The 143,301-nt window shown below is 48.5% G+C and overlaps 5 protein-coding genes across 5 annotated transcripts; 3 read left to right on the forward strand and 2 right to left on the reverse strand.

Annotated features, from left to right (window-relative positions):
- The first annotated feature begins 241 nt into the window (after positions 1–241).
- On the forward strand, positions 242–2,901 carry map10 (microtubule associated protein 10). The gene has a single exon (XM_056292271.1). It carries the CDS (start codon positions 242–244, stop codon positions 2,891–2,893), a length of 2,652 nt encoding a protein of 883 aa, XP_056148246.1. The 3' UTR covers positions 2,894–2,901.
- Positions 2,902–4,822: 1,921 nt separating this feature from the next.
- On the forward strand, positions 4,823–31,207 carry ntpcr (nucleoside-triphosphatase, cancer-related). The gene is made up of 6 exons (XM_056292365.1): positions 4,823–4,893; positions 5,813–5,975; positions 6,066–6,168; positions 10,057–10,266; positions 11,431–11,498; positions 30,992–31,207. The coding sequence occupies exons 1-6, from the start codon at positions 4,854–4,856 to the stop codon at positions 31,056–31,058; spliced, it is 651 nt and encodes a 216-aa protein (XP_056148340.1). The 5' UTR covers positions 4,823–4,853; the 3' UTR covers positions 31,059–31,207.
- On the reverse strand, positions 23,173–66,640 carry LOC130123229 (spectrin beta chain, non-erythrocytic 2). Its single transcript, XM_056292364.1, has 32 exons — positions 65,963–66,640; positions 65,024–65,113; positions 61,100–61,249; positions 56,973–57,119; positions 56,128–56,319; positions 54,765–54,851; positions 54,312–54,430; positions 54,085–54,199; positions 53,921–53,998; positions 53,679–53,794; positions 51,726–51,888; positions 46,857–47,008; positions 46,657–46,750; positions 45,402–45,551; positions 44,767–44,916; positions 41,777–42,033; positions 39,323–39,458; positions 38,249–38,443; positions 37,521–37,673; positions 35,848–36,065; positions 34,363–34,546; positions 34,099–34,254; positions 33,243–33,596; positions 28,735–28,845; positions 28,511–28,585; positions 28,318–28,404; positions 27,427–27,518; positions 27,176–27,261; positions 27,015–27,078; positions 26,236–26,465; positions 24,554–24,694; positions 23,173–24,094 (listed from the first exon to the last, which is right to left on the reverse strand). Exons 1-32 carry the CDS (start codon positions 66,500–66,502, stop codon positions 23,868–23,870), a joined length of 5,109 nt encoding a protein of 1,702 aa, XP_056148339.1. The 5' UTR covers positions 66,503–66,640; the 3' UTR covers positions 23,173–23,867.
- Positions 66,641–66,762: 122 nt separating this feature from the next.
- Positions 66,763–67,039, reverse strand: LOC130123232 (protein myomixer-like). Its single transcript, XM_056292366.1, has one exon. It carries the CDS (start codon positions 66,990–66,992, stop codon positions 66,765–66,767), a length of 228 nt encoding a protein of 75 aa, XP_056148341.1. The 5' UTR covers positions 66,993–67,039; the 3' UTR covers positions 66,763–66,764.
- A 34,482-nt stretch (positions 67,040–101,521) lies between these two features.
- On the forward strand, positions 101,522–139,550 carry klhdc3 (kelch domain containing 3). Its single transcript, XM_056291844.1, has 11 exons — positions 101,522–101,671; positions 103,450–103,701; positions 105,054–105,230; positions 105,927–106,042; positions 106,124–106,195; positions 112,031–112,244; positions 112,820–112,906; positions 114,720–114,828; positions 134,079–134,152; positions 135,360–135,438; positions 138,237–139,550. Exons 2-11 carry the CDS (start codon positions 103,548–103,550, stop codon positions 138,301–138,303), a joined length of 1,149 nt encoding a protein of 382 aa, XP_056147819.1. The 5' UTR covers positions 101,522–101,671; positions 103,450–103,547; the 3' UTR covers positions 138,304–139,550.
- Positions 139,551–143,301: the final 3,751 nt, after the last annotated feature.

Here is a 143,301-nt window from a genome sequence, read left to right on the forward strand (position 1 = left end):
TTGATGCACTTGTCAACTGTAGCAAATGTATTTTATTCAAAATTATACGGTTCGAATCAAAGCAATGGTTCAAAACTAGTTTCGAGCCCCAAAACATGCGAAAGTCCTCAAATGCGTCTCAGCATCTGCCGGTCTTAAAAGCGCCGTCCCCGAAGTTGATGACGTCAAATGGCCGCGACAGCCTTTTGTTTCCATGGAACCGAAGCTACGCGGTCGTATGGATAAAAAAAAAGAAAGAAGGATGTCAGCCGCGCTACGTAGACAGAACACAGAAACTCTGTTCTCGTTCGAGATTTTAGTGGAGTACATCCGAGTTAACGAGCAAGTGAAGGTTTCCAGCGAACTGGCTCTCGGCGTGCGACTCCTGGATTTCCCAACGCTGATCATATATCAAAGCGATCCGAATGGCGCCCAAGTTGGGCAGCCCGGACATTCCGGGGGCGCCTACCGAGAAAGAGACCCACGACAAATCTCACCTCCACCCGGAGGTGAATATTCGTTTTACAAAGGGAAATCTTGTTTGTTCAAGATGGGTCTGGACTCGCTGCTCGCTCATCTGTCACACACCCCTCTCTATGCCACGGTGTTGGACGTGCAAGGTGAGATTCCAAAGCTTGTTGGGACTTTCTTGATCTCGTTGGCAAACGTGGTGGGCGGAGTCAGGTGGGATTTGAATTCTCGCGGCATTTCCACTGCCACCTCTGGAGGAGAGAGGGGACTTGTTGACATTCTTGATCTCACGGGAAATAAGATCGGATTCGTTTCCTTGAGGTATAAACTTTCAAGTCTCGGAGTTAGTCAATTGCCACATACCTCAGAGAACAAGGTATGGGAGTTGGATGGCGCACGTGTGAGAAAACGGGTGGAAAAGGACATAGAGAATGCTGACATGACCAAAGAGCCGTTACTGATTGAGTCTGGCCAGATGCAGTCAACCAAGCAGGACAGCAAGTCTGATCTTTGTAAAGAAATTCAAATGAATAGACAGTCAAATGAGGAGATGCTGAAACTGGAGGCAAAGCAGGGGGGTATTGTCTCTGTTGCCGCACAGATAGAACAAAAGCCTAGAAACAAAATGCACCAATCTCTCCAAGTAAGGGAATCCATATTAGAGGAGGATGTAAATGTGTTTTATCCCCCACATCTCCTCTACTGTAGTTCTGATGAGAAGAAGAGCAAAAGTGAGTCAATGGATTACAGTTTATTGAAACCAGACCTGGAGTCTCTTTTAGTTGAAGATACGTGGTCAGAGGATGAGACATGTCTAAGCGAAATAGCAGGCCTGAGACCTCCTCTGACAGACCAACGAGTGAGACACGATGCGAAAACAGCAAGGAGCCAAAAACACCAAGAAACAAATGGAATGACTCCAAATGTCCTTGGGGAGACCCTAAGACAACTGCCTCTATTAAATGCTCTTCTTATTGAGCTGTCACAATTGAATGGCCAAAGGCAGCAACAGCCCCTGTCTATTCATCCCAATCTGGCATGGCTTTACCAACCCTCCACAGAGCCTTCAGTTGGGCCTGTAAACACGCCAACAAAGGCACAGATGAAACCAATACAAAGCCAAGTGGGTACTCCCAGATTAAAAGATGTTCATTCCCCTAAAGGTTTTTCCACCCCTTATGTTGGAGCTGTATCTCAAAAACACAGTAAAAGCACAAAGAAGGAAGATGTTTTCCTTGACAGACAACCCTCCAGTATATCTTCCAAAAGGAAGCTAGTGTACGGAACAACTAAAACATTTCGGCTCAGGCTGCAGCAAAGTTCATCTGGTCACTTGAAACGTCATGAGTGCTTAGGAGCACACACAGAAATAAAGACCAGTATGACTAAAGATAAAACATCAGATGCAAATAAAAAGAAATTGAAGCACAGCAAAAAGAAAAACAACCACAGCAGCTCCTGCCTTGATGACAGTATTAACACAGTGATGAGAAACATTGCGGGTGACTCTGCGCTACAAGAAACTAACAGACAGGAAAACAAAAATGAGGATGCAAATAAATCTCGGCACTTTGAAGCGGGGACGGCCCTCTGTAAGAGAGACGGTGACTCCAAACATCTTAGGGAAACATCTTCAAATTCTGAAGGAGAAGCTAAGTCAATTCACATTCCCTGTGTGGACGACGGAGACAGCACATATAACATGGACAGAAATAACCATCACAGTGAATCATATCAAAACCACCCTGAGTCTGACAAGAACCGAAAGAAAACAAAAACTTGGGGAAACAGCAGACTCAGCAGCCCCAAAACCACCCATTCAGACTCCAGCAGAGGGGAAAAGGAGGAAGACGAGTACATTGATGACTTCACCAGTCTTGAGCCCAGCGACGGGTACTCTCCAGAGCCCCTCGATGTGTACTCCCCTGACCCTCTGAGCAGCCCTGAGCCCGCTTTAGCAAAGACGCAGAAGTCTTCTGTCTGTGGCGACCTCTGTGATTCCGACGGCACCGCTGAAGGGATCCGGAAGAGCAAGGCCTTTCCCGTGCCTGTTAAAACCCACAGCTCTCCGCAGCGATCTCTAAAGGCTACCCACATCATTCGCCCCCGAGCCCATGCCTCGGCACTCGGCATTTCCTCAGATAACGACGACTTAGATGTGCCCACTTCCATCCGAACTGCGCATTCCAAAGATCAGACGATAAATAAACGCATCGCGAAGAGAAGCCCCCCCGCCGAAAGCCTCGGCTCCTCGGGAAGCAAACAGGGTCACTCAACCATGAGACGTGCTGCAGCTAGAGGATTTTCTTCAGACACAACATCGTCCTTTGAACCACAGGAGGCTGCGGAGCTGGAGGATGAGCTCGCTGCTCTACATTTCAAAGGCCAGTACCAACACATCTCTGCGCTAGTGGCTAACAAGCTCCCTGGATACACGATGTAGAACTCCAACCCACAGCGAGGCCTGCATTCAGCATCCATTTCACACCAAAACCCCCCCCCCAAAAAAAACAAAAATCGTTTTACTGCACAACCTAGTCAAAACGAGCCCTGTTAAGATCTTCTTGTGTTGTTAAGATGATCCATGAATAAAGGGAATACGATTGTTTTTAACAGTGCACACATTTTGTCATTTTGTGACTATATGAGCGTGTAACATCTCATGGCCACGTGAGAATATATGAGCGTGTAACATCTCATGGCCACGTGAGACTATATGAGCGTGTAACATCTCATGGCCGCGTGAGAATATATGAGCGTGTAACGTCTCATGGCCGCGTGAGAATATATGAGTGTGTAACGTCTCATGGCCACGTGAGACTATATGAGCGTGTAACGTCTCATGGCCACGTGAGAATATATGAGCGTGTAACATCTCATGGCCACGTGAGAATATATGAGCGTGTAACATTCATGGCCACGTGAGAATATATGAGCGTGTAACATCTCATGGCCACGTGAGACTATATGAGCGTGTAACATCTCATGGCCGCGTGAGACTATATGAGCGTGTAACATCTCATGGCCGCGTGAGACTATATGAGCGTGTAACATCTCATGGCCGCGTGAGACTATATGAGCGTGTAACATCTCATGGCCACGTGAGACTATATGAGCGTGTAACATCTCATGGCCGCGTGAGAATATTTGAGCGTGTAACATCTCATGGCCGCGTGAGAATATATGAGCGTGTAACATCTCATGGCCGCGTGAGAATATATGAGCGTGTAACATCTCATGGCCGCGTGAGAATATATGAGCGTGTAACATCTCATGGCCGCGTGAGACTATATGAGCGTGTAACATCTCATGGCCGCGTGAGAATATATGAGCGTGTAACATCTCATGGCCGCGTGAGAATATATGAGCGTGTAACATCTCATGGCCGCGTGAGACTATATGAGCGTGTAACATCTCATGGCCGCGTGAGAATATATGAGCGTGTAACATCCCATGGCCGCGTGAGACTATATGAGCGTGTAACATCTCATGGCCACGTGAGACTATATGAGCGTGTAACATCTCATGGCCGCGTGAGACTATATGAGCGTGTAACATCTCATGGCCGCGTGAGAATATATGAGCGTGTAACATCTCATGGCCGCGTGAGAATATATGAGCGTGTAACATCTCATGGCCGCGTGAGAATATATGAGCGTGTAACATCTCATGGCCGCGTGAGACTATATGAGCGTGTAACATCTCATGGCCGCGTGAGAATATATGAGCGTGTAACATCCCATGGCCACGTGAGACTATATGAGCGTGTAACATCTCATGGCCACGTGAGACTATATGAGCGTGTAACATCTCATGGCCGCGTGAGACTATATGAGCGTGTAACATCTCATGGCCGCGTGAGAATATATGAGCGTGTAACATCTCATGGCCGCGTGAGACTATATGAGCGTGTAACATCTCATGGCCGCGTGAGAATATATGAGCGTGTAACATCTCATGGCCGCGTGAGAATATATGAGCGTGTAACATCTCATGGCCGCGTGAGAATATATGAGCGTGTAACATCTCATGGCCACGTGAGGCTATATGAGCGTGTAACATCTCATGGCCACGTGAGAATATATGAGCGTGTAACGTCTCATGGCCACGTGATACGACATCAACATCAACCTAAATGGAGCGTTAGAAAAAAGTAAAAAAAGTTGGGTTATTTCTATCTTTCCAGACGCGCCAGTGAAACGCGTCCTTGCGGCGGCGGCAGCCAGAAGTTGAACACGGTTTCCTTAAACGTTTCATTTATTTTGCGCGTCGTGACGCGATTTTATAAGCCAAGCGCTCTAACGTGTGACTAACCCGCCCCGCCCCCTTTTTATTCTATTCCGATGTGCGCATGTGCGAACTCGCTGTGTACGGAAGCGTGGCGGCACCGTGAATGACTCCTGATGAAAATGTTCAAGCACGTTTTCCTGACCGGACCTCCAGGTAAAACCAGACCCAGACCCAGACCCAATTTACCGCAAGCTCAGAGCGGATTCGACCAGCGGCTTAGTGCGTTATCTCAGCCTGGCCGTCGGCTGGACTTCGCTAGTCCTGGACGGCAAGTTCTGGTCCGAGGGGGGGAAAACAGGTCCGCTGTACACGATGAATGAGTGTTAAAATCCGTATTGTTATTCTACTTATACTGTTCGTGAGGTTGCTGAAATCCATTTCGACGCGTCCGAGCAAACGAACCAGATAACTACAACGTCTCTTTAAAAAGGTACCTTTAAACGTGACAGACACAGATACGCTAATCTGAAGTAATGGCGCTGTCCTGTCCTGTCCTGTCCTGTCCTGTCCTGTCCTGTCCTGTCCTGTCCTGTCCCGTCCCGTCCCGTCCCGTCCCGTCCCGTCCTGTCCTGTCCTGTCCTCTGTCCCGTCCCCTGTCCTGTCCCGTCCCCTGTCCTGTCCTGTCCTGCCCTGCCCTGACCCGTCCCGTCCCGTCCCGTCCTGTCCTGTCCTGTTCCGTCCTGTCCTGTCCCGTCCCGTCCCGTCCTGTCCTGTCCTTTCCCCTTTCCTGTCCTCTGTCCTGTCCTGTCCCCTGTCCTGTCCTGTCCCCTGTCCTGTCCTCTGTCCTGTCCTCTGTCCTGTCCTGTCCTCTGTCCTGTCCTATCCCGTCCCGTCCCCTGTCCCGTCCCCTGTCCTGTCCCGTCCCGTCCCCTGTCCTGTCCTGTCCTCTGTCCCATCCCCTGTCCCGTCCCTTGTCCTGTCCCGTCCCGTCCCCTGTCCTGTCCCGTCCCGTCCCGTCCCGTCCCGTCCCGTCCTGTCCTGTCCTTTCCCCTTTCCTGTCCTCTGTCCTGTCCTGTCCCCTGTCCTGTCCTGTCCTCTGTCCTGTCCTGTCCTGTCCTGTCCTCGGGTCCAGGTGTGGGGAAAACCACGCTCGTTCAGAAGGTGTGCGAGGCCCTGGTGTCATCCGGTGTGGGCGTTGAAGGCTTCTACACAGAGGAGGTGAGGGATGGAGGCCGGAGAGTTGGATTTGACGTTGTCACCATGGCCGGGGAGAGGGGCCATCTTTCCAGAGTCAGGTAGTGAGCAATGACACAACTAATTATCTATTTATTACCCCCCCACCCCCACCCCCAAGAAGTTAACTTCTGCCAAATTCCAACCTACAGAAACACTGCTGGAATGGCTCAAGGAAGACGGGAGTACACAGTTGGACAGTATGTGGTTGATTTATCTTCATTTGAAAACACGGCTCTCCCCCTCTTCAGAAATGTAAGGTCACACCACATTTAAGGTTGCCACCTCAGTCCTGTAAAACTCCTGGACGCACACGAAGCTGGCAAACTGAGTGAGCCGGATTTATGCCGAGTAAAAACTCAGAACAGCTATTTCTGCTTTAGTCCGTGCTCCGTATTTGAAGAAGTTCCAGGTTTTACTTAGTGCAGAAGTCTGGCTTGTGAGTTGGCCAGCTTTGTGAAATACCCTTTGGATGACTAAATATGAATAGATAGTGGTAATCATACAAAAGAGGAAACATTAGGACTGAATAGGCCATATCTGATAGTGAAACTGTCCCATAACAGCACTAGAAACGATCAGACTCTGGCTGTGACATTACCGCTTGAAATAAAATGACGTACAGGTTATGTGTGATAACAACTTTATTCAGTTTTGACAATGACATGAAATGGCACTGTGGACATAAATGCAATGACCATCAGGTCATTTGCATTTTTCTTAGAGCATTTGCCTGGAAGTCACACTGATCGCTACAGTCATTTTCACAATGTAATAATTACATAATCACAAAAAACAGTGGGAGAAGGGCTTCCAAACTAGGCCATAATAATAAAAAGAAAATACTGAAGTAGGACGCTCCTTGATTGCAACAAAGTATTTATTAGTAGTGCAGTAGTTCAGCACAAATAAACATTTTGTTGCATTTAAGGAGCTCCCTACTTTCTATATTCTTACAGTTATCATAATACCATGGCAACTGGTCAGACAGATATGATCGTAGTTGAAGTTCTGCGTTTCACCATTGCAACCGATAACTTGTTCCTTTGGTCAGACCACAGGGGCTCCGTGTGACTAAACGCGTTCACAATAAGCCTCACTGACGGGAACTGGAAAAAAATGTATGAGAAACTCTTGAGCAATTCTGTCGCTTGTTGTCTTCGCTGAAAAAGAACGCCCATCTCTTCTTTGGATTCGCGTCTTTGGAGATCATGGAGGAGATGACCTCGTTCAGTATTTCCACGTCACGGTAGAGTTTGTCCTCATCAAATCCCGAGTCGAGGCTTGTGGCAGTGCTCTCGATTTCACGCCACTGCAACGGGCCACATTTTCCGTCCTTCGGCTTTCGAATGGCAGAATCAAACTCTTGCATTATGTTGCGCATGAACAACAAGAGGCTCTCGGCGATCGTCGCAGCTGTCTTGCTGCTCTCCGCAGCATCAGCACCACCCATGAAGTTCCAGATGATGCTTAGAAAGTCGAAGCTGGCCAGTCACAAAAAATATGATTTCAGTGCAGGCCAGCAGTCCAGGACTCGCCGAATTGCGGGCGGCAGAGAAAGCCAGCGGGTAGGCACGTGTCTGAGCATTTCTCTATATCGAGTTGAGGTGGACTCGCAAAATTCCCTCAGATTCTGGGCTCACTTTGCAGAGCATGAAAACTCGCGGTAGGCTTCCGAAACAACATCTTCCACGTCTTTTCCTGCCGCGCTGAGGACTCGCTTAGCTGTTTTGAGCGTGTTGTGTACAAGGTGGCATTTGCAGTTGCCTTTCACAATTTTCGGATTGAGCTCCTTTAACGTCTGGTAAAAAGAGTTACGTTGGGCGTCCGGGTAGCGTAGCGGTCTATTCCGTTGCCTAGCAACACAAGGATAGACGGTTTGAATCCCCGCGTTACCTCCGGCTTGGTCGGGCGTCCCTACACACACAATTGGCCGTGTCTGCGGGTGGGAAGCCGGATGTGGGTATGTGTCCTGGTCGCTGCACTAGTGCTTCCTCCGGGCAGTCGGGGCGCCTGTTCGGGGGGGGGGGGGTAGCGTGATCCTTCCACGTGCTCCATCCCCCTGGCGAAACTCCTCACCGCCAGGTGAAAAGAAGCGGCTGGCGACTCCACATGTATCGGAGGAGGCATGTGGTAGTGTAGCCCTCCCCCGGCTCAGCAGAGGGGGCGGCGCAGCGACCGGGACGCTCGGAAGAATGGGGTAACTGACCGCATACAATTGGGGAGAAAGGGGGGGGAGGAGTTGCGTTGCCCATAATTAACCCCGTTGTCTGCTCTATAAGCACTGGTTTGACTGGTGGACAGTGTTACGTTCGGTGACGTCAACGGTCTGCAGATAAATTGTCCTGCTCGTCCCGTAGGACTCATCATGGTAGACTGTATCGCACACCCTCGGTCTCTGGGAAACACCGGACAGTGTATGGACAAAGCTTTATGTCGCCCGGGTTTGACACGAGGAAAAACTCTTTTTGTTTTTTCTGCTCCGCTGCTAAATGGTCCTGGCTGTAGGGTGCCAAGACATTCTGCGCTATAGCGTCACATTTAGTACGGCCACAAGCCATCTCGGTGGCAGCGCTTGAGTCATTAAAAGCCTCGGAGCCGAGCGTATTACCACAATCAGTGGATAGACATTTATGGCCGTGCCGCGCTCAGTGGTAGACTGATGTAACTTCAGCCGCTGTCACCTTGTCTTCTTCAGATCGGCCTCTCGTCCTCAGCAAACCACTTATTGCCTTTCTTCTTCTAGCATCGGACGTTTATGCTTGTCACCGTTGGCGTGACTGTCAGTTGCTCCTCTGCCTCCATATTTCGCAACAATCGCAGAAGGACGAAGTCATGCTGCTGGACTGCTTCAGAGAGGTCACATCTGGGGCTGCATAAATTGTCGTCACAATGCGTTGGAGTAGAGTCTAAACCAACAAACTCTCTCTCTTTCTGGCTGTCTCTCTCTCTCTCTGATTGTCTCTCTCTGTCTCTCTCTGTCTCTCTCTGTCTCTTTCTGTCTCTCTTTCGCTCTCTCTTCTCTTTCTGTCTTCCTCTCTCTTGCTCTCTCTGTCTCTCTTTCTGTCTCTGTCTCTCTTTCGCGCTCTCTCTCTCTTTCTGTCTTCCTCCCTCTCGCTCTCTGTCTCTCTTTCTGTCTCTGTCTCTGTCTCTCTTTCTGTCTCTGTCTCTCTTTCTCTCTCTCTTCTCTTTCTGTCTTCCTCCCTCTCGCTCTCTGTCTCTCTTTCTGTCTCTCTCTCTCTTTCTGATTCTCTCTCTCTGTGTCTCTTTCTGTCTCTGTCTCTCTTTCGCGCTCTCTCTCTCTTTCTGTCTTCCTCTCTCTCGCTCGCTCGCTCTCTCTGTCTTTCTTTCTGTCTCTCTCTTTCTGTCTCTTTCTCTGTCTTTGTCTCTCTCTCTCTCTCTCTCTCACTCATCTATGCATCATTCGAAAATACTCGGATTCCGGGACATTTCCTGTCATTATTTTTTCCAGGACAGATGACAAAAATCCGGGACTGTCCGGGAGAATCGTGGACGGGTGGCAACCCTAACCACATTTGTATCACGGCAACGAGACTCTCCTGTTTCCCTCAGTCATCACAGCTCTCTGATTAGCTCGCCGAGGGGCTGTGTTTATGTGCATTCCAGAGTGGCACTAAAGTGTCCAAGGGGCCGTCTGGCTGTCAACTGGCCGTCATTAGTCGGACATGAAAAGTGAACTTTTGAGCGACACCTGCACATGTACTGAATGAGATGTTCTCGGTTGCCTTGACCGCGCATATTCCACTTTATCTTCGTTTCTAGCACCCGTGGTGTCCGTAGTGCAGACAAGACCACAGACTGTACCATCAGTCAGTGGTAATCACATTTACCAGGTATATGAACTTTGACCAAGTCAGTTTGGACACATGACATCACACCAGTGAGAACTGAAAGCCTATTTTGGTTCGTTGATAAAGTCCAAATTCAATTTTTTTGTGATGTGAACTCGTCACTTTTGCATACCAATCACCTTTTTTTTTCAATATTCCAAACTGGTGTGTGTACTTGAATGAATTCTGAGTGATTTTATGTCCGGTCAGTTTATCTTCCTACCATGAGGTTTGTATCTCTGATGCCTATGAGGACCACAGCCTCACCCTAAGATAACTTTTCTCATCTCAGGCAGGGTCAGCCGGTGGGGGCCGTCGGCTGGTGTTCGTCATCGATGAGATCGGGAAAATGGAGCTCTTTAGCCAGTCATTCATCAGGGCGGTGAGGCAGACCCTGGATAGTTCTTCCTACTCCATCCTGGGCACCATCCCCATCCCCAAGGGCAAACCACTGGGCCTGGTGGAAGAGGTGCGACACAGGAGCGACGTGAAGGTCTTCACTGTAAGTACACGCTCAGACACGAGACACGTATTCTGAAGCAGACGAACAAACCAAAACCCGTTCAGGTGTGTGCGAGCGCTTAACTCCTGGGATGGGTTTCCACACTGCAGGATAGAAATCTTGTCGACGTTGTACCGAGCAGGTCTCAGTAGACTAACCGCTCCAGTAAGTCCGCCTGCTCACTTACGCAGAAGGGGCACGGCCCCGGCATTATCGCTCTTCCTATAGCAGGATTAAGTCTGAAATCATGCGTGACTGATTTGACAACAAAGGACGGCCCAAAATGTCAAAATAATTTTCCACAGAATAATCCCCGTTCAGTTGTGGCCACTGCCTTAAAAGACGCTTGCCGTCCCGGGACAGATATTACCATACCAGATTATTGCTGTGGTAAATATAATCTTTAGACCTTTTCGGGGAATATTTACCACTTGCACAAGGACAGGCGTGGGATTTTTCTAACCTGTCGTTTGATTTCTCAAGTGGACCATTGTTTTCCTCTTCAGGGGTTCGGCCCGTGGGAGAAAACACGGTATCGCTGTTCTCCGTATAAGCCTGTGCTTTTTGCTTTTTGCAGCAGAAAGCCTTTTATTTGTATACTCAGAAGACAGCCACCGGGGCGTCCAGGTGGTGTTGCGGTTTATTCCGTTGCCTACCAACACAGGGATCGCCCGTTCGAATCCCCGTGTTACCCTCCGGCTTGGTCGGGCATCCCTACAGACACAATCGGCCGTGTCTGCGGGTGGGAAACCGGATATGGGTGTGTGTCCTGGTCGCTGCACTTAGCGCCTCCTCTGGTCAGTCGGGGTGCCTGTTTGGGGGAGGGGCTGGGGGGGAATAGCGTGATTCTCCCACTCGCTACGCCCCCCCCCTGGCGAAACTCCTCGCTGTCAGGTGAAACGAAGCGGCTGGTGACTCCACATGTATCGGAGGAGGCACGTGGTAGTCTGCAGCCCTCCCCGGTTCGGCAGAGGGGGGTGGAGCAGCGACCGGGACGGCTCGGAAGAGTGGGGTAATTGGACGGATACAGTTGGGGAGAAAATGGGGGATGGTGGAAAAAATCCACAAAAAAAAAAGAAGAAGACAGCCACTGGCCATTATACAGGAATATGGCCTATACAGAGTGTAACAGTATTTGCCTTTCTCGTCCCTCTTCTGCCCTAGGTGTCCAAGGAGAACAGAAATGCCATTCTCCAAGACGTCGTCTCAGCTCTTCAGGAGTGTCTGAAACAGTAAGGGGCAGATGTAGCGCCACTTTATCGAAAACCCCTTCGCTGCTGCGCATCACAGTGCCGACGTTAAGATCTGTATGATTTGGTTGTATCAGGTAGTGGCGTGCATTACGTACATCCATTCGGAGATGCGGTCACTTTTTTTTCTTCTTCTTCTTCCAAATGCCATCTCAAAAGGGAATGGATGGTGAATAATTGAAGACGGGGAGGTATCTATTAGTAATGCAAAGATAAACTGCCCCCTGGAGTCAGAAGCATCTAGTTGTGAAAACGGCTGTTTGTATTTGGGGATTGCTGCTGCTGTGTGTAACAATACCATATAAAGCTAGCAGGCTATTCTAGTTAAACCGTCGTGATCAGCGGCCATATTTGCTATTAATGTATTCTCCAGGAGAAGTGTTTTTTTTCCCTACGACGGCCCCTAGAGAGGCTCCTCTGCTCGCCGTGGCGTGACCCTGCCCTGTTCTCGGATTGTCGGCCTCCGGATGTGCTCGTGCAGTGAAGAATCAATCAATATTTAACTGCACGATGACCGGTCTTCACATGCTTTTTCATTCACCAGCACAAATGCAAAAACAGTCGTCGGAGTGGAAACAGGCCGAGGCCGCGCTCCGTTTGTTCAGACGTGGACGGGATGGTTTTGTCAGCGGGCGTATCGGAGTATCGAGAGGAATAGCAGGGAACTGTGTCTGTGGGCGTTGTCATGTTTAATTCAAGTGCCTCTGTTATCGTTTTTGACACAGGCCCAGTTGAATGATCACAAAAAACGTTTGTATTACTGTTGAGAAGGAAGAAATATTTGAAGAGTTCTGTGCAATTTGAATTTGCAGCACTTAGAAAGACGACGAGCCGGAGAAGTCGGCACACTTAGGCCGCGGTCGGCGTCCGTGTCCTGCTATGTTTACGCCTTCTGACAGTTTGCGGGATAGCGTTGTTGTTGTTGTTTTTCTCCCCCAGTATTTTCATTGCAATATGTAAAAAAAAAAAAGACATGCTCCGATGTTATTTCCATAATAAACGGGACAAACAAACGAGCTTCCCTCTTGCCGGAGACGTTTTATTCCCCCGTTTTAGGAGAGAATGAACTTTCCGCCCACGTGTTTTCTGCGGCCGCCGGCGTCTCGCAGGTTACAGTGAAGGAGGGCGGCGTCGTATCGCCGAGCGCGGGCCTCTCCAGATGTCTAAACGCGCTTGCTAATCTGCTGACGCAGGTCAAGAGAGCTCGACCGCAGACGGTATTACCGCCGCAAAGCCGGACATGTTGTCAAACTCGCAGCCGTGTGCCGGTCCCTGTGACTGTCAACAGACAGCTGCAGGTTTAATAGGTCAAATTCATTTGATTTGTGTGACGGGCTCGTTTTTTGAATTTTTTTTGTGTTTTTTTTTTGGATCCAGGAATGGAATCAAAGCACCGTGGCTCAAGATTATTTCAGGATTACGGGATTGCAGAATTTCCCTTGATGTGTTTCTTGCGCCGTAAAGCCGTGCAGATGTTTTAAGGTTTCGAACAGCAATCTCCGAGCAAGGTTGTTTGTTCGGAAACCAGTGTGTCTTCGGGTCATTTCAAAGTGAATGTACACGGAAAGCTTTTTTTTTTCTTTTTTGACTTGTTCCTAACACTGCTTGCATAACTGATGTGTCCTGTCAAGCCGGCTGTGTTTAGGAGGTCCGGCTGTGATGTGCGTCAGACCTGCTGCTGTGCCAGCATCTGTTTCGGCCACCTCTGATGGACCTCCGGATCAATGGCCGCTAACGCTCGCCGAGTCGCGGATAGAGACAAAAATGTGCCAACACACTGGCCCCCAAGTTGTAGGCAACAGGTTTAACAAGCAACCCACAAAAAAAGCCTCAACTCACTGACTGCAGAGGTGGTGATGGGGTACGTCGTGGGGCAAATCCAGCAGCACTGCCAAGGTCGCTGGCTCTGTCCTGATTTGGAGGTGATACTCGGGGCCCCCTGCAGGAGGGCAGCAGATGGATTATGTAACAGTAACAGAGGCGGTCTTGGCGGCCGTGCCAGCTCCGCCGCCTGCCTCGGGTCTGCTGCGAGTGCACGCAGGCTTGTGTTTTGGCGTAATGGGCCTCTAACGACATTAGCGATGTTGCGTGGGATTGCGAAAGAGCACAAAAGACAGTATTATCAAGATAATCACCTCCATTCTTACGCCGCACCGGAAAGTTCAACTCTGTAATGGAGGTAATGGAGAGGGGTGGGGATCTCCAGGGACCTCACGATCCGATTTTATCAGTTCTTGGATCATGATTTGATAAGATCACCGTTCTTCTTTTGACATATTTTGATTCGGCTGTATATTGGATTTTCTTTTTCTTCTTTTTAACTGCTTTGACCATCATAAAAACTTCAAATCTTTCAAAAGCACCGAGCATAAAAACATAAAACATAAAAAAAAAAACAATAAGTCAAAGGAATAAAAACTGTTCTCTTTGCTTGTTTCTATTCCAGCACACCGTCCAAAGGATTTCGTAAGAGTTGCATGCATTTTCTTTGATTCGCTCCCACTGAAATAAAAATAAATGGCTGTATTTCATGGTCCGAAATATACATTTTGAAAGAGATTGATTCATGGCACGAGAGAATAAATCTATCTTGTGTAAAAGAAATTGCGATCCTACACCGAATTGATTTTTGCCCCCCACCCCACCCCACCCCTAGTAATGTAGATAGTTGAACGGGTCGGAGGGATTTAACATTCATCTAATTTTGAACCCCTTATTATTGTACTGGGATACATTTCCTGCAGTTGTGTTGTCACCAAAGTCGCCATTTCACCCCGTAACCACCTCGGGGTTCCTCACAGGTGACCAGTGTCCAAGTGGGAGCTGCATGCGTTGCTGAATCCTAAGTAGTGTTAAGATTTTCGGGGTGTGATGCTACACTGGATGACTGAATTAATATGAACTGAATTTACCCTTAATATGCGTATCGCATTGATGCATTCGCACCGAATCCGTGGGACAGATGTCATTGTTGCACCCTGCATCCTTTATCCCCGTCCATATGAGGAGTGCTTGAATGCGTGGAGCTTACCAACAAACCAGGACAAAGGGAGCTGTCGGGCGGATGGTGGCGGTGGGGCGGGGGTGCTTAGACGAGTATTAGACGAGAATATATATTTTGTTCTACTTATTATGCTGTTGTTCAGTTTTTCAGTGGGCACAATGACAGCTGTGGAGAAGCGCACATTACGCGTCATTGTCCAAGGTCCACTTGGCACAAATGCAAAGCCAGAACGTTGTCCGGAGGCTACGTGGGGAAACAGACAATGCCTACCTACCCCGGCCTTTCCAAACCAGTGGCTAACCTATTATCTGACTGTTTGTTTTCAAAATCCACCTCATAAGTGGTTTTGTCTTCGTTCGTGGCGGCACGGCGGCACAGTGGTTAGCGCGGTCGCCTCACAGCAAGAAGGTCCTGGGTTCGAACCCCGGGGTAGTCCAACCTTGGGGGGGGGTCGTCCCGGGTCGTCCTCTGTGCAGAGTTTGCATGTTTTCCGGGTGCTCCGGTTTCCTCCCGCAGTCCAAGGGCACGCAGGTCAGGTGAATCAGCCCTGCTAAATTGTCCCTAGGTGTGAATGGGTGTGTCGGCCCTGTGATGGCCCCGGCGGCCTGTCCAGGTTGTCTCCCCGCCTGCCGCCCGGTGACTGCTGGGATAGGCTCCAGCATCCCCGCCACCCTGAGAGCAGGATAAGCGGTTTGGATAATGGACGGATGGGTGGGTCTTTGTTGGTTTGTTTGCATTATTTGGCATGCGAAGGATTCTTAGCATCTGTATGGTGGCAGAGAGATTACTGGAAGCGTGGTGAGCATTTGTCAAAGCCATTTAGATAGGACATTCCTTGGCGCGAGTTGTCGTAAATTCTACCACAAGGATCCCGATACCCTTTAGCACCGGGAGGGCTGATGATTATAATGTCCAGTGCTGTTAAATAAAACCACGACATGTGATCTCTAATTTACCTCGTTCTCCTAATGGGCATAACTAAATGGTGACTCGAGTCCAGCGGTGCTGACAGGTGGGCAGTCCGCTCCCAGGGCTGTAAAGTGATCTACTTTACTATCTACTTTCCTAACCGCTGCTCCAAACTGCTGCCCACCGCCACTGATTCCCCCCCCCCCCCACCGGTTTTCCCATTACATCACTCCCATGGACTCCTCGGGGCCGCCGAAGCCAGACAGTGTTGGGTTTCAAAGCTCGTGTGTAGGCTGGCCGCTAGCACGCCCTCCCCTCCCCCTCCGCCCCCTCCACCCTGATACCCTGCTACTTTTAAAGCTGAGGGATCAAAGCTCAGAGAAGATGATCCCTAAAATGGCCTGCAGAGACAAAATGCACCGCGGGCACTGAACAACCGCGCCGCTTTCTGCCTTCGCTGTTCCCCACACGAGAGGCGGGATAGTCCCGTTCACAATACTGGTTTACTTCGGACATTAAGAACCTGCTTTTGATGCGTTTACACACACACGCACACACACACACACACGCACAGAATCGTTTTAATGTTAAGCGGTGTGGATCCTTCCGGTAACACGATTATCTTTATCTTCCCGGGGGGGAGGGGAGGGGAGGGGAGAGGAGCGCAGACCTGCGGGCAGCCTCCTCCTCTTACACTGGCTCTCCTCCGTGACCTTCGAGTCTGGCGAAAGAACAAATAATTGCACTAATTCTCGTGAGTTAGTCTTTATCTAGGGCTCCGCCCGCCCCACCTGGACTCCTAACACACCCGGGACCTGCGACAGGTCGACCTGCCACAGGTCCCGGGTGTGTCTCATGGGCGGCTAACGGTCGCACACAGGAACCGTAGCTGCCGGTGCATGAGACTCATGTTTTTATTTTTTAATTAATTTATATATTTGTTTTTAAATCTATTCATTTTCAGATGGTGGGGGTGAGGTGCATTTCTTTTCTGTATTGTCTTATCATTTTGTGCGTTCTGCATTTTTGTCTCGATGACTTGGCTGTATATACAAGCGCGAGGAGGGCTAGACGGAGAAAAAGACAAGGTTTCCAGCCCCACGGGTGACACATGAGCTGAGTCAGAGTGCATCATTTTGTCTGTGTGTGTGTGTGTGTGTGTGTGTGTGTGTGTGTGTGTGTGTGTGTGTGTGTGTGTGTGTACCATGTTTTTCTATCCTACCTTGTGGGGCCATTTTATGGGGCCCCACGAGTAAAAGGGTCTATTTTAGGGTTAGGACTTGGTTTTAGGGTTAAGGTTAGAATTAGTGTTAGGTTAAGGTGAGGGTAAGGGTAAGGGTTAGGGTTAGGGTTAGAATTAGTGTTAGGTTAAGGTGAGGGTTAGGGTTAGGGTTAGGGTTAGGCATGTAGTTTGCGTGGTTAAGGTTAGGGTTTGGGTTAGGGTTAGGCATGTAGTTTGCGTGGTTAAGGTTAGGGTTAAGGGCTAGGAAATGAATGTAGTCAATGAGGGGGCCCCACAAGTATAGATTTGTGAGTGTGAGTGTGTGTGTGTGTGAGAGGGAGAGAGAGAGACGCGGGGGAGGTAATCTCCAATGCGGCTGGCTGTGAGGAAGTTGTGGGAGGAGGACATGGAGGTCAGAGGGCGGGGCAGAGGACACTTGGAGCCCGGACACAAAGGGATCGATTGTTATTTTTCTCTAATCGCCAGTCACTACTATTTGATAACCCCCTATCAATAACATTGTTATCATTATTGTTATTGTTATTGGCCAGAACTGTTAGCCCACAGACCCACTGAGGATGTGGGTGTCATTCTCCAGACTTAAAGGGAAATTTCACAGATGCTTTTGTGGCCGTTTAATCAGTACTGATGAGTAGTCAATTGAAGCAGAAAAGTGCTCACTGTGTACTATATTGACAGAGAAATCGGTGCTGACCTGCTCACAGAGTCTTTCCCACGGCGCCTACACGTACCAGAATGAATTGTGCGTAAGTCTCCGTATTGTCGTCCATACAAATCCTCTGCGCTAGTGTTGTGGGACGTCATTTACACCCTTGGAAATGTAGCTTAGCTGAGATAATGGGGAGGGGCAGAATAACGGAGCGCTCCTGGGGTCACGCAGCCTATGGGACACAGGAGCTGCCATTCTAAAATGCATCCCTGCCTCTCGCCTCTCCCCCTGGGCGGCACGGTGGCGCAGTGGTTAGCGCTGTCGCCTCACAGCAAGAAGGTCCTGGGTTCGAATCCCGGGGTTGTCCAACCTTTGGGGGTCATCCCAGGTCGTCCTCTGTGTGGAGTTTGCATGTTCTCCCCGTGTCTGGTGGGTTTTCTCCGAGTGCTCCGGTTTCCCCCACCGTCAAAAGAAACAGGCATGTTAGGGTTTCTACTCCTGTCTGTGCCCCTGAGCAAGGCAATGGGAACAGAACTGGAGTTGGTCCCCGGGCGCAGCATGAAGGCGGCAGCCCACTGCTCCTAGCTACACAGATCACAGCCAGGATGGGTTAATTTGCAGTAAATGAATTTCCCCAAGAGGATTAATGAAGGAAACTCAATAATTTAATAATGAGGATTTTTTTTTTTTTTTGAGTAGATTCGAGCTTTAGAAAACCTGGTAGGCTGCAGTGTCTGTGAAATAACAAAACGAAGAATAACTTGTGCACCATCACTCTGCAATTTGCCATTTCACAAATTACAATCCAGAGTTTGCAGCTCGTGTGAAAAGATGGCTGCTGAACACTGAAGTGCGAAGCTCAAATATCTGTGGAGGAATCACCCATTCGTGATGTTCTAAACCTGAACTCTAACTCATTTAACCTTGCATATCGGGTTAAATATCACATATGGGGACCTCATTGATGAAATTAGACCAAACCCCAGTGATCCCTCATCGACAGTGGCTCGGTCAATTTGACCCCTTTTCCTTTGCTATACCACAGATAGCAGGAGATCAGGGGCTGGTCATGTTTGACACCCAATCAATATCCTAATGACTCGACATGTATTCAGTAGGACACCTGGACCAGATGGCCTACGAATTGACATATACAACATGTTCAAAGATAAATTAGTTACCCCTTTATATAAAAAGTTTATAAAGAGTCCTATGCCAATGGGGTCCTTCCACCCTCAATGAGAGAAGCCTTAATAACTTTGTTACCAAGTCCAGGTAAACCTTAGACCAAATGAGGAAATTTGCACCCTTTCAGTTTACTGAATTCTAATATAAAGGTCCTATGCAAGGTTATAGCAAGAAAGATTGGAGGGTATACTCCCTTCTGTTGTGGGAAAGGCTCAGAATGGTTTTATAGAGGGAAAACAAGGCTTCCACCGTGTCAGAAGGGTAGTAAATATCTTATAAAAGGGGCACCAGACACGGCTCTTCTTTCAATTGATGCAGAGAAGGCCTTCGACAGAATTGAATGGCCATACCTGTTTAGTGTCATTGTCCATTTTAGGATTGGACAGAAGTTTTGCAATTGGATTAGATTACTACATGAACAACTTTCGGCAGAGGTGTTGACTAGCGATGTTGTATCGAAGACTTTTAAAATAAACAGGGGCTGCCCCCAAGGCTCACCTTTATCACCACTTCTGTTTATGCTGGCAAGTAAACCCTTGGCAATAGCAGTCAGAACGCATAAACATGGAATTCAGACTGGAACCACAGAAGACAGAATCTCACTTTTTACAGACGATGTCATCTTGTTTTCAGACAATTAGATTTTTCTATTCCTGATTTATTTTATTAAAACTCATTAGCCTGGGGCGTCTGGGTAGCATGGTGGTCTATTCCATTGCCTACCAACATGGGGATGGCCAGTTGGAATCCCCGTGTTACCTCCAGCTTGGCCTGCGGGTGGGAAGCCAGATGTGGGTATGTGTCCTGGTCTCTGCACTAGTGCCTCTTCTGGTCAGTCGGGGTGCCTGTTCGGGGGGGAAGGGGAATTGGGAGGAATAGCGTGATCCTCCCACGCACTACATCCCCCTGGTGAAACACCTCACTGTCAGGTGAAAAGAAGCGGCTTGCGACTGCACACGTATCGGAGGAGGCATGTGGTAGCCTGCAGCCCTCCCCGGATCGGAAGAGGGGGTGGAGCAGCAACTTATCTGGGCATTAATATTGCCCCGCTGTTAGACAAAATTCTGTCCACTGATTATGAACCTGTCATGGATTCTGTATCACAGTCTATAGACCATTGGATGTCCTTACCTATTTCTCTCATTAGAAGGATAAATATACTAAAAATGAAAATATAGCCAAAATTTCTTTATTATTCCAAAATATTCCCCTGGCACCACCTAGCTATGTATTTTCAAGGATGAGGAAACCTTTCACTGAGTTCATATGGAACGCAAAGCACCCTGGAATTCGCCTCTCATAACTCCCATTTGATAAAGCGGGGCTAAAATGCCCAAACCTCCAACGGTATTACTGGGCAGCACGGCTGAGAACAATAATGTTTTGCTTTTCAACGGATCCCCCAGTGGATGGCTATGGAATCAAGCTCTATCAACATCCTTCTTTACATTTAGCTGGGCTGAAATATATGAGGAAGCATACCTTTAAGCCCATTTTAAGTAATATGATGGAGGTGTGGTGTGATGTGATAAAATACATGTGTATACCAGGCTCCCCCCTATCAGGGTTTGATCCCATAAGGGGTAATTTTCCATTTGCACCAGGTAAATATCTGATGCAGGCTTCCAATTGTGGACTAAAAGTGGACTTGGGAAAATTCAGGATCTTTTCACAGGGAATGCACTAATGACGTTTGAGTAACTATCAATTAGACACAACATCCAAAGGAAACACTTTTTGATGGGTTTACAATTAGGAAGTTTTATTTTCTCTGAACAGCACGCATTGTTGAGGGCTGTTGACCACTGGAGAAGTTAATGAATAAGAATTGTAATGGCAGGGGTTTCATTTCATTGATGTACAACTGGCCTACACCAGCTTCCACTGTAACCTCAGATTTAACACTTGAGGCTTGTAAGGGGGATCTAAATGTAGAAATACTGATGAGTGGGGGGGGGGGGGAGCCTGTGCAAAATCTCAGATTAAAATGGCCAAAACTAGCCTGAATCCCTCTTCAGTACAACGGGTTGACACGCACCTACTTGACACCTTTCAAAATACAGGTTAATGACCAAGCAGACTCCTTCACTGCAGCAGTATTCCCTGACGGCAGTGGCCTCTTTCAGCAGGATACTGCACGCTGCAACGCTGCAAAAATTGTGCAGGAATGGTTTGAGGAACATGACAAAGAGTCCAAGCTGTTGCCTTGGCCTCCAAATTTCCCAGATCTCAATCCAGCTGAGCATCTGCGGGTTCTGCTGGAAAAACAAGTTCGATCCACCTCACCACTTAGAGGGCTTAAAGGATCTGCTGCTAACTTGGTGCCATATACCAGAGGACACCCCCGGGGATCTTCTCAAGTCCATTCTTTGACAGGTCAGAGCTGTTTTGGCTGCTCGAGAGAGACCTACTTAATATTAGGCAGGTGGTTTTAATGTTTTGGCTGATGGCTGTATTTTTTGGGTGGAATGAAAAGCTCTTAAGTGAGTTCAGTTCTAACAAGACTGTTTCCTTTGCAGGCGGTGTACATTAGTGGCAGCTGGGTGTTTTCCCGGTACGGTAAAACACCCAGCTGAGTCAAACAAACTTTTAACAGTTTTGATGATGATTCACAAGCCACTACTAAGCTGCTCTGATTAATGCCTCTGCTCATGAGTGTGTGTGTGTGTGTGTGTGTGTGTGTGTATGTGTGTGTGCGCACATGCTCGCGCGTGCATGCCAGGGTCATTTCTGTTAACAAATCAAGACATTATTTGAGGTAATGAATCCTACATCTCTGCATCTTCCAGTTGTCTGAATTTCTCCTCTGGGATGCAAACACACACACACACACACGTGCAGGACTTGAAATAAATGCAGTTGTAAATATTGCACATTTGCTTTGGCTTATCGCAGTTCTCACATTTCAAAGTAGATAAAACAGGATGGAGCGCGTCCGGGTGGCGTAGCGGTCTGTTCCGTCGCCTACCAACACGGGGATCGGCGGTTCGAATCCCCGTGTTGCCTCCGGCTTGGTCGGGCGTCCCTACGGACACAATTGGCCGTGTCTGCGGGTGGGAAGCCGGATGTGGGTACGTGTCCTGGTCGCTGCACTAGCGCCTCCTCTGGAAAGGTCGAGGCGCCTGTTCAAGGGGGAGAGAAACCTGGCAGGGGGGGATAGCGTGATCCTCCTGGTGAAACTCCTCACTGACAGGCATGCGGTAGTCTGCAGCCCCCTCCCCGGATCAGCAGAGGGGGGTGGGCAGAGACCGGGACGGCTCGGGAGAGTGGGGTAATTGGCCGGATACAATTGGGGAGAAAAAAAAGGGGGGGGTGGAGCCTTAAAAATGGTAACATCTAATAGCAAGGTTATAATATGGTGATATTTGAAGAAGGAAAAAAAACCAATATATTTCAGTGTGAAAATATTGTTGGGCTGTACCTGCTGATTAATGGGCCTGCTTCTGCTAAATGATTTGGACAAAGTCACAGCACACATTTCCAGAGCCTGTGGTTATGTGTGTGGTTATGTGTGTGTGTGTGTGTGTGTGTGTGTGTATCCATCTGCATGACCACAAAGATGAATTAAACAGGGCTGTCTCTTTGACCTCTCATCTGTATCGGCGGTGTCATCATACTGACCGGGTCAATGCTGTGAAGGTTGAAGGCTCATAGATCTCGTTAAGTAGAGGAGCCGGAGAGACGCTGCCGTGCCGATAGGGTCAATAACTTGTTCGCTGACAGCGGTGGACGCCACAAACTAGCTGATAATCTGTCCCAAATGCTCCAACAAGCGAAGTTAACTCCCGTCCAAAATACTTGTACCACAAAGGAATCTATGTTACCGCTCCGTTCTCCTCCCAGAGAATTTGCTCCCCGGCGCTGGTGGATCTCGCCGTCGGACAGCCACAGCTCACGGCCGAAGCTTTTGCAGTGCTGAGGAGGAGCAGTTTGCAGGTGATCTCCCCCCTCCTCTCTTGACTACGCGGCGGTAATGTGCGTAGAGAATTCTCACAGCTTCTCCAGGATGCACGCAGAGGTCATCCTGGAAGGGCCTTTGAATTGTGGCATCTTTTTCATGCAAATATGAAGCTACTGACGCCAACTGCTCGGGGGCCCGTGCTTTAATCTCCAGCGACGTCCTCCGTCAAGTCGTCTCATCCCTTTTCCCCGTGGATCGAAGAATGCAGAGATGATGGCAAGCGTTGGTTAAAAGACAACGTTGTGCAGGGAACAGGAGAAACTCATATTCCATCCATCCATCCATCATCCCGACCGCTTATCCTGCTCTCAGGGATGCTGGAGCCTATCCCAGCAGTCACTGGGCGGCAGGCGGGGAGACACCCTGGACAGGCCGCCAGGCCTTCACACAGGGCCGACACGTTCACACCTAGGGACAATTTAGTACGGCCGAGTCACCTGACCTCCATGTCTTTGGACTGTGGGAGGAAACCGGAGCACCCGGAGGAAACCCACACAGACACGGGGAGAACATGCAAACTCCACACAGAGGACGACCCGGGACGACCCCCCAAGGCTGGACTACCCCGGGGCTCGAACCCAGGACCTTCTTGCTGTGAGGCGACCGCGCTAACCGCTGCGCCACTGTGCCACCGAAACTAACATTCATTTATCATGATCGACTAATATCTGTTCATTATCACAATCGAAGCAAATCACTGCATACTGGTAAATGATTTATTATATGACCATCCCTTGCTCAAATTAGAAATTAAACACGTGTTAATGATAAGGAATCGATGACAAACAGTTTCAAACTGCCAATACGGGTACGTTGTAGGTAGGCAAATCATCTTCAGGCGTAAAGTTAAGTGGTCTAAATTCAGTTTAGAGTTAAAATGTGAACAAAGCGAAATCGGGGTGAGGTTGCTTCAGCCGGTCCCAAACATTAGCAGAGTTTCCTAAGAGAGTCGTGTCTTACGAGGGTTTAGCAAAATACACAATTTTTTTACCCAGCAACAGAGCAGTCCAAAAAATACAAAAGGCAGTATACAAAATAAGGAAGAAAAAGAAAATGTGCCTTTAAAATCAGAGTCTACAACTACCACAGTGCAAACTCACACAATATTTGTTCCTTTCACACGAGCACTAAAAAGAATCGTGCACACAGAATAACACAGAACTGTAATAATAGAAATAATAATAAAAATAATAGAGGACCGATCATTAGGAGTGTCTTCTCACCTCGGAGGGTGAATTCTCAAAGCGTGTCAAAATTAAAACTGCGCTGACTCTTCCAAACATAAATACGGTCTGGAGTAGATTTTTTTTTTTTGTTCTTTGACCAAGATGTGCACTGCACATTTCAAAATATCTCTCAAATATTTTGGTCAAAACCCTGTCGAGTTGATCCAGAACTCAGATGTGTCCGTCCTTTCTCCCGAAGAACTTCTTGAAGACGGACTTGTTGCGAGGCCGCGGCAGGCTGGCATAGCTCCTCAGAGCCGAGTCCTGGTACGCGTCCTGCTGCCAGGTCATGTTCGATGACTTGTCTCCTATTACCAGAGTCACCGAGTAGTTGGAGCTGCCTTCCTGCTCTCTGCCTCCAGGGGGCGCCTTCACAGGCTTGAGCTTCTGATATGTTGCTGGGAGACAAAAGAAATAGTTTTTTTTTATTACTTTCTTAATCCCCCGTGGGGAAATTCTTCCTCTGCATTTAACCCATCCCAGCTGTGTAGCTAGGAGCAGTGGGCAGCCGCCGTGCAGCGCCCGGGGACCAACTCCGGTTCGTCTTGCCATGCCTCGGTCAGGGGCACAGACAGGAGTATTAACCCTAACATGCATGTCTTTTTGATGGTGGGGGAAACCACAGCACCCGGAGAAAACCCACCACAGACATGGGGAGAACATGCAAACTCCACACAAACCCAGGAGGTGACAGCGCTAACCACTGGGCCGCCATGGTTGGATGAGAAATTAAAAGTGCATACTCGTCCTTACAGTTTTTTTCAGAGCACAACCACATCACACACACACACACACACACACACATACATTAGATGTATGCCGTGCAGTTATTTAGATGGCAGGAGTTGTAAACCAACCTGAAGTGAAGGAGTGCGAGCGACGTTTGTTGCCGGGCCAGTCCGGACCACAGAACTCAGAAGACTGAGGGGAAAAAGACCTGCTGTCTCTGTAGACTCCGGACAGTCTCTGGGTCGGAGTCCACCTCAGAAAATCATCGTCTAGATTAGGACAAAACCAAAACCAGTGAGGGAGGAGCTTCAAGTAGAATGGGAAAGGGAGGGGGGGTGAGGGGCACAAAGTCGGCAAGGGTCAGTCAACTGGTTTTAAACATTACCCGTGTAATGACCAAGTTGAGCTTTAAAGCCACGTTAAGCAATCTTTTTTACTTAAACGGTGAATCAAATGACTCACTGTAATGTGAAAAGGATCGCTTGTACTGCCGATCACAGGTTTCCTTAACTTTCAGCTCATTGTTTGGTGCACCCAAAATCTGTGACGCGTCGGATAATGTGACCCTTCCGCTAAAACGCTGCCTTTCAGCCAGGAAACGGCAGTGTAAATAAGGTTGAGTTTAGGCATAAAGTTCAAGATGGATAAGTTTAGGTATTGTGTTGGAGACAGCTGATATTAGTTGTGGGTTTGGTGTGATTAAGATTAGGATTAGCATCTGGGGGGGTGGGGCCGAAAGAGAGCATTTTAAGGGCAGGGTCACATAATCTGACCGGTCACAGATTTCGGTGCAACACCGGTCTGGAAAAGGGCAACGCCACTTTTCTCTGTTTCGGTAAAATGCAGCAAAGTTTTAAGCTGGCTGTTTTTTTTGGGGGGGGGGGGGGGATCCCGCCCCGGCCCCGTTTTCTCTCCAATTGTATCTGGCCCATTACCCCACTCTTCTGACCCATCCCGGTTGCTGCTCCACTCCCTCTGCCAATCTGGGGAGGGCTGCAGACTACCACATGCCTCCTCCGATACACGTGGAGTCACCAGCTGCTTCTTTTCACCTTGACAGTGAGGAGTTTCGCCAGGGGGACGTAGCACCTGGGAGAATTACACCATTCCCCCCAGTTCCCCCTTCCCCCCGAAAAGGCGCCCCAACTGACCAGAGGAGGCACTAGTGCAGCAACCAGGACACATACCCACATACGGCTTCCCACCCGCAGACACGCCCGACCAAGCCGGAGGTAACACAGGGATTTGAACCATCGATCCCTGTGTTGGTTGGCAACGGAATAGACCACTACACTACCCGGACACCCCAAGATGGCGCTGTCAACTGGATTTAAGTTACCGTAACGTATAGCGAAGAAGTACAGCAGACGGGGCCATCTTTGAACTCAAAATCAACAGTATAGGCTGTAGAAATATTGGATTCAAACATTTATCTCACCCTGGCTAAATTTTTACCCCGCCAGTTGGAATGCAGAGACCTTGGGGACCATGGTTATACCTTTTAAAATACCATAGCTGATTGAAAACAAGTTAAAAAAAAAAGAAGCTTTTTTGATTTATTCCTCATAGCTGCCTGTGATAAATTTATTTTGCCTCATCTCAGAGTAACAGTGGGCTACGAATAGATGGGGTCACATATGGGGCTAAGTTGTCAGGAGAGATGAGTTGTGATTGTGCAGAACTGTGGGAGTGTGATTGTGCGTGTGATTGATGCTGAAAAAAGGGGGAAAAAACAGCATATTCTCAGTAAACCTTCCCCCAGATTTTCCAAAAATACAAAGATTAGATCCATGCAGCAGAGAATCCTTACCACCGCCGCCTGTCTTCGACGATGAGATGTGATCTGGCTCATCCAAGCTCTTTGAGAGACTCTGTGACATGTAATTGTAGTCTCTCGTGAGGACAACAATCTCTTTGGCTTGAGCGGTGCTTGTGGATTTGCGCCTGGGGAAAGTGGAAGTGACATCATGTGGAGAGGAGCAGCGGCATTTGGCCGGACCTTGACAACTACAGTGGGGAGATTGGTTTCTGCAGGAAGAGCTAGAGAGATTACAAAGAGCTGTTAATATTGCAGATCTTTAACACCACTGAACATCTTCACGTCGAAATCACACAACCGAGTTATTGGTGACAAAAATGATGTGCCATTATGTGTTTCTGCATGTGTCAAAAGGATTTCAAATTGAGATTTTCGTCTTCCATCCATCCATTATCCAAGCCGCCTATCCCAAGTGGGGTCGCGGGATGCTGGAGCCTATCCCAGCAGTCACTGGACAGCAGGCGGGGAGACACCCTGGACAGGCCGCCAGACCATCACAGGGCCAACACATTTACACCTATGGACAATTTAGTATGGCCGATTCACCTGACCAACATGTCATTGGACTGTGGGAGGAAATTGGAGCACCCGGAGGAAACCTGTGCAGACACGGGGGGAACATGCAAACTCCACACAGAGGATGACCCCCAAGGTTGGACAACCCCAGGGTTCGAACCCCGCACCTTCTTGCTGTGAGGCAACTACGCTAACCACTGCACCACCATGCCGCAGATTTTCATCTTCTTAATGTAAAATTAAGATTTACTTACGATGAAATGTTGAGGTCTTGAATGACGGGGACATTTGATGCCGAGGGTGAGCACTCACTGAGACCTGTCCAAAACCCCAAATCACACAAATCAGTCCATCATTGTCACTTGAGGGAAATGTTTGAATACACAACACTGGTGAGCGGGTTGCTGTTGTTTACCAGTGTTTGCTTGTATTTTAAGAATCCATTTCTTCATCAAGAAGCGCGAGGAGGCATTGAGGAGGTACTCGGACCCATCCCGCAGCCTAAAGGTGATAAGACACAGCCATCAAAACCATTGGATTCAAGAGAGGTCAGGCACATGCAGATGCATCCATCTAAATCTGCCACTGGTTTTCCTCTCATCTAAAAACAACCCCAAGGGAAATAGCGTGTTGTATCATAACAGGTATAACGGTTTGCATTCTCACCGCAGACAGAAGCAGTTTGGCTTTTTGGTGTACTCCGGGGCCGGTGAGCACTCCGCTCCAATAAGGTTCAACGGCAAGCCACACACAGAACTCTGGGAAACAGCACGGACAGGTCAACATGTTTGAGTTTTGACACCATTACTGTCCACTTGATCCATTTAAAAAACAAAAACAAAAAAAAACATCTCTAACCTCAAGGTGGCCCCATACGTGACCCCATCTATTCGTACCTTTCTGCTCCTCTGAGATGGGGTCCTATCAGCTTACCACTGGCGGCAATGAGGAATGAATCAAAAAGCTATTTTCACCTGTTGTCAATCAGCATACCTTTTCCAAGCTATCATGGTGATCCCAAAGGTCTTTGCACTCCATCTGGTGCGGTAAAATGTTTAACCGGTGACGAAATAAATGTTGAGATCCAATATTTCGACAGCATGTATTGTTCATTTTGAGTTTGAAGATTGCTTCGTCTGCTGCAGTTCTTCCCTGTACATTACGGTAATTTAAGTGAAGCAGGTGCCGCAAACAGAGCCATCTTTGAACTTCGCCGCATGTTACCGTAATGTACAACAAATAATTGCAGCAGACGGAGCCACCTCAAACTCAATAGTACAGGCTGTCAAATATTGGTTTTAAACATTTATTTCATCCCGGTGAAACAGTTTACCGCACCAGTTAGAATGCAGAGACCTGGGGGGATCACGGTGAGACCTTTGAAAAGGCTACTGCTGATTGAAAACAGGTAAAAATAGCTTTTTGATCTGTTCCTCACGGCTGCCTATGGTAAGCTTATGTGACCCCATCTCAGAGTAACAGAAGGGTGTGAATAAAAGGGGTCACATATGGAGCTACCCTCTAGGATTCTTTTTATTATCCCAGCCCCCCATATACCCTTAGTGTATCCTTTCTGTCCTGGTAGAAGCACAAAGTGTGTCTGTACAGGACAGCATGGTAGGGGTTCCATGCTCTGGAGGATGCCTGTGAAAATAAGATAAAAGAATAAGACAAGAAGCAGCGTTGATGTTCATATTGCAGTCTGTGGGAACTACTTGTAGTAATTCGTATTGAATGGAGCCTCTCTTACTTTCTTGCCCCCCAGCTGCAGCTTTTGCTTCCTCTCAAGGGTCCCCTCCATAGCCAGGAGCTCAGGCTTTCCACTCTGAGGGATTTTTGAATACGTACCAAAGTTTAGACAAAAATGAGAAATTCCTCCCCATGATACATGAGGGGAACAATTTCAAATGGATTTCGCTCTGATGGTATCGCTTTTGATGTGTAAAGCCCTATGAGCCTTGCGTGGAGTCTCACCGTGGTGTTATATTGCCCTCCTGTGGTCGTGCTTTGTTCCTGATTCTCCACGTCCCGCTGAAAAACCCCATCCAGGCCCATATGAACAGAAAGTAAGCTCAATGACTGGTCCTAGTAAGAGACAGAGATCATCCTACAGTCACCGCGACTGACCAAATATTAGTTATCTAACAACATGAAGAGCGTGCAGTAACACAAGCTGCTGACCCCAACTACAATTTATGAATAAAAATATACATCACTGCAGATACCATATTCTCGAGCGATTCAACATTCTGTTTAAATATTTACAAACACTCTGTTAACAATTCAACATATTACTTTTAAATGCTCATGAATAATTTAAAGGGGCTGTGGTGAAAAGGTTGACAATAGCTGAGGCAGAATAGTTAATAGGGGGAGAATGTGACAGGACAGTCTAGTAGGTGTCAACATCAGACAGCATATCAGACGCAGACCTCACCTTTGTACAGCCCGCGTGCTCTCCCACCTTTGCCTCCTCCTTTCTGTCATCCTCTTCCTCCTCGGCTTTGTACTGGTAAATGTACCTTTGGCTGTCTTTAATCTCTGGCAGCTTCACCAGGTCAGATGCCGTCTCGTTCACTACAGATGAAGAAGGCTTGCAGGGTTGCTCCCTGTGGGGGAAGGCTGCCCACGACCTCCTATCTCTCTTGGCCAGAGGTAAGAGTTGATCCCTGGACCTCTGCTCCTTGTCGTAGCCCAGCAAACTCTGGATGGAGGCCGGCAATCTGAGCTCGGCCACCAGGAGGTTGGGTGCTGAGGCTGTTATCAGCTTCCTATAGAGCACAGGCTGGGGTTTAGGTGAGGACGAGGTTGTGAAGGACTCCGCGGGCCGGTCAGAAGGGATGCTGACCTCCTCCTGGTGGGGCTGGTACATGATGTCAGAGCAGATACTCTGTCTGTAGGTGTTACTGTGGTTCCAGATGTCTTCAAGCTCCTTCTCCTCCTCCTCAAACTGCTGGTGATCTGGATGGATGGGCTCAGTTTCCAGCTCCGCTGAGTCTGGGGATGGATCGAAGCCTTGAACGTTAATCCGAGTGTTTGTGCAGTCGATTCCCCCAACTTCCAGGGACATGAGCCTCCCAACCACTCCTCTGGGAAGGGGGATGTCCAGACACGTGGTATCAGCACAGAGTTTGAAGCTGCCAGAGCTGGAAACACCAGAGTCCACTGAGTTCTCTCGAACAGTCACGTTCAGGGCGGACCTCAAATTCACCACCATGTGAGCAGCCTGGCCTGGGCTCTGGGTGCATGATAGGCCGGGGCTGTCCTCACGTGGACTTGCAGTTCTTGCAGGTCTTGCAGTTCTATGGTACTGATGTCCATGGAGGTCTTTTATTAGTGTGTGAACACTGAGGCATTCGTGACTCTGGGTGGTTGTGGTTGGACTGTGCACTTGGACGAAAGGCCCATCTTCAGGCAATCGGGAAGGCCGCCTAGGGACCTCAACATAGGCTGCAGCGGAGATGACTTGTGAAGACATGCTGTCCCACTCCTGCTCTGTATCCCCATGCAGACTGACAATCCCAGAGCAGCTGCACTGGGTTTTACAAAGGTCATTACATGGTACTGTCTGGTCCTCCTCCGTCCCACCCTGGGAAGGAGTTGAGGGGGCTTGGGATCCCTCATCCTCATCAGATAGATCTTTTACTACAGTCATCTGAGTCTGTGTTTCTGGATAGTCCATCGATGCAGGGCTTTGTGTGAAAGCGGGATGGGGTCGAGTCTGTTTGAATGAACTGAGGGAAGTGGGTCTCTGGGAGCGCGAGTCATGAGTCCCGCCTCCTGTCTTGGACTCCGGAGGGGCAATAGTGATGATGTCCTGGATGCTGGGGATGAGACTCACATCCTTAGGTAGGTCGAAGCTCAGCACTGAACCCAGAGACAGGAACCTGCAGTGGCTCTTTGCCTGACCGGTTGCAGGCAGAGCCGACGGCCCCTCCGACACTGCATACGGGGTAATGCTGTACTCTCCCGAGCATTCTGTGTCAATGTCCTTCAGCAGTGGGTTCTTCATGTAAGCCACATACTCCCTCGCTTCCCCACCAGTTGGACACTTTGTTGAGCTTTTCTTCTTCCTGCCCTCCTTCATTGGCCATGTGTGTGTGTTGTATGTCATTGTCTCACAGGCGTAGCGTGGCTCCTCCTCAGTGTGCTCCTCCACCCCCATGATTTTCTGGATAGTGTGTCTGCGTGCATCTCTCTTCCTCTTCCTCTTCTTGCCCATTCTCTTCAGGCTGCTGAAGATGGAGCTGCTGCCACTCCTTGTCAAAGAGTGGAAGGACACGCTGGCTGCCGTCTGAGATGCGGGCGCTGGAGCAGGCAGCAAGGAAGAGGATGGCGATAAGGAGGAGGAGACTGAGGAGGCGGGGCAGCTCTTTTGGCGGGGCAGTGTGATACTCTCATACACAGGGGTCAGAGCCATGTTGTTATCCTTCACATGCAAATAGGTACTTACCTATAATAAAAAAAGGGGGGGGGGGATATTAGGCATGTGTGTGACTGCTTTTTTCATTTATAGACTGTTTTGCTTTATTGCACATGGTTAACCAAGATTCATGCTCACTGCAGGCCAGAGCCTTGCAGTCTTTTTTGGAAACAAAGACTCTTTAGTTTCATCTCACATATGTTGCAAATGAATGATGACATAGGAGCAAAAATGACTAAGACAATCAGCTACCTTCCAATAACATACATCAGCCCCTGTTTCCTGCATATACACATCCCACACATTCAGGGAACAACGGAGCCAGGATTGTACAAGCCTCGAGTCACACAGCAATGCACACATGTAAAAGAACAAAAAAAGACATTTTTTTTTAGAAAGACAGATGAACATGGACAAGATTGCTATCGCACTTCGCTCTTGCAGGATGTAATCAAAATCATATGTGGTTGAACATGCCGTCATATGCAGCTGTAATGGCTTGACCTTTCAACTCTGTGACTAATCTCGTGGTGCCGTGGCATTGCCAGAATATAAATCATCGTGTCTGGGGCCCTTCTTGAGAGTTCAGCCCCAGTTCTCCGCCTAATGACTGCGCCTCTGTTGCCATTCAGACCCCACTCCTGCTGGGAGCCATTTTGGAGCAGAACTTTCATAGGAAGTGAGGGATGAGGTCACTTATTTCACACAATTGTGGCAAAGTCGTGGAGAGACAAATAAGACCATGTTTACGTCAGGCCTGTGGCAAAATGACATAAGGAGAAGGGCAAGCCTCCGTCTACATTTATACCAGGCAGAGACGTCTGTAAGCAGCTCGCTTTCATATTGCCCTCGTCATCTCTGCCTTTCAAACCTAAAAACCTCTGGCTCATCCGAGAAGCTTAAGGGGGGCAAGGAGAAGTTGTGATGGCAGGAGAAAGCAAGCGACTATAACTTGTAACATAATACAGAATTATTTATCAAAAATTCTTAACAACCCCCACAAAAATAACAAAAATTAAAAGTCGTTCTCGCATAAACTGTGCTTTAAAGGAACAACGTGGAATGGTCCCTTTCAACATATCGATTTCAAATCCTGCATCAGATTTTTAATTAGATGTTACACAGTTCATATTAAGTCTCATATATGCAGTAGTTTGGAGGGCAAATGCAAAAGGAACATGGTTCTTTTCTAATCTCAATAACTGTTGTTTGAAAACTGCCCTGATAGGAAATATCATTTGGATATTTTCATAACTGGATTCATGACTGCATTTCAATAGGAAATTGTGAATTTTACCAAAAATACAGATGGTTGTTTTTACTTTTTGACTTACATTAATGGTTACTTAAGTCACGCATACGGTCATGCAGACTTTGCATATGGTTAAATTAATGATACTTTGAGAAGATCCCTCAAATAGAGTGAAGCGTCTATTGTATCTCAAGTTATAGATACTTATTCATATATACTGCTTGCCATCATAGGGAGAAATAGCACAAGACGGGGTGAGGGGGCTACAAGACTAGTCCCCCCCTTGTGGCAGGGGTTAGTAAAGCATGCCCTGCTAATTAACGCTCACAAGAAGCATGCATTTCCAGCACACGGATAGAGACGCAGCATGCAGCACTAATCCACACCGCACAAATTACCTCTTCGTTACTGTGCCGATAAATCTTTGTCTTTCGCTTTAAACTACCAAAAGTATTTTCCAAAAGCCCCTGGCAGCGCCTCCAAAAGCTTTTACAGGGAGAAGATTGAGGCACAGTGGGCTGAGGGAGAAAAGGGGACAAAGGCAGAAATGAAGGGCAGCAGAGAAAGAGGAATGGAGAGCAGCTGATAGTCAAGGAGAGAAATCCCCGCTGTGCCGTTACAAAGAACAAACGCCCATACGCCACCGAGTTGTTCTTCTTTCAGGAACAACAACACATATCACGTATGCATTTCCTTTTCAGCGATGAAGTGAGGAAAAAACTTGTGATGCCAATAGAACGGCCATCTTACAAATGCCAGTCTAGTGTAGAGTGACCAGAGAGAGGTGTGGGTGTGCGTCTCTCTCACCCTGTGGATGGGTTCAGAGGTCTCCCCAGCTGCCTCCTCCATCTTCGGAGGGGGCTCCAGCAGCTGATCTTGGCCATCCCCAGAGTTGCCAAAGCTGAGAATGAGGTTGACCGTGCCCCCTCGCGTGGGGCTGCTGGGCTCTTTGAGGAGCAGGATGGGGGGCTTGGGGGACTCTGATGAGGCAACTTCACCTCCCTGTGGTCCAATACTCTTCATCACCTCGTACCCATCCTCTGACCGTTTCTCCGGCGTGGCTAACGTCTGTGTGTCTGTGGCCGACTTCTGCCCATCTTCGCATGTGCTCGCTGCTGGGGATCTTTGAGAGTCATGGTCCTCTGGCATAGGAACCAATCCCTATATAGAAGGATGGGGAGAAAAATCTGTGATACACAATGCAATATTCAGTGGAGTATTTTTTGACAGAAGGCAAAACACATTTCTTGTTTTTCTGGCTCCGGATTAAAACTCCTTGGATTTAGAGGGAAACAACAACTATCAGGTTAAAGTCCAGACTCTTAGCTTTAATTTGAGGGGTTTTCATATATTTCAACTGAGAAGCTTAGAAATAACAGCATATTTTGTACATAGTCCCCATCTCTTAGGGTGTCATAAGTATTTGGATAAGATAACATGCAAAATAAAGTATTCATGTGGAGTTCTAGGTTGCAAATCTTTAGCATGTAATGCCTGCCTGACATGTTCGAGTCATAGACATCACTAGACACTGGTTATGGTCTGCCAGGCCTGTACAGCAGCCACCTTCAGTTCATTGAGTCCTACCACAGAGCCAGAAAGGCAAGAAATGCACTGCTGCCCAAGTACTTCTGGACTTCACTGTGCACCTCTATTCTTTTACCTCCGTAAGCGGCAAGCATACTGTGGCCTCTGAGTAGATGTTGTCTTGGGAGGGCTCCTCTCGTTTCCTCTTGAGAAGCCACTGTTGTTTCTGAGCCCTCCAGTGCACAAGGATCCAGCCAAGCATGCTCCTGAGTTCCTCCATACGCTCTCTTACCTGCAAAGAGAACAAACGTAGGGGATAACCTCGGGTTTTTGGACAATCTCCTCGAAATAATTTGAGTTCTGCATGGGGTCACGGGTAAATATGGCTGCGTGTCCTCACCATCTTGTTGAGGTGGTGCTCTGCATGTAAAAGGTTGCTTCCCGTGGTTGACAGCTCATCAAACTCCTCGAACTTCTGCTCAATCTGAAAGTCCAGCTCCGTGGCCAGTGGCTCCTCCCCGTCTTTCCCATGATGTAATGTCAAGTCAGAGAAAATGCGTGAACGGGTGTCTTCAGTCCATAAGCTGTTCAAAGCGGAAGAAGTGAGGTGAGGCAGTGGAAGAGACCAAGAAATAAAATACAGAAACAGACCACAGCAAAGATCACGAACACACACAAAATGTGAGTAATGCCTGACCCTCAACACGGGGATCGCTGGTTCGAATCCCCGTGTTACCTCCGGCTTGGTCCCCACAGACACAATTAGCCGTGTCTGTGGGTGAGAAGCCGGATGTGGGTATGTGTCCTGGTTGCTGCACTAGCGCCTCCTCTGTTCGGGGGGGGGGGGGTAGCGTGATCCTTCCACGCGCTACGTCCCCCTGGCAAAACTCCTCACTGTCAGGTGAAAAGAAGCTGCTGGCAACTCCACATGTATGGGAGGAGGCATGTGGTAGTCTGCAGCTCTCCCCGGATCGGCAGAGGGGGTGGAGCAGCAACCAGGACGGCTCGGAAGAGTGGGGTAATTGACCAAATACAACTGGGAAGAAAAAGGGAGGGGGGGGGAGAGGCGTGCAAGCTGCAGCAAGTCAGTGATGTAGCCATCACACACAGGTAAAGGTAAAGTAAAGGTAAAGTAAAGGTAAAGGTTAGCAGTGTGGACTGGGCCTAATCGTTTCAGTGCCAGTAGTACATTGGTAGGTTTTACTTTTATAGTCATCCATCTTTCTTTATAATGGACACACAGCTCTGCTATCTACAGTTTAATATAATTAAACCAAATTAAACAAATCTACAATCTTTGTTCAATAAAAAAAAATCCCTACACAAATTCGAGTGGTGCTTTTGCTTTTGCTTTTAATAAATTTGATTTGGCTTTTATTGCTGTACTGCCTGATGTGCTGTGCCGTAGTGGAGTGGCTGTTTTCCAGGTGACAGTATGGTAGGAAAGGACCATAGCTGACTGTAAAAAAAAAAAAAAAAAAGTTAAAATGACCACTCGAATTCGCTGTGATAGACCGCTGTAGGATCATGTTAGCTTTGGCTGAACCGCGATAAGCTTTTCTTTTTTTTTTTGCCCTAAATGAGGATTTAGGGATTTGTCCTCCATTAATTGCACTTAATCCCAGATGGTGTTCTGAAGCTGTGTCCAGTCTAAAGAAAAGGATGGATGACTCTTGAAAACAAAACCTTATGGGCCGAGTATAAAAACAGTGAACTACTCCTTTAAATTCTACATTTCTCCAGAGCCCTGTGCCTTTACAACCAGAACATCACGTCATCTTAGTAAACAGATTACACTGGGCAGGTGATCTCTTAAAGTCGAGTGGGATTTTGAAAGTGAGTCTGTCTCTGCGATCCCAGGACAGCGTCCCCATGCCCTGCTTACATCATTGCGAGGTAGCTCCTGAAAAAGTCCTGGAGCTGAACAAACTCCTGCAGCCGTCTTCTGTTTTCCATCAGGCTCTCCCCCAGCTCCGTCCAGGCCTGCAGGGTTGCCTGGATCTTAACCCTCAGAATGCGTAGCTTATCCGGGCACAGCTCCTCCAACCGAGAGGCCTGGGCCTTCATCTCCTCAACCTGCTCCCTGATGACCTCACAGTCGACCTGTGGAAATTCAAAATGGACAGCTCTCATCTCGTCATTCCGGGGGATCGGTCGTACAGGCTAGGCTTTGCAAATTGTGTTGTCCCCCCCCCCTTTCTCCCCAATTGTATCGGCTTAATTACCCCACTCTTCCGAGCCGTCCTGGTCGCTGCTCCACCCCCTCTGCCGATCTGGGGAGGGCTGTAGACTACCACATGCCTCCTCCGATACACGTGGAGTCGCCAGCCGCTTCTCTTCACCTGACAGTGAAGAGTTTCGCCAGGGGGACATAGCGCGTGGAAGGATCACGCTATTTCCCCCCAGTTCCCCCTCCCCCCGAACAGGCGCCCTGACCGACAAAAGAAGGCGCTAGTGCAGCGACCAGGATATACCCACATCTGGTTTCCCACCCGCAGACATGGCCAATTGTGTCTGCATGGACGCCCGACCAAGCCGGAGGTAACACTGGGATTCGAACCGGCGATCCCCGTGTTGGTAGGCAACGGAATAGACCGCCACACCACCCGGACGTCCTGCAAAATTGTATTTCTAAGCATAAGTTCTGCAACAGTAATGTTTAGCTAGTGAGCCATATGGTCCACATATGGACTGCTGCGCTATAGAAAGCTAGAAGTCTCGACCTTTTTTCTCCTTTTGACGAGGCAGTAATTAATAGCATTGAAGGCTCTATGGGAGTAATACTTCATAATGTTTTTTAGCTGCAGTGAGCCTCCGGAGCAGAGAGGAGTGAATGCCTATATGCTGACAGCACAGTTATTTCAGTATGGGAGATTAGGTCATTTCTGTTCTTCAGTGGTATCAAGTCCAGACAGCTGTGCGTGTGTGTGATAAACACAATGTTGCCCAAAGATGACTCACACAGAAATCCACCACCCTAAACCTCACAGCTCCAACCCCGTAACCTCCAGACACGTGTACACACCCAAGCAGATTTGACCTTTGCTCACAAGCTCACACAAATGCAGATTTGCACACAAATATACGAGTGCAAAAGCGTGCACATAACTGCAGGTGTGCACAAACCCATCCATACAGACAAACACACACGGACACACACAGCACTAACAGCAGAGTGACTCACACACTTATAAATAAATGTCCTTGCTGGATAATAAACTTTTGCATGCTCTGTGTGTGTAGATGTGTGACTGCATTGGTGCAGTTTACATCATAAATTAAACAGGGCTCAGAGCGGGGGGATGGCTGGCCCCCTCTAGATGTGCAAAATTCTGGCACAACAGGAAACAGACTGTGGAACAAAGTGTTAGAGGCGAGACAGACGAGAAAGAGGCCGGGGCTTTCCCTTTTTCGTGACACCAAGGGGCAGAAGTCCATAACTCAAAAGTGGATGGCTTGGATCACAATTACCATCAGTTTAATTCTTAAATGCAGTCCCGACGTGGTTCAGCACCCTCCCATTTCAAAAGTCCTCCACCCCCATCCCCCCACCCTTACCTCCAGCTGGTCCTGCTGCTCCTGCAGACCCTCCAGTCCACAATGGTCCAGCTCGCACTTGGTGGCCATATCCGTCTCTCTCTCCAGGATGTCCATGCTGAGCTCCTTGCAGCAGCACAGGCACTCTTCCACATGCACGGTCAGACTGGCATGCTGGGGTACGGACAGCCGTCATTAATATAACAAGCAGTATGACTTACAACTAGCAGTACATCATTAAAGCCTCATTACATTACGCTACGTGGGACTTTGTTTTCCACGAAGTACTGCGCTGGAAATAGGTGGTCCTCATACTGTCAGTGGTTATAGATATGTGTGCATGGCTGTTTTGACATGACTCGTTTTGCCAAGATAAATTGAATAATTCAACAAAAGACTTGTGTGACCAAAAAAGCAAGGGGGAATGGCAGCTCATTTGGGGCTTATTAAAGCACCGTCGCCACAGACAAAAAGAAACCAGATGTCGGTCCATTGCTTTGTACAGCTGTTTATGACAAAAGTAGAGGAACTTTAAACCCGTGTTACTTCATCTGAGATCATTAAAACTTAGAAAACATCGTGTCAACTGTCTGATCTCGTGAACCATCAATCTCGGCGGCTGGTCCCAGTAACGCGGCGAGGAACACCGTCTATACAGTTTAATGTTAAGACAACACAATTTTAACTCCATCGAATTTTATTTGTCTTGCACTTATTCTTCCATTGACCAAGTGTTAAAGTCTTCATACCTTGCACAGCAGCTCCTGGATGGCCTGCTCGTGGCTCTGTGCCCGGCCTCGTTCTCTGACAGTGTCGTTCAACATCTCCACAGCCTCCCGCAGCTCCTCCACGGGGTCTCCCATGCTCTCCATCAGGGGGTCACCTCCGCCGCCGCTTTGGAGTCCCAGCAAGGTGGGGGTCGACGTAATGTCGCTGTGGAAGGGCTGATTACCACACCACAAACACACACACACACAGGACAGTAAAACCACAACGTTACAGGCTTGATGATTGACATATATGACAGGTGACACTCAACCCTCCTGCCTGAAGTCAAAAAGTTTTTTCTTTTACTTTTTTAACATGGTATGTTGAATAAGAATACTTGTAACTAGGGATTCACAACTAACCATGTATTAATCTTGATTTCGATATTAGCTTCCACAATTAATTGATCACGGCTGTGTTTATCCTGCTATGCTTACATCGCAGAGTACCAAGACCAGCCTGCCATGTTTTTAACCTTTACATGGTTTTTCACCTGTAGATGTCAGCAAACTCGCTCCAGTTCCACGTTCGGCTGCCTAACTTTGATTTTTAAAATTTTCCCACATTTTCTCCCCAGTCGAAATTTGCCCAATTACCCCACTCTTCCAAGCCGTCTCGGTCACTGCTCCTAGCCCCTCTGCCAATCTGGGGAGGGCTGCAGACTACCACATGCCCCCTCCGATACACGTGAACTCACCAGCCGCTTCTTTTCACCTGACAGTGAGGGGTTTCACCAGGGGGACATAGCACATCGGAGGATCACGCTATTCCCCCGAGTTCCCCCTCCCCCCCGACCAGAGGAGGTGCCACTACAGCAACCAGGTCACACACCTGCATCCGGCTTCCCACCCACAGACACAGCCAACTGTGTCTATAGGGACGCCTGACCAAGCCAGAGGTAACATGGAGATTTGAACTGGCAATCCCCGTGTTGGTAGGCAACGGAATAGACCACTACACTACCCGGACGCCCCGGCTGCTTAACTTTTAAGCTGTTTCTGCCCTTTTGCCACAATGTTGAAGGTCCTCTGACAAAACACTGAGGTGTGTCTCACCTGTCCCAGGCTGTAATGGCCTCTGGTGAGCTCCTGGCTCTCCTCCAGCTCCACCCGCTCCAGGAACTCGGTCAGCATGCGTGTGTCCTGCAGCTCCGAGCTCTGCTGGGTCAGGGCACTCTGCACACGATGGTACCTGGTGGAAACAAAAACAATCAATCGATCGATCAATCAATCAATCCAACCTTATTGATATAGCACAATTCCTACATTGGAATGCAGTGTGAGTTACGTTAAACAAAAGTGCACTGATTTAAAGAGACAAAGCAAATAAGTAAAATTAAGCAAACATTAGGGATGCACCAATACTTGTACTGGTATCGGTATTGGTGCATCATATAGGCTATAATGAGGTATCGATATTGGAGATTTTACCCGAGACAAAAATCAGATACCAGAGGTCATGAGTAATGTCATCAATAAAAGAAAAATGGCTTGATTCACTGCATTTTTGACACATGGAAGCCCGTAGTTCATTAATGTTGGAAAAAAACTTGTTCTATCTCATTAAATGTATATGGTCCCTGTCCGTTCATTTCGTAACCATCTTTAGTATGTATATAAGATGTTAGAGCTGCTTATTAAAGCTGCACCAGAAACAGTACCACCAGCTCTGTCATGTGGGGGTAAAGTTCATCTTGAATCTTAAATTATTTTGCCCATTTACACCAAACTGATCGAAGTCGGTCAATACTGAAAGATTCCTGCTTGGAATCAGTGTTGGTAGCGAAAATGTGGCATCGATGCATCCCTCACAAAAAAAATCTAAAAAAAAAATTTTTTTTAAATTAACTTAGAATAGAAGAGACTGGAAGTGGCGGGATGTTCAATTGTTGGGACAAACCTGTTTCTCTCACCAAAGCCACAATACAGAGAACAATACAAAGCATAAAAGAATATATGCCATCACACAAAAATTCGGTTTATGTTATTAAAGAATTCATACATTATATCTATTCAAAATAAATGCCCCAGGGCATTAAGGGACTCTGCCCATCAGTGAGGCTGCAGAGGGGTAGCTATTTGACAAGGTTCTTTGTTTAACAGGGCAAATGAGCCTTGCAGAGCCACTTAGGTATACGCAGGGATAGATAATAATGTCTATAATAATAATAATAATGACTATAATAATAATAATAACAATGTCCTGCATCAATGGGCACGTCAGACTGTGCAGGTGTCAATCACTGACCCCCCACCGTCCAACGTACCACACTTTGTAAGTAGTTAAAGCCCATCGCGATTCTTTATTTTCTTCAGTAAGCTTGGTGTCCTTTTACAGCCTGGTCTTGTGTTTACAGACTTAGGCGTGTCCAGTAAACCGGCTAACATCCTGATGGTTTTACCAACACTCCTCCAAGGTGACAGGCTTTCTCTAGGGGCAGCCTGGGCCCCTGCCACAGAGACAGGCATCACGGTTTTTAAAAAAAACAGGGGTGTCTGGGTAGCGTGGCAGTCTATTCCGTTGCCTATCAACACGGGGATCGCCGGTTCGAATCCCCGTGTTACCTCCAGCTTGGTCGTGCGTCCCTACCCTCATAGCACCTGACACTGGCCCGGATCAGCCCACAGTCCGGCAGATCCGCATAGGAATCACATCCGCCCATAGACACCCCCCCCCCCCCCCCCCCGCCGCCTCTGCGCCGATTCCGGCAGACCAATCACATCTGCTCCTAAACCGCCCCGGCTTCCTAAAAGTTTTGGTCTGTTGTGTAAAAAGACACTGGGGCGGATCAGTTTTGCGGATCCGCGACAGTTGCTGTGATACATCCGGCCTGGATCTGGCCCAGTTTCATTTGCTGTCTGGGTACAGACACAATTGGCTGTGTCTGTGGGTGGGAAGCCAGATGTGGGTATGTGTCCTGGTCGTCGCACTAGCGCCTCCTCTGGCTGGTCAGAGCGCCTGTTCGAGGGGGGGGGGGGACTGGGGGGAATAGCGTGATCTTCCCACGCACCACGTACCCCTGGCGAAACTCCTCACCGTCAGGTGAAAACAAGCGGCGTGGCGACTCCACATGTATGGGAGGAGGCATGTGGTGGTCTGCAGCCCTCCCCGGATTGGCAGAGGGGGCAGAGCAGCGACTGGGATGGCTCGGAAGAAGTGGGGTAATTGGCCGGATACAATTGGGGAGAAGAAATGGGGAGACGCTGGAGTCAGATTTTGAGCTCTGTGATTATACGATCCTGTGGTTTTGCTAAACGACAAGAAAATCCCTGGATTTTATGAATACCCTCTTCCACGTTCGAGTCTGCGTACATCATGACACACAGTCATGGCAAGCTTAGCGCCGTAGCCGCTTGGAAACAATGACAGAATATTTGACTCTATTTCCCAAACCACAAAACCCACAGGGTGTGCTCTGATCCGATCCATAACGTAAATCCTCTATGACGACAGATGTCAGGGGGCCTCCCTGGGACATCGCCTCCCCCCCTCCAAACACTGACACTCACTTTCTCTCCACCTCCTCCATGCGGGCTGGCAAGCTGCGTGCGTGGGGGGGACATTGGCCGCGAAGCTTCTCCACCTCTTGCCTGAGAGCGTGGAGCTCCAAGCCGCGGGCCGCCACCTCTCTCAGCAGCAGACGGCTCTCCCTCTCGGCGGCGCTCACCGTCTCGGGGTCCCCCGCCAAGGAGCACTCCCTCAAGGACAGCTCCACGGACTCCAGCCAGGCCTGCAGGCTGCCCAGGGCCTGCAGCACTTTAACAACCTGTTGAGGGGTAACAAAAGAGGTAAAAAGGAGAAAGGACGACATCAGAAAAGGCTGCTGTGGGAGAATCACGTCATCCGTTGAATAATTCAGGGGGTTTTCCTTCGTATGTTGGTTAAATGGACTCTGAAAATAGCCCAGGATGATGCACCGTGCAAGGAAGTACGGCACTTGAGGCCGGCCGGGAACGCACTGACCTACATCTTTCCCAATAAAAGATTGTGCTTATTCCCAGTCCAGCATCAGTGTGGATGGATTTGCAGCCGCTTTCCATCCTATAACTGAATTATATGACAGAATTATTTATGTCTTCTGGACAAGCCTTTGTACATTTCTGGGGATATACCCTACGGGTAGGCAGCTACTAACGGAGACTGTGTGTGTGTCGTGCTCGGGCTCCGAGCCGGCTTCTTGCAACACAAACGCTGATCCAGAATCATCTCTCATAACCATAAACATCACCATAATTTAAGAGGTAGGAAAGTGATTCACTTTGCTCTGACCTAAGGGGAACTCTGACTCCGAGACACTTTATGAATAATAATAAATGATACACTTCAGCTGCAGCTGAGGCTGGGAGTTGGCAGCCCGTAGATTTAGGGCCCATCCGCGGCTAGTCTTCAGGGGGCGTTGAGGATTTGTGGTAGGGGATTGTAGAGAGACAGAATCACTACTTCTGAAACAGCTTAAGCGAGGAGTCGTTTGCTGTGGCAGGAGAAGAAAGGCCGCTAAGTGTGGTGCCCAGAGTGTAAAGAATAATCTCCTGTATCTGATCTTTCATATGAATAAGATTTAGGGAGTTCCAGCTGTGTGTCTGAGTTCTGTATCCAAACTGGTGTGCGGGCCATTTCATGCCAGCAGGGTCAGCCTTCCTTTAGTATATGACTGTTGGTATAATGTGGACTAATGCATGAACAAGTTGGGTCCAATCCAGAGGTGGAAAACTCCGCTTCAGAAAGTAGAAGTACTAACCATGTATTTGTTCCACCCATGCACTAAACCAGCTGATTCTAATTAGCACAACACTTAAGCCAGGTAGGAGAACTAATTAGTGAAATCAGCTGGTTTAGTCCATGGGTGGAGCAAATACATGGTTAGTACTTCTACTTTCTGAAGCGGAGTTTTCCACCTCTGGTCCAATCCACCATCGTTTTACTCTGTTGTTACTGAGACCAACAACAAAACCCAAAAATACTGGCTGAGATATTACAATTAACAATGAACATAAAGGGTGATTCAATTTTGTGGGAGGATCAGGCTACCCCCCCCCCCCAGTTCCCCCTCCCCCCTGAACAGGCACACCCCAACTGACCGGAGGAGGCGCTAGTGCAGCGACCAAGACACATACCCACATCCGGCTTCCCACCCGCAGACACGGCCAATTGTGTCTGTAGGGACGCCCGACCAAGCTGGAGGTAACACGGGGATTCAAACCGCCGATTCCCCTGTTGGTAGTAGGCAACGGAATATGCTACCCGGATGCCCCGTTATGATGTAATTTTACTCATCAGCTTCAGTGTGGGGATTTTGAGCAGAGAACCACAGCTGGACACAGCTTTACAACATCTTTTGGCGCCACCGAATATGAGTAAGACGTGTTCCAGTAAGTCCAATTTCACCCAGTTATCTCAAACCAGCGGCCTGAATCACAAAGCAGCACAGCCGAGTTAGCCAGATAACTGAGGCGTAAAACCTAGAACAGCCAATTTGCACTACAGTCTATGTTCCAGATTTGGGACATACCGGGTTTTACTCAGCAAAGTCATCCAGTTATCTTCAATGAAACTGCTTTGTGATACAGGTCACTGGTATTTGGAAGTAAAAACAAAAGTTATTACCCAAACTGTCCAATAGGGTCAATGGCATCGCTGCGCTAGTTACTTCCTGGTTTGCAAGAATCAGCAGTCTATATTTACCATAGACAGACAGTAACAACCATCAATAAACTACCCAGCAAGCACAACGGAGAAGTCATATATACTGGGAAATCATGTACACGGTCTAACTGAGACACCAGGGCCTGGTTGTTGTTGTTGTCGTTGAAAGAACAGGTTTAAGGATCGAGTTCAACTGCCCCGTAATACACCGTTGTAAAGCACAGTCCAGAAAGCTGGTCCAAAATCTCCAAAACGAAGCCAGTGAGTAAAATGATACCATAACCAATATGCGTCATGGCAAAAATTACGGAATATAAGATCCAGGTTGTAAATAAATAAATAAATAAATAAAAAGCAAAATTATCTTGTAAGTTGTAAGGTTAGGTCCAGGGTGTTGGAGATGAGTACAGTATTGAGAAAGGCGGAGGAGTCAGACCTGACTGTTATTCCCTCCAGCCTAATTCGACCACACGAGTGGGACGAGAGATCACCACTTCGCATGCCAACACCTTCCCTTTCCAGAGGAAACATGTCCGACTTACAATGGGCTTCCTATTATTTCACGTCAACAGAGAAAAGCAGCAGATTCTTATTTTTGGATCATTCTTGCTTCTGAACCTTCGTCCGCTGGAGAACAGAGGAGTGAAAGCACATGTCTACTTAACACATTTTCGGGGAATAAAAGCACCATTTCAGAGGAGCAAGTGAGGCAGAAGCAATATATGATATTTTGCTGTCTCATCTGCGAAATTATAAAAGTTAATTTTTTTATGTTATGAGACAAAACTAAATCTCATATCGTTGTTAAAACAGAACTCAAGTCCAGTGTTTGAGAGGACGGGTCTCCTGGTCTTACCCTGAAACCCAGCTCCTCTGAGGCCTGCAGAAAAAGAGCGTTCTTCTGGTGCTTCCTTCGTAGCTCTTCCCAAAGGACCTCCAGCTGGCCGAGGAACTCCTCAATCTTGGCACTGCCGGGGTGCTGCGCCCGGACCAGCCCACGGCCCTCCTAAGGAACAGTCACGTGATCGATGAGTAAGGCCTCACATTTTATTTATTTACCACCCCCCTTTTCTTTTTTCCTCCCCAATTGTATCTGGCCAATTGCCCCACTCTCCCAAGACATCCTGGTCGCTGCTCCAACCCCTCTGCCGATCCAGCCAGGGCTGCTACTTTTCACCTGACATTGAGGAATTTCGCCAGGGGGAGAATCACGCTATTCCCCCTCAGTTCCCTGCTGAACAGGCACCCCCGACTGACCAGAGGAGGCACTAGTGCAGCAACCAGGACACATAACCACATCTGGCTTCCCACCCGCAGACACAGCCTATTGTGTCTCGTAGGGACGCCTGACCAAGCCGAAGGTAACATGAGGATTCGAACCGGGATCCCCATGTTGGTAGGCAACGGAATAGACCGCTGCGCTACCCGGACGCCCCTCGGTTATTATGTTTTAGTGAATTTGGGGGGGGCATAAATTTCGCCTCATTTTACCTTTTTGACAACCTCTATCCTGGCTCTGTTGGAGAGGATTTCTTCTTCCAAAGCGTCCTGACACCTCTTGGCGGCCTCCAGCCCCTCGTAGCCTACCACTGAACACGCCTGCGTAGCCATGGCTACGTTTTTTTTCAACCAAGAAAGAGTCTGCGATAGAGAGGGGAGGAAAGAGCCACGGAGGAAGAATGATGTGAGAGAGAGAGAGAGAGAGAGAGAGAGAGAGAGAGAGAAGAAAGAAAAAATGGAGTTGATAGGAATGGTACTGGGTAGGCAAACGGGAGAAGGGATATTTAGCTGCCAAACCACAGGAAACATTCGGGCTGTGAACCGGTTCCAGACAACCTATGTCATCCTGGCCCTTAAACCCAAAGCTTCTCCACCCAGTGTTCACAGCACTGGCAAAAGATTCAATACAATTCCTGGAAATAAGGGAGCGCAGGCTTACTAGTCAGTGCACACACACACACACACACACACACACACACACACACACACACACACACACACACACACACACACACACACACACACACACACACACACAGGACACACACACGCATGCATGCACCCCTGAAGACAAGACAAATGCTGAGTGTACCCTCAGTGCTATTTAAATGTCAGTGTCCAAATTGGAGAAATGTTGCATAATGTCTGTGGCCGGTTGCGTAACAATGGTGTATGAATTGATGACAACGTGTGGCGCGGTCGCAGAAGAAGTCGGCGCTGTGACCCTGACGCTGTGAACCGTCTGAGGTCACAAGAACAATCAAAGGAAGATCTCTCGTTTCAAGGTTTGTTAGGACGGTGTTGTATGGAAGAGTTATGCAGTACACTTATAGAAGAACAAGAAGACGACATTATTATTATCATTGTATATACATATAATGAAATTCATTCTCTGCTTTTAAACCAGTGGGCAGCTGCAGCGCCCGGGGACCAAGTCCAGTTCTTCTTTCCATTGCCTTACTCAGGGGTGCAGGCAGGAGTATTAACCCTAACATGCATGTCTTTTTGATGGTGGGAGGAAACCGGAGCAAACCCACGCAGACACGGGCAGAACATGCCAACTCCATACAGAAAGGACCTGGGACCGGCATTCTTGCTGTGAGGCAACAGCGCTAACCACCGGGCCACCGTGCCGTTACCGTCTGCGTAATACCACATAAGGGCTGTGTTTAGAAGTAATGGGCTCTGGTGAGGGATGGATGAACGCACGTACGCGTGGATGTGGCGGTGGAGGGGGATGACACACCTTGTCAGCGGATACGGTGAACCTCTGCAGCTGGATGTGTAGCTGTGGGTGGCCTTGCAAGGCGGTGGCAAGCTTGGGCTCGGCTCGTCGTTTCCTGTTGCAAACCAAACGCAGACATGTGACTCCAATTATGTCTTACATAATGAGAGGGACACAGAGAGGGAGGAGGGGGGGGGGGAGTAGCCGGGCTAAAATGTCACCTTTCCCCTTCTGACTGATGTCTGACTGTGACATCATCCACCAGGGGGGCGGGGCTGTCTCCCAGGGGTAAGGCGCCACCGTGGCTCCCCGACTTCTGCTCCTGGCTGTGGTCGCCTGCTGTTCGTCTGCAGCTCCCACCTTCACGGGTGATCTGCAGACGGAAAGAGCAGAGGACCGTAAAAAGAACGTTCCCGAAGAACCGATGCGCAGGCAGTGCATGACATTTGAGGAGTGTGTTGTGTGTGCCATCATGAATATCGCGGTGTGACTGGAGACTTGGTCAACAAGGACAAGGGAAGAATCCACCTTTGGGTGCATTTCCTGTTGCAAGCTGCTTGACAACAGTGAGCTTGGTATTAAAAATAAAAAGTACACACTTGGAAAAAAAATTACCCTTCACTTTACCCCACAATCACAAATAGTGTCTTGCCAGGTCATTGACATTATGCTCCAATACGCCGATGACAGAGAGAAGTTATTACTATTATTGAAAAATACACTCTTCGAGCTCTCTCTATCTCTCTCTCTCCCTTATCCCTTTCTCTCATCTAATAACAACGTTGTTTTTTCAGCTTTTCATCATTTTTCCATGACCATCAAAAGGCTTTTTTTGGATTATGTAGAGGGGTTTCAAGATTAATTGCGCCGCCATGAACCTTGTCTGTTTGTAGAAATATGTAAGAGATGTCAGCAGCCTCTAAGCCTCTTAAACAGTCATTTGGTGCTAAAAATCTTTGCCAAAGGACACTTCAGCAAGGTTCACGAGGAGGCGCTGCATGAATCTGGACTCTGCACGTAAGTGGAGTATAAAAGTCCTGATGAGACCGAGAGTCATTATGCTTTCCACCTGCAGTGAGCTGCTAAAGACCCATGAAAAATTGTTAGGACATCTCCAAAATCCAGTGCCAAACCTTCAGGAACATTTTCTAACGAATCTGTTTCATGTTACTGAATATTAGATATATAGACTCGAGACTAGTTTCTGTTTCTATATTCTACTGTGAAGGCAAAGCTCTCAATTTACCAGTCAGTCTTTGTTCAAACCCTCACCTATGGTCACGAGCTTTGGGTAGTGACCAAAAGGGTGAGATCTTGGATACAAGCGGCTGAAATGAGTTTCCTCTGTAGGGTGTCTGGGCTCAGCCTTAGAGATAGGGTGAGGAGCTCGGACATCCAGAGGGAGCTCGGAGCAGAGCCACTGCCCCTCCAAAGGAAGGCCCTCCTGGGGGCCTTCCTTTGGAGGTTTTCCGGGCCCATCCAACTGGGAGGAGACCCCGGGGTAGACCCAGAACTCGCTGGAGGGACTACATGTCTAATCTGGCCTGGGAACGCCTTGGGATCCCCTCAGGAGGAGCTGGAGGGTGTTGCTGGGGAGAGGGACGTCTGGAGGGCCCTACTTAGCTTGCTGCCACTGCGAACCTACCCCCGGAGCAGCGGCTGAAGATGAGATGAGGTATTCTACTGTTGCACTGCTTTTCGTTGGCTTTGTTCCCCTCACTACAAAATACATGTTGTATTTATGTGTAATTTCTTTGCCTTGTGTGTTCTGTGGAGTATTTACGTGTTTGAATGTTGCCGCTGCTGAGCAACAACTGCCCCTCTGGGGACAAATAAAAACCTACTTGACTTGGCTATTCTCATGCATATGCATGAGACATGCAAAACATCTCATCACCACTTATCGACCGGTGTATCATCAGGTAACGTCTGGCCGAGGTGACGGCTCAGAGACAAAACTCATGGCTGCGGTTCTGAGTCAGTGTTTTACAGAGATGATTAATTTACGCCGCTGCCAACAAGCACAAAGTTAGCCATTAGTAATGGTGTTTTATGGCGCGGCTTTACTGTGATTTCACTGTGGTGTTTTCTCACCGGGCCCGTAGCGAGGAGTGAGTCAGAGCTGGAGGAAAGCGGCCCTTCCACAGTTCTGCAGGAGACGCAGTAAAGTGAAGTGAAGGGGGTCTTAACATCGTTCCCCAACATGCCAGGCATTTTACAGGCCAATCGGAGTTAGGCAGGGGCGTATTATCAACCTTTTTATGTATTCAAGGAGTTAAACAAGCAGCCCGGGGTGACTCCGTTCGACGGGGCAGATAACCATCGCTGCTGTCTACCCCCCAGATGCTTACCTCTGTCCTTCATCTTTCACTCTGCTCTCCTCTGTAAACAAGTCTTGTCTTATAAAAGAGTATTTTATCACCCAATGGCAAAAAAACCCCAGAACTTTTTAATGATTTCCAGTGCCTTATTCAAAGGTAATCTACCTTTTTTTCCAGCTCTTTCAGTTCTCTCCTCCATTTTCCATATACCCCCCCCCCCGGCTATTTCTGACTTTTGTCTGTCTTCTGCTGTTGTCATCCTAACTCTCTCCCTTCCTCCTCGGGTCTCGGCGCTGTACTATGAAGTGATGTCAGCCAAGAAGTATCGCCGAGCCCATCTGCTCTGCAGCCCCGCATCTGGCTGCAATTAGCCGGAGAAACAGACGCTCGCCATGTTTACCTTGAGCAACAAGAAGTCATACTTCTACTACCATGTGCACACAAACATGGGCATAAACATTGGTGTACACACACACACACAGTTAAATGTGCAAATAGCGAACTAAATCAAACTGTGCGAGAGAGAGAGAGAGAGAGGGACAGCAAGAGGAAGACGCGTGTCCACATGTATGTGGTCATATAATGAACTATCTGTGTATAATGTGGGTGCATGTGTGCAATACACTGAAGATTGATTATAGGAGGCCAGCACACGTGCAAATGCATCAGTCTTATTACCAAACCACAGACCTGTGCAGCTGCGTCCGCCATCCCTAATAACACCATAATCAATGCAGCACTCCAGGGAGCTGAGGTTTAAGTGTTGTGAAACCAGGAGACAAATTACTTTTACTGTTTGACTAGTGGTTGTGCCTGGCACCGGGTTTGGCCTCTGGGCCCCGCGCTTTTGTTTGGAGTGTCTTATTAAAGCTCCAGTAAAGAATAATGAGCGGCGCCCCCACAGACCGTGCACCCAGGTGACGCCCAGCTACCTGACAGCGTGGCTGTAGCTGCAAAGGTGTGAGAAACACCTGAGTGTGCTGCCCTGATGAACCCCCGCGTTAATTGGCGCCGCGTGCGAGAACGTTAATAATTCTGGCGTCCCGGGGTGGTGTGGCGGTCTATTCCGTTGCCTACCAACACGGGGATCGCCGGTTCGAATCCCAGTGTCACCTCCGGCTTGGGTCGGGCGTCCCTACAGGCCGGTGGGAAGCCGGTTGTGGGGGTCCGCGGTGGTGTAGCGGTCTAAGCATCGGCTTTGTGTCGATGCAGTTGCCCACTGGGGACCGGGGTTTGCGCCCCGGTCCCGTCAGATCCGGCTATGGCCGGACTCGATGAAGCAGCAATAATTGGCAGCGCCGTCTTCGGGAGGGGGGCGGAGTCGGCTTGTGTTCGTCACACGAATGCGTCTCTCTGTGTGTGTGGAAAAGCAGTGGTTCGACCTGGATTCACCTTGTCACGGAAGTGGCGAGGCGTCTCCTTCGAGACTGCCGGCCGGAGAGACGCAGTTGGCGAACGCATGCGGTACGAGGGTGGGTGTTTGCACTAAAATAGGGATCGACTGGCCACTAAATTGGGAGAAAATCAGAAATAAAATGATAGGGAAGCCGGATGTGGGTGTGTCCTGGTCGCTGCACTAGCGCCTCCTCTGGTCGGTCAGGGCGCCTGTTCGGGGGGGGGGTAGCCTGATCCTCCCCACGCGCTACGTCCCCCCCCTGGCGAAACTCCTCACTGTCAGGTGAAAAGAAGCGGCTGGCGGACTCCACATGTATCGGAGGAGGCGTGTGGTAGTCCGCAGCCCTCCCCGGATCGGCAGAGGGGGGCGGAGCAGCGACCGGGACGGTTCGGAAGAGTGGGGTAACTGACCGGATACAACTGGGGAGGAAAAAAACAAACAAGAATGTTAAAAATTCAATACAGGGAGGGAATGAAAGTAAAGCATGAAAAGCAAAGTAGAGAAATGAAAAGAGTGCGGTTTTCTCTGACGCCCACCGGGGAAAACAAGAACATGGATGCGGCGGCCTCTGCAAGAGCAAGGGGCCGGGGTGGAGAGAGGAGCGGTGCATTGTGGGATACCTCTGCACAAACAGCCACTGTGCTTTCACTTTCAGATCACGGAAGGCTTTTAAATACGGCACTTAAAATGCTAAACATAGAGATAATTGCCGTTTCTAAACATGCCACGCACAAAAGTCGACTTATTGCATAATGTGGTTCCCGCCAGTAAAAAGCGAGAAGGCTGTTATGCCTTGGCCGCTCTACGGGCCGCTGGGGGCGCTGTGAAGTCACCACGGGCGGTGGTCGGTCTCCGAGATGGGCCGGGGGGGCTTTAAAGACTTAGACGGCGGTTAAAAAGCCAAGATTTCATACTAAATATAATGTCAAGAGGATATGAAAACTATTAGGGATTTTGGGGGGCAGGAGGAAAAGACCTGTTTGCTCTGGCTCGCCAGTCAGCCATGCTGTACAATCAACGGCCTTGACATGTTGGGTGGAAAGCGCGGGAGTCGCGCGCCAGGGTAAACAACGCCTCTTAAAAAGCGCTTCCTGTCAGCCGCGCGTCACGCTCGCGCACAGGGCCTTCTGTTACTAGGCAGAGGAGGAGGAACACACTGGAGGCCCTGTGTGCCGCCGCGTCCTCCCCGCCGCACAAAACACACCGCTATTATTTGGATTAAACTGTGAATCGGACATTTTCCCAGTCGGCACCGGAGGAGACCGCGTCCGTCGTTCGGCCAGCTGTGACGGGCCCGGCTCTCCGCGGAGGAGGGGGAGCCGCACTCGGGCGGTTCATCATGGCGACACAAGCGAAAAGCGCAAGACACTCACCACGCAGCCCTTCAGGCGGTTCTGCTCCTCCTTCACCTCCTTGCCCATGATCCTCGGTGGCTCCATTCCCACAGTGCACTGCGCTTCTCCGGCTGGTGTCGGGAGGTCGGCGTCTTCCCTAGGGAACGCGGAGCCGGCGGCCTGCAGGGCGGCCCTGTCGCTCCTGCGGGGGGTGGGGGAGGGGGAGACCGGGAGGGAAGCAAGAGCCGTCAGCCTCCCATCACGCGGCCCCGCGAGGCCGGGATGGCTCTTAATTACGGGATCAAAGCGTTTCTGACACAGTGTTTGTGTGACGCGCGAGTGGTTGTCAAAGGCAACGCAAGTGCGCGAGGGGATGACGTAATATCTGACTCTAAAAATACCCTCTCGGTGACTGATGGCTCTTGGACTGCGTTGGTTAGCGAAGGCGGGAAACGAGCGCGCTTCATCAGCCGAGCTGAGTGACGCGCTGTGACGTGCGGGGTAAACGTTTCCGTGCAAACCGGAAACCGGATAGCTCAACGTGGGGCGTTGCGTGAGAGTCTCACTCCGGCGCCGCGGAGCTCGGTTCTGACTCGGTTCTGTTTATCCTCGTGTCGAAGTCGATGTGTTTTGTAATACGTGAACGGGGTTTCGTAAGGTGAACACGCGCAACACGCGGAGCAGTGAACAACCGCCCGCTTTTCTTTTCAGCAAATCTGCCGACAAACTCCACAACCATGTGCGCATTGTCCCGCCATTAAAACGGCTCCCGGGGAGGGAACGTCTCGTTCTGACGCAAAGTTAAAATACCGCAAAAATCCACGAAACGTTGCTGCAGACCCGTTTCATCCCGAGCGCAGCAGATGTGCAGAATGTGATGATGATGGTGATGACGCAGAATGCGTGCAGATGTGCAGAATGTGATGATGATGATGGTGATGACGCAGAATGCGTGCAGATGTGCGGGGCACTGCGGAATGGACCGGGTGAGCCCGCTGCCGAACACACGCGGCCGCCTTCTGGCCCTTAATTAGCGGGAGGGGGGCAGTTCTCATGAACCGAGCCTTTACCGAAACCGAACCTCAGACGAGAGTGTGGCGCAACACATGAAACGAACGAGAAGTGAAACCCGGGGCGGTGGTTTATGTTCTAGCGGGTTCTGCGTGTAGAGGAACGGCTGTTCCCTCGCCTTCTCACGGACTCCAGCCCAAATTAAACAAGGGCAGTCCCACATGGAAAAACCTTTATACCAAACTAATTGTTATTTGGCTGCAGCGTACTTGCTTTTTTTGTTTGCCAGTGCAGTCTTTTAATGTTGGGTGCCGGTATAATAATAACAAACAATAATAATAATAATATAATCGGTTATCTTTTCGCCCGGTGCGGGATTCGATACGGGGTGTATTGCACCACAAGGCGACATCAGTAACCGCTCGGCTAAAGGGTCAGCCTCGTTAGCTAGGGGCTAACGTGTCCTACCAGTAAGACTGACCCTGGTCTGACCCTTTAGCCGAGCGGTTAGCGGTGTCGCCTTGTGGTGCAGTGCACCTCGTATCGAATCCCGCACCGGGCAAGAAAATAACCGCTTACATTGGTGGCAGCGGCGGGATCCGGAAGTGTGCAGATCCTCAGAAGTCTCTTCGGAGCGCGGGAAGAACAAAGCGCGAGGGCGCGCTTCCGGGGAGGGTGACGACTGTAAACTACTAATAAGACACGTTAGCCCTTAGCTAACGAGTCTGACCCTTTAGCCGAGCGGTTAGCGATGTCGCCTTGTGGTGTAGCACACCCCGTATCGAATCCCGCACCGGGCAAGAAAATAACCGGTTACATTGGTAGTTTACAATAATAATAAAAATAACGGTAAACGTCATCGGTCATTTCCGGGGAAATGGAAACCGGCAGCGTTTCGGTCGCTGTGTGAAACGACGTGTGAGCTAGCCGGGGCCGCCGCGGTGGCCCTCGGCCCCCCCCCCCCCCCCCCCATCGTCTTACCTGACGGTCTTCTGGAGGAGCGCCCAGCAGTCTTTCACCTCGCTCTGCTTCTGGGTGACGCCAGCGGCCAAGGCGGGGTGGAGATTGGACAGCTGGGAGACTGTGACGTCCAGCATCTGCGTATATGGCACACAGGTGTGAAGCTTAGCCGAGCAGGTGAGGCAGCATCACCGGGGGAGGGGAGGGGAGGGGGGTTAAAGAAATGACCTGCTGTCGACCTGCAACATCACAAGCTGTCCTACCATGATCTGGCTGGCTATGTCGCGGATTTCCCTGTCTCCGCAGGTCTCCTGGTCTTTGGACGCGGGTAGACCTTTAGCCTAAAAGGAGGGGGTAACACCTCATGAAACGGCTCGGCAACCCAAAGCAACAGTCGAGACTCATGTTCCCCCCGTGGCTGCTTTACCGTATTGCCGATGGCGAACAGCGTGTTGTCGGCCTGCTGGTAGAACGACGACACCTCCAGAGCCAGCTGAAGGTTTTCGTGGTAGTTCTTCAGGTGGGACTGGACCTTCAGCCACCTGCGCGGACAACAAGGGGGGGGGGGACCGGTCAGCTCGTGTTTCGTTTTTTTTTAAACACAAGGACGCCTCAATTCGAGGCGCTAAATGGGTTAAAGGGGTCGCCGTGTACATTTTATTGATGTTTTTCCTTCTGCTGGCAATGTTTTTGCCATCTGTCTTCCCCTGTTTCTCCAGTTTCAGGGCCAAGTGGTTGATCTCCTCGTGGAGGTTTCTGTATAGCTGCTCATCCTGCAGGGGAGACAACGGAGCACAGGCCCAAGTATGACTTCAGCCGTCATTAAAACACACCCTGGGAGGAAAATTACATTCAGAGAGATAGATGGCCATGGGAAAACCTTTGTCAGCCTCTGTCAGACTGTATAACATATGCCATATGAATAAATAAAACACGGAACATTTGCAGAAGAGGTCTTCTTTCCCCCCCCCCATCTATATGTACGCTCGCTTGTGCACGTGTCCCGTGTAATGGGTGCACGGTGAAATCGGCCTTTTCTGCAGAAAATAAAGCCTGTCGGGTGCTAAACATCGCACTTTGCTGGCCTCGCTCCTTCGCAACACTCACCTGTTTCAGATCTAAGATTCTCCGGGTCAGCTGCATTTTGTCTGCGTTTTCCCCGAGGACCTTTACGAGGGACTGCTCCTCTTCCTGCTGGCACACATAAAAGCCGGTGTTTACAGCCCACATTTGTTTTGGACCACAGCGTTGTGTCTTTTCTTTTTTTTAGCCAAGCCTTGCGCTAAATTATCCACGCCGCCACAGGGAGACGTGACGCAGAGACGGCCTCCAGCTCCGCGCGGCGCAACCCGACACCGATGCGCCCGGGAGGAGAGCCTGCGCGGGGCTAAATAAAGGCGTGCAACCTCCCCCGGAGACGGGTGGATTTGGGCCACGGGGAATGCCGGCACATCTTCCGTTACATTCTCCACGAGTTTGTAATCAGGTGTTTAGCCCGCTTGTGCCAAGACACGGTGGAGTCTGTAGCGATATAACGCCATGTATATCCACTGGAACTACACTAGGTGTTATGTACTACCCGGACTGTTATTACGGTTGCACCACTACCATGTTTGGTTATTACGTCTGCCTACTGAGCCACGATTAAACCTGAGTTCTATAACCCGGTGTGGTCATTGATCGTCGACCAATACTACCCCAAGTATTACTTCAGAGTCCGAGCACACGAGAGGCCGCGTTAACACGGCCCGAGAGGGTACCGCCCCGCCTGTTGGGTGGCAGAAGGCAACAGAGATGCACGGAGACAGCTACATACAAACCAAACACACCCCCCCTCCCTTTTTCCCCTCCCCAATTGTACCTGGCCCATCATCCCACAGTCCTGGTCGCTGCTCCACCCCCTCTGCTGATCCGGGGAGGGCTGCAGACTACCACATGCCTCCTCCCATACACGTGGAATCGCCAGCCGCTTCGTTTCACCTGACAAGTGAGGAGTTTCGCCAGGGGGACGTAGCGCATGGGAGGACCACGCTATCCCCCCCCCCCCGAACAGGTGCCACGACCGACCAGAGGAGGCGCTAGTGACCAGCACACATACCCACATCCGGCTTCACACCCGCACACACGGCCAATTGTGTGTGTAGGGACGCCCGACCAAGCCGAAGGTAACACGGGGATTCGAACCGGCGATCCCCGTGTTGGTAGGCAACGGAATAGACTGCTACGCTACACCCACAAACCAAAGATCTTCTGTTGAGTCGTGGTTTGGCAGTGAGACGCAGGCGTTATTGAGTCGCTGTATTAATGACATTGCACACATTAGGGTACATGGGGAGGGAGAAGAGAGGAGACGGAGGAAGGTGAGCGAATAAGAGAGAGAGAGAGAGAGAGAGAGAGAGAGAGAGAGAGAGAGAGAGAGAGAGAGAGAGAGAGAGAGAGAAAACAAATGAACTTTTCCCGTCCTTTTCACCTTCTCCTTGATCCATGCTTCCAGCTTGTCCACTTTCCTGTTGAACTCCTGCAGGTTCTTGGCTCCGCCCAGTGCCCTGGACTGATTGGCGGCGGTCTGTTTCAGGACGTGCCACTGGTCCCTGAGTTGGCCGAGCTGCTTCCTCACGAGGTCCGAGGTGGGATTCAGCTTGCAGATCAGCTGCTCGCCCATCTTGTCCAAGGGAGAGAAACACAACGGCATCGTTCATCAGGGCGGCGGCGGCGGCGGCGGCGGCGGCTGCGAACCCGCAACAGCGGCCACGTGCGGCTCCGGCACCCCCGCAGTTTGTTGGGATCGCCGATCACGCGCAAGCTGCTCTCGCGCGTGCGCGCGCGCGCGCTGGAACGACGCCATTCGTTTCTCGGACGAAACCCTGGAAAAGCCTCCAAGCTCTGCTTCTACTCCCCTCTTCCTTAAGTATTTGCGTGTCAGGGGAGGTTAATTATCAACAATGTACCATTTCCAAACATTCCCCCCTGAGAAGGAGAATGTAAACGGAGTTGACAGTGCTGTCTGGAACGCCGGGTGCCACGAGAACAAGGATTTGTTCTCCTCCCCGCCGGGTGAGTGGAAATGGCTGCGAGGCTATGCTGTTATACGGGGGTCTGAGTGACGGTTTAACCCCGCCGCCCTTCCGAGGCCAGCAGGGGCGGATACACGGTTGAACGCGGCCCCGCGGTGCGCGCGTCGCGACCGGAAAAGGAAACGTTGGGGTGGGGGTGGGGGGGTTCGCTCCAGCGCCGCTGCGCCGCTATCTCTATGGGCATCGCCGAGAGAGCGTTTCGGCCGGTTTTCCCGCCCCTTCTGTTTAACGGCGCCGTTACCTGGTTGAGCTGAATGAGAGTGTTCTCAAAGTGTTTGAGGTCTCTCAGCAGAGTCTGCGAGGCCTCCTCCCAGTCCTGTAGGGGGCAGCGCTGGATGTTACAGCCGTCCTTCAAGTCCTGCAGCTTGCCTTTGATCCATGCCTCCGCCTAGCAGCACACAGGACCACACAGCAGTTTGGATATAGCAGTTTACGGAGTGGGGAAAGGGTGCGAAAAGGAGCGTCTAAAGCTTTGAGTTACATGGAGAAAACCAACATATTCAACATTTTCGCCTTTAAGGGCAACTGTTAGTAGGAAGCAGTCAGTTCTTCCAGCACAACATGCATCTTTGAGAAGAACTTGAACCCTAAATGACTTCCTACATAGAACCCTTTTTTTTGGGGGGGGGTTGCCCCTTTTTCTCCCCAGTTGTATTCGGCCAATTACCGCCCCGGTCACTGCTCCACCCCCGCCGATCCAGGGGAAGGGCTGCAGACTACCACATGCCTCCTCCGATACATGCGGACTCTCCAGCCGCTTCTTTTCACCTGGCAGTAAGGAGTTTCACCGGGGAGGGGGCGTAGCCCGTGGGAGGATCACGCTATTCCCCCCAGTTCGACCGGCCAGAGGAGGCGCTAGTGCAGCGACCAGGACGCGTACCCACATCCGGCTTCCCACCCGCAGACACGGCCAATTGTGTCTGTAGGGACGCCCGACCAAGCCGGAGGCCACACGGGGATTCGAACCGCCGGTTCCCGTGTTGGTAGGCAACGGAGTAGACCGCCGCGCCGCCCGGACGCCCTCCTAGAACGTTTAATCTCTTTTTGCTTTGAAACAACTGCGAAAAAGATATTCAGAGGAGAGTTTTATTTGCTTAACGATCCCCCCAAAAAACCCAAAACGCGTACACACAGATGCGTGAGTGTGGCTCGGCGCTGTGCGGCACCAGACAGCCTCTCCGTGCAGAGTTGGGCACCCAGAGCTCCAGCAGTGAAGGGTTTGCATGATCAGATGTTTAACTTGCAGCGGTAGAGTCGGAGAGGTGGTAAGGAAACTGTTACGGGGAGCGTTAGAGCAAAACATTTTCTTCCCTGACTCGGGAGTTATACAATACTTCAGAAACATCATCAAGAACCAGCCCTTTGTTCTCGCAAGTCATGTTATGCGGAGCAGAAGTTTCTCTTGGCAAGTGCAAGGGGTCCGTTGCATAAGGCCCTGTCTCTCTGAGCTGCCTTTTCTGGCAGCCTTTGCCCAGAGCGAGAACCCCGAACCAGGTGGCCAAGCTCAGAAAAACCTCCGGGAAAGTACAAGTTTGTTTACTCTGAAGCACAATGTGTGGATGTCAGCAACCACAGCCACGGTAATCACACGCATCAATTAATCAGTTTGATTAGCAGCCATGTTTGCTGAATCGGTGACTTTCTATTCATTCTGAGGAGGGTGAAGTGCAGGATGCGTTTTGTTTTTTGGTGCATCAGAGGAAAGGGTGATGGAAGTCAAAGGAGCGCATGGATCACTGGTTGCAACACGGTGTCATGTCATTATTTCCCAACAAGTTCGACTTTGACTTCTAACCACACGCTCCTCCGCTGTCTAAAACCCGAAGGACTATCAAAGCCACACATCGCTTGGCAACAGCGCGGCCCTTATTTGCATGAAATGAAGTGTGATGTCACTTCCCCCCCCCCGAGGGGCCCGCGCCATTAACCGTACGAGGCCCTCGGGGCGGCGGAGGTCTTTCTTCGCCGAACAAAAGGGGAGCTTGACTAAACAGGCCTGCCCCTATCTGCTCACATTGGCTTCCCGTGGCACGTAATGACCTCATACAGGAAGTCTATGATGTCTTTGTTTCTTCCTGTTCCCTCCACAACAATGGCCTGTTTATGAAAATGTACACTTGGGTACAGCCATTAACAAGAGGCCCCTGCCTGCAGTTGGGGTTTCTTAAGGCTTTTAGGTGATGTTTTGGGTGGTGTTTCAGGTGAAAATCTGTTGTCGCCAGAAGTGCTGTTGCCGTTAGAATATGGAGCATGTGAGCTCATCGGAGGCAGGAGACTTTATTCACCCCCGAGGGGGGAATTTTAAAAACCCTCGTCATCTCCAGTCCGTGTTCCGTCTCTTAATTTTCGTGCATTGATCTGATTTATCTCGCCTGGTCTGCATGTGTCCCCAGTTTCCCCCCGTTTGATACCAGCAGATGTAACTGCAGCGTTTTAGCACTGCGCGAACATATGCTGTTGCTCTTTTATGAAAAGATTTATTTCTGATCCTTTCTTCTTCTTCTTTTTTTTTTAACATGGCCAGTTTTATGTTTGTTTCAGGTTTAATCATACTTCACATGTCTCTGTCCGAAAACCAGGGTATGAGTTTGGCTCCGATGTTGGTTGGGATATTTCTTGACCGTCAAATCTGTGCACGGGTTGCTGCTCCAGATAAGTCGTCCAGGGCTAAACTAGTTGCGATGTGTGAACTGGATTTCGGTGGGTTTTAATGAAGAGGGTCTGCCTCCATCTGATCAGCCTTTGATTTTATTGTTTATCCGGCTCTGGTTATCATGTCACTTCTTTCTTTCTTTTTTTAAGTCATCATTTCATAAATAGTCTTCCCGTTATGCAGTTTCTATTATGTTAGGTATTTTTCATTGTTTTGCTGCTGTAACAATTTCATGTCCCGATAAGGGCTATTAAAATTAAAATCTGATTAAATCTACTCTCATCTGATAGTGAGAGACCCAGAAAGCAAGAGGCCGTCCACTTTGCCGACAGCTTTTCTCCACTTTCAAGAGTCTTAAAAGACCAATTTGACACGAGTTTAACACAGCCTAACAAATAGCTTGTCATATTTGTTATACCGTTTCCAAACAATTTAGAATTTCAGCCTTTGGTAAGTGGCCCTGGTTTTGGGAGCGGGGCCCTCTGGTTGCTCGCCGTCGTGCAAACGAGCTGCTGAGAGCCGGGGAGACGGACGGGCTCGTGAAAAGGCCGCGTTCCTCCATGTGGTGACCTGCTTTGCTCCCTTTATTTGAAACACCGGGCGATCTTAAAACTCTCTCTCTCTTGAAAGATCACTTCCCCTTCCACAGCAACGCAACACTGGAATAACACATTTTCATCAGCGCTATTAGCCGGCCAAATCACTGTAAATCAACTGGGGCCCCGGGTGCCGTTCGCAGCCCCGGCAATTAAAAGCACATTTACGTTTAAGAGTTATTTGGTGGGCCGACAGGAACGCCGGCTCTGCTGGCTCTCCTCAAGAGCCGACGTCTGCCCCGCTTGTTAACCTCACTCCTGTGCTATGGGGCTCCGCATACATCATACGTGTCCTGCAACCGATAGGCCCCCAAAATCACTTTCTTACACGCGAAGTGAAAACTCTATCACTTAATGGTCTGCTGAAACAGGTCTAACGACAAAGCCAATTTCCTTCTTTCGGGTTTGACAAAAACTTTCCGAGCTTCATTGAAATGCCGGGGTGGACGCGGCAGTGAGATAACGCGGCCAGTTGTGCTACTTGGGTCGGTCTCTCAGGGCCACTGGCGTGAAGCGATGGAGCCAAATAATGACCTCATCCCAAAATAATTGCTTCACTTGTGGCTGTTTTCCCCTCCCTCGCTTCCACTGACCCGGCAGACCACGCAGTGCTCGGGACAAAATAAGAAGCAGTACATATTTTGGTCTCCGGCGGAGGAGGTCGTGGGATAAGGCGATGTCTGTCGTAATCTCCACACAAGGGCCTCATTGGTTTGTTTGTTTGTTTTTGAGCAGTTTTCCTTTTTTTAGCCTTCCTTTCCTCTTCTCAGCCCAAAAAAATCATGTAGTTAACGTAAATCAGTGGTGAGAACTGAGTTCTGATGAGTACATGATACGTCCTAGATTCATTTTAACATTCAGGGTCATCTTATATATATATGTTTTAGAGCAAAGTAGAGGGGCGAGTCTGACCCTCTCTAGTAGTCCATTAGTTCACTGAGACCGCCTCAGTTACAGGGAGAGGAAAGTGAGGCGAGGAGAGCTACATGGACATCTCGAGAGCAGGGAATCAAACGCTTCAACCCATATTAGTTGTTAATCCTCATCGACGGGCACAGTACTTGTACTTGGCTCGACCGACTGAGCCCGTTGGTCGGGGGAATATGTGTTGGGATTTACCTGCAGGATTTCCTTGGTGAACAGAGAGGTGCGTTGGGTGAAACAATCAAGCTGGGCTGTCACAGATACCGACCCATCGTTCGGCGTGTGTGCCGGGCTCTCTCTCTTCTGGAGCTCTTTCTTGGGTGACCGACCCCCGGCCACTGGAATCTGTGTGAACAAACAACACTTGACATGTTACGAAGAATAATGGGATTTGTTTTTTTCCCTTGTCGACATTCGTTTCCGGTACAGTGAAAAATTCCAGGCCCTCTGCCATCGATGCATGGCTAAATGGCAGTTGCAGCATGTTAAACCCATAAGAGACGTAGGCCCGCCGCGGACGTGCAGCTCCAGCCACAATCACCTTAGAGGGAGGGGGACGTTAAACTCTCCATTTAAACTGGTAATTGTACCTATTACAGAATCTGGAGATGTTGCAAACACATGTCAGACAGACAGGGCCCCCGGGCCCTTCCAAACAACGAGCTGCTGTCAACGCCACGGGAAGTGAAATGAGCGGGACTGGTGCAGCTTCCTCGACGGAGCAGCATTCCTGCCGCTCAGCAGTCAGGAAACATCTGGGCGAATAAGAGGAAGAAGGAGTGGACGGATCCCTGGATATCTGATGTGCGCTTCTCTGCCAGCCTCGTATGTAGACAGATCAACTGGAAAGAACTTGTTGTGCTTGACGTCCACTTAGCCTCCCTACCTGCGGAGGTAAAGACGTCACTAAGCTGCCTCGTATAAAGTAGCTGCTGCGGATGAGCACCCTCCCCTGTTTGTTGGCTGGAGTGGTGCGGTTTCCCCATTGGTTGGACGGCCGAGTTTTTCCCCCATTGGCCCGTTGCCCTTTCAAAATAACAGTTTTCTATGACGTCATCAGCCGTTCGCGGAACCGATCGAAACCAAAAAACAGAAAAGCCGTGTTTAATAAACGTGGTCGCGCTCCAGCCACGTGCTAGGGGTTAACCCAAGTCTTGTTGTGTACACTGATGATATGTCAGAAAAGGGGAAACAGTTCTGGAGAGGAATAACGTTTATTACTCTTTCCTTGGGTGTGTCGGTAGCGGGCTCCATTAAGCCGGTTTTAGTGAACTTGTACATTTCGTATGGGACAAGTCTGCATGGAAACACCAAATTTATTTATTTTTTAAATCCCAAATTTCAAGTGGGCGTCCGGGTATAATGACATAGATTGGAGGAACACTTGGATTTTATCACGAAAATATTGTATTACAAATAAGGTAGGAGAAGTTACATTTAAACTGCTTCGCAGATGTTATCCAGTCAAGTTCCCTTCTTGTAAAATACAAGATTAATATTGACTCACTCTGTTCCTTTGGTGGCAATGTGGATGAAACCATATGTCGTTTATTTTGGGATTGTACCTACTCTCATGTTTTTCGGATTGATCTAAATAATCTCATAAATAACAAAATTGACTCTCCTTGTAAACTGGACATCCAACATGTTTTATTTGGTCTGTCACAAAATGAGGAAATAAGTTCAGAAAAAAAATGTATATTATCAACCTTCTATTAATATTTGCTAAATTTCATATTCATTGTACCAAATTTTCACACCGGCGTCCAAACATTAGTGTATTCAAAGCACTTCTCTCATCCTATTTAGAATCTTTAAAAGAACGTGTGAATCCTAAAGCCAGCAAAACCAGAAGACTATGTGAAGAATATAATTTAACTTAAATCCTGTATCTCGAGCTTTTTTTATTTTGTCTTTTCTTTTCTTTTTTTATGGATATGTAAATTTTAATTTTGAAATAATTTATATTTTTGTAACGACTTTTTGTCCTATTGTGATGTAATATTTTCTTGTTTATATGTTTTGTTCAATAAAAAAAAAGAAGTGCCATATTAAAAAAAAAAAATTCGGATGTTTTCACAGTGTTAGAAACCCCGCCAGGCTTCTAGCTTTTTCATCCGCCTGCTGACGTCACTAGAGGTCTGTTGGCGGGCGGAAAAGCTGTTTCCCCGCCTCCGGAGACGCAGAGACGGTTGGACGTCGGTTAATTTTTTTAACTGGTCCATCTTTGTTGTGGGCGACGAAGCGTGGACGTGTAACGTAGGACGCGTAAAACTACGTTCAGGGTTTTTATTCTCTTTGCCAGGTCTGAGTGAAACGAGACTAAACCGCATCTTATTTCTCACGACTTCGGCGAACTTCGGTTGAAACTGACAATTGACGGTCTAGTCCGTTGCCTGTACCAACACGGGGTCGCCGGTTCGAATCTCCCTTGTTACTTCCGGTTTGGTCGTGCGTCCCTACAAGGCACAATTGGTCGTGTCTGCGGGTGGGAAGCCGGGTGTGGGTATGTGTTCTGGTCGCTGCACTAGCGCCTCCTCTGGTCGGTCGGGGCGCCTGTTCGGGGGGGGCGGGGTAGCGTGGTCCTCCCGCGCGCTACCTACCCCCGGTGAAACTCGTCACTGTCAGGTGAAAAGAAGCGGCTGGGGACTCCACATGTGTTGGAGGAGGCACGTGGTAGCCCTCCCCGGATCGGCAGAGGGGGTGGAGCAGAGACCAGGACGGCTCGGATTGGGGAGAAAAAGCCCCGCCCCCCGCCGCCCAAAAAACCCCCAAACCCACAATTGAAAGGAAAGGTAGATAGTTTCCATTCAACTGTCACGCGAATTTTAAGCAACATTTTCTAAAGTTGCAACAAATAAAATAAAACGCGAATAAATTTGCGTTTTCTATCAGATCGGTTCCACCTGTTTGTGCTAATTTAGTGCATAAACTCTCTATCCAAAAAAAACACACCTCGAGTAAGCCTAATGTAAACTACTAATCAGACACGTTAGCCCCTAACTAACAAGTCTGACGCTTTAGCCGAGCGGTTAGCTACGTCGCCTTGTGATGCAATACGCCTCGGATCAAATCCCGCACCGGGCAAGTAAACAACCGGATGCACTTAACAATTTTATTTTTTCTTTTGCGATATTTGGGATTTTTATTTTCCGAGATCTGGTGTTTCCATTCAAAATGCTCCTATTCGAAACAGTAAATTTTGCAGAAATGCCTTGATGGAAAGTGCCTGGCCGGGGATCTCTCCGAGCCCATTCTTTGGTTGACATTGTTCCTGACCTCATGTTTTCCAGTGAAGAGGAGGGAGAGAGAGCCCACCTCTGTGTCAGTAAGCTCTGCTGAGGCTGAATCTAACGAGTCCAGATTTAGATTCAAACAGGGGACAGGCTATAGGCCAACACTCCGCCGACTTTCCACAATGGCCTAAAAACATGTTTTAATCTCTCCCTCTCTTTTTCTCCGTCCTAATCTCAGCCCTTCATCTGTAGATTGTTACACACGGAGACTCGACGCGCAGGCGGGCCAAATCAAAAAGGCATTTCCCCTTTTGTAAAACGTCCAGATACGCGTTTGTGCCACAAATTCACCAGAACAGCCTTGCATCTTGTTTTCATCTTTACGTAACCTTCCTCGAGACTTCTAACGTAATACGCCCTTTAACTTTGGCGAGAAAGCCGCATGACTTCACTTCCCAACTTGGAAGGGAGTCATCAGTTTCACACGCTGCCCACAGTGCCCCCACCCCGGACCCCCGACCCGACTACACGCCCCTGCCGAGCGCGGCCGTGTGAAACCCGCTTCTTCTTCTCCTCCTCCTTCTGCTGCTTCTTCTTCTTCTGCTTTTTCTTCTTCTTCTTCTTTCGTCTTCTTCTGCTCTTTCGTCGTCTTCTTCTGCTCTTTCTTCTTCTTCTTTCTTCTTCTTCTTCTTTCGTCTGCTTTTTCGTCTTCTTCTTCTTCTATTTTTATATGTTTATCTCATCGCCATCATGTAAGCGCCGGGTCTACCCAGGCGCCTCTCGTTTCCCGCCACACAGCCTCCCCAGCAGTTGGTGGGTATGCGGACGAGAGAATGAAGTATGAAGTGCGTGGTTGTTGTGTAAAGTCACCGTGGGCGTTTACCTGCTGGACGGATTTCTCCCTGCTCGGGATCACTTTGGTTTGGCCTCCGGGAGGTGGACGCTTATCATCGCCGTCTTTTCGGAGTAAAACCTAAAACGTCGGCCAAAACAGGAGAAGAAGAAGAAAAACAAAACCTGTTGCGTTATCTAAAGTCACATGGTGGGAAAAGGGCAGAAATAAAGGCTAGTTTATGACGCATACGGGGGTTTTCTAAAGCCTTTTGAGTTGTTTTTAAAAAAAAAAATTTTTTTTTGGGGGGTGTCCTCAATCATTGTCTCTTTGGCTATGCGGGCTTTACAGGGGGGGCCCCACGTCGTGCAAAAACGACCCAAGTGTAAAACTTTACATTGACAAATGAAAAGGTGTGACATGCTCGGAGCGACTGCGTCGCAGGGCGTGCTCCGGCTCCGGCTCCGGCTCCGGCTCCGAGAAGCGACCTCACCGTTTTCAGACCGCATCAGCCGGGCGGCGAAACCGACTTATTGGCGAGGGCTTTTGGACAGTTACACAGCACATTATCCCCCCTCTCATTTGGGTCCGAACGAAAATAAATATATCAGATCCCGAAGCCGGCTTATAACCTCTAACAGACAACATCCACATTCTGGGGCAGTCATAAAACCCGCCGTTTAAGTCTACATTTCTCTTTTCTGAGGGTCCTTACGCGCTAGTACGCCGGCCGCGACACGCACATGTGGTCCCGACCAGGCTGGTCCCACCACGAGACGCGCGCCGCTAGTACACGAGGCGGGTTTATGCTTAAAACGAACACGCTCCACACCAGTTTATTGCTACATTTGTTGACCGTCCAAAAAATGATGTCAATTTTTAAAACCTGTCGGCTGTGCTAAAACCCGTTACTGTCAGGTGGGTTTTGTGTTACTGCCACCGGGTTTTTAAAAGCCCCCCCCCCCCCGCGATGAAGGACGCCATGTGTACCTGAAAATGCGAGCTGGCCTTGTTCTCGCAGCTCACCCCCACGACCCGGGGCAGCCGCGGGTGCGAGCCGGCGGTGATGTTGTTGTTGTTGTTGTTGTTGTTGTTTTCGGACGGGCACACGCTAATCGGCGGTCCCTCCTCCTCCTCCTCCTCTTCCTCCTCCTCGGCCTTGTCCCCGCCGGTGTCGTCCCCGTTCCCGGAGATGGTGATCTTCTTGATGGACCTGGACACGGCGGAAGGGGGGACGGTGTTCTGGTTCAGGTGGTCCTCGGCCGCCTGCATGGTCTCCTGCCGGCGCCGCGCGGACACCACCTGTCGGGCGAGGGGGGTCCGCAGGCGCGGGCCGCTCGCGCGCAGGTGGGAGCGGCTGAGGTAGAGCGACACGCTGTCGTGGTTCAGGTTGTGCTGTAAAGTGCAGTTGTCCAGCCCCCGCGCCGGCAGGTAGCCCGCCGGGAAGTCCGCGCACTTCGGCACGGCGGGGATCGACAGCCGGGTGCCGATGGTGAAGGGCTGGACCTTCCTCACTATGCTCTCCGACATGGCCAGCGTTGCCAACGGCGCAGGAAAACAACAGCAAGAAACGAGAAGGAGAAGAAAAAAAACTGCCCAAGTCCAAACGAGCCCGAGATAAGAAGTCTGTCACATCCCTTTGTTCTGCACCTCCCTCCTTCCTTCCTTCCTTCCTTCCTCTGCCTCCTCTCTCACTCCTCTGTAGTCGCTCTCCGGCGAACGAGCGGTGGGTGGGAAGGAGGAAGGAGAAAAAAGAAAAAAAAAGAAAAAGAAACGTGGAGGTGGGGAGAGCTCAGTTCTCCACCTTCTTGTGCATGTTGAGAATGCACAGCACGCAGCCCAGGACGGCTTCCTTGGACTGCTGGGATCGAACGTGGTCCCAGATGTTGCGCAGCGCGGTGCCGAGGTGGACAGCCGCCCTGGAGAGGCCTCTCCGGAGGAACTGGACCACCGAGCCGGCCGCCCTGCTACCGAGGAGCCTGATGACCAGGGAGCGGAGTAGGAGGAAAACTGCTGGCATGCTGCCCGTGCCAAAAAAAAATAATAAAATAATAAAAAGTTAAAAAAAGGGGGCCAGAAAAACGTGAAACCTCTAAAACAATTTTTACAAAAAAAAGGAGGAGGAAAAAGGGGGCGGTTTGGTTTAAAGAGAGGGACCTAAGGCACCAACTTTCTCTCTCACTGTCTCTCTATGTCTCTCTCTCTCTATGTCTCTCTCCCTCTCTCTATGTCTATCTATGTCTCTCTCTCTCCCTCTCTCTATGTCTCTCTATGTCTCTCTCTCTCCCTCTCTCTATCTCTCTAAGTCTCTCTATCTCTCTCTCCCTCTCTCTATGTCTCTCTCTCTCTATGTCTCTCTATCTCTCTCTCTCTATCTCTCTATGTCTCTCTATCTCTCTCTCCCTCTCTCTATGTCTCTCTCTCTCTCTCTCTCCCTCTCTCTCTCCCTCTCTCTCTCCCTCTCGTCAGTCTCTGTCCAGGCGTTCAGGGACGGGGTAGAGAAAGGCTGCAAAGTCTGGCCGTCAAACCCTCCTCTGCGCACCTGGGCAGAGAAGTGGCCCAGATAAGAAGCCAGGAGAGGAGGAGAGGAGGAGGAGAGAGACCCCTATAGCTACCCCCCTCACCTTAAATACGACTCACGCAGCCCACCCCTGCCCTTACCTTACCGTTACAACGCACAGAACCGAGATACGCTCCTCGAGTATCCTGTTCTGCCCCCTCACATCACCCTCCTCCCCCCTAAAAAACGATGAAAAAAGAAGAAGAAGTACAGAGCAAATCTCCCGAGCGTCTCTGTGAACGACGCAAGATAAAGGGATGCTGTCGTCGGCGGCGGGACTCCTCTTCTTCCCCTCGGCGATGAAGAGCACTTCTCTGCAGGCACAATGGGACACAACAGCCCTTTTACTCGGCTCCTTAAAACTTTTTTTGGGGGGGGGGAGGGCTGCTGGCATGACAAATGTTTTGGGGGGGGTGGGGGTGGGGCAAGTAACAGTCACGCAGATCGTGACCCCCACCGCCACCACCACCACCACCACCAGTCCTTGACAGTGGGAAACAAACCCGCGGCTGACTGGTGAGCTCAGCAGAGCACATGTCAGGCTTGACTGATTGGAATGGCAGGGGTGGTGTGTGTATGGCAGGGGTGGTGTGTGTATGGCAGGGGTGGTGTGTGTATGTCATGGGTGTGGGGGATGGCTGAGGAGGGTGGGTGTGTGTCTGTGTGTGTGTGTGTAGGGAGCAGCAGGGAAAGTATTTGCTGAAAGGAGAAGGTAGAAAGTGCTATCACTGGTGAGAGCGTTCCCAAAAAAGGAGCTCTCACTGGTCTCTCTTCTTCTTCTACCCTGGGGACTTTTTAACCCCTGCACCCGGTCACGTGACTCCGCCCGAGCCGTACTAGCTGCAACACAGTGAAGTGGGAAGGAGGTGGGCGGATGGGGGGGGTATAACACGCTATTGCTTACCCAGATAGTGGGAAGGAGGTGGGCGGGGGGGGGGGGCTATAACACGCTATTGCTTACCCAGTTAGTGAGAAGGAGGTGGGAGGCGGGGGGCTATAACACGCTATTGCTTACCCAGATAGTGGGAAGGAGGTGGGAGGCGGGGGTATAACACGCTAGTGCTTACCCAGATAGTGGGAAGGAGGTGGGCGGGGGGGGGGCTATAACACGCTATTGCTTACCCAGTTAGTGGGAAGGAGGTGGGCGGGGGGGTATAACACGCTATTGCTTACCCAGTTAGTGGGAAGGAGGTGGGAGGGCGGGGGGGGTATAACATGCTATTGCTTACCCAGTTGGTGGGAAGGAGGAGGGAGGGCGGGGGGGGGGTATAACACGCTATTGCTTACCCAGTTAGTGGGAAGGAGGTGGGAGGGGGGGTATAACACGCTATTGCTTACCCAGTTAGTGAGAAGGAGGTGGGAGGCGGGGGGCTATAACACGCTATTGCTTACCCAGTTAGTGGGAAGGAGGTGGGAGGGGGGGTATAACACGCTATTGCTTACCCAGTTAGTGAGAAGGAGGTGGGAGGCGGGGGGCTATAACACGCTATTGCTTACCCAGTTAGTGGGAAGGAGGTGGGAGGCGAGGGGGTATAACACGCTATTGCTTACCCAGTTAGTGGGAAGGAGGTGGGGGGGGGTATAACACGCTATTGCTTACCCAGTTAGTGGGAAGGAGGTGGGGGGGGGGGTATAACACGCTATTGCTTACCCAGTTAGTGGGAAGGAGGTGGGCGGGGGGGGTATAACACGCTATTGCTTACCCAGTTAGTGGGAAGGAGGTGGGAGGCGGGGAGGGGGTATAACACGCTATTGCTTACCCAGTTAGTGGGAAGGAGGTGGGAGGCGGGGGGTATAACACGCTATTGCTTACCCAGTTAGTGGGAAGGAGGTGGGAGGCGGGGGGGGTATAACACGCTATTGCTTACCCAGTTAGTGGGAAGGAGGTGGGAGGCGGGGGGGGTATAACACGCTATTGCTTACCCAGTTAGTGTGAAGGAGGTGGGGGGGGGGTATAACACGCTATTGCTTACCCAGTTAGTGGGAAGGAGGTGGGAGGCGGGGGGTATAACACGCTATTGCTTACCCAGTTAGTGGGAAGGAGGTGGGGGGGGTATAACACGCTATTGCTTACCCAGTTAGTGGGAAGGAGGTGGGCGGGGGGGGTATAACACGCTATTGCTTACCCAGTTAGTGGGAAGGAGATGGGAGGGGGGGTATAACACGCTATTGCTTACCCAGTTAGTGGGAAGGAGGTGGGAGGCGGGGAGGGGGTATAACGCGCTATTGCTTACCCAGTTAGTGGGAAGGAGGTGGGAGGGGGGGGCTATAACACGCTATTGCTTACCCAGTTAGTGGGAAGGAGGTGGGAGGCGGGGGGGGGGCTATAACACGCTATTGCTTACCCAGTTAGTGGGAAGGAGGTGGGAGGGGGGGGCTATAACACGCTATTGCTTACCCAGTTAGTGGGAAGGAGGTGGGAGGCGGGGGGGGCTATAACAAACTATGTGTATTGCAGACACACACCACCGACACGGCATGACGACACAATTAAGCAGAACAAAGAGAAATTGAAACAAAGACGCAAGAAAACAACAACACGTGGGTTTAACGCGTCACGCGGCCTCGTTAGTTTGTCCATTTCAGGTGCCGTCGTCGGGTTGCGGGCTGTTGTGTTGCGTCTGCTCCACCTCCCCCTCCCGTCGGGAGGGGGAGGTGGAGGTGGAGGTGGAGGTCGGTCACCCCTGCAGTGGGAAAGCCCTGGATTCGACACGGTTAACGATCCCTTTTAAAAGGGCTCCGGTTTCGCGATGAGGTCATCTGAGGAAGAGTTTTAATGCGCCGCAGCTTGAAATTAAAGATAAATTCTGCGCGGGCGAGGGGGGTGGGGGGGGGGTGGGGGGCTCAAGGGGTTTGGCCGACTATAAAACACCCCCCCTCCTCCTCCTCATTTTGTTGGATGGATGGTTGTAAAAGTGCAGGGCTGATGTTTGCGACAGCGGACGAGGCTAAAGAGAGCAGCCAAACGGGCCGTGTGACGTCACACACGACCTGCCGTGTGACGTCACACACGACCTGCCGTTATGTCACTGAGACGCTTTGCTGAGAGAGAAAGAAAAAAAAGAAAAAAGAAGAAAGTATCCCAACGCGTTGGGACGTTGCAAAGCAACGCGGTGAATTATTTGACCGCGTCTGGGATGACGTCATCTGCCGCTTTGTCCTGCACAGATTTGCAGAGAAGCGCAAATAAAGCTGCTCCTCTGTCGCTCAGCGCGAACCGTCCATCGCACGCTAACGTGCGTGACGTGTGTGTGCAGCATGCTGCGCACGAGACAGCCACGCCGTGTTCCGTGCTGGAGCGGAGCGTGTGCGTGCAGGGTTCGTGCCGTGAGGAGGCTTTCTCCTGCATGCTCCCACACGGGCTGCTCTTTGTTAAGACCTCCGCAGCGGCTTGTGCCTCCCTCCTCACCCGAACTGGCTGGGAGACTGCAGTACCAGCCCTGCCGCTGGGGGGGGGGGCTGACTGCTATGGTAAGATGGGGAGCTTTGTTCACTTTTATTGCTTCACGTTTTTCACCCCAGTTGTACCCCCACTCCTGCGAGCCGTCCCTGTCGCTGCCCCACCCGCCGGGGAGGGCTGCAGATTTACCACATGCCCCCTCCGATACATGTGGAGTCACCAGCCGCTTCTTTTCACCTGACGGTGAGGAGTTTCGCCAGTGGGACGTCCCCCCCCCCCCCACCGACCGACTGACCAGAAGAGGCGCTAGTGCAGCGACCAGGACACATACCCACATCCGGCTTCCCACCCCCAGACACAGCCAATTGTGTGTGTAGGGACGCCCGACCAAGCCGGAGGTAACACGGGGATTCGAACCAGCGATCCCGCAACGGAACAGACCGCTATACCCCACCCGGACGGATGGAGAGCTTTTTCGATTCAGATTGAGATTCCGACAACTTCATGTATCCTGTCTTTTCAGCACCTTATGTGGGACCGCAGCTTATCACGTACACAATACACACCGCGCACAGTGTACAACCTCCACAGACACAAACCACGCCGACTTCAGACGCCATCCTTATTTTGCTACGTCGCCTCAGATGGATGTCAGGCTCAGTCACTGCTGAAGACGCTTCCCATCAATCTAGACAAACCTAAGTGTCCTCGTCGTCATAATGTGTCTCAATCTTTAGTATACGAGGTATATAGTGAAGCCCTGAAACACAACACAGGTTTGTTGAGGGAAAACAAGGCTTTCACACAGCTTTGGCCAAGTGATTTCTGCACTAGAAGCTTTTCCCCCCTGTGGCCTTGGTTTTTTTTTCTCCTCTTTCTTTCTACGGTGTAATAATATTGACCAAAGAAGGACTATTGTTTTCTTGCAAGGGTGGATGTTGGATCGAAAGCAGCAGTCCCACCTCTGCCAGGCCAGCGTGATTAGGCTACTGTAACACCTTCCTTATGCTGTTTACCCCCTAAACTCCACCCTCCCCGCGGCACTCAGCTACACCTCAGACGTGCCGCCCAGTTCCCTTGTGAGTAAGGCCGAAGCTGTGAAAGCTCCCTGCGTGTCCCATCCTCCTCTACCCGCGTCTTCTGGGGACGCTGGGCGAAGACGAGCTCTCCCCTGGCCAGATTCATGATATCATTGCCTCCCAGGATGATAATGAAAACCCGATGCCCCCTCACCGCGGGACTTGTTAGATATCCTCCACTTCATTAGAGTACAGCATGGAAGCCTTGTGCGGGGCATGACGTCATCGGGGTTGCCTGAAAGTTGGAAGAGCGGCGGTTGTGGTGGAGGAGAGGATATATATATGGGGGCTAGAGGAGGAGGAGGAGGGAGGGGGGGGGTCTGTACTTTTCCACTGGGTCTATGTCATCGCAAAGGCATGATAGGCTTGTTGGTCAACTTCCGAAACCGATAAGATTGACATTTCTGCCCTGGGTCACGTAAGAAAAACAAAAATGCGGATTTTAAAGGTGGAATTAGGACGGATTTAAAGCGAGAGCTGTTTTCTGTGCGCCGACACTTCTCTTAAGCCTGTAACGTAACGCGCAGCCTGACAACGTGTTCCTTATGCTGAACGCTGGGACGCGCGCGCGCACGCACGAGCACACACACATACGCATGAACACACACGTACATACACACATGCATGGACACACACACATACATACAGGCATGAACACATGCATGCACACACACGCATGAACACACGCATGCACACGCATGCACACACACACACACACATGCATGGACACACACACACACACATACAGGCATGAACACATGCATGGACACACACACACACACACACACACATGCATGGACATACACACGTACACACGCATGAACACATGCATGGACACACACATACATACATGCATGGACACACACATACATACATGCATGGACACACACATACATACATGCATGGACATACCCACACACACGCATGACACACGCGTGTGCGCGCGCGCACACACACACACGCGATTTTAGTGCTAAAACAACATGGACATTGTGCGGATGACAGCTCCGTGAACACGCTCTTCAGGTGGTATCTTGTCTAATTACGGGCGCCATGGCAACAACGTCAACTGAAGGAAAAGCTGTTTGCTTTGCAGCGTTTGCGAAGGTTGTAGTCAGCGAAACTTTGCACACACACACACAAAAAAAACCCTGGCTGGGGCAAGCAGCGAGGCAGAGAGGCAGAGAGGCAGAGGGGGCCCGTTGCCAAAGTTATCGTGAAGTCATAAATTTGTACTAAACATATCTGTTGATCTCAAAAGCTTCAAATTCCGATGTGCTTAGCTCGAGTGTCTGCGCCCACATCTTGACAATGACCTAGCTCTCTCTGAGCCGGGCAGCCGGCGGCGGCGGCGGCGGCGGCTTCTCTGCTATTTCTTCGCTCTCCACACAAATCCTCCATGAGGCCATCGCCTGAGCGGTGGAATGATTTGCATTTATGTGGAGCTACATGACAGATGCCGTTTATGGACGACCTCGCCGGCTGAAAACGCTTAAATCACAAACACATTACGGCAGGCCCGCACCACTGGCGGCGTTCACACGCGTCTCACATAAAGAATGAGTTGCGGCACGAAAACCCACTTTTAATCACGCGCGTCAGGTCCAACAACTCCTCCTGAAAGACATTACTGTCACATCCTTGGATCCTGTCAGCGTTCCAGGGGGTGGTGGTAGCCAGCCTTTCCATCCCTGATTGATTTAATACCCAGAGCCGTGCTGGGGCCTCACCTTGGGCTACTCCACCAAAGTGAGCCGCATACCTGTCGGATGAGGTTTTGACACACCTGCGGTGCTGCCGCCGCGGCGGCGGCCAGAGTCCCGTTTCAAACACCCGGCCTTAACGTCTCCCGTCTCTTATCGTGGCTGTGGAGGAGCTGAAGGGGGGGGGGGGTGTGAGGATGACCTCACGCGCTGTGAAATACCACCTCGAGTCAGTCAGCGCCCCTTGTTTAAGGAAACGCGGCACCAGACATGACACGAGGCAGGAGGAGGCAAGCCAGCGGTGCTGAAACTCGAGTAAGGTTAGTCATTTGACAGACTGGACAGCATACTCGCTTTGACTCCCTTTTATTACCTGCTCTGCCCCAAGGATCTTCTGTGAAGCCTTGTTAGGCAGGTTTCCTGCAATATTTCTGGAATATGCTTTGTTTTGAACGCCGTATTTGTTATATCAGCCGAGATCTGGCATTCACATTAGCAGTCTGTCCACGTCTGCGTCTAAGTGTGTCTTCGTTTGATGGACGGGAGAGCTGGTGCTGGATCGGCTGGGTGACCTTCGGCTGTTCGGTCCGGTGGGCCCAGGGACCACGGCCCCCGCTTGGAGCTGCGCCCAAAGAGGAAACACCGAGGGCGGTCTGACAGGACGCGGAAGCGGGGCAGGCTAAGCTAACTGCTAGCCCATGCAGACCGGCAGTTCCGATATCACCGAGGGCGGTCTGGCGGCGGCCTCGCCTGGCCTTGATTGTGGTGTTTTTTGGGGTCGTCGTGAGGAGTGCGGGGAGGTGCGTCGAGGGTGTCTGGCTCGGAGAGCTGCCGTTGGATCGGCGGAGGGAGCCTGGGCTGCTGCGTCCGGTGGGCCCAAGGACCACGGCCCCTGCCTGGAGCTGTGCCCGAAGAGGAAACACTGAGGGCGGTCTGACAGGACGCGGAAGCAGGGCAGGCTAAGCTAAGCTAACTGCTAGCCCATGCAGGCCGGCAGTTCCGGCAGTCATCCTGGCTGGCGTTTGTTCCCTTGGACAGTGATTGTTTTTGTTTTTTTAGTTTGGATATATGTGTTAGTTTGGATATATGTGTTAGTTTGGATATATGTGTTAGCTTGGATATATGTGTTAGTTTGGATATATGTGTTAGTTTGGATATATGTGTTAGCTTGGATATATGTGTTAGCTTGGATATATGTGTTAGTTTGGATGTATGTGTTAGTTTGGATATATGTGTTAGCTTGGGTATATGTGTTAGCTTGGATATATGTGTTAGTTTGGATATATGTGTTAGCTTGGATATATGTGTTAGTTTGGATATATGTGTTAGTTTGGATATATGTGTTAGCTTGGATATATGTGTTAGCTTGGATATATGTGTTAGTTTGGATATATGTGTTAGCTTGGATATACGTGTTAGTTTGGATATATGTGTTAGCTTGGATATATGTGTTCTTGTAGTTCGTGTAGTTTTTGGATGTGTGTTTTTGTCTTTGTGTTTCGTTTCACTTCATGTGCGCAAGTACGTGAAATGAAACAACAAAGTGTTCCTGATTCCTGACATTGCCACATCGCTTTCTTTCCTTTTTTGTAAAAAAATTTCTGATTTTCCCCTTTTTCCTCCCAATTTAGTGGCCAATCGATCCCTGTTTCAGTTCAAACACCCACCCTCGTACTGCACGCGTTCGCCAGCTGCTCCCCTCCGGCCGGCAGTCTGGAAGGAGAGGCCTCGCCACTTCCGGGGCAAGGCGACTCCAGGCGGAACCGCTGCTTCCCCCCCCACCCCCCCAGAGATGCAGTCACGTGACGAACACAAGCTGACTCCGCCCCCTCCCGGAGACAGTGCTGCCAATTATTGCTGCTTCATCGAATCCGGCCATAGTCGGATCTGACGAGACCGGGGCGCGAACCCCCGGTCCCCAGTGGGCAACTGCGTCGACACAAAGCCGAACCACATCGATTTCTTAAAGGAGTCAGCCATCCTCTGTCTGAGTCCCACTGTCTTTCCTGCTAGATTCACCACGCGAATATTGGCAGCAGAGGGACGATTGATTAATCGGCCGTCTTGCCCCAACAAGAGAACCTGAATCATAAATCGTATAAGAAAGAAGAACGTGGCGCCTCTGACGTCACCCGTTGGCTTCTTGCTGGCTGACGTCTTCAGGTATCGGAGCCAGAAAAACCTAAATTTGGACATGGCAGGGTGGCGCCGGGTGAACTTTCAGTGTCACGCCTGTTGGCGGGCCTGTAAATCAAGGTCGACACGCCTCACCGTGTCATTTTTTTTAATCCTTACTGTCTTCTTATTTATTTTTATTTTTTTACCCCACTCTTCCGAGCCGTCCCGGTCGCTGCTCCACCCCCTCTGCCGGTCGGGGGAGGGCTGCGGACTACCACATGCCTCCTCCCATACGTGTGGAGTCGCCAGCTGCTTCTTTTCACCTGACAGTGAGGAGTTTCACCAGGGGGGCGTAGTGGGAGGGTCACGCTATTCCCCCCCCCAACAGGCGCCCAGACCGACCAGAGGAGGCGCTAGTGCAGCGACCAGGACACATACCCACATCCGGCTTCCCACCCGCAGACACGGCCCATTGTGTCTGTAGGGACGCCTGACCAACCCGGAGGTAACACGGGGATTCGAACCGGTGATCCCCGTGTTGGTAGGCAGCGGAATAGACCGCCATGTCACTTGGACGCCCCTTCTTAATGCAACAATCATTTTAAAAAATAACCATGTCATACTGTATGCCAGACTTGAAATTAGCAATTGAGACCTTGACTTCTATCTATCTATCTATCTATCTATCTATCTATCTATCTATCTATCTATCTATCTATCTATCTATCTATCTATCTATCTATCTATCTATCTATCTATCTATCTATCTATCTATCTATCTATCTATCTATCTATTTATAAACTATTGACTCTGTATTTGAAGATAGAAGTTGGGATTCTCTCACTGACTTACACTGGACTGGACATTTGTTGGAGCTGCTAGCTACTTAGCGGCCCGCTAGGAACTTAAGGCAACTTAAGGCACTGACACATTGGCTTCAACCTCCCTCCTCTGCGGTTGCCGCTTGACCTGAATCCAAGTATAGCCAAGCCTCGGGTCCCTGCCCGGGTGTCCATGAGCAGGACATTCGGCCTGTACTGGCTGCATGGGTGTTGGCCCTGTGTTATACGAGCCCTCTGCGGAGAGGGGCCGGTGAAAAGAGAATTGCTGTATTGGGGGGGAGACTGACGACCACACGAGAAGTTATGTCACCCTTCGCTCCCTGGTTGTTGAGTTATTGTACTGACAGCACAATTAATCTTGGTTTATACAAAGGTAAAAGACAGACTTGGCCTGAATGAGAGGGTTTTTGTTTTGGTTTTGGCCTAGACCACCGAAGTGGACTACTTTCCCTGCATTTGGCCAAGACATTATAAAAATAGATCCGAGCAATAAAGACGGGGAAAGAGATTTTACATAGTTGTGAACACTGACGAACGAGCGATGGTTTGGCGTAGAAACGAGAAACCGTTTTACCCTGAAATCTACGACATTTTACTGCGAGAAAAAAAAAAGAAGTGAGAGGGTAAGCCAGCTGTCGAGCTGCCCCGCCACGACAGCGAACGAGACCGTAAATAAAACCACCGGATCGAATCCCTGCCCCTTCACGACGCTGACCACCGACCGGCAGACTCATCACCCGCCTTGTAAGGACACACGGCCCACGTCATATTTGATCTATAATTCATCCCCATATACCGACGACTGCCCTTCACAGACACGACGCAAGAGCTATTCGGTATCCAAGTGTCTGTCGTTTATTTAAAATCTTGATGTAATAAATGTATCTGGTGTCTTAGTTGTGTCTATATATATATATATTTACATTTTTTCTCCCTTTTTCTCTCCAGTTGTACTTGGCCAGTTACCCCACTCTTCCGAGCCGCCCCGATCGCTGCTGTTCCACCCCCTCTGCTGATCCGGGGAGGGCTGCGGACTACCTACCACATGCCTCCTCCCATACATGCCGAGTCGCCGGCCGCTTCTTTTCACCTGACAGTGAAGAGTTTCGCCAGGGGGACGTAGCGCGTGGGAGGATCACGCTATCCCCCCCCCCCCGAACTGGTGCCTTGACCAACCGGAGGAGGTGCTAGTGCAGCGACCAGGACACATACCCGCATCCGGCTTCCCACCTCCAGGCATGGCTAGTTGTGTCTGTAGGGACGGCCAACCAAGTCGGAGGTAACACGGGGATTCGAACTGGCGATCCCCTTGTTGGTAGTGCAACGGAATAGACCGCTGCACTACCCGGACGCCGCCCCCCCCCCCCCCCCCTCAGCTGTGTCAATACATTTCAAGACTCGTGAGTCAACTGTATTGGATGTTCTCGGAAGCCGAAGTTGTGTAATTTCTAACCCCGACTCGGCGCCTCAGAGGCCTCTCCGCAACGTGTGAGACCCGACGAGCAAGGCCGCAGCCTACCGCCAGGGCCCTTACCGTACCCTCAGCCTTTCCCCGAGTGCAGCCGGAAGCCGGCCCAGGGTCGGCGGTCGGGGCCGCAGGCCGTCGCGAGACCACTCCGCCGTTTGACATCACGGGGTCGGCACGGCGACGGCCCTCCAGCAGCAGGGAGCAATTTGCTTGTATCAAAGGCTGAGCGGCGGAACAAGCTGTACCTTATTAACGTCTCCTCAAACAGTATCAATCACCTGCGGCGAGCGGTGCGACGCTTGACCCGTGACGTCATCCCGGCAGCAGGCCGGGGAGCCTTCAGCCCTCCATGTAGGCGCTGTGCTGCAACCCGGCGCTGCGGCTTATTACTCGCTCGGAGGAGCTCGGCGTGTGTGTTGCGGCCCGCCTGCAGTCTGTTGTTGGACCGCGGGCCCATCATCCGTCTCCGCCAGCGGCGTTCACGCGGAGGAACATTCGTCCACGCAGGGACTCGACGTTTACCCAGTGCCGAGTTTACACATTTTCATTTTTTTTACCGTCCCCCCGCTGACACGCGTGACCCATTTGCTCCCCCGCCGCGATGGGAGTACTTCGTGACCTCGCAGGAGGACGAGGATCGAACCCGTTTAGTCTCTACGGGACCGCTTCAGGCAGGGGGGAAACGCAAAGGCCCGGCCAAAGTACATTCTGAGTAATTTTTTAACACAACTAGCCCGTCACAAATTGGTTTCATGTTTTGGTTGAGGTCATTCCACCTGGAGGTAAATAAACGAGGGGGGGGACCCCCACCCCCCCATAAACAAACAGACACCCCACCCCACCCCCCCATAAACAAACAGACGACAGACAAAACTCTCCCAGATGTGCCTTCACCTGGTTCGAGGGCCCACGGCTTTTCCTCGTCCGATCCGGGCCTTACGGCGAGGGTCACCGTCAGCGGTCACCTCCACCAGTGCGGGGGAGGGGCAGCTCTGTGCTTCTTCTCTGGTCCGACATGCAGGCCCGCCGCGGAGCGTTTTTTACATAAGCGGTTGGAGCTGCCCGGACGTCTTGCGTTACCGCTTGCTTCACTCATGTCACCTCATGCGAGTGGAATGGATGAGCTCACCGATGACAGCGGCCCGAGCTATGCGCGGAGCGTGGACGCGGAAATCCTGGCAGCGCTCGGGGCCGTGATAAACACGGCGATACAATAACAGAGGTTTACTGTCACCGGGCCGCGGCGCCGAGGGATGAGGGAAACGCTTCTGTTTCCGTCGTAAAGAAGGGACAGAAAAAAAATCGTTCGGTAATAGCAAATCCAGGCCGGGGCCAGACTCCGTGTGACCTCGGGAAGTTGGATACGAACATGAACGACTCCCCCTGTACCAAAGCCGGAGTCCTTGACCTGCCCAAAAGGCCAAATCTGGAACAGGGATTAACGGGTGAAACTCCCCCCCCCCCTCTTGAAAAAACATTACTTTTCTTTTTTTTATTTTTTAAGAACGGATTCATTTATTTGAGCTTTGTTCTTCAAATGACATTAACATCGACGTAGGCTTCGCCGTAACAAAGCGGCCAGTGTGTCCCCCTGCGCTCAGGATTTCCACCGATTTATTCCCTTTCATTGCCGGAGCCCAGAATCCTTCTCCGAGTGACCTCCAGAGATCCCTTTGCTCTTTCATTTCCGGCTTCTGGGACTGACTCCTGCACGTACCCGTCCGTGTTCACGCAGTTCTTATAGTTCACAGAAACAAGGCCGGGGAAGGAGCTTTTAGCTAGTTGTAAACACAGAAAATTAAGTAAAATGTTCCACCCTGAGACCCACAACATTTTAATGTGAAAAATAAAAAGGTAGGCCAACTCTCCGGCCTCCCACCGCCAAACATGACTTTCTTTATTTGCAGCATTGGGACGACCGACGACTTGGTCCACAGGGACAACACGCAGGCCTTTCTCACCTCAGGGTGAGCGTCTGTTTCGTACAACGTACAACAAACACACAGCAACACGCAGTGTGACGTAACAGGGCTTCGGGCCTCACAAATAAGCTGACGGACAAAGCGAAGGAGGATCGTCTCCGGCGGGGCCGTGGGATAACAGTCGAGCTCGAGACAGGTGGAGATTTGTGGCTGTGCGATTTGCTCAACAACTGCCCCAAATGTCTGGGGGTGGGGTGGGGTGGGGGAGAAGAGGGTGGGAGTACTGCCTTGGGGCCGTAATGGAAAGCTAGCCACACAATTAAGAGGATGAGATGAAAATAAATTACGGCTTGATGCCAGCTGTCTCTCCTGCTGCAGTCGATCTGAAGGAAACTTGGGAAGTCTCAGTTCCCATCCCCAAAAAAAATGTTTTTTGGACAAACTCCCACTCAAACTACTGCGTTGGACGTGACAGGCCTCTATTTGACACGATATTTGAGAAAGAAAAATCAAGTTATTATTGATTATTATCAATTTTTTTTGGGGGGGGGGGTGGACTTCATTACTGTGCATGGCATGCTGGTCTATCCCCACATTATAGTGAAAAGCAAACCCGAGGTTTGGAGGTGAAAAGAACGGAAAATGTAGGCCATTCTCACACATTCCTTGTTTTGCATGAGTGAATCGAACCCCGGGGCGACGAAACTCTTAAGTTTGGGGATTAACGCTCCAGATTTTGTTTGGCGAGGTGAGAGCCTCCACAGCAAGTTCGCCGGCAGCCGCACCAAACAGGTTTCTCGACGCTTCCCTGCCAAGACTGGAGCAATTCATTTTAAACAACAACACAAATGGACCGAAAACACGGCCAGACAATTACGAACCCAACCACACACCAGCTTGAAGTTTTTACTGGGCTTTGTTCCCCCATACTTATTCAATTGTTCAATTGTGTTCACCAAAAACAAGCCGAAGCGCTGCCATGTTCGCCGAGTAAACAAGATGCCAAATCGCATGCACGACCAGTAACCCGAAATGAAAGTCTGATAATCACAATCTTAATCATGCACTTTGATTCCCAAACAATGGTTCATTATTTTGTTTGCCAGCCTCCACACGGAGGTCAGACTGCAGGATCGGCCACAGACGGCGTCCCCGTGACCTCGGCCAGATCGAGTCTTTGTGGGGGGATATGCCCCCCGCGAACCAGCCTGCAGCCCCAAATAGTGTTTGTCTTTAGCCAAGACTGCCCTTTTAGTCTTCCCAGCCATGTTGGAAGGTAAATATTTTGTTGACTCTCTCATTTTAGAGCACACATGTCCCCCCCACCCCCACCCGCCCCCCGACACCTGACTGCCCTACAACTTCACAACTTTACGGCTTTTTTTGTTTGTTAATTGGCAAACCTATTTAAATAAAAAACACTGCATCACATTATACGCCCGTTTCAGACCGACTCAAATGAACCGTAAGTGAGCGAGCGACCCTGAGGCCGCAGCAAATCCTCCACCTTGAGAAACACACAGAGAGGAGCTCTGTTCATTTAACAGCCTCAAATTAAAGGAAAATGTATGATTCAGTCATCTTGCGGCAGAGTTAGATCATATTCGATGACATCATCCTAGACGATTTAATTCTGTTGACCCAGTCCAACCGACGGAAGTCCAGCCAGTGCGCTGAACATTCGGGGAGTATCTCTACGCAGTGCTGTAATGTGCTCAGCTCAGTTGAAATGACGTGTGGCCCTGCGGTGGGATCTGACAATTTTGACAGCGTCGACATTTGAGAGCTGGAGGATTACGCATTGCCGAGGCAAACAGCCACATTATATCATGACAGCAGGCTTTCGCAGCGAGACCTGTGTTATAGAATTTTCCGACTCCCCAGCAGAATCTGACTCCACTTGATGTGAAGGGGTTAGGGTTGTGGGGTTAGGTGTTAGGGTTAGGGGGGGTTAGGGTTAGACAGGGTTAGGGTTGTGGGGGGTTAGGGTTGTGGGGTTAGGTGTTAGGGTTAGGGGGGGGTTAGGGTTAGACAGGGTTAGGGTTGGGGGGGTTAGGGTTGTGGGGTTAGGGTTAGACAGGGTTAGGGTTGGGGGGGTTAGGGTTGTGGGGTTAGGTGTTAGGGTTAGGGGGGTTAGGGTTGGGGGGGTTAGGGTTGTGGGGTTAGGTGTTAGGGCTAGGGGGGGTTAGGGTTAGACAGGGTTAGGGTTGGGGGGTTAGGGTTGTGGGGTTAGGTGTTAGGGTTAGGGGGGGTTAGGGTTGTGGGGTTAGGTGTTAGGGTTAGGGGGGGTTAGGGTTAGACAGGGTTAGGTGTTAGGGTTGGGGGGGTTAGGGTTAGACAGGGTTAGGGTTAGGGGGTTATGGTTAGCGGGGTTAGGGTCTAGGGTTTTGGGGTTAGGGTTGGAGGGTTAGGGTTGGAGGGTTAGGGTTAGGGGGTTAGCGTTAGGGGGGTTAGGGTTAGGCGGGGTTAGGGTTGGAGGGTTAGGGTTAGGGGGTTAGGGTTAGGCGGGGTTAGGGTTGGAGGGTTAGCGTTAGGGGGGTTAGGGTTAGGCGGGGTTAGGGTTGGGGGGGTTTAGGTGTGAGGGTTAGCCTAACTTAACCTAGCCTCACTCCAAGGGGAGTCAGATCCTGAGGGGGAGACAGAAATTTCTATGACCACCACTCCCTCCACGTCTCACTACCAGCATCTGAGGAGTCACCTGATAATCGTGCCCTAAACCATTTTATATTTATATTTCTCAGCCAAATGCCATTAGCGTATGGACACGGGGAGTACTGACAGTAGGTCTGACCTCTCGTGCCGGGATGGAAAAAGGAAATGATAATATAGCTGGAAGAAATAATACTCACTAACGAGGGGAGAGAAACCGGCGGACAGTTTCCCCTTTCGTGACAGTGTCGGCAATTACTCCTTTCCCCTTTCATTTATTTGTTTGTTTTGCCATGAGCTGGTTTTTACTGTTAATTGTGGTGAAACAGTTAAGGCTTTTATATGCCACGGTTAAGGGGAAGGTTAACCAAATGAGCCATTCCTAAGTACAGGCTGTATTTTTCTCTGCCACAAAGCATTGCAGAGCACTTCCATCACCAGGGCCGGCCCGGGAATCCAGATCAACAGTTGGTTTTAACAGTTGTTGTTGACTCGTGGAGCTATGCTGCAGTTGGGCAACTCCTGTTCTCGATGTGATGAGGCATAAGAACAGACAACCGCCGCATGTGTCGGCTATAAAGTTCGTGAAACACGCCACTAAGCAAATGTGTCAGAGTCGGGAGTCCCGTCGGGGTCAAACGTGTGGCACAGTGTGCGCGAATATCGACAGGTGCGATGAAATGGTTAACTTTTTAAAGCGATTGGCAGGACGGACTGGGTGTGACTGTGTGAGTGCCATTGTAGGAAACTTTTTTTTTTGTTTTGTTCCAGCTTTCAGTAGGGAGTGGTGTGGCATTTAGGAAATCTATAAATGTTGGCACGTGTGTGCTTTTTATGTGGTAACCAACAGTGAAAAGGACCGAATAATGGGAGGCATGGGTATAACGCCTCCTCAACGGCCTTGAAGTAAACAAGGCCGCTTTCGCAGATCGTAGCAACAGGACGGCCAAGTTTAAACAAATACATTCTCTTTGGGTTAGCCTTGAATCACAGGGAATTCCATATACGAACATGGAAACCGAGTCCGAGTGGACAACGAATAAGAAGCATGCATCCCGCAGTCACATAACCAATATAAGTCTATATCCCATGCCTTGTATTTGCAGCTAAATTGCAGCTAAAGTGTATTTGTAATCACCCTTACACAGCATCTTAATGTGTCCGCTCTGAGACAGAATGTGTCCCCCAAATCACGGTTACTTTGAGCGATGTGTCCCATTCAAACACAGTCATGAACATTATCGGATCCAGGGGTCCAACTCTAGAGTCAAACACCACACAAGCTGGGATTTATGACATGTAAAATTGTGTTTCGGCTTACGCTCACACTATTTCTAAAACCACTATTTTCATATGCACAGTAATTAGGGTTGTCATACAGACACACACACACACACACACACACACACACACACACACACACACACACACACATGACCTGCATAGAAATGACTACATTTCAATGATCTGCATCCACAGGGACAAAAACCGCAAACTCCATCAAAGTTTTAGGTTTTGCTTTTCGTTAAATCAGGAGGCACTTTTGTGAGTTCCATCAGTCCCGGTATGAAATGTGGCCTCATAACAGCCCAGTTGATTTTTATGGCCGTGCAGCGTTCATGTTTTCACAGCCTCATTTTGAGAGGATTTCAGAGAATCTCCCTCTTTGCTCTGTGATCCCTTATCAACGCTCCAAGGGGCGGCCACGGGCAGCTGTCGTTTGGTCCCGAGCACAATCTCCTCATTGTGCGTGCCCTGCAGCTGGCATGGGGGTGGAATGCCTACACATAATGAATCAATCAAAGCCCCTCCTAAGTGGACCAGACCTGGACAGGGCTGCAGGCAGATCCAGGAGCAGCTGTAATGTGGCCATACAGTCCCGTAATCCTTTTACAAGGCTCTGCTTTCACTTCAGCTATCCCATTTTGGGACAGTGCTGACCACCAAACCTCACCTCTTTGTAACGCAATGCTTTTAGAAATGGAGATGGGACGAAGCCGCGTGACGTAGAACAAAGTCAAGACCTCATGTCCTGACGTCATTTTACAACAAAGGAGGCCGTTTGACTGCTTGTTACGAAATTAGTTATATGGGATAGACCGAACATACTTAAAGGAACATCAAATATACAAAAACAAGCAACCACCAGGGCATCGCAGAACTTTGTCCTTCGTCCTACTGCATTCATCTAAGTTAACATCTAGGTGTCATAAGCTGCTAATGAGGGCTCGTTTTTCTCCAAGCTGTATTTAACCAGACAAGTTGCTCATAACTCCATTCTTAGTGAATGTCAATCAAGCAATTGATCAAATGTTATTTATATTGCACCTTTGGTACACAAAAAGACAAAAAAACAGCCACTGGGGATGCATAACCATCCATCCATCCATTATCCAAACCGCTTATCCTGCTCTCAGGGTTGTGGGGATGCTGGAGCCTATCCCAGCACTCATTGGGGGGCAGGCGGGGAGACACCCTGGACAGGCCGCCAGTTCATCACAGGGCCCACCCACACATTCATACCTAGGTTTAATTTAGTAATGCTGATTCACCTGAACTACATGTCTTTGGACTGTGGGAGGAAACCGGAGCACCTGGAGGAAACCCCACGCAGACACGGGGAGAACATGCAAACTCCACACAGAGGACGACCCGGGATGACCCCCAAGGTTGGACTACCCCGGGGCTCGAACCCAGGACCTTCTTGCTGTGAGGCGACCACGCTAACCAATGCGCCACTGTGCCGCCATGCATAAGCCAGTTCATTCTTGGTGCCAGTCCCAAATGGGGAGGGTTATGTCAGGAAGCACATCTGGCGTAAAACCTTTGCCAAAACAAAATATGTGTACCATAAATCAGATTTTCATACTGGATTGGTCGAGGCCTGGGATGCCAGTGGCCGCCACCGGTACTGTTGGTTTGCAGGGTGCCAGTGGAAACTGTGCTAGGAGAAGGAGAGGGGGAAGGCATGTCCAGAGGCAGCCGGAGAGGAGGAACGGTAGAAGTGTGGAGGTGAGAGTCGGAACTTTGAATGTTGGCACTGTGACTGGTAAAGGGAGAGAGCTGGCTGATATGATGGAGAGAAAGAAGGTAGGTATACTGTGTGTGCAAGAGGCCAGCTGGAAGGGGAGTAAGGCCAGGAGCATCAGAGGTGGGTTCAAACTCCTCTACCATGGTGTGGATGGGAGGATAAATGGGGTAGGGGTAATTCTGAAGGAAGAGTATGTCAGTAGTGTGTCAAAGGTGAAGACAGTGTCGGACAGTGATGAATATGAAGCTGGAAATTGAAGGTGTGATGACGAATGTTATCAGCGCATATGCCCGCAAGTTAGGTGTGAGATGGAAGAAAAAGAAGAATTCTGGACAGAGTTGGACGAGGTGGTGGAGAGTGTACCCAAGATGGAGAGAGTGGTGATTGGAGCGGACATCAACGGGCATGTTGGTAAATGGAGGTGATGAGGAGGCGATGGGTAGGTATGGTGTCAAGGAGAGGAATATGGAAGGACAGATGGTGGCGGATTTTGAAAAAAAGACGGAAATGGCTGTGGCGATTATGTATTTCAAGAAGATGGAGGAACCCAGTGTGACGTATAAGAGTGGAGAAGATGCACACAGGTGGACCATATCTTAGGCAGGAGGTGCCATTTGAAAGAGATTGAAGACTGCAAGGTGGTGAGAGGGGAGACCGTAGCTAGGCAGCATCAGATGGTGGTCTGTAGGATGACTTTGGAGACCAAGAAGAGGAAGAGAGTGAAGGCAAAGCCAAGGATCAGATGGTGGAAGTTGAAGAAGGAAGACTGTTGTGCGGAGTTCAGGCAGGAGTTAAGACAGGGGCTGGGTGGTAGTGAAGAGTTGCCACATGGCTGGGCAACCACTGCAGAAATGGTGAGGGAGACAGCCAGGAAAGTACTCGATGCGTCATCTGGACAGAGGACAGAAGACAAGCAGACTTGGTGGTGGAATGAGGAAGTACAGGAAAGTATACAGAGGAGGAGGTTGGCAAAGAAGAAGTGGGATAGTCAAGAGAAATAAAGAAAGTAGACAGGAGTACAAGGAGATGCGGCATAAGGTGAAGAGAGAGATAGCGGAGTCAAAGGAAAAGGCGTATGGTGAGTTGTATAAAAGGTTGGATACTAAGGAAGGAGAAAAGGACTTGTACCGATTGGCTAGACAGAGGGAATGAGCTGAGAAGGATGTGCAGCTGGTTAGAGCGATGAAGGATAGAGATGGAAACGTGCTGACAAGCGAGGAGAGTGTGTTGAGAAGGTGGAAGGAGTACTTTGAGGGGCTGATGAATCAAACAATCAATCAATTTAATTGAACGTATTAAAGAAAATATGTAAACAATAAATACAAATAAACAAAAAGAAAATCATTGGCAATATATAAGTGATAAATAAGCAACTCAACTAAGACCGATCATATCAAAAGGCGTAAGATAAGGTTGAGGATTTTTCTAGTCCTACCCCCTTATACTATTCATGCATTCATCATAGAAAATGAAAGTTCAATTTATAGTCATTGAATGAGTGAAGAAAAATAAAAAGAGAGAGAAGGTTGGAAGATGTGGGGATAGTGAATCAGGAAATGCAGTGGATTAACAATGATGAAGCAAGGGCAGCTATGAAGAGGATGAAGAGTGGAAAGGCGGTTGGTCATACCCGTGGAGGCATGGAGATGTTTAGGAAAGATGGCAGTGGAGTTTTTAACTAGATTGTTTAACACAATCTTTGAAAGTGAGAGGATGCCTGAAGAGTGGAGAAGAAGTATACTGGTACCAATTTTCAAGAATAAGGGAGATGTGCAGAACTGTAGCAACTACAGAGGTATAAAGCTGATTAGCCACAGCATGAACATATGGGAAAGAGTAGTGGAAGGAGGAGAGGTGATGATTAACGAGCAGCAGTATGGTTTCATGCCGTGAAAGAGCACTACAGATGTGATGTTTGCTTTGAGAGTGTTGATGGAGAAGTATAAAGAAGGTCAGAAGGAGTTACATGGTGTCTTTGTGGATTTAGAGAAAGCATATGACAGGGTGCTGAGAGAGGAGGTGTGTTATTGTGTGAGGAAGTCGGGAGTGGCAGAGAAGTATGTAGGAGTGGTGCAGGATACGTATGAGGGAAGTGTGACAGTGGTGAGGTTTGCGGTAGGTGTGACGGATGGGTTCAAGCCGGAGCTTGGATTACTTCAAGGATCAGCTCTGAGCCCTTTCTTGTTTGCAATGGTGATGGACAGGTTGATGGACGAGATCAGGGAGGAGTCTCCGTGGACTATGATGTTTGCGGATGACACTGTGATCTGTAATGAGAGTAGGGAGCAGGTTGAGGAGAGCCTGGAGAGGTGGAGGTATGCACTAGGAAGAAGAAGAATGAAAGTCAGTAGGAGCAAGACAGAATACATATGCGTGGATGAGAGGGGGGACAGCGGAATGGTGAGGATATAAGGAGTAGAGGTGACAAAGGTGGACGAGTTTAAGAACTTGGGGTCAACTGTTCAAAGTAACGAGGAGTGTGGAAGAGAGGTGAAGAAGGGAGTGCAGGCAGGGTGGAGTGGGTGGAGAAGAGTGTCAGGAGGGATATGCGACAGGAGGGTACCAGCAATAGTGAAAGGGAAGGTTTACAAGATGGTAGTGAGACCGGCTATGTTGTATGGTTTGGAGATGGTGGCACTGACGAAAAGACAGGGGCCGGAGCTGGCAGAGTTGAGAGATGTTGAAGACTTTTGTTGAAGGACAGGATAAGGGATGGGTATATTAATGGGACAGCTCAGGTTGGACGGTTTGGAGACAAAGCAAGAGAGGAGAGATTGAGATGGTTTGGACATGGGCGGAGAGATGCTGGGTATATTGGCAGAAGGATGCTAAAGATGGAGCTGCCAGGTGAGATTAAAAGAGGAAGGCCAAAGAGGAGCTTTACTGATGTGGTGAGGGAGGACATGCAGGTGGGTGGCATGACAGAGAAAGATGCAGAGGACAGTAAGAGATGGAAACGGATGATTCCCTGTGGCAACCCCTAACAGAAGCAGCTAAAAGAAGAAGAAGAAGATTTTGTACATAAAAAATGCAATACTATGTGCTTCACAGAGAAAAGAGAGAACAGACAAAAAACAAAACATGAATATATACATAGAATATGAAGCACACAGAATAAGCGGAGGCACGGCAGGCTAAGCTAACTGCTAGCCCATGCAGACCGGCAGTTCTGATAAAACCGAGGGTGGCCCTGCAGTGGCCTCTCCTAGTGTTGACTATGTTTTTAGTGTCGTCGTGTGGAGTGTGGGGAGGTGTGTCGAAGGTGTCTGGCTGGGAGAGCTAGCGTTGGATCAGCTGAGAGAGCCTGGTCTACTGTGTCCAGTGGGCCCAGGGACCACGGCCCTGCCCGGAGTTGTGCCCATAGAGGAAACACCGAGGGCAATCTGAAAGGACGCGGAAGCGGGGCATGCTAAGCTAACTGCTAGCCCATGCAGACCGGCAGCTCCGACAGTCATCCTGGCTGGTTCTCTTGGACAGTGATTTTTCATTTGGTTTGGATATGTGTTAGTTTGGATATACTATGTGTTAGTTTGGATATATGTATTCTTGCAGTTTTTTGGTATGTGTTTTTGTCTTTGCGTTGCACCGCTGTGGGCCGGGGAAACGACAAAGTGTTGCTGATTCCTGAACATATACAGCCTACGAGTTGGATACAAACTTGTGAGGGATTGTGTTTCTTTTGATGTATATATGTGTACGTTTGCGGTCAATGGTGGGACTGGGGAAGGGGAGCAGTCAATGTGAGCAACAAAAAGGCCAAAATAAAAATAAACAACAGACAGCATCAAAACAAAATGGTCACTAAGTAAAGCAAGGCAGAGAAGGCACGATTTCAACAGATGCTTGAACACTTCGACTTATTCAGATGCCCGCCAGTCCACAGGAAGAATGTTACAAAGTTGAGGTCCATAAAAGCTGAAACAGCTACAACACGTGCCACGGTGTAGTAATTGTGGGAGAGGGAGGGTTTTAGAAATTCGAGGGTGGGGGGACGCTGGTGAGCAGTAACATGTGAGGACGTCTATATATTGATCAGGTTCTTGATCAGGGCGAACTTTTCATTAATGTTATACCTTTTTAGATCAAACACAGATAAATTAGGTTTATCACACCGCTAGCACACCGGGCTCACAACTCTGTACTTGTATGTCGACTATTTAGAAGACGCGATGGGAGAAAACAAATGTCGCAGTGACCGGGCCGCTAAAAGGCTCGGGCTCTGTGAAGGCCCCGGATGAGGACTCCACAGGGTGATGGCTGCCATCGCGAGCAGTGAGAGCAAGATTTTAGCACCGATAGATTCATTCACATGGGATCTGAATGCAAAAACAGACTCGATAAAGGCCGGCATGGCGAAACAGTACCCGTCTGAAAGATGTGGAGGACGGCCTGAATACAAAGCCTCAGGACAATGTTGATGTTGATAAACTCCAATATATTTGCGGCTAACTGGTATTGGCGGCTAATTGATATTAGCGGCTAAGTGCCAACAGCTAGCGGAAGTAGCTAGCTAAGGCACCAAGACGGCCGGGTAACGTTACGGTTTAACTTTGATCTATTTACTCTTAACTTCTGTGATTTCAGACTCACAGATAATGTGGCCTTTTTCCATTTAATACGAATGTTTAATACCCGCTGCCCATTTACAAAGCTATTTTTCTGTTTTATTATTATCATCGTGCTAATATTTTATTATCGTATAATTAGCATCCGACAGATGCTAATTATTATGAGACCCATAACAGTACTTGGGTGACTTGCCAGAGACTGATAGGGTGACACTCGGGTCAGTGTCACTTACCTACAAAGGAACTGTGTTGTACTAACTGCAGTTATATGGGTGTTGATGTTGCAGCGAATTCGGGGGGGGGCAGTCCGGGAACTGCCACAGCCGGGACGCGAACCCGTACCTCCTGCACCGCAAGCGACAACGTTAACCAGTCGACTAAAGCAGTGGTTCTCAACCTTTTTGGGGTCCTGGACCCCCTGCGTATTTTTGATCTACCCTGAGGACCCCTCCACCTGATCTTGGGGGAGGGGGGGTTGCAATTTGATAGAAACAGTAGAAACTGCATTTTAAATTGCATTATAGCATTTATTCACTCTTTGGGGCAAAAATAAGAGCTTTCAGTTGTAACTTAGATATAGTTAACAAAACAGAATTCTTATGCAGTAACTTTCAGATATATGTAACAAAACAGAATATATATTCAGTAACTTTCAGATATATGTAACAAAACAGAATATGTATTCAGTAACTTTCAGATATATGTAACAAAACAGAATATGTATTCAGTAACTTTCAGATATATGTAACAAAACAGAATATGTATTCAGTAACTTTCAGATATATGTAACAAAACAGAATATGTATTCAGTAACTTTCAGATATATGTAACAAAACAGAATATGTATTCAGTAACTTTCAGATATATGTAACAACAGAATTTTTATGCAGTAACTTTTAACAATGCAAACGGGAGCGAGATCTCTTATTAAAATACAATAAATTACACTTGTGAAACAGAGGTAATTAGAGAAAAAAGTCCTGTTACCCTTTATAGTTTAGGTAGATAAAGGTCTCAGTCACATTTGAGTAAAATAATCCTATTTCTATAAATGTCATAGGATCTTTTTTTTAAAGATATTTTATTTTCACGGACCCCTTGCAATTACACCACGGACCACTACGGGGTCCGCGGACCCCCGGTTGAGAAACACTGGACTAAAGGGTCCGACCCGTTAGTCAAGGACCAACGTGTCTGCTTATCCATGTAGGTTACAATATATTTTTCTTTTTTTTCCAGTATGGGTGTTGATATATATTTCATAAGTATACAAATATGCTTTAGTTTGATATAATCTTGATAAGACCACTGTTCACCCTGGTTAGGGCTTGTTAGAAGGTTTTTATATGGTTATTTGCTACTAGAAATGAGGGATGCGATCTCTAGGGAACTGGTAGATCACCTGGGTTCTCAGGGCTCTGTTTTTGTTTTGTAGTTAGTAGGTGGGGACTTTTTGTTTTTTCTCTTTTCATTTTTAGAAAAAACGTCTGATGCCCAAAATACAGGATATCTTCGTTTTTTTTTTTAGCTGGAATATAAAGGGAATTCACAATCCAGTATAGAGTAGTAGGGTTTTTGTACATTTAAAATCTTTGAGAGCTGATGTCATGTTCTTACAGGAAACTCACCTCCGGTCAAGTGAACGCGCAAAACTAAAGAAAGCTTGGATAGGACAAATTTTTTGTTCGAGGAATGAGAATAGAACGTGGGGCACGGCCATCTTGATCAAGAAGGGTATCCCATTCGTTCTGTTGCTGACTATTTCTGACCCCAGGGGAAGGTATGTGATAATGATGGGTAACCTGTATGGTACACATGTGGCACTAGCTAATGTATATGGACCAAATTGGGATGACCCACTTTTTTTTCTCTAGTTTCATAACAGCCCTCCCAGACCTAAATAATTACCAATTGATATTGGGGGGAGATTTTAATCGTGTATTACATCCATATTTGGACAGATCAAACCCTAGACCTAATAGTAAAATCTCAAAGGCAGGCGCTGTTATCCATTCATTTATGGAATCCTACACTCTCTTCGATCCCTGGAGAAGAAACAACCCAACTAATAAACAATTCTCCTTTTTTTTCCCCCAGTGCACCATTCTTACTCAAGGATTGATTTTTTTTCCCCTGCTGGATAGTAGGGTCCTTCCTATGGTTAGGGGGAGCCAATACAATAGTATTGTTATTTCTGATCATAGTCCTGTACAGCTAGATATAGGCTTCCTAGACTGCCCTTGACCCCAACGCAACTGGCAATTTGATCCTCTATTACTGTCTAGGGACTCCTTTAAAAAAATTCTCTCCCAGCAGATGGATATCTTTATGGAACTCAACTACACTCCGGACCTGTCACTAACCATTGTTTGGGAGGCTCTCAAAGCCTTCCTTAGAGGCCAGATAATCTCATACACAGCACATGAGAGAAAGAAACATAAACAACGTCTAATAGAACTGTCCCATCGTATAGCGGAAGTGGACCATTCATATGCTGATTCCCCAACACCTGAGCTTTATAAGAAAAAAATATTATTAAAAACAGAATTTGACAATCTCTCCATTAAACAAACAGAACAATTATTCTTTAAATCAAAACAGACATTTTATGAACATGGAGAGAAAACTGGAAAACTCTTAGCCCATCAGGTTAGACAGTCCACAGCCACTAACACTATTCCTGAAATTTGCACAGCAGCAGGGGTAAAGATTACCAACCCTGACACCATCACTAACCAGTTTAAACAATTTTGTATTACCCTTTATAGTTCAGAACCGCCCAGTGACTCATCACATATTTTCATTTTAGATGGTCTGACCAAACCAAAAATTGTCCTTGAGGACCGAGCACAGAGACAGAGCGATATCAACAGAGGAAATTATACAAGTAATTAAATCCATGCAGAGCAGCAAACCACCGGGTCCGGATGGTTTCTCAGTTGAAATGTATAAAGAATTTGCTACCAAGCTGGCACCGATACCTAACCTGTTGTATCAGGAAATTCTTAACCAACAGAAATTACCCCAAACTATGACGCAGGCAGTCATATCAGTGTTGCTAAAAAAGACAAAGATCCCCTACTGTGTGGCTCCTTTCGCCCTGTAAGCTTGTTGAATTGCGGCTACAAAATCCTTATACAACTCTTGCCCCCCCCCGTATTGAAACTGTAGTCCCAATGGTTGTCAACCCTGATCAAACCGGTTTTATACCAGGCAGGCAGTCATTCTATAACACGCACCGCTTTTATGCGCACCACATTCTGTAGAACAGACAGAAGTAGTGATTTCTTTAGACCCTGGGAAGGTATTCAATCGCATTGAATGGCAATATCTATTCGCTGTTCTAGAAAGGTTTGGCTTTGGTTCATCATTCCTAGCATGGGTTAAAATATATTGCTCACCAACAGCCGCAGTGCGGACAAATAATATTATTTCTGATTATTTTTCGCACCATGTGGGCTTTTCTCCTTACCTGTTCAATTTGGCAATTGAGCCACTGACTATAGCTCTTAGGGCAGAGTATGGCATTAAAGGTATCTCACAAAGCGGTAAATCGCACAAGGTATTGCTTTATGAGGATGACCTGTTGTTATATACACCCACCCAATAGAATCCACACCAAGACTAGGACTGCGACATCTAGGCCTGAGTTGAGCACCACTACTACCCTTCATATCGACCCTAAAGAAATCGGCAAAGGCAGTTCTTGTTGCTACAGGTACTTTTGTTTCATGGAATGTAGAAGATCCACCCAGTGGCGGAACTAGAGTTTTATACAGGGGGTGGCCAAGGCTAATTCAGGGGGTCCATAGACCATGGCAGAAAATTGTTTCACCCTAACCTGGCATCTAACGAGCATGAATGAATCCTGTGATTGCTGATTAGAGGTAGAAGTGATAATTCACCTAGTCAGCAACGTAATCCATTCGTCAGTCTGTTTGACTTATTGAGTGACAACCGATTTTTATGCATGTGGTTAGCCTGGCATGCGCTGAAATGAGTAAATCTATTGAAACAGTTAACATGGAGACTCATTCGGCCGTGTTAACGTGCAAAGTCTGTGTGCTGTTCAGAGGCTGTGATTCATTCCCACATGGTAATAATGGAAATGGCAATGTTAGGGGCAGGAAAATAACTTTGTAGTGTGTGGTGACCATTCCACTGCTGTCGACAATCCATTATCTGCATACCGACTAAGGTCTGTCACTGGTCTGCTTAATGTCCATTGTCTCAAACGGCCCATGTCAAATCTTTTTGTAATACACGTGTGAATAAGTTAATTGTTGTAAATCACATTTCGGTGGCCTACGCATACGAAATAGGTAGCGATTGTACAGAAAACGGCTTGTGTTCTATTGTAACAGGTGTCTGAAATTCAGATTTGACCAGAAATGTAAAGCACTTTGAGTGGCAGTTGCAGCTAGAGAAGCGCTATATAAAATGCAACTTGATTGATTGATTGATTGATTGATATTACTTACCCTGGATAACTTTGGTCGCCTGTCAGGTTATAAGATAAACTATTCAAAGAGCTTGCTTTTTCCGATTAAACACACTGATAGAGACTACTCTAGCTTTCCATTTAAACTTGAACACAATGTATTTACATGTTTTGGAATCAAAGTCACCCATACAATGGGGAGGTTATATAACCATAACTTTAAAACACTATTAGAATGAACAAAACAAGATTTTAAAAAGTGGTCAGTGCTGCTAATTTCATTAGAAGGCCGCATTAATATAGTTAAAATGACAGTCTTACCCAGATTTCTCTATCTTTTTCAAATGATTCCCATATATATACCTAAGACAACGTTTCAACAACTAGATAGGTAAATTTCATCATTCATCTGGAACAATTCAAACTCCAGGATGAAGAAAATACACTTGGAGGTCCCTAAGGAGACAGGGGGATTAGGCTTGCCTAACTTTATTTGTTACCAATACCACATAATTGTAACATACTAATAACAAACCCGGTGGTTAAAGCTTCACTTAGGATATGTCTACAGTTTAGGAGGCATTTTGGATTAAAGCATGCTAGCGGGCTTTTTCCAGTAGCAAATAATCAATTCTTCTCGTCATCTGTGTTAGATAACACATTTCAACTTCGGCATAGAAATGGACTGGTGTTTTTCTGTGATCTATTTACAGACGGAACATTCACCTCATTTGAAACACTTACCAAAGACCATAACATACTCAGATCCCATTTTTTAGGAACCTTCAAATCCGTAGTTTTGCCAAGAAAGTGGGTCCCTCATTTCCTTATCTGCCACCCAGGAACCAATTTGATGTTATTCTAGAGCTAGATCCCTTTGGGAAAAAAACATGTCTCTATAATCGACACACTGATACAGGGATTAAAACAGATATCCTGGGACAAAACAAAAACAAAACTCCTCACTGTCAGGTGAAAAGAAGTGGCTGGCGACTCCACGTGTATCGGAGGAGGCATGTGGTAGTCTGCAGTCCCCGGAATGGCAGAGGGGGTGGAGCAGCAACCGGGACAGCCCAAAAGAGTGGGGACACATACCCACATCTGGCTTCCCACCTGCAGACACGGCCAACTGTGTCTGTAATGACGCCTGACCCAGCTGACTACCGCCGTTTCTTCTGGGACTTCACCACCATCGCAAGTCCACTCCACCACTTGACCGACAAGGGCCAACCATTCGACTGGGACGATGCCTGTGCTGCAGCCTTCACCCAAATCAAGGTGGCTCTCACCAAAGCCCCACTCTTGGCCTACTCCGATGCCCAAAAGTGGACACTGATACCAGTAATATGGGGATCGGGGCTGTCCTCTTCCAGCAGGGAGAAGATGGGGAGCGTGCCGTGGCCTACTTCCGTCGCGCCCTGAGTCGGACAGAAAAGAACTACTGCATCACCCAGTACAAGGTGCTGGCAGTGGTCCTGGCAGTACGGCACTTCCGGCCGTATTTGCACAGCAGCCACTTCATCATTTGCACAAACTACGCCTCACTTACCAGGCTCCTGAACTTTGAGCATTCTGAGGGCCAGGTGGCCCAGTGGCTGGAGGCCCTTCAAGGGTATGACTCTGAAATCTAGCATCAGGCGTGGCGACATCATGGCAACGCCCACACCCTCTCCCGGTGCCCCTGTGCAGCATTGGAGTGCCACTACTGCCAGCAGCAAGAGGAGTGGGGCCAGATGACGCCTACGGTTGCCAGCAATGAGGAGAGGTGGTTCCCATTAACCATAGAGCAACTGAGGCAGCAGCAGGAGGCAGACGTGACCCTGGCGCTGGTGAGGAGCTGGCTGGAGACAGGGCGGCACCCCGAGTAGACAGAGTTATCAGCACTGGGGCCCTAGTTAAAGGCCTACCACTCACAATGCGGCAACTTCGAGCTTCATGATGGGTTGGCATACTGGAGGTGGCAAGCTCCCGGATGAGGGAATGACTCCCTACAGCTATTGGTGCCCCATGTGCTCCATCCCCAGGTTCTCCAGCTGGTCCATGGCTCGGTGGTGGCGGGGCACTACGGGAACGTCAAGACCCTCCACGGCCTCAGGGGGCGGTTCTACTGGTCTAGCTGTCAACAAGACGTGGAGCTGTATGCGCACTGCTGTGACTCCTGCACCACCCAGAAGGGACCAACCCAATGCTCCCATGCCCCACTGCAACAGTACTTAATGGTGGCCCCAATTGAGCGAGTAGGGGTGGACATCCTTAGGCCTTTCCCCATCACCAACTCTGGCAACTGCTATGAATTGGCCAGAGGAGTATGCGGTGCTAAATCAGAGCACCACCACAACAGTGGAGAGGCTGGTGGAGGAGATGTTCCCCTGCTTCAGAGTTCCTGCTGAGTTCCACAGTGACCAGAGGTGAAACTTCGAGTCCCAGGTCTTCACTGAGGTCTGCTGGCGGCTGGGGGTGAACAAGTCCAGGATGACACAGCTCTATCCTCAAAGCAACAGGCTTGTGGGGCAATTCAACTGCACCCTGGCCACCCAGGTTGCCATTCTCTCTAGCCAACACCAGCGGGACTGGGCCTGCCACCTGCCCCTGTTCCTACCGGACTGCTGTCTAGGAGTCCGGCCAGTGCACGCCTGCTGCTCTCATGTTTGGGTGGGCGCTCCAGACACCGATGGACTTGGTGTTCGGGGCCCTGCCTGAGCCTGAAATTGCCGGGGGAAAAGAAATGGATTGCTTCTGAAGACTCAGGGATTGCCTGCAGGTGGTCCACGACTACACCCGCCGGGCCCAGGCCAACTCTGGAGTGCGGCAGAAGAAGACCTATGACACATGATGCCTTGGGCAGGCCTTCATGCCAGGGGACAAGGATGGGTGTATTGTCCCTTTCGCATGAAGGGGATTTCCCCCAAGCTTTGCAGCCACTGGCCGGGTCCCAGCGAGGTCGTGGGCTGGCTTTCTGAGGTGGTGTACTGGGTGCACATGCACGGCCGGGGGTGCATAGTGGTGCTGCACCAGGACAGACTCTCCCTATACCACCCCCTTGCTCCGCCTGTTGTTGGAGAGGGGGGCGACAGCAGCACCCCATGCACCAATCAGTGTGACTCTCCTCCAGTTGCGATTCCTTTGAGCCCCAGCCGACCTGTTCGCCAGCAGCAGCACCTTGGGCATTTGAGGGACTAGGTGTTGGGTGATGGGTTCGTCGTGGATGACTGACCCCTCAGGTGGGGACTATGTAGCGACCCAAGGGGATGGGCCACAGTTTTACGCTTGTTCTGTACAAAGGATTGTGGGGATGGGAAATTATGATTTATGTTAAGATTTTGTGTGTTCTGTTCATGTTGGGATGTGTCGTTTATTTGGGGGTTTGACTCAAACTGGCTAGAGAACTGTTGAATAATAGTAATAATGATAATAAAAATTAAACTTATATAGTGCTTTTCTAACACTCAAAGTTGCTTTACAATAAACGGGGTGAAACAAGACAACAGATAAACATAACACAGACATACAGGGGTGGATGGGAAGGGGGCTACGAGAGGGAGAAGCGGCAGCCACACATGACGCCAGCAGTACTCTCTAAAGGTCCGTCAGTCGGTGACTGACCTTAAGACCGTGACTTAGACCGACATCGCCGGTTGTGACCTCGGGGGTGAAATCATTGTGATGTTGAATGCTAAGTGTTGTTATAAATAAAAGCCACTCCTGTTGGTTGTGCGGCGTATGGGACACAGGTAAAGGAAGCTCGTCTCTGGTCATCAATTCGTTCATGGCGTAGCTCACCACAATAATAATTCGGGATGCTGAGATGACATTTAGTTGTGCTTGAGCACACCTAAATCTAAAATTTCCAGTGGTATGAAATGTGCTTTATAAATAAACTTGCCTTACCAGCGGCCACACAGAAGCTACATGCTAAACTGGCCTTATGTGCCTTGCTGAGTGGCACCTCGGTTATAGTGGTAAAGGGACTGTATTTCACTCTCACACTTCCTCAGTTCACCTTAGTGAAGGGATTTGAACCATACATTTCCTGGTCAAAGAGCTGGTTTTGTAATCATGACCAACGTGACTCCCCCCCCCCCCCACACACGCTTATAGTCATCAGGTTTGCTTACCTTGGGATGTAACACTGCTCTGACACCAGTTTGACTTGTTAAGTCATCTGGTAATGTTACACAACCAGCAAATCTGAGTCAGCCGTCTTAGTTCGTAGATGTATTCTGGGTAAGGTGGTTTTACTAACACTGGATTGTTTAGGAGCTGTCAAACTCAGTAGAGCACACAGAGCCGTTTATCGTCTTAGACGTGAAGGACAGCGCCATCTACTGGTGAAATCAAGTCACTCCGGAAAAACAAGAGCTGGGCAGAGATTGACAGGAGTCCAGGCTATCAGGGAGCCAGAGAAGGGGACCAAGACAGAACGATAACTGCGGGTTTCGACCTACAGAGAGCTCGCTCCCCATAATGACAGAGAGACAGCTTGTATATGAAAATGCAGAAGCGTCTGCGACACAGCAACCTAAAAGTAGGCAAACAGTCACATGAGAGCGACTGTCAGCAAGGGGGAAGGAGAAACAATCACGCCTCATTGTCGAGAGCAGATGTCACTTTGTGTAGAGAGGTCTGAAAGAGAAAAGCTTTTTAGATCGGAAAACAATGATCAGTGTCACAAGTTTGGGTGCCGGCGTCAAGTTAGGTAAAGACAGGCGGGGTGACAGCAGAAAAACAAGGGACTTCGACTTCAAAACAAAAGCATGTAACGCAAAAACGTCTTCATGCGCAATAATGCAGGTTAAGGAAATCACAGAAAGTTGAACCAGTTCGTCTGGACACAAAGCATATAACATGCCACTCTTAGAAAGCAAAGGTGTTGGGACATATAGATGAACGAAACAATAAATAAATAAATAAATAAATATCAAGACAAAGATTAGTTTGGGCGAAGAATGTATGTGGTCCAAGTATAGGCCTCTCCCTTGTGGCGAGGCGGCTTTTAGCTCCTACTCCTACAAGCCAGGCTTGCAATTGGTGACAGTTTCACCAAAAACACAATTTTAGTCTTTGATTTTACTCCATGAATGGTTTTAGTGCTGCAGTGGGTTTGTTTTTCATCGTTTTCATTTCGATTAGTATCCACATGCTGCTTTACCCTCTGATCCGTTCTCCACCTTTTGCCTTATTTGATCTTTTATTGTACTTTTAACTTGATTTTATTCAAGCGCTTTGCATTTTGGTGTAAAAAAAACTTACATTGTAAGGCTATATTTGAGTTCCTTGAAACTCACGTCATTAATTGTCTTTTTTGAGTTGTACTGTACACAGCCTAGCTAGAGGGCTAAAGATCAGCAGAACAAAGACTGAGTACCTGTGTATAAATAAGAAAGTAGACAGTCCAGGATTGACCTTAGGAGGAGGAGATGTCACCGAAGTTAACGAATTCAAGTACTTAGGCCTGACAATACAGACAGAAGGCGGTGGGAAGAAGGAAGTCGAGAAAAGGACAATCTGGGGTGGAATTCATGGGGAAAGGTAGCTGGAGTACTTTGTAACAAAAGAATGCCGTTGAGGGTAAAGGGCAAAGTATACACATCAATGGTTAGGCCCACCATGCTCTGTGGCGTGGAAGTAGTGACAACAACAGAGACGCTAGAATCTACATTACAGCTAACAGTGATGAAAATGCTGCGTTGGTCCTTGGGAGTGACCAGAAAAGAGCGGAAGAGAAATGAAGAAGTGAACGCTACATTCAAGATCAGAGGAATGGATGAGAAGTTGAGAGAGACAAGATTGAGATGGTTTGGACACGTACAGGGAGGAGGCATTACCCGGAAAAAGAAAAAGAGGAAGACCAAGCAAAAGGTGGCGAGACCAGATAGAGGAGGACACGAGGAGGGTTGGACTGCGGGAGAAGGATGCGTCAGACAGAAAGCTATGGAAGGCAAAAACCCCTTGAGAAACGGAACAAGCCGAAAGAAGAAGGAGAACTGTATACAGTACCTACCGAGTATACAGTACCTACCGAGTATACAGTACCTACCGAGTATACAGTACCTACCGAATGCTCCGGTGGCAGAGTTCATACTTGCTTCTGCAGCTCTGTTCTGTGACCAGCGTTGACGTCCTTGAGTTTTCTGGTGTGTAAAGTTTGTTATCTGAGTCTTGCAACAGTTTGGTGGAATTCCAGTTTATGGCCAAGCACATTTGCACCTACAGTGCGTTTGCTCTAGTGGGATACTTTACATAAAAACAAAGGACTTAGACGCATTTTATCCTAGAAGAAAGTTTCTAATACAGTCTATGTAAATAAGAATATCAGCGTATCTAAATATCAGTGAATCATCAAATTTAAGGAAAGTAGTATAATCTTTCTGTCTGCAACGAGCAAGGGCATTGAAAAGTGAAATCTGCATATATATATGTATGTATGTATGTGTATATATATATATATATATGTGTGTGTGTGTATATGTGTGTGTGTGTATGTATGTATGTATGTATGTATGTATGTATGTATGTATGTATGTATGTATGTATGTATGTATGTATGTATGTATAGGGTCTTTACTGTACAACGTTCACGTGGTTGCTACAGAGTTTGGACTTGCTGTTTATTTACAAACTGGGTTTACCCGGGTTTCGCTGCGGAGACGCACGCGCGCGCGCGCCATGAAGGTCCTTATTTTGAAAGCGCCTCACCGGAAGGCCGTGCTCTCACTCCGGCCGTCTACGGCGGGCTTGACGCCGAGTCCACCAGGAGCGTTGGCCCCTAGAGCAGCGAACTGGCTCGCCTGTCTAACCTGGTCTGTTGTCAACCCGTCACTGGGGCAAACTTTTCTGCCCTGTCCATGGTTCCTGTCACTTACGCTGGCGGATCTGCGAGGACGGGGAGACTTTTAACACCGGCTGACAGCAACTAGGTATTTGTGGCTTGGCATGTGGATAACGTTAGCTAGCTAGCTAGCTAGTTAGTTTACGTCTTAGCTTACGCGAGCTAACGCTAATTACGCTAGCTTAGCAACGGCGGCTAGCGGCTTCGGTAACGACGTGAACGCAGACGTTGACGTCGCTGTGAGTGCGACTGAGGGAAACCGTTAATGTCGGCGTTGGCGCCAGCGCACTTGTTAGCTGACGCCACGGCCGTGGCGCTTGAAGGCTGACGGGCGCTCTACCCTCTGGCACACACATCCCTTCCCAGCAGCTAGCTTGGCCGGCTAGCGTTATATCTGGCTAGCCGTGTCAACTACGCGTGAGTAACCGTGGCAGGAATCAATGTCACAGCACCGTTGGATCTAGGCTGTGGTCCTCGCCGATACGCGGCGGTCGACAACCCCGCATTTTACAGCCTTCGATGGGACCTGCGCTCTCCCGACGGCGGCGCCAGTATCGCCTTGTGCTGGAAGAGCGGTGTGGTCAAAAGCTGTCACTTCTGCGGAGGCTGATCTGGGATCAGACGGGGGGGGGGGGGGGCACAAAGCCAACTTGGCTCTCTCGCCAAGATGTTTTGCAAGACTTGGGTAAATGAACAAGCCGGAGATAAAGCGGAGCTGGATGGGATGAAATGGGTTGTTGGGGCTAGGTTAAGTAAACCGTGACAAGTCTGTCAGGGTTGATGACCACACTGGGGGTGGGGGGGGGGTGTGTGTGCCTTGTGGGTCCACATGCACTTGAGTGATCACTGGGTGACAGCTGGGCGTGAGTTCACCTCGGCGGTCTTCAGACGCTTCCAGCACTTGACCCAGTGGTAAACAAAACTAAAATGCTGGCTCCCATTGAGAGAAGGCTGACATTTAATCGTTGCCTTGCTCTGGCCGGCGTGCTGCCCCTCCAGAGATGTGTGGGCCGCGGAGTGGAGGGGTCTGTTTTAGATAATCTCCTGGCGGGGGGGGGGGTGTTTTAAAGAGCAAACCTAAGGTTGGAGGTCATTAAAATGTTGACTCACTACTAGAAAACAGGAGAGGACAGGTGGGGTTTAGGAAGAACCGGTCCCCCCGCTCTGACTTCACTTTTTAGACCCTGCTGTCTAGGTTGAAACTTGCATGGCTCCTGTTTCCCCAACAATGGTTGATATGAGCCTGTTTTATTTAAAATTCAGGCCGTCAGGACAGGCGACTGCATGTTTTCACTGATTCATACCTGATATAATTCACACTTTTTATCATTTCGAAGTGCGACAGATTGATTTTCAGTTTTGCTTTCTTTTTAGTAAAAGAGATCTGAAGGCGTGAACACGTGGGGGTTGTAGCTCCCCTGCTTCCCTTACACTATGTTGACAATTTTTCCACAAAAAAAAGAAAAGATTATCAACACAGCCACACATTGAAGTTAAAATTGTTCGTGTATTAGTTGGTGATAGCCGACGTCTGTGATTCCTGCATTATGCTTGGGGGGGGGGGGGTTGCATGCTTTATCATATGTGTTTCTATATTAAGAGCTGTTGAAATGCAAGGGGAGGGGATGGGCAAGAGAATAGGAGGAAAGAGGAGTGTGGTAGGTGTAAGCCTAATCACCTCTTAAAATACTCTCCCCCACTTAGGTAATGCAGGGGTTTGCTAGCCTGTCAGCCATGGCCACAAAACAGAGCTCATCTCAACCCATGAGGGGTAAAAAAGCGATCCCCCTTCGCAGTCACTTGTTCTCCCACCCAGACAGAATCAGTGTTCATGACACCATCTCCCTTTTCTTCCTTTGGCTCCAGGTCTCGATGGTGACTGTGACTTGATGGGGTCCAAGCGCCGGACAAAGTGATGGTGTAAAGAAAGAGAGTCACAGCAGGTGGAGGTGCGTGCGCGTGGGATGTTGCGCTGGACCGTGCACCTGGAAGGAGGGCCGCGGAGAGTCAACCATGCTGCTGTGGCGGTGGGCCATAAGGTGTACTCCTTTGGAGGCTACTGCTCCGGGGAGGACTACGAGACGCTCCGTCAGATTGATGTGCACGTCTTTAACACAGGCAAGCACTGACAGCTGTTACCAACCGTCAGCCACATTATCTGTTGTTGGGGGGGGGGGCAAAAAAACAATCACTATTGTCATTGATGTTTGTTGTTTCTCTCCTAGACTTGACTTCTTTCCTTGTTCTTCCTTGTCTCTTTTCTGTTATTTTATTGGACCGCATATTAGCAAATGTTTTATTTAAATACGCAAGTAGAAATATGAGCTAATGTCACTGAGGAAGTATTCTTATTGTCAGTTAAACCTCCACCAACCTAAAAACACCCATCACCAGCTGTAGAAATTGGCTCATTCGTCTCTTTTCCTCTCTCGCTCTTGATTTTTCCCTCCCTTTCTCTTTGTCTATCTCTCCATCTCGCACACAGATGTTCTCGTCATGTAGATGTCACACTGCTATGAAGGATTTGAGTTCGCTATCTTTTCCGTAGTCTGACCCGTTTTGTATTTCTTAGTGTGGTTGACCACCTGCTTTGGGGTTTTCTAACTTCCTTTAGCTACCTGGAACCTACCTGTTCCTGCCCTGCCCTGCAACGAATGTAACTGACATGGTGATGATTTGGCAGATTGAAATGGAAATGGGCCCCTCGGCTATTGTTTCATTGTTATTTTGTTACTGGCTTTGTGCTTCTTTGATGTTCTTTTTATTGCAGTGTGCTTTATAATTTTATCCAGATTTAGTTTTTAATTGTAATTTTTTCTGCCGCCTGGGAAATTTTTGTACAGGCTTGACGTGGCGGATTTCAGCAGACCAAGTGATTTAGCCTGTTTTAATTTTAGAGGAAGCATCCTTGGTCAGTGTCTAAAAGTTTTACTCATCTTAATCTACGGGACCTTTTTTTGTAATTTCAGATGCCAAACGTTTTTTTTTTTTCTGATTACAATGTTACTTGAAACACAGGCCGATAGTAGTTAACATCTACGGTTTATATCTACAACCTCTTCTTGCATTTAAAAACTTGCATTACAGTTTTTATTTATGACCTATGGAAAGACAGTGTAACCACATCTCAGTTAGTCACAAAGGGAATACCAAGACAAAATGGATTATTCCTCATGTTCAGCATTTTCTTTCTTCCACTGTTATGATTTCCTTGAGCAGTGTCCATGAGCAACAACTCCTGTGGCCAAACCTGCAGTCTGATAGTCAGAAAGAAGTGAAAGACGGCATTTGTTTCACTTCTGAAATCAGCAGAGTATCATATTATCATTATTATTACATAAGAATTAATATTTCTGGAATTGTTGCTTTCATTTAATTTCTCAGATGTTGGTTTCTCATGGAGAGTTAATCCATGTAGCCTGGAAACATGCATTGATTTTCTGTACATTTGCCTAACACTTACAACTCAGTGTCTCTGCGCTGGACGAAGTTGCCCCCAGTAAGGACCGGGGGGAGAGAACATGCCCGTGAGGTGCCCTACATGCGCTATGGCCACACCGCTGTCCTGCTGGAGGATATCATCTATATCTGGGGAGGGCGCAATGACACAGAGGGGGCCTGCAATGTGCTTTATGCATTTGATGTCAGTAAGTAAAGCTATTCTTGGACCTTTTTGTTTAAGTGATCCATTTTGTTTCCTATACAAATCAAGAGGCACCTGCATGAGGTTTAAAGTTCATCCTTTAGATTGTTTTTGTCTTATTTGCTGCTACTGGTAAATGATACTGGCAAATGCATTGATGTTTGAGCAGTCCAAGTCCCAGGATCCATTCAGAGTCAAAGAGATGCCGATACTTGACACTACCTGCCGATTTCATCTGCATTTAGATGCTATGCTGAATGCAGATGAAAATGCAGGTCTAAAATACTATACACCGTATCGTTTTTCCCAGGAAAGCCTGACCTGCGAGCGATCATTAAAATTAGCAACTAGAAATATTCATGAACTGGATATTTGTGGATTAGCTATTGTCTAAAATATACCAGGGATGGAAAGTATCAAAAACACTTTTTTTCCCATGTGAACCTTCAGGGTTGTAACTTGTAAATCCTATGCCACTGCCATGAAATAGCGAGGTTAATCCTCCTTGCAAAAATATTTCAAGTTACTCAAGTCAGGTTTTATTGGTATAGCCCTAAACCACAATTCATTACCACAATTACAATCATTACTTTATCCAACAAACAAAAATAGAATAAAGGCTATGTGTGACACCCCCTGTCCTTAGACCCTCAATTCTGTTGAGGAGTTTTAAGTTGCTGTTATCTGTTTTTGGTTGTAGATACACATAGATGGTTCACGCCCAAGATTTCGGGGACAGTTCCAGGGGCAAGGGACGGTCACTCTGCCTGCGTCCTGGGGAAGGCCATGTACATCTTTGGTGGATATGAACAGCTGGTGAGTCTCTCTCGCTTCCCAGCTCACTTGCCCTCTGAGGTTTGAAGCATGGTTTAACTCCGGTGCTCTGCTGCTCTCTAGGCTGACTGCTTCTCCAACGACATCCACAAGCTGGACACCACCACCATGGTCTGGTCTCTGATCAATGCCAGGGTGAGTTGAAACCAGCACTGCAAATCAAACCGCTTGAAACTATAATTTGTTCCAGCCTCCATCAAGGTGCTGAACTCTAATGTTTGGTTGGAGGCACCACTTGGCCGTGTCTGTGGGTGGGAAGCCGGATGTGGGTATGTGTCCTGGTAAGGAAAATAGCTCCTCCTCTGGTCGGTCAGGGCGCCTGTTCAGGGGGGAGGCAGAACTGGGGGGAATAGCGTGATCCTCCCACGCGCTACGTACCCCTGGCGAAACTCCTCACTGTCAGGTGAAAAGAAGTGGCTGGTGACTCCACATGTATCGGAGGAGGCATGTGGTAGTCTGCAGCCCTCCCCTGATTGGCAGAGGGGGGTGGAGCAGCGACCGGGATGGCTTGGAAGAGTGTGGTAATTGGCTGGATACAATTGGGAGAAAAGGGGGGGCCCCCCCCCAAAAAGAAAGTCTCTTATGTGAAACTGGCCTAACTGGATGAAGAGAGGGACTTACGATTGGCAGATCTCCTCTGTTAGATTTTGCAGTATGCACCAAGCTTTTGGGATGTGTGTGGTTTAGCCTAAATGTTTATCAGGAATGGGTTGGGATCGAGGTATGTCTGTGAGGCTAATTTGCGGCACAGAAAAAATTGAACATTGAACTCAGTTGAGAAGTTCATGCTTTCAATATAGCTTCAGACTTGTTGAGTGAATCAAAGTCTAGATTAAGGGGAAATCTTCCCAAGTGCATCTTTTTACATGTTCACAAAATATTCATTGTCAGTTCCACTGTTAATATACTACATGAATAGTCTGTCTCACATTTAGGCCGTAGGCCTGAATGTAAATTAGACATGGATAGAGTAAAGAGACAAGGCATCAGGTTTCAATCAGAACACTCTGTTGGAAACTATCTAGCAACACTTTCAGTCACTGGGGTTGGTATTACTGCTGCGGAGGTTGCCAGTGGTCATACTGAGTGGACAGAGAGATCCTGCAGTGTCCAGTAATGCAGTTCCTTGGTAGACTGCCAAGTACAAAAAGCCTCACCGAGGATTATATCCTCAGTCCTTTGGGGAAAAGCTATTTCTGAATAATGTGGACAGCTCACTCACATGCTGTGCTTTTCTAAAGGTATACTACACGGTTACCTGACATGACAGGAATATACAGCTCACTCGTTTTGGTCTTCCTACGGAGGTTTGGTAGAGCCGCAGAATGTATCATTATTTCACCTGCCCCCCTCTGCTTCCCAAATGATCAGTTGTCATTGGGAAGATCACAAGCAAGATACTTTTTGTAAAGATTTAGCTCATTGTGTGACCTGCTTATATCACTATTTCAGATGTTGATGGACTCCGATTCCCTGTGCTTAACCAAACCTACATACCTGTAGGGGCTCAGGTGAATCTGCCTTGTATGCCACCGTGTATTAAATGGCAAAAACCCAGACCTATAGAAAACCCATTGAGAGGGTTGTGAACCGATGTGATGCAAACTATCTTTTTTTGGGGGGGGATTCCCCCCCCTTTCCCCCCCCCCCCCAATTGTATCCGGTCAATTACCCCACTCTTCCGAGCCATTCCAGTTACTGCTTCACTCCCTCTGCCAATCTGGGTAGGGCTGCAGACTACCACATGCTTCCTCTGATACACAGGGAGTCGCCAGCCACTTCTTTTCACCTGACAGTGAGGAGTTTCACCTGGGGGACGTAGTGCATGGGAGGATCACGCTATTCCCCACAGTTCCCCACTCCCCCGAAAAGGCGCCCCAACCAACCAGAGGAGGCACTAGTGCAGCGACCAGGACACATACCCACATCCAGCTTCCCACCCGCAGACACGGCCAATTGTGTCTGTAGGGACACCCGACCAAGCTGGAGGTAACATCCGGCTTCCCACAAGCAGACATGGCCAATTGTGTCTGTAGAGACGCCCTACCAACCTGGAGGTAACACAGGGATTCAAACAGGCGAACCCCATGTTGCTAGGCAACAGAATAGACTGCCACACTATCCAGACGCCCGAGCTGGAAAATCTTGAATGTTTTTTTATACTTCGTATTTTAGCCAGTTACCTTTTTAACTATTGTTGTCTGTTGGGGCAGAAGCATCATGGGTAATGATAGGAACAGGATCAATAAACTTGTTAAAAAGGCAGGCTTTATAATCGGTCTGAACCTGGATTCATTCGACCTGATCACATGTGAGAACCAGGAGGAAGTTACAGATTATAATGCAGTAAACTGCCATTGTCTGCACGATTCTTCGAAAAGCCTCTGAAGTGCATTTAGCGACCCGTTAATTGTGCTCAGATGTTCCACAAAACATTTAGATTAGATTAGATTGTTTTATTAGCCACACGACCAAGGCTGGTGGAATCTGTTTTTGGTACACATTAAACTCTACAGCACAATACATCCATGGACAACAACAGACACTCCACATATTATCACGAACAATACAGTTACACAATAACAGAAATAAACATCACACATAACAGTTAGGTGAATGGTGGTATTTATGCCAATGGTGTGTGAGGAGGGGACTATAGGAAGGAATTCAGAGTTCTTATGGCTAGGGGAAAAAAACTGTTTGTGAAGCATTTAGTCTTAATGGATAGGGACCTGTAGCGCCTCCCTGAGGGAAGGAGCAGGAAGAGGTGATGAGCAGGATGTGAGGGGTCGGAGATGATCTTCTTTGCTCGCTTTACAGTCCGGTTAGTATGTAGAGATTCAACTGAGGGGAGTGGGTTGCCTATCATTTTGGATGCCTTGTTGACAATCCGCTGCACTGTAATAGAAGATGTTATGATGGACTCGATAATGGCTGAGTAAAACAGAACGAGCAGTTGATGTTTGATCCGGTATTTTTTAAGCTGCCTAAGAAAGTGAAGTCGTTGTTGAGCTTTTGCAATGATGTGTTCAGTGTTAATTTTCCACTTCAGATTATTGCTGATGTTTGTTCCAAGGAATTTAAAAGAGTCAGTGGTGGTGATGGGGTTTCTGTTCATTTGTATGGGTGTTTTAGGATTCGGCATGCATCAGAAGTCAATAATGAGTTCTTGGGTTTTGGCTGTATTAAGCAGAAGGTTTTTGTTTGCACACCAAATGACAACTTGGTCTACTGCAGTGTAGTACTGGGTTTCATCATTGTTGGAGATGAGGCCTACAATGGTTTTGTCGTCTGCATATTTCATTATTTTCACAGAGCTATCTGTGGATGTAAAGTGGGTGGTGTAAAGTGAGAAGAGCCAGGGGGAGAGAACACTGCCTTGAGGAGCACCTGTACTGAGGGTGTGAGGTTAGGTTATTAACCTTCACCCTCTGGCTTGTTCCACAGGAAGCTCCGAATCCAGTGGCATATGGCTGGGTCAGTGTTCATATCCAAGAGTATGGTAAAGAGTTTGAGTGGGTTGATGGCGTTGAAGGCAGAACTAAAGTCTGTGAATAGGATGCGTGTGTTGGTGATTCCAGGTGTTGCAGGGCATGGAAGAGGACTATGCTAAGTGCATCTTCAACAGACCGGTTGGCTTGATAGGCAAATTGATATGGGTCCATCATTGGGGAGGTGCAAGATTTCAAGTGAGACGGAATCATAACGCTCAAATGCTTTCATGACCACAGATGTTAGGGCAACTGGTCTGAAGTCATTGAGGCAGGTGATCTTTGAGGACTTTGGCACAGGAATGATGGTAGAGAGTTTGAAGCACTGTGGGACTGTGCATTGGCTTCAAGAGGTGTTCAATATGGTGGAAAATATTGGGGCCAATTGTGCTGCACAGTGGCTGAACAAAGCAGGACTGATGCCGTCTGGCCCTGCTGCTTTCTTAATGTTCAGCTTCTTGAATGTTGCTCTCACCTCATCCTCCTGGATGCAGAAGGGTGGCATTGGAAGTGGGAGTAGGGAGGATGGCTGGTGGAATATAGGTTTTTCAAACCTTGCATAAAACTTGTTTAATGTAACTAGGAGGTTATAGTCATTATCTGGAGGGGAGCAGGGGCGTTTTTTGTAATCTGTCATTTCTTTAAGATTTTTCCATATTGATCTGGAGTTACTGGTGGCACAATGGCGCAGTGGTTAGCGCGGTCGCCTCACAGCAAGAAGGTCCTGGGTTCGAGCCATGGGGTAGTCCAATCTCGGGGGTCGTCCTCTCTGTGGAGTTTGCATATTCTCCCCGTGTTTGTGTGGGTTTCCTCCGGGGGCTCCGGTTTCCTCCCACAGTCCAAAGACATGTAGGTCAGGTGAATCGGCCGTACTAAATTGTCTGTAGGTATGAATTTGTGTGTGTATGTTGGCCCTGTGTGATACTCTGGCGGCCTGTCCAGGGTATCTCCCCGCCTGCCGCCCAATGACTGCTGGGATAGGCTCCAGCATCCCCGCGATCCTGATGGATGGATCTGGAGTTACTGGAAGAGAATTGTTGTTCGGGTTTTGTTGTGTAGCTGGACTTTGCGTTTCTTACTGCAGCACGCAACTTGTACTTGGCTGCTCTGTACTGATTCCTATTTCCATTTTTGTATGCCCAGTTCAAAAACGGAAACAGGGAAAATGTATTTTGCCCCGATAGCGCTCAGGCTATTTATTTGACAATCAGTGATATATTTTTATATTTACTGGTTTTCCTTTTTAGGCAGTTATTATCAGTGTCTGTGGAATGCAACGGTTTATTTGTTCTGTGTGGTTTTATGGTTCGTGTGTTGGGGTTTCTACAAGGGCCTGTTGTTTTTTTTGGTGAATGTGTGCTCAACCAGTTTCCCCTTTTAAGAATGATGAAGTCATCTAATATATGCTGTTTAGTTTAGGTCCCCAGCAGCAGGAGAACTGGTTTGGCTGGTATTATAGAAATATTTGAAAGGTCTTAACTGTTTGCACTATTTTTTTAAATAGTTTCATTTGTCCTAGAACCTGTACATTGGATTACTATTGACATATATTGAGTTTTAGCTAATAAAATCTTGTTTTGCATCATTTGGGTTGCATAACTGCCGTACTAGATTTTAAAAAAAATTTTCTTTACAAGTATACTCTACGACGAGTCGAAGAGCCTGTGGCAGCAACTTAAATCCCAGCAGAACAATAGCAACACATTCTGGAGCTGAATTCCATGTGAAAAAGGCTTTGTCATGGGTGTAGGCGAAATAAATGCAGAAGGGCTAGGGGGCTTGCCATTGTGACACAGGTTTTTATCCAGTGTCGAAGCATCAAATTTCATTGTTGTGAATTTCCCCCTTGACACGTGTACCATTCCAGCATCCCCAGGCCTATCTGATATCATTCTCCTTTCCAGATATGTCAGACTATCTCCAGCATCTAGCCCGGGCCCGCCTATTGCATCTTTTTGTGGAATTGTTTGCAACTGAAATGTTTATAGTATGGACAGTTTGGTGATGTTTCACTATTTTTAATCCGTCCATCCATTATCCAAACCGCCCATCCTGCTCCCAGGGTCGCAGGAATGCCGGAGCCCATCCCAGTAGTCATTGGACGGCAGGCGAGGAGACACCCTGGACAGGCCGCCAGGCCATCACAGGGCTCACTATTTTTAATGCTGTAGCAAATTCTCATCTGTGGTTAGTGCCTACGTGTTTGTTAAAAGTAGTCCACTAGATGGCACTAATCGTCTGGGTATGAGGGTTTGTAACTGCCAGACAGCTTGGTAAAACATGGGGAAAAATAGAATATGTGAAAGGACTGTTACCATCAGCAGGAGTAGTTATAGCAGTTGTAGCTCAGGGTGTGGAGTAATAAAGGTGGTAATTACCACGGTCTCGAGAAATACAGTTCACGTCTCATCTCAGCTGACATTTTTGTGGCGAGTTGAAGTGCGTCTCACATCATCCTCTGTTGCTCTTCTCTTTACAGGGAACTCCAGCGCGCTGGAGAGACTTCCACTCGGCCACCATCATCGGCACAAAGATGTTTGTGTTTGGAGGACGAGCGGACCGCTTCGGCCCCTTCCACTCGAACAACGAGATCTACTGCAACAAGATCAGAGTGTTTGACACGGAGACCAACTGCTGGCTGAGCACCCCGTCAGCACAGCCCCTGCCAGACGGGCGCAGGAGTCATTCAGCTTGTAAGTTACACATATACACACTCATAAGCAAAAAGGAGACATATGTCAACATAATACATTAACGACACTTCTGAATTCTGAATGAACCGCACATTTGGCAAATGTGCGAGCCAATTCCCCATCCTTTTAACTTTCATAGAGAGGTCTGGCACACTTATCTGTAGAAGGCAGCACAAAGCTCTTGCAGTAATACATTCTAAAGAGGAAAAACGTTGTTCACTGTAATTTTCCAGCTCTCCTACTTTAATGATGCAATTATCTTCAAATGAGTGCTGTAATTCCATGTGACCTTTTTCCATTTCCCTCTCAAACATGGTTTGTTTGTATACATTCTGCATGCGAGCATGTCGGGATTTCTTTTGCTCACATTTGTTTTTGGTTTTGTTTTTTTTCCTAAGCGTAGACTGTTTTTAACTGTTTAGCTAAGATAACAGTGCAAATTCTACGAAGTAGGCGGCAGGCTAATGTTGGTGGTTCCATGGACTGTGTTGGAAATGGCGTTCATTTTCATGCAAATGTCTTATGTTGAACTAAACGAATGTTCTCATGTTTTTGTTCCACCCATCTGTTTTCAGTTGCCTACGACGGAGAGCTGTACATATTCGGAGGCTACAACGCACGTATGGACAGGCACTTCAATGACCTCTGGAAATTCAATCCAGGTGACTTACAGTTTTACACAATGATGTCAGGTTTGGGTTCACAGAAAATGTTGCTGTAAAGCTGCCAAGAACTGCTACTTATCTTGTCTTTCCTGATTGCTTTTGTTTGGTCAGTGCATCAGAATGCATCCTAATTTCTTTGGCTGTGGTTTTGTCATGACAGTGTTTACCTCTGCAGGGGAAAACGCAGCAGAGCCCGCATCAGCTTGTCTTGACCCAGTTTTCCTTCTCGACATTCTGGAGAGAGTCATGCAGACAATCCCCCCACCCCCCCACCCCGAATGACTGTCACTCCTCTGATAGCAGCTGGCTGCTCCCTTTTAGTTATACAGACTATGAAATGCAGATGCCCCGTCTCGTTTACTGGAGGGGGGCACAGATGAAAAACTGTCAACGTTTCTATCTCAACATTCTCTCTGCTCTCATCAGTTTTGTCTGAGTTATTCAGAAGTTCCAAGTGTTTATTTATTTATTTACATTTTGGGGGGGGGGCAGTCACATGTGTTTGACTATTTTTTCAAGAAACCACTGTGCTGTACTTCCACAACAGGCATGTTAACTGTAAGATTTGCAAGTTGCTTGTGGTTGTGCTCGTATTCATAATCACATTCATTAAATTTATTATACGGACATTAAAATGCAAATAGCACTTCTCACTGACAGCTTTATTTAAAATTTAAGAAAAAAATCAAACTCAAAACGCAGCACAGTGCCTAGCAATGTCCACCGCATTGGCTGGCGGTACAAAAACTAGATCTGTGCCCTATTTTCTCACACCTCATCTGTTTGGCTGTTACTTGTTGCTATGCTACCATCTGAAACTGGAAGTGCTGCATCTTGCAGTTCATAATGAACTGGGTTGAGCTTCAAGTGCTCCTCTTGCACCACAGTGTTCCCGACACAAGTGAGGCAAGCCATCTAACACCATGAAGTCTTGGGAAAAGTGGGCGAGTGTGTAACAGCATAGCACCACGCTTTGGCATTGTGTATCTGACCTACCTTCCCTACTTTCATGCTCTTAAGAGGGCAGGTCTTTGTGGATGAAGAATGTGGTAATACCTTCATCCAGCTGTTGTGAAGTGGTTTGTTTTTTGTTCAACCTGACAGTGAAATAATTCATACCTGCGTTATTAGAGTTGTCCACTAGATGGCACTTACTTCAATATCAATACCCCATCAAAGGCCGAATGGCTTGTTGCTATAGAGATGAAGTGACGCCATTGCCATCCAGAGGTTAGTCCTTTTATGGAACGATTGAAAGACCTTCAGCAGCGTCACTCATGTTGCACTCCGAGTTTTTTTTCCCCCCTCTTGTTGCTCAGGTACAAAGTTTAATGTCAAAACAAATAAATAAAAGCAAGTGGGCCGCTTCGTTTTCTTGCCTGAAGGGTTCATTCCTTTCATCCCTGTTTCCCTGAGCTTTGTGTTTGTGTATAATTTAGACAGCACACAAATGAACTAGAGGCACAATGGCGAGCTAGAGCAGGTTTACGTAATGCTTTCCGAGGATTCATGTAGTTGCAACCGTGCAGCTCACCTTGATCAAAAGTTAGGATGCTCGCAGTTGTTCTGTGAAGCTATTTGCTGCCAAGAAATCAGTTGAGTGTTTCTCTAAGAGTCTCCTTGTGCGGAGGAAGTCAGCTGGGAGTAGGCATGCCTCAGAAACAATGAGCGAGTATTGAATGCTTCACGGTGTAGTTGAGTTTCCAGATTCTATTTGGTTGCCAGCATGGCTTTGAATTTATTCCCGTGTGCAGTGTTTGTTAACGTCTCCATATTGTTTTTGTATTGTGTGTACGAATACAAACAACAGAAGCGTTCGCCTGGAAGAAGGTGGAGCCCAAAGGGAAAGGCCCATGTCCACGGAGACGACAGTGCTGTTGCATGGTTGGAGATCGCATCATCCTCTTTGGGGGAACCAGGTGAGGCAGCGTGTTTAGTGTTTCACTAAGATATTAACAGAAAAGTTGGATATGACCCCAATCTCAATGCATGTGACTTTAACTGTGAAGCTGAAATGCGTCTTTTGCTGAAGCAAAAGCATTGAGACGGCATTTCCTGACTTTAATGAGGAAGTGAGGCAGTGGAATGGGACACAGTGATGGGGAGGCTGGCTGTAGTGGGCTTCAACCCCCAAGGGACTGTGGGTTCCAGGGCAGTGGGTTTTAAGCACTGTAGCGCTTACGGTTGATGCAGTTGTTTTTATCTATGTTTTTTATTACTTGGTTGTTATTGTTTATTTTGCCGGTGGGGATTATGGCCCTTGTTGACGGCGTTTGAGCCTGATCCCATAAAACTGAATATTAGTCTTTAGGGTGGAAAATAAAATAGAACAACTTAATATGCAGTTCAAGAGAATAGCCATAGGAACAAATCTGTATTGTTTTGCCCCAAAGATGGAAAAACAGTTTGCACCGTACATCTGAATTAAGAACCAGACCAGAACAGCGAGATGTTGGCAACTCCTTTTTTTTTTTACACACCCGTAAACTCTTAAGTCTTATCTTTGATTGTGGTCATAACAGTGGTATCTTAATGAAGGAGCTCAGAAGATGGTGAACATCCTGTGTAGCTTTCCAGTGCAAGTGGAAAAAAGTGCCCCTCTTTTTGCCATCTCTAAGACTCTAGCTGCCATAGACGGCAGTCCATGATGTCCTCTGGTTTACTGAGCAGTGGTGATGCCGGTGGGGATTTAGTGACTGGTGCCATTTGTCCAGTGATGGTGTTCAGATAAACTAGTAGCTGGTCGCGTAAAAAGGTAGCTGCCATCGTTAGCATAAACGACGGCAGCTACCCTTACCTGATCCCCACTATCAGGTTAGCCCGGTGGGGTTCAGCTGATAACGAAGCCCAGGTCTCTGGAGTGGTCCAGAGACCTGGGCTTCTGTTATCAGTAGGCCTTCATTATCAGCTGAACCCCACTGGGCTAACCTGATAGTGGGGATCAGGAGTCTGTGGATAAGAGTCGTTCCCCCCCCCCCCCCGAGCCGGGGTGCGTCTTCCAGCCTGGAAGGCCCCGGCGCCCCCCGGGCCCTTTCAGCCCAGAAGGCCCCGGCGCCCCCCGGGCCCTTGCTGTTTTAGCCGTCTACTGCTCCGCTGCCCGCTGCGGCACAATGACAAACACACCCCAATACACAAGGGCCCCCTCAGCTCAGGCGGCGCTGCTCTGCACCGGTACAGCAGGGCCAGTTCCTCCTGAAGTATTATTAGTCATGCCTCGTGTGTTACGCAGTATTATTAAAGTGAGCTTACTTTTTGTATGACTGTTAAAATACGTTATAATGCACAACAGCTGAAGACAAAGAAATACCGGTTGATGCCGTAAGAAATATGCATGTTTTCATGGGATGCCAGAGTAGCTCTTTATTGTCCAGAAATATTAATCATGTAAAACTGATCCGGGGATCACTGAAAAATGCTTCTTTTACCGTTAAAATCCTAAGAAACTTTGTGACATAAAATCTTTAGACTTTTAGGAGGAAACGAATCTCGATGCCGTTATTGGTGTAGGGTAATTAGAGGTTGCTTTGTTTATTGAGCCAAAGACGATGCTTGTTATTGAGGACGGTTGTGCTCTGCTGGGTTTCTCTCCTGGATTAAGTCAGGATTCCCTCTCAGGAGTCATGAATTCCTGTCCCGAGCAGACGAGACTCCCGGGACTGGAAAAGGGAGGGTGTTGGATTCAGTGACTTGACGGAGGGCGCTCAGTTTTATCAGCGGATAAATTAAAAAGAAAAACACCTATCACTTCAGAGTGCTGTGAGCATGGAGTTCAGCAGATTCATGGCCAGTTGTACCAGGAACACTGCCTGCTTCTGTACTTTCTGACATGCATGTGCATGCAACAAGGTGTGATTCTGTTATTGTGGGGTTTTTTTTCCACTAATCATCATGCTTAGTCTTTTATCCACACAATGCTTTGAATCTACAAGACCTTATGTGCACAGTTCACCCAAACACATGAGTACATATGTATAATTTTTTTTTTTTTTTTAAGCGGCAAAAGGGAATTTCTGCAAAAAGGGACTGTCATGTCGCTTGAATGACAGGAAAACAATTTTAGATCATGGCTTCTAACACAATGACCTCTTATATTTTTCCATTTGTGTATAACAAACATCCATCCATCCACCCATTATCCAAATCGCTTATCCAGCTGTCAGGGTGGCGGGGATGCTGGAGCCTATCCCAGCAGTCAAAATCGAAGTAATCAATTTGAATTTAAATAACGTCAATATAACATACAGAGTTTAGTTTTGTTTTGTTTTTTTTTTCATCAGGGCTCAGGGGGTATTTTCAATACAAAAAGCGGTTAAAAGGTACTATTCCATCCATCCACCATTATCCAAACCGCTTATCCTGCTCTCAGGGTCGTGGGGATGCTGGAGCCTATCCCAGCAGTCATTGGGCGGCAGGCGGGGAGACACCCTGGACAGGCCGCCAGGCCATCACAAGGCCCACACACACACACACACACACACACACACACACACACACACACACACACACATTCCCGCCTAGGTAAGAGCTAATATTTTACTATGAAAACAGTCCCTCGAGCAGCTTTAAGTTCGATCCATCAGGGGTGTGTAGCGGGGGATTGGGGTTGCAGTCTGTCATGTACAGATGTGATGCTGAGAAACGGAGGTTTGCTTGGTCCGGCAGTGTGTCTATCGCTGTGTGTCTGTGTTAAGATGACACTTCCTGTTAACGTGCAGAGCATTGTCCGTTCCGAGCCTTGAGCAAGGTGACCACACAAGTTTTGTTGACCAGTGCCGGACTGTTGTTGTTTACATAAGCACACTTAAGCTTCTTACGCACAGGAATTCTCATGAGCCTCTGCACACACACGCGCACACACACACACACACAGCACATTGTCGCCACAATAGTTTGTCTTTTACTTGCACACTTTCATATTTGCACAGTAAAGAGTGAAAGTGGTCCATGAAAACTTTACTCTGGGGTTCATTTGTTTTGGGCATCGCGTAATATATTGTAAAACACACTTTGAAGTCCCCTAGTGTTGTCCCTTTAAATTTCAGTTGTTGAGCAGTTTAATGTTTGTGTGAGCGCCAGCTTCATAGTCACCCCTCTGTCTCCTGTGTTTATTTTTGCGGAGCTTAACAACTTTGAGGGCAATTAATGGGACCTAAAACGTTATTCGTACCCGTCTCAGTGAAATGGACAAATGTTTGGTCAGACTGTCATGAATTACTCGCTGGACACTTTGCTTGTATTCTTTGCCGGGTTTCCTCATTTAGAAGGGTCTGCCGAGGAAATGGTGTTCAAATTTATGGTCCGACTCTTGTTTTCCCTGCAAGGTTGGCCTTTCGGACTGATCCAAAGCAGAACTCCTCCGGTGAAATTTATTCCCGGTTTATGATATTTGTTTTACCTATAGGAATTCAGTGAGCACTAATATATTGCCTTAGAGAAGCAATAAAACGATTAGGCACGAGAGCGCACGCTTCTATAGTGCAAGCACTTTGGACTGGACTAAAACAGCAAAAACTATATCTGTGAGGGAATCTCACTGCTACTCTGAACATCAACAGCCGTAACATGGATTTACACCTCAATACAGCCACCATCATGTGATCACCACCACCCATCCATTATCCAAGCCGCTTATCCTGAGTAGGGTCGCGGGATGTGAGAGACTATCGAGGACGACCTGGGAGGACCCCTCCCCCCAAGGTTGGACAGCCCCAGGGTTCGAACCCAGGACCTTCTTGCTGTGAGGCGACCGCGCTAACCACAGCGCCACTGTACCGCCCTGATCACCATCATATCACGCCAATACAATAAATGGCGTAAGATAGAAGCAGATGTACTTGTGTGCACTGGTATAAGCAGAAAATGACATTATGAACGGGCCCCGTGATGACTTCATTAGTATTGTTTCCTTGGTTTAAGATGCCAAAAAGCCCCGTTATTGTTTGCACTGAGTTCCACTGGTTTGTTACTCCTCATTTGACTTGAATTATGCAGTGATTTAGGGCAAGTTGTCTCTCATACCCCTTTCACACTGGCCAAAAAACCCGCTAATGTCCGCCTTTGGTCAGTGTGAAAAGGCGGATTTTAGCGGGGTTTTTTGGCCAGTGTGAAAGGGGTATCAGTTGCGTGTGTGTATTTACATATAAGTAAGAGGGCATTCTTCTAGGGTGGGGGATGGTGTGTGTGTGTGTGTCTGTGTGTGAGAGAGAGCAAGAGAGAGAGTGAGAGAGAGTGAGAGAGTGAGAGAGTGAGAGAGAGAGAGAGAGAGAGAGAGAGAGCGAGCGAGCGAGACAGACCGGGCACAAGTGGCAGTCTATCCAGTGCCACTTACGCCAGTGTAAACAGGCCCGTTGAGCTGAAGAGAGGCGCGAAATTCTGCCCCCTCTCTGATTTACGACCTTTGGGAGCGGTCGCTCTCACGGAGCGCAACTTGATATGCCCTCCGGGTCTCTGCTACACTCATTTAGCCAGACCTGCTCAGTGCCCCACGAAGGACGGCCCGCGCGTGACTGACTCCACCTGCACTGACCTTCACCTGCCCCCCACCCCCACCCTCACCCCACTAGCACCAAGCGACCCAGGCCCCGACTCGTCCTGCCTTGTTCTCGCCCATCAAGAACAAATTGGTTTTTAATATTTTATCTTTGCTGCACCTGAACACTGCTTAGTCTGGTTCCCTGATGAAGACGGTGCCTCTTGGATTAGAGATCCTGCAGAGCGCATGTAGTCATTGTTGGCACATGTCAGGCTGTGTAATTGTGTGAGAAGCTCTGGTTAGGATAAATCAGGAAGCATGGTAAGGTTGGGAACTAGGCCTCCTCCGAGGAGCAGGATGTGAACAATAATGTGACAGATTGGCATGCTGTGAGCAGACAACTAGGGACTTGTGAAGGAGAATGTGGGAGTGGCTTTTGAGCCACATTGCTAAAATCCAGGGGGGGGTCTCATTACATCATTGCATCCACAACCAGCTTTGGTGACTCATTCTTTTTATTACAGATATTTATGCTGCTGTGAAGACTCTTAAAGGTCATGAACCTAGAGTTTCTCGTGCTCAGCTCTGTGTGACCAAAGGCTCATTTGGTGCTTTTTGTGAACGTTAACATACAAAACGTACGGGCATCCGGGTAGCGTAGCGGTCTATTCCATTGCCTACCAACACGGGGATCGCGAGTTTGAATCCCCGTATTACCTCCGGCTTGGTCGGGCGTCCCTACAGACACGTGGCCATGTCTGCAGGTGCTAAGCCGGATGTGGGTATGTGTCCTCGTCGTTGCACTAGCGCCTCCTCTGGTCGGTCGGGGCACCTGTTAGGGGGGGCGGGACTGGGGGGAATAGCGTGATCCTCCCACGCGCTACGTCCCCCTGGCGAAACTCCTCACTGTCATGTGAAAAGAAGCGGCTGGTGACGCCACATGTATCTGAGGAGGCATGTGATAGTCTGCAGCCCTCCACCGACTCGGCAGAGGGGGTGGAGCAGTGACCGGGAAGGCTCGGAAGAGTGGGGTAATTCGCTGGATACAGTTGGGGAGAAAAAAAGGGGGGGGGGGAATCCAAAAAAAATAAATTTTGCAGTCCTGGTCATTTTTGTGATTTTAGCCTGTCCTTACTTCAGTGCACAGCAAGGAGAGTGAGATAATTGTGTTTTGCTCTGGCGGTGAGGATCAGTGGCTTAGCTTCTGGCCAAACTAAGCCATTGTGGCCTCAAGCAGTGGATGAGTCCTTTTGATGTCCTCACTATGCCCAACGAGGCTCAGGTGAGGCCTATCGCACCTTGTAATCCATTTATGTTGGAGACACAACGATCATCTCCATCCCTTAGAGCTTAGACAACACACCACAAGCTTTGTAGAACAGCACCAATATGGTACGCTCGCTCAATGGGAAGAGCATGGGCCTGACACTGCCAGGGCAAGGGATTTAGTGCCCTCACTGGGCCAGCCAGACTTTAAAAGCCCCCAGCCTTGGCATGCCAAGGCGCTTTGGCAAAACACCTTCACCAGAGACTGTGCTGTTAATCAGTGTGCCTTTCCTTAATAATTAATAGCATAAATATAACAAGTACTTGTTTTTATTGTCATTCTTTTATGGTGCAAGTTAACGTTTAAATTTGATAATGTTTCTGGAAGTTTTTGTGCTGTGGTGTTGTCTTTTTTTCGTCACTTTAAAATCTTCAGCCAAGCTGTATCAATGTGGGATTTTCAAAGCCTTAGAACAGCATGAAAGAGCCATGATTCATCCCCCTCTGTTCATGAGTTCATCTGATGACATGATCATATCTGGCTGGTTGGTGCAGCAGTCTGGCAGAGCCGATAAGCCCATCTCAGAGCCAGTCACATCCTAGAAGTTATTTAAGGTCAATGCTGAGATTTCCCACCGGCATTCTTCACACACACCAAATCCCTTTCTGTCTCGATCCATATCACGTCCCGGTTTAGTGTGGTGTTTGTGTGCGTGTGTGTGTCATTTGGTAGTGTTTTCATTTGTGTTCGGGTGCATTCACATTACTTATGAATCATTGCTCCTCCCGTCAGGCTGACATCACTGCATGTACGCACGGGCATGCTTGCTTCATCCTGCCTGCTGTCGCAAGAGTCCTTTTTGGTAAAATGTTGACTCTCTTGTTCCATTCAATGAAGAAAGCTCATTGACGACGTTCCAAATTATTGAGATGGGAATCATTAAAGATATGGGTTGGTCACCAAAAAGCCAGTTACTTATGTTCGAAGATATTGCTAAAAGTAGCCTTGATGGAATACATGGAATTTCACAGTCAGTTTATGTAATTTGATTTTGGGTACTATTTATGCTCATTTTCAATTTAGGTCATCATTTAAACTGATTTGAAATGGCAGTTGTCTCTTCATCCCTATAGGAAGGCCACTGTGCAGATGCTTTTGCAGTTTTTACGCCGTTGCCTTTGAGTCAGAGGAGGGCCACATAGGAGGTAATACTCTCCCTGGTAGCCAAAACACTCCAGCCCAGGCTCTCCTGTTAAGTCCACCACAATCTCACCCCAATATTTAATCTGCGTGAAACGCCACGACTCGTTTGAAATCAGCAAGTGACCGAGGTTAAACCGGAGAACCACCATGGAGTGAAAAGGGGGTTTAGTGGATCAGTAAGGTCACACATGCTGGTGCCTCCATATCACCTACAAGACCACATTTTGCTTTATCAGTGGCTGGTAAGGCTGATGTTATGGTAGTCCATCTGGTTAAAGTATGGCTTATTATCGCTGTTTAACCTGACAGTTCAAAGGTTAGACTAAACATGACACGGAGCTCAGGCTGAACTAATTATAAAACACTGTATTTTCTTGCCAGCCAGTGCATGAAAACCGTCTCGCTCTATTTTGAATTCAACTTCAGCAACATAAACTGTGTTTACTGTGGCCTATAATGTGTTAAGATCTGTCACAGCAGAACTTGGCCTTGTGGAAACAAGCCCATCAATGACCCTTTAGAGTTTGATGCCACAGACACACATTTTCATTTACCCTTCAGGGTCAGAGGGTAGGCTGCAGAAGTTTCCCTTAATTAATTGTCCGAGTGCAAGTATGTTAGTGTTTAGTATGCTTGAGATATAACTTGTCAAACAGTGGAGGTGACCCCAGCAGGATACAGGTCGTCCCACACGTGGCGGGACAAGACCTCCGGACACCACGGACGCAGTGTGATTTACTCTTCAAAGACAAGCTTCTGATAGTATTTCATCTGCATCTTAACCCTCCTTAACCCTCCAGCAGACTGTATATATTTGCGTGTCACAAGGGTGAATGTTCCACGCCGGATCAAATAAACAGCCTGCACAGGTGAGGCTTTGTGGTGCTAGTTGACTTTTTTTAGATTGGCATGCCCGGACGACATCGTTTACTATTTGATTTACCTTTATCAACGCAACCAAAACATGGGATTAAGCCCCCCCCACCCTTGAGCTAAAGAGGCCAGGCTATGAATATAAGCAAACACGAGGTGGAAAATAAAGGCTCAAAGCGATGCAACAAATAGAACATGGAGGCACGGGGTTTGTCAACACTATTTCAGGCAACGGCCCTCTCAATAAATTGTAATCAGCGTTTGTCACCAAATGAGAATTGCTGGGCTAGTATTGCAGGAGAAGCAGGATTTTGCACTGGAGATTTGCATGAAAGTCTAATAAAAGGCCATTACCTTGAAGAACATAGAATACTTCACCGTTGAGCTGCTCTGATGCTGGTGCATAACTAAGCCCAGACAGCTGACTCCCAGAGAAAAGCGAGTGTATCTGAAAACTGTGTGGCAATCTGTTCATTTCCGTGTTTTTCCTGTCAGGTAGCTCTGACCTTGACAGTCTGCTGGAGCCGAGCAGTGAGGCTGTGGAGGAGGTGACTTATTTATTTACAAGCTATGCCGCCAGCCATAGGGGAGCATTTGACAACTCACTTTTGGCTCTCCCTATATTAACCAGATGTGGTCAAGGCCCTGAAACACCATCTAATGACTACTCCCTCATTTCATGTTGGCAGCTGGCTAGATAACAACCTGTCCTGATACAAATTTTTGTTTGCAGCGATTGCAGGAGAAAACCATTTCTGATAGATCACCAGGTCTGGCTGCTTGTTCACAGGAGTTGAAATTTGAGATGGAGGCCTCCCCAGTGACTGCCATGTCTTAAAAGTCTAATCTGAAGCCAGGCGTCTCTCTTGGAGCCAGCAGTTAGTTATTGTCTCAGCCTGTACTCGGGATTTAACTCTGCTCCACTACAGACCCTAATCCACCACCCAGCCACTGCCCAGGAGGGGGCACAGATGGCTAGCTGAGACAAGGTGAGAAAGCCAAGAATAATGCAAAGTTAAGGGTCGGACAAGATTGTATGGCTCTGAAATGACAAAACCAATGTGTTTCATTTCAGAGGTGCCATGTCATTTCAACCCGGCTCTGTGTTAGGTTTTCCCATATGCTCATAAAAACACAAGGGTTTGAAAATTAATGGAAAGTGGTAGCAGTGACTAGAAGCATTTGGAAATATAATAATTTTATTCATTTTTGTGAATGCCCAGCGGTTTTAGCCAACTAACAATAGTTATTCATTAGTGATGAGTAGAATATTAACAAGATTTTTTTAAATTAAGCTATCTCAGTTTATCAGATCTAGAAAACACCGGGACATCTGGGTGGCGTGGCGGTCTATTCTGTTGCCTACTAACGCGGGGATCGCTGGTTCGAATCCCCTTGTTACCTCTGGTTTGGTTGGGTGTCCCTACAGACACAATTGGCTGTGTCTGCGGGTGGGAAGCCAGATGTGGGTATGTGTCCTGGTCGCTGCACTAGTACCTCATCTGATTGGTCGGGGGGGGGAGGTAGCGTGATCCTCCCACATGCGTCCGTCCCACATACGTCCCCCTGGCGAAACTCCTCACTGTCCGGTGAAAAGAAGCGGCTGACAACCGCTAGAATTAATTTGTTGCAAGAACATTTTTATTTTAGGCCACATTTAGTCTCTACCCATGACAATTCTGTATATTTATTATGTATTTTATGCATTAGGATTGGTGTCTCTTTTTTGTGATCAATTTTTTTTATTAGTCGTTTACTTTTTCCCCAACACAAGGCGATACAAACACAATACACAACAAGGAAAAAACATAAGAAAATTACATATACATACATACTACACACATATATACTTGGACTGCTCAGATCTCCCCCCCTCCCCACATGACCCAGGATTGGTGTCTCTCACCTATTTAATGGGACAGTTGAGCTTGCACATCTCGCTGCAGCCTTTCAACGTTTGGTGGTGTAATAGACGGAGCACATCTCATCTCTGCAGTTACATCCAGTCGCGAACGGTACTTTGGCTTCATGCACACAAGAGCACTAAATCCGGCTTTACACAAATATGTGCTTCCAAAAGGAACCAACAGTTTTAAAGCACACTGAGATCTCCAGGTACTCTTCTCTCACTCCAAACCAGAATTCCTCCATCACCACTCACGAATGCAATCCCTGTTGCGTTTTATCACATGTCAGTTCAATCAGCTGTTCAACAGCGGTGGCAGGTAGGTCCACTGAGCCTGCATCACAGTGGAATGGGTCCCTCACCCAGTCAAACTTTGACATATCCAAGTCTGGAAAGAAAGTGGAAAAGTGCTCTTCTAGGCATTTCAGGTGCTCACACATCATCTTCGTGGAGCACTGGTCATAGATGGTGTTGTCTGTTAGAAACTTGCTGAGCTGGGGGAAAGGGGTGAAGTTTGCTTTTGAAAGGCTTCCTCTCCAGAATGTGAGTTTCCCCCCTGAATCCATCAATACGGTCACTCATCTGCATGATATTCTTGTTTTTCCCCTGTGTAACCCTGGTCACTATTAGCAATAGGTTACAGTAGTATACTAGCTTGATAGGTTATCAGTGATGTGAATGTGGACCAATCTCGGAAGAAACTAGGACGCCAAGAGCCTGAGAGTTTGAATATCAATTAAGAGAATCACACACCAAAATGAATTTGTATGAACACGTGTATTATTACACAAAAGTAGCAGTTTAGATATACAGACAAACGCAATTTACCCAAAGTAACAAACTAAAATCATAAGGTGCGCACAAAAGAAACCCCTCTTTTTTCCCTTGGGCTCAGTCTTCCAATTGTTGGGCCCAAATCAGTGTCTGTCTATCCTACCACACGATGAGCGAGGAAGGGGATCCGTTTCACAAAGTCAGAGTCACTGTCATAGTCTGGCTCGCCACCCAGTTAACTGGGATCTCTGGAATCTGCAATCTGTATGAACCTTTATCCCTCAGTGGAGCGGACTCCTGGCATCAGATGCTTCCCAGCATCGGAATTTGCTCCAACTTGTGGTTACCAAAACCTGACATATAGACAGGTCACATCACAGCCACATAGTTCGAGTTACATTCATACACTGTCAATATAGATTATATCTAACTTCTAATTCAGTGTTATCGCCAAACATTGATACAGTCTAATTCAAATCACATTTTCAGTTGGTTCTTTTGTACAGCAAAATTATAGTTTCTAATCAAATTCAGTATAACATGTTAACAAGCTAAATGTACCAAGTTACCTACACTTCAAACCTTCAGAGTGACATTACGGCAAATACTTCAAACTAACCTTGATTTAAGGCTTCAACTTTCACACACCACATAAGGCACACACATTTTATACTCTGAACCTCTGAGGCTGCATAAAACACAGGATGCACAAATTAAAATAAATCTCCATGGTTCACAGGCAAATAATTGAGATTGGCTAACCCATAGCCACATGCTAACCTAGCTAGTGTCAGCCTACGGGAATTTACATGCAATTAGCTTAGCGGCTAACTCTTGACAACTGTCAGTTTCCTAAACATCTAACAACCTTATTACACTCACCGCTGCGCGGACTAAATCCCGCCATAGTCCCGCTGGTCCAGCACAGCCGAATTTCAGCGTCTTTTGCACACTTGCAGCCAACAAAAAAATGTAAACTAGCCGCTCACTCACTCTGGCAAGAATGACAAGAGGTCGGTCTGCTGTAGAGAACCTCTGCTGATTGGCTACCCTGCACCAGAGCAGGCCACCTGATTGGCTCACTTCAATGTCAATCACAGAAACAGTCAAGCAAAAGCCTCAGATACCTTTCACAATAAGATGTCAGGATTATCTGATAACTTTTTAAAATTTTAAAACTACACATCCATTACATGAATGTTATTATAAATCTGTTCAAAAAGAAATTGATTTCTTAAAAAGAAATATGGCCGAGGAGGGATTTTTTTTTTTTTAAAAGAAATAAAATATCAGAAGAGTGTTGTCATTAGGCCTGGGCTACACCTGCATGCTTATGTTCAGTTCATTTAAGTTTTCCAAAGATTTCCGTTCCATATGTAAGGCACATTTTTTGCTGGCCACAGAAGGTCGACAAAATCTTGTCTTTTTCACATCTATGAAAAACACCAGCAGTTTCATTTCTCAACTTGAAAAATTGCTCCAGCACCCTACCTCTCGACAACCGCCATGCTTCTGTGTGAAAGAGCAAAGGGTCGTGTTCAGAACCCATATCGCTGCGTAGTTTTGCAAATAGGCGTGCACGCAGAGGATGCGGTTTGATGTAGCTGCCCATGGCTACAACCTGCTGCAATATGTCCGCGATGGGCACACTCAGTTCCTTAGATGCCAGTTGCTCACGATGAAACATGCAATGATTCCATACTACAGAGGGGGCCAGTTCTACGGTTAATATACATAGGCCTGCTCGCCGCCCCGCCATAGACAGAGCTCCCATACGCTCCCATGGAATGTTGTTTACCTCCATGTAGTTGTGAAGGACATTGTACATTGCCTTGGCAGTCTCTTATTCAGGAAGAGGGAGACAGTACAAAATATCCTCATGAATAGCATTCTGCTGCATGTAATGAACAAATGTCAAAGCATGGATATTTTTTCCTTCTGTGCTGACATCCATTTGTAGAGCACAGGCCGGGGAATTTTGTGGTTGTTCTGTTAGCGTGCTCTCTTGGTCATTAGCGGTTGCATCTATCCTTCTTTTCACTGTGTTATCAGACAATGGTGTTGTCTTCAGTTTTTGCGCTTCTCCCTCCCCACACATCGTTTTTACCATTTCAATGGCAGCTGGCAATTTTAAAGTCTCAGCGATGGTATATGTGGCTTCATAGCCTTTGCAAAAAGACGGCTCACCTCAAAAGATGCTTTCAAGGCTCGCTCACTGACAGTCACTGCCTTTCCGAAGTACACTCGCTGCTTATTCAGCTGGGCATATTTCTTTTCAAAGAAAGATTTTGGTTTGCTTACATATTCTTTATGCGTTGTCTCAAAATGTCTCTTCAGCTTGTTGGGTTTCATGCTCTCTGTAGATAGGACGTTACCACACAGCAGACATTCCGGCCTTTCCTCGTTGTGTTCAGTTATGCTAGTAAATCCAAACTGAAGGACGGTTTCATCTTATTTTCTTTCTTTTTGTTGTCAGTTTCTCTGTTTCGCTCAAAGAGGTGGAGGGCACAGGTGGTCGAAGAAATCTTTCCATTTTCTGTCGCTCTGATTTGCTTGCAAACTTCGCTCACCATGTGTTTGAGCGTGGGAATCTGCATGTTGGTCACGTGTGATCGCGTGAACCAAGATGTGCCGAGAACTTGATTTTTTATGAGTGGAAGTGAGTTGTTTTAAATCATGTGTGGTGTTTTTATTATAACAACAATAATAATTATTATTTCTTGATGAATAACCAGAAATGTCAGGCGACCCCATTTCAATTCCGTGCGACCCCACTTGGGGTCACGACCCCAAGGTTGGGAACCTGTGGATTAACCAATATAATCAGAAGAGACTTTTCACTCAAACCAGGCAAGTTTCAACTTTTTCTATTAAATTCCCCATCTGCTTGTGACCACATGTTTTTTCATCAACCCCAATTTAACTCTTCAGAGCAACTATTTATTAATTTCTATAAAATAACCTTTTTGACAATACTCTGCACTTTCACAAATTTCATCAAAGTCGTAGTACAAAGGTGCTGAATGTACAGCTGGTCCTCCTGATAAGGTCCCCTACAGGAAGTTATTGTGCGTGATGATTTCCTTTGTGTAAGAGGGCTCCAAAGGACCAAAGCTGATCAGGAAGTAGAGAAAGGAAAAGGATGTGGATCATATTGCTCAGAGAACGAGGACACAGCTGGTGAAGCCTCAGCTCCATCATCAGCACCAGCACTCCTCTTTACAACACAGCAGTGGAGGGGCCACAAGGACTAATTACCTTAAGTATTTTGAGTCTTTGTCACCTAATTTGCATCGTTGTTGTTAAGGGGGGAAAACAGTTGCGGAATATGTGGGTGCTTAAATTCCTGGACACTTACGACCGTTTAGCGCCATTCCCAGGCTCTTTAGTGTTACCTCATTTAGTTTTAGGGCTGTAGTTTAGCTCTTTTCTAATAAGGTTTTAGGGACCTGGGTTCAGAAGATGATGAGGCGGAGCGGGTGAGGCATTGCTAGAGGGGGATTGGTGGGGCTGGGTAGACGCCCTCACTGAGTGTTGTTTGAAATGGCGACTGATGTTTTTCTAGCGGGGGGAGGGATGTCGCTTAGGGCCCATTCATACTGGGAACCAGGGCTACTCGAGGAGGAGGAGGAGAAGCCCTTTCACACGTAATGATACTTTGCTGATCGTGTAACAAAGTGACCCATCAAACACCGGGACGCCACACAGTCACACTCCGCGACTTTCTCGCTTGCATTGCTGCTCTAACGCACCCCTCTCCCCTCCGTTCCCTCTGCTCCACCATGCTCAGGGGTGTCCCCAGGATTTTCAAACAAGATGGTGCTGAGTTGCGATGGCAAATTTGCAATACAGAAAGCCATTTGCTGTAATTTCCTGCACCTTAACGACATAATTTCAATAAAAAGCAAACATATTTTCAATAAAAAAGCAAACACAAGGGTAAGTTCCAAATAAAGTATTTATTTAAGTAGTGTTGAAATAGTTGTTAGAACACGAAAACGCGCGCGCACACACACACACACACACACACAGGACAGAGCAATCACATATTAGACAATGATGCGTTTTTCTAAGTTGGCCCCAAGCTTTCACTGCAGCACCAAAGTTAAATTTATCTTGGGGGGGGGGGGGGCTCGATGGTTATGGTCAGCAAAGCGTTAAGTGTGGCTGTGGTCATGCTGCTGCGCAGCCTGGTTTTAACCCTCTTCAGTGCACTGAAGGCACGCTCACAGTCAGCCGTGCTGACTGGAATGACACTCGGCACTGCAGCCAACGTGCACAGTCTTGGTTACAGCTCCCTCATAGTGCCATCACGGAGGAGGAGAGTGACCAGCTGCTCATCACAGGCAGCATCAGGAGCCACTACTCCCTATCCAGCATCAAAATGATCAGTGAGGCACTGAACTTCCTTCATGCCATAATGGTCTGGCATGGGTTCTGGCATCTGTTTAGGGTCAAGGATGGAGGAGGAGGACAGGAGCTCGGGGGACTGGAAGCGCTCCTCCAGGTTGTGAAGGAGCTGATTGACAAATGGCTCCCTCACCTTCCCCTGCCACTCTGGGTCATGACTAGGCAGGTGAAAATCCGCCAAACGTCCACCAGCAGCCAGGTCTTCCTGGAGCTTGGCCAGCCTGCTCCCAGGTCGCATGCCCTCTCTCATCGATCGAACCACTGCCATCTTGGCCTTCACATTTCTGTCGATCTGCTGTAGGTTGAACTTCTCCTGCTGAAAGCACCTGCTCAGCGAAGACAGGTGTGGCAGCAGATAACAGAGCAGGTAGAGAGTGGCCAGGGTGTTGTATTTGCACAGCCAGATGAGGAGACCGGTGGCAGTGGCACTGTTCTTGTTCTCATTGTCGAGAGTCATTAACACCGCAGGGAGGTTCCCATGGAGTGACTTGCATGCCTCGTCATGACTCAGCCACCGGGTATCTTTTGCTTCCTTTAGGGTATTCTGGGCCAAGTCCATAAGTTCCTGAAAGAGAAAAACATGAATTTTCTTGCAGTCCAACATCTAATCAGATTCAGAATCATGTTGGAATCTTGGACATGTAATATCATTTAAAATAGAATATCAAAATACATGTTAATTGAAGGGGCAGGAGAACAGTATTTGTCATTTTTAATCACAATATTTACCATTTTTAATTCAGTAAACTGCAGAAAATTTATCTCAGCAAATAAACAAAACAAAGTGGCGAGACAGACACTGTATTTATCCCTCTAAAATTATTTATGCGTAAAAAAGAAACAAACCTGTACTTGGTGGAGTCTGGCCATCCGGCAGGCTGACTAGGCTAAGAATCTGAAGAGTTCACCCAGATTTAGCTTGAAGTAGTTCTTTATGTATGGAACCCTCTCCCCTGCCTGCCCAACAGCCAGTGCCAGTCGGTGGCATATGCAGTGGATCGCCGTCATGAGAGGGTTTTCCTTCTGCAGGAGCACCGCCACACCATTCTTGCGCCCTAAGCAGTACAACAAAAATTAATGTTTTGTGGCATTTTTTGTTTCAAAATGACCATAATTAAAAAAAAAAAAACATTCCTGGTCAACGTTATGACTAAAACAATATTTTTTGTAATATATATATATATTAATTTGAATTACGTTACCAGTCATCACTTCAGCTCCATCACTGCTGAAGCCCATCACCTTCTTGATGGAGATATTCTTCTCCTGGAGCCAGGTCTTCAGAGCTGCAGCAATTGTGTCCGCAGTGCCGTCTTGCAGTGGCACTGCAAGATGGCACTGCCAGGCCAAAAGCACCTTTGCCAAGGTGCTTTTGACCTGGCCATTGGAGTCAACCAGCCTGAACAGAGATATATCTGTAAGAGACCTTGCATTGGCAATTATGGCATAGCTGTTCCCCATGTTAAAAAAAGGTAAAGATACACCTTGTTAGGAACAGCAACTCTTTAGTGGTGGTGATGTCTGTTGTCTCATCACACATGAGCCCCACGAACTGTGATGCCGTCATCTCTGCCTCATAGTCCAATTGGATCTGATGAGCCAAAACCTAATAGAATACATCATTAATGTTGTGATTCCTATTTAAATCAATTATTAATATAAAATGTAACATAAATGTAAGTTATTTTAACTATCTTTTTGACATTATACCTGTAGCATCTCTTGCAGGATCCTCCTACTCCTGTAACTTGCATTCCCACCCTGCTGTAGGTGGGCTAGAACCTCACAACCAAGGAGGTCCTTTGCAAAGTCCAGGAATGAGGAGAATTTAGTGGTGTGGGCCACTTCCTCCTTTGCCAGCCAGTAGAGGGTCTCCATGGCCTTTTTTATGGCGTTGTGCTGCAGTGACACGTGAGAGGTAGAAGATGTATAATTGTATAATAACTGTATAATTTACAGTTTCTGTCTATACTGGGTATCTCTAGAGTTGTTCTCAATCAGGTCTTCAGCTACCATCAGTACTGCTGGTTTTTGGTTCTACCAGATAGCTCATCACATTCACCTGTTATTCCAGTTATCCCAGCCTCTAACCAGGGAGGTTTTCCTCCTGAACAACAGGAAGTAACTTTAATGAACTACCAGGCAGAGAAGAAAAACAGCAGTGCTGGTGGTACTTGAGAACCTGGCTGAGAACCACTGCTCTCAAGCAAAAGTCAGAAACAGATTCTGGCTGTGTGATGAGGAGCATCTTATGAGAGCCCTGTTGAGCTCCTTTCAATTTGACTTGCTCTTGTTCTGCTATTTAAACTTGTTTGCACAAAGTTTGTCTGTTGGAAGCGTTTAACATCTTAACAAACCGGTGCTGTCGTGTGGAGGATGTCGGAGGAGTTGATGGGGCATTTCTTCTACAAACGATATTACATTTAAACCAAAGGACACGTGGTAATGGAAATGGACCAAACACACAAACAAAAAATTGTGACATTTTTGATGACACAATACTGCCATTTTGCTGCGGTAAGTATGAGTGCTCATATAGCAGCAGCAGGACCCTCTGTCCAAACAGGGAGACATGAGTGGCCAATCAGAGAGTGGGGGTCTGGGGCAAGGGTGGTCAATGGGGTTTTGATAAAGCTCCCACTATAAGCCAGGGTGGAGCACCTCCTGGGGGGGCACAGAGCGTAATGACTTCCCCAGCTGGCCCCCGGGGACCCCCGTGCTCGTGCTCCGTACCTCTCCTGGCCGCTTTAAGCCAACACCGTGTTTGTTTAGGCAAGATTAGCAACGTAAAACCCTTACAACATCCTGAACACGCAGCAACAGCCAGAGACGAGGATAGCGGGAAAGAGGAATAGATTGATGGAGGGAGAGACAGTTGTGGTTGAAGGTATCACCTTTGTCGGGGGGGGGGGGGTAAACAAGACTATAGCCTGAGAAGAAAAAGTAAGAGGGAAATTCAGATTTTTGAATGGGAGGCAAATGCAAACAAAAATGTTTACAACTCAAGTTTCATTGGTAGTTTTTCGTGCACTAAAAGCTGGCCGGTCCACGCCGAGCAGATTGCATCTTGTCAAGCTATTCTTGGGGGACCATTCCCAACTGGCTAAGTAATTTCTCAATTATCCTCTACGATGGGTACTCGCAGGCATTAAACCGCTCAATGAAGACACCTGTTTGACTTAAACTTTCCTCTGGGAAGTGAATAAACTGTAAGGCGTATTTGTCATCTGCTAATCTGAACAGCTTCTCCCGGTTCCTTGATGTTGCGGACCTGGAGCCACGATGTGCATCTAGCACATAGATGGTGATATATTTATGGGTTTGTGAGATAAAGTGGTGTACTTCAGCAATATCTACAGATCTCGTGGGCGTTGGCTTGTTGTATTCCATTGTTGTCTTTTCGTTTTCTTTTGGATACCTAAATATTGGGTTTAATTAGAGGAAGAGAAGTGACAAGGCGCAGAAAATAACAGGTCCAGATTTATGCAGAAAGATGGAGAGGCGGGAGAGCTTTGATAAGATTATTTAATTTATCTGTATTGCATCAGACTGGAGTACAGGTGTGTGTGTGTCAGTGTGTGTGTGTCTGTGTGTTTTTGGCGTTAGCAGGAAGCAGATGTGCAGTGATAGGGCCGGCTGCAGAGGGCTGAGGGAGTGGGGCTATCAGCCTGGCCAGCCTGTTGTCTGACCACAGCACCCCACTTCCTCTGGGCCTAATGTATGCAGGCGGCTGATAAGGAGGCCAGGCCAAAGCTCAGCTGTAGATGATCAGCACTGGGTGCCTTTTGGGGATACATGTTGTCTTGGAGTGTGGTCATGAGTATGCACCTGGGTGATAAAAGCATGCTGGACCTTGGGAGGTGGTGGTTGAAAAGAAGGATTTTGGGGGGGTCGGCTGGCAAATCCTCCGTCATTAGCATGGAGGGAATTTACAGGTTCCCTACTGAGATGACATTGTAAATCTGACTATGGGTGAAGGTTGCAGTCTCTCCTCCTCCAGTTTGAATAGCCACGGTTCAGTTAAGGCCAGAAGACCTAGATAAAGCTGTCTTGCAGAAAGGATGGCCAGCCACCTCGGCCATGAAGAAATGTTTGGCTCATGCCCAGGAAGTGAAACAGGATGTTGAAGCACTGGTTAATGCACATTTCCTGGATGGGTCTAAAGCCTTGACCACTTGGCAATCCCTCAATTTCACCAGCTTTAAGTTGACTTCAGTGGACTGACTGCTCTCTGACCCCCAAACTGCTTTTGTTCTCTTCGCAGCCCCTGTCCAGAGCAAGGAATGGGTGATGAATTCAACCTCATGGATCATTCAGACCTGTACATCTTGGACTTCAGTGAGTGTCTCTTTTCATTGTTCACATCAGCGAACTCTAATCATTGTGCTCAGTTTCTGAATCCCGCAATGCACTTTTGTTTGAAACGCGTTCATTTGAAATACGTTCTACATGGGGCGTCCGGGTAGCGTAGCGGTCTACTCCGTTGCCTACCAGCACAGGGATCATCGGTTTGAATTCCCGTGTTACCTCCAGCTTGGTCGGGCGTCCCTACAGACACAATTGGCCGTGTCTGCGGGTGGGAAGCCGGATGAGGGTATGTGTCCTGGTCGCCGCACTAGCGCCTCCTCTGGTCAGTCGAGGCGCCTGTTCATGGGGGAGGGGAAACAGGGGAGAATAGCGTGATCCTCCCACGCGCTACGTCCCCCCTGGTGAAACTCCTCACTGTCAGGTGAAAAGAAACGGCTGGCGACTCCACATGTGTTGGAGGAGACATGTGGTAGTCTGCAGCCCTCCCCGGATCGGCAGAGGGGGTGAAGCAGCGACTGGCTCGGAAGAGTGGGGTAATTGGCCGGAGAAAAAGGGGAAGGGGGGGGGGATGCGTTCCACGTTAACCAGCAAGGTTAAATGGTTAAACGTAAAATTCGGCACACACCCTTGTGAATTATATATAACCTGGTGACGTTTGGCGTCTTGTCTCATATCCCACTGCCTCATTTCTCACCTGGCCCAGTGAGCTCGACCTTGGCCTGTCTTCCCTCCTGCTACCTCTGACTTCCCCTACCTGTCTTGAACTGCCAAATAAAGCCATATCCTGTCAGCAGCAGGGCGGTCTGTGATGCTGTCAGGTCACAGCGAGGGTTTGTGTACGTGGGCTGGAAAAAGAAAATACACAGGGTATGTGTGGGACTGGCAGTGCCTATTCTCCCATCCCCTGTGGCTTTCACCTCCACATGCCAATCCCATGTCTCTCCTGCCTTTCAGTGTTCATACTGTGGCAGCGTGGTGCAATGGTGTCATAACTGTGACAGTGATGCCGGTTGAAGGGTGTAACTCATTCACCCTTATGTACAAGCACACTTTCCAGTCGGGGATGTGGGAATGCTTCACCTGTTTGTATGCAGTCTCCTTCGACGCCCGAGAGCCGACCTCGCTGGCTCCATGTGGAAGCCCAGAAACCTCGATGGCTTATTGAATGTCAGTATTACCAGATGCCGCGGTACAGGTTTGATTTATTCGACTGGTTTCTCTCCCTCCTTGTTTCCAGGCCCTAATTTGAAGACGTTATGCAAGATAGCTGTTATTCAGTACAGTCTGGAGCAGTCGGGACTCCCACATGACATCAGGTCAGCCCAGCATCCGCTTCTCCATCTCTTCTCCTGAAACATTACCAGATGCACTATCTGGACACAACTTTGGCATGGTGTTGTTTTTAAATCTGCCTTGTGTTATGCTTTTCATCTTTGCCCCCTCACCTATTGTAAAGCCTTTTTTTTTCAGGGCAGAGTAATAACAACCCCTACAATTTGTTATCGGTGCAAGTTTCTTGTTGTAGACTATTTGAAATTCCAGTTTAGCTGCTCAAATTTCCATGTGGATGCCCCAAACGAGCAAAGATCTACTGAAGTGGGTACTTTGTTTTTTGTTTTTTCTACCAAACCAAATAATAGTGACCCAAAATATGTCTGCAAATACAAGGTACATATTTATTGAACTTAAAATAATGAGTGTACCTAAAATCATCATCACCAAATATTGCATTATCATAAATAAAGTACTGGAAGAAATAATGGGGAGTATGTCCAAGTTAAGCTGAAGGCCAAGCAGCGAACAACTGAAAGTGCTGAATGATCTAGAAAGGGTGAGGTGATGCTGTACTCGTGTTATGGCACCCTGACTGAATACTTAGTGTTAGTCATTTGCTTAGCAGCTGGCTGTTTCACAATTTACCACAAAAAAAAAAAAATCCTCTCCGGGTATCCGGGTAGTGTGGGGGTCTATTCCGTTGCCTACCAACACGGGGATCGCTGGTTCAAATCCCTGTGTTACCTCCGGCTTGGTCGGGCGTCCCTACAGACACAATTGGCCGTGTCTGCGGGTGGGAAGCCGGATGTGGGTATGTGTCCTGGTTGCTGCACTAGCGTCTTCTCTGGTCGGTCGGGGCGCCTGTTCAGGGTGGAGGGGGAACTGTGGGGAGGGGGTAGCGTGATCCCCTCAGGCGCTACGTCCCCCTGGTGAAACTCCTCTCTGTCAGGTGAAAAGAAGCAGCTGGCGACTCCACATGTATTGGAGGAGATGTGGTAGTCTGCAGAAAAAGGGGGAAGAATTCCCCCCCCCCCCCAAAAAAAAGAACCTGTCTAATTCAGCACTTTGTATTGTTGGCTGTGTGAATGGCCAGTGTGGCTGCATTTGTTGCACAAGTCGTTCACACTTCTTGTGTTGGTTGTGTTTCCCAACAAGCCGGTGGTGTTCAGAACTCGTCCGTGGTCACAGCCACCCATAAACCACCGCAGCGTCCATCTGCACACGGGAAGCGGCTGTTGTCACTCGATGACTGAACAACACACCAACCAGCCTCACTTTTACTCGACAAGTTGTTTAGATGCAGCCGGCGCTTAAGATAACGCTCAGATGCCCAGGAAGCCAGAATGGATGCGTGTTTAGTGAACTGCTGTAATACCGGATTTGAGAAGCTGTAATCACCGAGTTGAAATTGAATTTGGGGGTGGGGGGGTGTCATTTGAGTGCAAAAATATTTCACAAATTTGTTGCCGTTATCACACGAGTTAAAAGATCACTCTATCTGCCCCCTGTGCTCTGCCAGGGTATTTAAAGTTAGGTGATGCATTACATGGGGTACCAGAGATCCACTGGTACTGATAATGGTACCAGGCTATCGGGGACTTTGCCCAAGACTAAAATCCAATACCGAAATACGTAAATAACATGTCATGAATAAGAACAAAATGGATTGATTTACTACATTTTTAGCACCCGGAAGCCTGTATTTCTTTAACGATTCTTTAAGGATTCTGTCAGTTACTTGGCTCACTGACCCCAAACAGATGGTTCAAGTTTTCGCTGTTCCTCAAAAGTAACGGACTAGGTCAGTATTCGATACCAGACGATACTTTTGATTTTTAAATTGAAATTTATCTAAATTCAAATGAATTATTTATAAATGAATTAATTAAATTTAACTTAATTTAAATTTAAAAAAATATATTTTTTTTGAAGCTTTGTTCTGGGAATTGGTATCAGCAGGGTAGAAGTGATATTGTTGCGTCCATATTGGGTACTTCGAAAATACTGTCGGATCCACAGCAAGCAAAATCCGAGCCGTTTACCCTCAGCTGAGGCAGGGCACTGACACTGTCTGTAGGGTACCTTGTTCCTGTGAGGAGAATTACTGCTCACAGCCCATGAGCAGTCTTACTTCCACACTCACGTCGAGGTAATTCAGCTCACAACTGCATCTCCAACAGAGGGGATTAGCCAGATGAATTTTTACCATCTCCTGCCCGGTAACGTGATACTAATTACCCTCCTTATCCTCCCCTCTTCTCCTGCACCATCACTGCCACCTTGCACACTCCCTGTATTCGTGTAGGCAGTTGTATTTCTAACCCTAAGAGGCTTTTAGATGGGGTCAAAAGGGTCCCATATACTCCCGTTGCCCCACATCAATACGTTCAGCCCCAACGTAAGACACGCTCTCCTCCCCCCCCCCCATACACACACACACACAGAGCGACTGAGAGGGAGTGAGTGTGAAACCAGAGCCAGTGATAACAATCTGGGGCTCGACCTCTGACCTGTCATCAGGTCAGCATTTTGCCTGATTGTCAGCCACTGCTCCGGTTTCTCACATTACATCAGGGCCTCCCTACATCATCACCTACATCACAGACTTTCACCAGGAGAGAGAGAGTTTTGTCGAGATAAGTGCATCTGTGACCACGCTCACTGTATATTTTAAGCTCATTGCCTTCGTAAAATTCTGCTCTCCCTCCTGCGATGACACGCAGAAGTGCATAGAAAGTCAGTATTGTCTCGATGAGGTTTTCCCCGAAACCCTGAGTGAAGCTCGCTCCTAACCCCCAAGTCTTCCTAACCCCGAGTCTTGCTGTTCTTTGCACTTCAGGTGGGAACTGGCGGCCATGACCACGAACAGCAACATCAGCCGGCCGATCTTCTCCTCCCACGGCTGACGCCACGGGGGACACCCGTCAGAACCACGACCCTGTTTCAGGACACCGGGCTTTTATCCTTCTGATCAGCTGAGCTCCGAAAGACTTTTTCTTTTTTTTTTGTACTATTTGGCTCTGGATTGGAATCGTTTTCTACAGTCGGGGGCTTTTGATATCTCCAAAACAAACTGAACTCTGCTCGGCCTCCGAAATGTCAGTCCTTCGCGTTAACTTCCTCAGATACTCTGGGTTTCTCATGTCTATAAATGGTGCTGGTCTATCCCCCCACCCCCCCCCCCACCCCACCGTGAAGGATCTCGTTGAAAATAAGCTCAACTCAACTGAGTTTAAGTATTAAAGAGGAGAGGGTTTTGTTTTTTTTTTGTTTTTCTTTTAGAGTCGACATTTTGGCTCGATCAGGAGTTGATGTTTTTCCCTTGACAAAGCGATGCTGGGAGAAACCGCTTGTTGCCACACCCGCTTCCTTGTCGCCTCTCTAGAGAGCCAATCAGCCTATGATAATCACGGACCTTGAAACCAAGCACAGAATAAAACGGTAAGAACTTCAGCCAAAGGTGTCGAGTACTAGACTTCGTTCCGTGGAGGCAGATAGGACACTTCAGTGTTACGCCGGAAGAGACAAAACCAGCCTCTCGTTTCACAAACCCGGCTGCTGCGGAGACGGACTAACTGTTAGTGAGTCGGTATCTCCTCCCTCCTCCTTCACACTGTTCACCAAACCACCTAATACATCACCCCCTCCGTGCCGCGCAGGGCGAGACATCCATCAAGCCCTCCGCGCAACACGCGTTGCCCATGTGTCGAACACAGAGAAGAGGATTCTGGGAAAGCCGCGTCACTCACCGATCGACGTGGCTCCTGTGAGAGGGTTGGCCCCCGAGTGGCTCCTCTTGCCCCGCTTCTCTTCTCCTCCTCTCGCCGCCCGGCTTTAACACCCCGCCGCCCTCGTGACGTCTCGGAGGCCACCGCGAGGCTGTTGGGCAGCGAGCTGTCCGCCTCGGGAAGTCATCGAGCCCATCTACCTCCCTCGGTAGCACGTGTCGCGGAGACGTGGACCTGCTCCACTCGGTGACGCTGAAGCTTTGAACCCCCCCCCCTAACAAAAGACTACTCGCAGGGATTTTGAGTTTTCGCAGCCATCAAACTTGCCCCTGCCCCCCCCCTCTCCACCCATTTTCGCAAGACGGGCTCGGTGCCATAGGATGAGCGCTGAACCCACGCCTCCGCAGCCCGTTTGTTTGTTTGTTTGTTTGTTTGTTAGTTTGTTGTTGTTTTTTCAGTGCCAAATGCAGAAAGGTCGCAGGATACAGATATACGCAGTTTGTGTCAGCGCTATGGCGTCGCCCTACCTACACACGTTCAATACTCGCCGAGCAAACCGGTCATATCAGCCGCCGGCCCGCCGCCCGGCCCGCCCGGCTCAGTCTGCCTGACGTTGGCGGGGCGATAATCCCCGCTGCGGATTCTGCAGGTTTTCCCGCCTGACGGACCATCCTGCTGAGCCAGACGACCTTCCCGGACGCTCCTCGTGACCACCCTGTTTACCGCGCGGCGCGAAACCAGGAAGTGACGCGTGAGTTGTGGCGCACAACCACGAGCAGAAGCTCCTGAACCTGATCCCAAGGGTTTCTGCGTACACAAGGGCTGCTGTTCGGTACCGTGATACTCGCCATCCGTCTTGAACATGATACCGGGTAGAGGACATTTGAAGTAAATTGTTCAGATTTGTATTTTTTTTTAAAGTTTATCCAACACTAATCTTTACTAAATTAAAAGCAAAATGTTGAAACGACAAGAGTGATGGTCTCACCTGTAATGTGTGTGTGCATTACCTCCTGTAATGGAAAATAAACGCGTCATGGCGAGACTCGGATATGGATGACTCGGATATGGATGACTTGGTCGGGTCTTAGTGACTCTGCAGGCAGCTCGCTTGGTGCCGCCGCTGCCCGGTCTCAACTCAGGATCAAGTCAACAAAGAACTGCACCGAAGCCTCCGGTGGCAAGTGGGGCAGAAAGGGGACGGTTTAATGCTGCCCCCCCCCCCAAAAAGTAGACACCCCACGCCGGACATGGACGACACCGCATCCAGATCACAGGACCGCCTCGTCTCTGCACAGGCAACGTGTGGTAAACGAGTACACGAGTCGATCTGACGTTACGTGACGGTTGGCAAAGTTTAGGATTTTTGACCTTTTTCTCATTTCTGAATTACGGAGATGTAATTTCACCAGAGCGTGTTGCTGTCACGTCAACGGCGTGTGAGGTAACATGGGGCGTCCGGGTGGCGTGGCGGTCTATTCCGTTGCCTACCAACACAGGGATCGGCGGTTCGAATCCCCGCGTTACCTCCGGCTTGGTCGGGCGTCCCTACAGACACAGTTGGCCGTGTCTGCGGGTGGGAAGCCGGATGTGGGTTTGTGTCCTGGTCGCTGCACTACCGCCTCCTCTGGTCAGTCAGGGGCACCTGTTTGGGGGGAGGGATAATAGCGGGATCCTCCCACGCGCTACGTCCCCCCTGGCGAAACTCCTACTGTCAGGTGAAAAGAAGCGGCTGGCGACTCCACATGTATGGGAGGAGCCATGTGGTGGTCTGCAGCCCTCCTCGGATCGGCAGGGAATGTGGAGCAGTGACCAGGACGAGTCGGAAGGGTGGGGTAATTGGCCGGGTACAATTGGGGAGGAAAAAACAGGAAGTTAGGAATATCAGTCAGTATAAGTGATGAACACAAGATAAGGGGGGGGGGTGCAGAGTTTGTGGTCAAAATACAACTCTTGCAGAAAGACGGGAGTGCTCCTCCGTGTGGACGGTCTTCCCAGCATGCAATGTCACCACCGACACCAACGAAGAATGAGTTTTGAATAATGACCTGGACTCCTCTTTTATGGAGACTCCTCTTTTATGGAGCCGGTGTCTGAAATGTGATTTCACAGACTCCCGTAAACGCTCACCGGTCACATGGTCGCTGACGCAACCTCGGCCTATATGAACCGATGGATGTGTCGTTGTCGTTTCTGAAACACATCCGGGGTAGCTCCCGTTCCCTGAACCGGCCGCTGCCATCTCGGAGGCCGGTGCTCCTGTCGAGAAACAAAGAAACTGCGTAACGGCACCGAAGCGATGGATGAAAACCCAAGACTGGTTTCCCGCGAGCCCCTCCAGAGCAGCAGATGCCCCCACCGTGGCAAAACCCGGCATCGGTGTATCATCGGTGTATCATCGGTGTGTTTTTGGCGGGGGGGCGGGGGCGGGGGGGGTTATGTGGTCAGTAAAACCGTAAATTTGTAGACGAGAAACGATTAAAACCACAGCTCAGGGTGGAAGTGAAATCCCTCTGAGATCGTGTTGTCTTTACGCCTGGAGGAGGAAACCTTAACAAGGCCGCGCTGCGTTTCCTGTGCAATATTCTACATACTTGTATAATAAAATGGAGGCAACCCGGTTTTGCTTTAGTGTTCTTTTGTAGCACACATCACACCCACTTCTCTTCCTCCCTCTCCGTCTCTCCTCCGTCCACCTCTCCTCCTTTTCCTCCTCAGTTCATCGACTGTTGGCCGTCCCTGCTGATCCCTTCACGGCCTCTCTCTTTAAGGGGGGGGGGGGGGAGTATCTCTGAACCGGCTTCACGGGGCTCGGAAGAGTCTTGTTCAAAGTTGGTGTGACTCGAGTGGCCCCGCGGGGCCCGTCTGAGGTCCAAACTGGCCTCGGTGAGGTCCAAACGGGCCCCGGTGAGGTCTGAGGTCCAAACGGGCCTCGGTGAGGTCTGAATCGTTACCCCCTAAAACGTCGATCAGCTCCGATGTTGAAATCTGTGACAGTTTTCTGACCGTGGCTCCACGTTATGTGTACGAAAACTGGGAACGTGTGGTAGAAATGTTCCCTCGTTGCAAAGTTGTTTTTTTGTCCGTCTCCTAAAAGTCCCGCAGACTGTTGTCCTACCTGATCGTGGAGGTGGTGCGGGACACCTCATCGGTTAACAAGGCGATGGACTGTCAAAACGGCTGCCTGCTGGTTCCGCCTGGATACCTGAACCAGCCCTGAATCTGACCCGGTCAGTCCATGTGGGAGCCCTCATGGCCTCTTTAGAGGGGGAGGGGGGGGCGTCTTTAGCTGGGACAATCATGGCACCCCCCTTAACCCCCCCCCTCCCTTTGCTGCCCACCAGACTAATTAACGGGACTCGTGTGGCTGGGCTTTTTGGATGGTGGTGGCAATGGGAGGGAGGTGTCCCGTCGTTAGAGAGCGTCTCAGCCTGAGCCCCGGTACCGTCTCCAGTGTCTCTGTGGCCGGCGGCGGCCTGGCAGTTTGTTCCTGTCTGTCACCAGCCAGGTGCAATAAAACTCGCTGTTATCTGCCCAGTTAAGTGCAGGCCGCAGACGGAGCAGCAGAGACGCCCAGTCCCGCCGGGCTGCGCCGCACACAGGAAGTGGGGCCGGACTCTGTCTGCCCCCCCCCCCCATATACACACACACACACACACACATATGCTGCTGTGGCGGGCAGCACAGGCGCTAATGCAGGGAAGACGGTCCGCCAAATTGTCTCTAATTTCCCTCCAGGACTTCACAAAATCCCACCGGCCCTTGAGAACCAGACTGGGGATTTGTTGGGTGTGAGTTGTTTTGGCTTGCCTTTCTCTACCTGTCTCATTTCCCCACCCAAGGTCGAGGTCTCTGTAACGCTGGTGCTAATAGGGGGATTACAGACAACGGCCGCCGCGGGGGCGCACGCCCCGGTCGGTTCTGATACCAGACGAGAACCACATGGTTGTAAACCTCATGGCAGTAAACATCTCTGTTAGTGTGATGGGGCCCGAAAAGCCACTTGTAGCGCACTTCATAACGGGGCAATAGTGGCTGAAGGGTGCTTTATTTATTTATTTATCTTTTATCTATCTATCTATTTATTTATTTATTTATTTAGCAGACTCTTCACATTACTTAGACCACACCAGTGATACCAAAGGCAGAATATACATATCACCACCTTCTTATAAT

This window comes from Lampris incognitus, chromosome 13, assembly GCF_029633865.1.
Source record: "Lampris incognitus isolate fLamInc1 chromosome 13, fLamInc1.hap2, whole genome shotgun sequence".
Taxonomy (NCBI): Eukaryota; Metazoa; Chordata; class Actinopteri; order Lampriformes; family Lampridae; genus Lampris; species Lampris incognitus.

Bases quoted from the DNA above. Each gene is read 5' to 3' on its own strand.
- LOC130123229 (XM_056292364.1), bottom strand. From the start codon at position 66,502: ATGTCGGAGAGCATAGTGAGGAAGGTCCAGCCCTTCACCATCGGCACC. The intron at 61,250-65,023 runs GTAAACGCCCAC...TTGTTCACACAG, and splicing joins GGGAGAAATCCGTCCAGCAG to ATTCCAGTGGCCGGGGGTCG. The intron at 27,262-27,426 runs GTGAGAATGCAA...TATCACCTTTAG, and splicing joins CCAAACTGCTTCTGTCTGCG to GCTGCGGGATGGGTCCGAGT.
- LOC130123232 (XM_056292366.1), bottom strand. From the start codon at position 66,992: ATGCCAGCAGTTTTCCTCCTACTCCGCTCCCTGGTCATCAGGCTCCTC.
- klhdc3 (XM_056291844.1), top strand. From the start codon at position 103,548: ATGTTGCGCTGGACCGTGCACCTGGAAGGAGGGCCGCGGAGAGTCAAC. The intron at 103,702-105,053 runs GCAAGCACTGAC...CTTACAACTCAG, and splicing joins TGTGCACGTCTTTAACACAG to TGTCTCTGCGCTGGACGAAG. The intron at 135,439-138,236 runs GTCAGCCCAGCA...TTTGCACTTCAG, and splicing joins GGACTCCCACATGACATCAG to GTGGGAACTGGCGGCCATGA.
- ntpcr (XM_056292365.1), top strand. From the start codon at position 4,854: ATGAAAATGTTCAAGCACGTTTTCCTGACCGGACCTCCAG. The intron at 4,894-5,812 runs GTAAAACCAGAC...CCTCGGGTCCAG, and splicing joins TTTCCTGACCGGACCTCCAG to GTGTGGGGAAAACCACGCTC. The intron at 10,267-11,430 runs GTAAGTACACGC...CTTCTGCCCTAG, and splicing joins GCGACGTGAAGGTCTTCACT to GTGTCCAAGGAGAACAGAAA.
- map10 (XM_056292271.1), top strand. From the start codon at position 242: ATGTCAGCCGCGCTACGTAGACAGAACACAGAAACTCTGTTCTCGTTC.